Source organism: Calliphora vicina, chromosome 5 (assembly GCF_958450345.1).
Source record: "Calliphora vicina chromosome 5, idCalVici1.1, whole genome shotgun sequence".
Taxonomy (NCBI): domain Eukaryota; kingdom Metazoa; phylum Arthropoda; class Insecta; order Diptera; family Calliphoridae; genus Calliphora; species Calliphora vicina.
The window spans coordinates 18,324,586-18,450,698 of record NC_088784.1 but is presented as its reverse complement, the minus strand read 5'-3'; the positions used below and the strand labels follow the sequence as shown (position 1 = coordinate 18,450,698).

Below are 126,113 nucleotides of genomic sequence, written 5' to 3'. Positions count from 1 at the left end.
TTAAAGTATATTTTGGTATACTTGTGTGCATACCTCACATTTATTGAAATTGATTTTAAAGTGCAAGAAAAAAAATTTTTTTTTTTTTGGAAAACAATTTTTTCTATAAAATATTCAACAAGTTTTTTATTTTATTTTTATTTTCTATATATGTACAAGTTTTATTTGTTTATATAAGAGTGCTGCTGCTTTTTTCAAAAACTTTTTCTAAAGTTTTTTGGTGTTTTTGTTGATTTAAAATAAATATATTTGTAGCTTTGTTTGAAAATTTTATGTGCTAGATATGGTAGTTGGAGCAAGATTGGGGAGACCAGCTAAAATATGAGGCTATGGACAAGACTTTAGTCTTGACTATAAAAAAAAAACTATAGACGAGACTATAACAGTGATAAATGACGAAATTATAGTCTATATATAGACTAGAATTTAAGCGAGACAACCAAGATAGACAAGACAATAGACAAGATTATAGCAGAGATTACAGAGGAGATTAGTTATAGCATGGACTATAGATCACACTGTAGACTAGACTATAGAAGATACTATAGAGGATGACTGACACAAGACTGAAGACGAGACTATAGATGATACTATTGACGAAGCAAGAGTCTTGATTTTATACAAGACAATCGACTAGACCAGACTAAAAACCATAAACGTGACTAGGCTGTAGTCGAAAATGCAGATAACGCTGTAGACGAGACCAGAACCGAGATTGTAGACCACAGACCATACGTATAGTATGAAGACGAAACTATAAATGAAGGTATAGAAGTGACCATAGGTGAGAATAAGCCACAGATGGGACAGTAAAGGAAACTAGACCATAGATACAACTGTAGATGAGACTAGAATGCAGACGATATTCTATGTGATTCTGTAAACGAGATAATATAGGCGAGACTAGACTACGGACGAGACTATAGACAATACTGTGAACGTTTTTTTGGATGATACTATAGACGATATAATAGGTACACGACACTATGGGCAAGAGAAATATATGAGACCAGACTACAGACGAGGCTGTAGATAAAACTAGACTGCAGCCGAGGTTATATATGATATTATAAAGTAAACTAGACTGTAAAGCAGTATATAAAAATTTCCACGATATTATAAATAAGACAGTAGATGAGTCTCTAGACTAGAGAATATAGACGATACTTTAATGCAGACGAGACTAAACTATAAACAAGAAGGCAGGTGAGATAATAGACGAGACTATGGACGACTTTATAGATAAGATAATACATGCGACTCAATACTAGGGTATATATACGACACTTCACTGCAGACGGCATTAGACTATAGGCGAGATTATAGACATGATAATACATGATACTATAGACGAAATTACAGACGAGAATATTAAGACAATATAGGAGATAACATAGTATAGACGAGACGTTAAAAGAGAATATAGAAGAGGCTATTGGTAAGGCTTTAAACGATAATATAGAAGATACTATATGGGAGACTGACAATAGCATTTTAAATAAAAATATTTTAAAATAGAAAAATGTGTTGATTGTCTTTGGTTACACGGTGTGTAATTTTTTAAGTCATGGAAATATAAACAAATGCGGACACCAGTACGTGATAAAAGCCCAAAAGAAAAGATCCGTGTCTCACAGTTTTGCCCAAAGTCATGAACTTTTGTTATGGGTCCCCAAAGATTTGGGGATTCGTTGTAATTTTTTCAAAAAAGTGATAATTTTCTCAGCCTCATATCTTGCAAACAGTTCGGAATTTTGATTTACTCTTTGAGGCAAAGTTGTAGCCCTTGTCATAAAGAACAAAAATTGTGAACATATAAAATCAAAAAACTTCAACTTCAAGATCAAAATCGCAGAAAACTTTAGTTTATAATAATTTAATAGTTTATGGCCCAAAACACTTAATTTCTTTAGTTTTTTCTTACTAACTTATATTGACCTACCTAAACGGCGTTAAGAATCATTCCTAGGAAGTTCATATGTTCTAGAAAGTTGTTTATTGAGATCTTAGGTATATTTTTGTAGTTGATTGTGTCCTTGAATTTTGAACGGTTTGCTACCTATGAACCTGAACAAGGGAAAAAAGGTAAAAATCGATTTTTTAAAGTTTTATGCTATTTTGATCTTGAAGATGAAGTTTTTTTTTTTTTGATTTTATATGTCCACAATTTTTAAAAAAAATTCAGACCACACCTCTACAGCGAATTTTTTTTATTGATTAAGAATTCAGTAAACCGAATATTTGCTTAAGTCGGGACACAACAATATTTTCCTTTAAAAATCATTGTTGTACACAAAATATACATTTTTGTACTGCTTTTTTATAAGAGTTATTTTTAATAGTAATCAATATATAAAGAAAACTTACAAAATAAAATGTTTATCTATTTGGTGATAAATGCAGAAACATGTTTATATTATTTACATACATCCACTTTACGTTTGTTACGTATGTTTAATATTTTGTATTAAAAATTAATCATACGTCATGTATTACTTCATATAAACCGAGAAGTATGCTATATATTTAATGCTACACTGATGACGTATACTTAATATTTAATTACCAAATTAATTGAATATTAAACATACGTTAAATAATATGAATCGGACTAGTTTAAATATTTTTGGACTTTATTTTCATAAGGTACCAAAATATAAACAATCAGTATTCGATGTGGATATAAAACTCGAAAAATCTATAAAAGAGATTATAGATGAACTGCGAAAAGCTAGAAAAACCTTACCTATTTTGAGTGTATATTAGGAATTTAAAATAAATGATCATAGTTCAATGACCTCTTGAAAATTAACCCCCACATTTTTAAGGTATTTTAAAATATATACCCTCATACAATAGTATATTTTGCTTGTATATTTACATAAATATACGTTCAACTGGCCTCCTTTTTTATGCAACTGTTTAAGACAATAAAAAACACCTTACTGCAATTTACCGTAAATGTGGTTTCCTTTATATCATTCTTTTGAGCCATAAACTTTTTCAAATAACACATGAATTTATAGCTGGTGCTGCTGAAAGGTAAGTTAATATCTAATTTCTGTTATACATACCATCTATACACAATACATATTCTCTCTAGGCAAAACCGACTATCACGCCTTTTTTATTGCTATACAAAGAAAAATATATTTAAATTTCCTTTATATGCAAACCAAAAATATAATTTCTTTTGCCACAACATAAAAACAAAAGGAAAAAATTATACGAATTTATCTGCAAGCCTCATCAAATTGATTTAAACAAAATTTATGTTTATATTTAAACATTACTGTTTAAGCCTAAACATAGTCTATGATAGATGCAGAAGTGGAATTATTTATATTTTTTTTTGTATTTTGATATTTTTGAAATATCTGTAATAAACGGAAAAGTTATTTCCGAGTTATACATACATATGTGATCAATTTTAATTTAATTTTTCCAGGCATAACGTTTTTAACCATGACCAATGTGTATGTATTGTTTTGATTTGTTTCTTGTTTAATTTAAATTAGATTTTGGAAATCAATAAACCACATAGCAAACTGATATAAAAATGGTTTAGCCAGCTATAATGGCAAAGGCGCTAAAAGACGTAAAAAATCTGGAGGTCTACACACAATATAATATTGAGGAGTCTATCGACAACATTATAAGCGTTTAAATCGACAAAAATCTAGGCAAGACTACGGACGAGACTATAAACGATATTATATAGACGAGACTATATATGAGACTATAGACGAGATTATATAGACGAGACTATATACGAGACTATAGACGAGACTACGGACGATATTACGGAAGATACTATAGACGAGACTATAGACGAAACTATAGATGAGACTACGGACGAGACTACGGACGCGACTACGACAAGACTATAGACGAAACTATCTATAGACGAGACTATCTATAGACGAGACTATCTCTAGACGAGCCCATCTATAGACGAGACTATCTCTAGACGAGACTATTTATAGACGAGACTATCTCTAGACGAGCCTATCTATAGACGAGACTATCTCTAGACGAGCCTATCTATAGACGAGACTATCTCTAGACGAGACTATCTATAGACGAGACTATCTCTAGACGAGCCTATCTATAGACGAGACTATCTCTAGACGAGACTATCTCTAGACGAGCCTATCTATAGACGAGACTATCTATAGACGAGACTATCTATAGACAAGACTATCTATAGACGAGACTATCTATAGACGAGACTATCTATAGACGAGGCTATCTATAGGCAAGACTATCTATAGACGAGACTATCTATAGACGAGACTATCTATAGACGACTATCTATAGACGACTATCTATAGACGAGACTATCTATAGACGAGACTATCTATAGACGAGACTATCTATAGACGAGACTATCTACAGAAGAGACTATCTATAGACGAGACTATCTATAGGCGAGTCTGTCTATAGACGAGACTATCTATAGACGAGACTATCTACAGAAGAGACTATCTATAGACGAGACTATCTATAGACGAGACTATATATAGATGAGACTATCTATAGACGAGACTATCTATAGACGAGGCTATCTATAGGCAAGACTATCTATAGACGAGACTATCTATAGACGAGACTATCTATAGACGACTATCTATAGACGACTATCTATAGACGAGACTATCTATAGACAAGACTATCTATAGACGAGACTATCTACAGAAGAGACTATCTATAGACGAGACTATCTATAGACGAGACTACATATAGATGAGACTATCTATAGACGAGACTATCTGTAGACGAGACTATCTCTAGACGAGACTATCTATAGACAAGTCTGTCTATAGACGAGACCATCTATAGACGAGACTATCTATAGACGAGACTATATATAGATGAGACTATCTATAGACGAGACTATCTATAGACGAGACTATCTCTAGACGAGACTATCTGTAGACGAGACTATCTACAGAAGAGACTATCTATAGACGAGACTATCTATAGACGAGACTATCTACAGATGAGACTATCTATTGACGAGACTATCTATAGACGAGACTATCTATAGACGAGACTATCTATAGACGAGACTATATATAGATGAGACTATCTACAGATGAGACTATCTATAGACGAGACTATCTATAGACGAGACTATCTATAGACGAGACTATATATAGATGAGACTATCTATAGACGAGACTATCTGTAGACGAGACTATCTCTAGACGAGACTATCTATAGACAAGTCTGTCTATAGACGATACCATCTATAGACGAGACTATCTATAGACGAGACTATATATAGATGAGACTATCTATAGACGAGACTATCTATAGACGAGACTATCTCTAGACGAGACTATCTATAGACGAGACTATCTATAGACGAGACTATCTATAGACAAGACTATCTATAGACGAGACTATCTATAGACGAGACTATCTATAGACGAGACTATCTATAGACGAGACTATCTCTAGACGAGACTATCTATAGACGAGACTATCTATAGACGAGACTATCTATAGACAAGACTATCTATAGACGAGACTATCTATAGACGAGACTATCTCTAGACGAGACTATCTATAGACGAGACTATCTATAGACGAGACTATCTATAGACAAGACTATCTATAGACGAGACTATCTATAGACGAGACTATCTCTAGACGAGACTATCTATAGACGAGACTATCTATAGACGAGACTATCTATAGACAAGACTATCTATAGACGAGACTATCTATAGACGAGACTATCTATAGACGAGACTATCTACAGAAGAGACTATCTATAGACGAGACTATCTATAGGCGAGTCTGTCTATAGACGAGACTATCTACAGATGAGACTATCTATTGACGAGACTATCTATAGACGAGACTATCTATAGACGAGACTATCTATAGACGAGACTATATATAGATGAGACTATCTATAACGAGACTATCTGTAGACGAGACTATCTCTAGACGAGACTATCTACAGAAGAGACTATCTATAGACGAGACTATCTATAGACGAGACTATCTATAGACGAGACCATCTATTGACGAGACTATCTATAGACGAGACCATCTATAGACGAGACTATCTATAGACGAGACTATCTATAGACGAGACTATCTATAGACGAGACTATCTATAGACGAGACTATCTATAGACGAGACTATTTACAGAAGAGACTATCTATAGACGAGACTATCTATAGACGAGACTACCTATAGACGAGACTATCTATAGACGAGACTATCTACAGAAGAGACTATCTATAGACGAGACTATCTATAGGCGAGTCTGTCTATAGACGAGACTATCTACAGATGAGACTATCTATTGACGAGACTATCTATAGACGAGACTATCTATAGACGAGACTATCTATAGACGAGACTATATATAGATGAGACTATATATAGACGAGACTATCTGTAGACGAGACTATCTCTAGACGAGACTATGTATAGACGAGACTATATATAGATGAGACTATCTATAGACGAGACTATCTATAGGCGAGTCTGTCTATAGACGAGACTATCTACAGATGAGACTATCTATTGACGAGACTATCTGTAGACGAGACCATCTATAGACGAGACTAACTATAGACGAGACTATATATAGATGAGACTATCTAAAGAAGAGACTATCTCTAGACGAGACTATCTATAGACGAGACTATCTATAGACGAGACTATATATAGACGAGACTATCTATAGACAATAGTATCTATAGAGGAGACAATCTATAGACGAGACTATATATAGACGAGACTATCTATAGACAATAGTATCTATAGAGGAGACTATCTATAGACGAGACTATCTATTGACGAGACTATCTATAGACGAGACTATCTATAGACGAGACTATCTATAGACGAGACTATCTATAGACGAGACTATCTATAGACGAGACTATCTATAGACGAGTCTATCTATAGACGAGACTATCTACAGACGAGACTATCTATAGACGAGTCTATCTATTGGATAGACTATTTAGCACACAGAAGGGACTACAGACTAGTCACCAGACGAGCCAACAAGCGAGACTATAGACGAGATTATAGACAAAAATGTAAACGAGCCTATATACGCGACTACAGACGAGCCAATAGGCGGGACTGTAAACAAGACTATAGACGAGGCTAAAGATGGGACTATAGACGAGACTACAGACAATACTATAGAGGATACTATAGACGAGATTAGACTTTAGACGAGACTATAAATGACTTGGCTATGTACAAATCTATGACATGATTATATTTGGAAATATCGATGAGACTTTCGAAGAAACTATTGACAAGTCTATTGCGGAAACTATATATAAAACTATTGACGAAACTACAAGTGAGTCTCTATACGAGACTACCAAAGGGATTATAGTCTTGACTAGAACCTAAACTATGGTGTAGATAAGACTACATATAAGATACTCATGTAACATTGCCTCTTTTCAGCTTTTTACATCTCCCTTATGCTAATTGTATAGTTCGCCTAAAAATATACCTTAAAAATTAAAGTTAATGAAGACAGATGGTTGAGTATGTTATAAATGTGTGTATGAGAGAATGTTGCCTGAAATTGATGGCAGTTTTGTTGTTAGTTTGTCTCCCCTTATATTTCACAAGGCCACACACATTTGTACAATAATATCTGTCTATGTATTAAGGTAAATATTTATTTAAACGAAGATACAGGTATTTATACAACAACTAATCAAGGTTGAAATACAATAAATTCAGTATTTATTCTCTGTTATATGTAAGTATATGTATGCAGGTAAATAAATAAATAAAATGCTACCAAATGAATTGAAATTAAATGAAAATATTATGCAAAATGTCAAATAGAAAATTTTAAACACATTAATTGTTAAAATGGTTTTATTATGGTTGTTTTTGTTTTTGTGCAACACCAAAAAAAAACATTTAATTAATGGATTTAGTTTGTAATTTAACGCTATTTAAATGTCACAATTGATGTTGTGACATGAGCTGTTCTATGGTGTTATTAAATGGTTTTAGTTAGTGATTTGGGGCAAGATTTTAAAAATAAATTTTATGTTTGAAATTGATTTGCAGCTCAAAAACGTGGTTAAATATTGATTATTTTTGCGGCTTATATTTAGTATTTTTTCTGATACCCACCTGATTTTGTAGATTTAAGCTGTCATATAGAAAAAAATGCAATTTGTTTATAGTTTTTTAAAACACTTTATTGTTTTTTTTTCATTATTTTTATTTTTTTTTTCTTCCAGTAGGGGTGAAAAATCGTGATTTGAGTGTGAGTGAGTGTTTCTCAGTGAGTGAGTGTATGCTTGTGTTGAATATTAATTTTATTTCTCTCACATGTTTAAATTTCAAACACATACAAGTTATGTTTTTTTATTGTTTGACAATGGTTGGGAATGCAATTTATGGTTTTAAAACATTGCTTTGTATTTTCAGTGTTTTCTTTTTAACAATTTAAAATTTAAGACATATTATTAATAAATTTATAAATTTTGGTTTTGTTTGGCTCAATTACTAAGTTATACAATTAAATTTTAAGGAATAAAGGGAGTGTATGGTGAGTAAGTGTGTTGAATTTGGTGAGTTTGTTTTTTAAATTCAAAGTGAAGTTTAAGTGAAAGTAACTGATTTTTGTAACTTTATATCAATTAAGTGATTTTTTGTTTTGTTTTTTAATTATTTTTGATTTATAAAAAATTAATTTGTTGTAATTTTAGCTAAATTATTATGATTTTCAATTGTTATTCTAAATTTATTTATAACATTTTGAAATTATAAATAACATTTAGTGTGTTTATGTTTGTGTATGCAGCTGTTGTTGTTGTTTTATTGTTCATTTAGAATTTTTCATTTAGTTTTTGGTTTTATTTAATTATTGGTCTTTTTTTTTTGTTAATTAAAAAGTAAATTTAAAATTTTTTTTTCTATTTCAAGCCTAAACTGCATCATAATTTTTTGTTTAATTATAAATCTATTAAAATTTTGGCAATTAGTTACATTTTGTTTTTTTGCTTTAAATGACTAAAATTTCTTTATTTATATTAATACAATCAATTTTAACGCAAATATTTATTTGGCAGTAAATAATGAGGGAATTTATTTTCGTAAAGATTAAATAGAATAAAAAAATTAGAATAAAATTTCAACTGCAGGCTAAATTTTAAAACAAATATATCTAGAGATTAATGTTTCAATTTGTGCCCCCATTACAAAACCGACTATGGAGGATACCAAGATGAGACTATAAACCAGAGCCTAGACGAGACTTTAGACAAGACTATAGACGAGACTATACACGAGACTATAGACGAGACTATAGACAAGACTATAGACGAGACTATAGACGAGACTATAGACGAGACTATAGACAAGACTATAGACGAGACTGTAGACGAGACTATAGACGAGACTATAGACGAGACTATAGACGAGACTATAGACGAGACTATAGACGAGACTATAGACGAGACTATAGACGAGACTATAGACGACACTATAGACGAGACTATAGACGACACTATAGACGAGACTATAGACGAGACTATAGACGAGACTGTAGACGACACTATAGACGAGACTGTAGACGAGACTATAGACGAGACTATAGACGAGACTATAGACGAGACTATAGACGAGACTATAGACGAGACTATAGACGAGACTATAGACGAGACTATAGACGAGACTATAGACGAGACTATAGAAGAGACTATAGACGACACTATAGACGAGACTAAAGACGAGACTATAGACGAGACTATAGACGAGACTATAGACGAGACTATAGAAGAGACTATAGACGAGACTATAGACGAGACTATAGACGAGACTATAGACGACACTATAGACGAGACTATAGACGAGACTATAGACGAGACTATAGACGAGACTATAGACGAGACTATAGACGAGACTATAGACGAAACTATAGACGAGACTATAGACGAGACTATAGACGAGACTATAGACGAGACTATAGACGAGACTATAGACGAGACTATAGAAGAGACTATAGACGACACTATAGACGAGACTATAGACGAGACTATAGACGAGACTATAGACGAGACTATAGAAGAGACTATAGACGAGACTAAAGACGAGACTATAGACGAGACTATAGACGAGACTATAGACGAGACTATAGACGAGACTATAGACGAGACTATAGACGAGACCATAGACGAGACTATAGACGAGACTATAGACGACACTATAGACGAGACTATAGACGAGACTAAAGACGAGACTATAGACGAGACTATAGACGAGACTATAGACGAGACTATAGACGAGACTATAGACAAGACTATAAACGAGACTATAGACGAGACTATAGACGAGACTATAGACGAGACTAAAGACGAGACTATAGACGAGACTATAGACGAGACTATAGACGAGACTATAGACGAGACTATAGACGAGACTATAGACGAGACTATAGACGAGACTATAGACGAGACTATAGACGAGACTATAGACGAGACTATAGACGAGACTATAGACGAGACTATAGACGACACTATAGACGAGACTATAGACGAGACTATAGACGAGACTATAGACGAGATTATAGACGAGACTATAGACGAGACTATAGACGAGACTATAGACGAGATTATAGACGAGACTATAGACGAGACTATAGACGAGACTATAGACGAGACTATAGACGAGACTATAGACGAGACTATAGACGAGACTATAGACGAGACTATAGACGAGATTATAGATGATATTATAGATGATATTCTAGACGAGTCTATAGACGAGATTATAGACGAGAATATAGAAGAGACTATAGATGAGAATTTAGATGAGACTATAGACGATATTATAGACGAGACTATATAAGAGAATATAGGCGAGATTATAGACGAGACTATAGGAGAAACTATAGGCCATTATGGACTAAACTATAGACGAGACTATAGACGAGACTATAGACGAGACTATAGACGACACTATAGACGAGACTATAGACGAGACTAAAGACGAGACTATAGACGAGACTATAGACGAGACTATAGACGAGACTATAGACGAGACTATAGACGAGACTATAGACGAGACTATAGACGAGACTAAAGACGAGACTATAGACGAGACTATAGACGAGACTATAGACGAGACTATAGACGAGACTATAGACGAGACTATAGACGAGACTATAGACGAGACTATAGACGAGACTATAGACGAGACTATAGACGAGACTATAGACGAGACTATAGACGAGACTATAGACGACACTATAGACGAGACTATAGACGAGACTATAGACGAGATTATAGACGAGACTATAGACGAGACTATAGACGAGATTATAGATGATATTCTAGACGAGTCTATAGACGAGATTATAGACGAGAATATAGAAGAGACTATAGATGAGAATTTAGATGAGACTATAGACGATATTATAGACGAGACTATATAAGAGAATATAGGCGAGATTATAGACGAGACTATAGGAGAAACTATAGGCCATTATGGACTAAACTATAGACGAGACTATAGACGAGACTATAGACGAGACTATAGACGACACTATAGACGAGACTATAGACGAGACTAAAGACGAGACTATAGACGAGACTATAGACGAGACTATAGGAGAAACTATAGACGAGCCTATAGGCGAAACTATAGGCCATTATGGACTAAACTATAGACGACTATAGTCGACACTATAGACGACACTATTGACGAGATTATAGACGACTACAGACAAGACTATAGACGAGATTATAGACAAACTATAGACGAGACTATAGACGAGACTATAGACGAGGCTATAGACGAGACTATAGGCGAGACTATAGACGAGATTATAGACGAAACTATAGACGAGACTACAGAAGAGACTATTGACGAGACTATAGACGAGATTATAGACGAAACTATAGACGAGACTATAGACGAGACTATAGACGAGACTATAGGCGAGATTATAGACGAGACTATAGACGAGACTATAGACGAGACTATAGACGAGACTATAGACGAGACTATAGGCGAGACTATAGACGAGGCTATAGGCGAGACTATAGACGAGACTATAGACGAGACTATAGACGAGACTATAGACGAGACTATAGACGAGACTATAGACGAGACTATAGACGAGACTATAGACGAGACTATAGACGAGACTATAGACGAGACTATAGACGAGACTATAGACGAGACTATAGACGAGACTATAGAAGAGACTATAGACGAGACTATAGACGAGACTATAGACGAGACTATAGACGAGACTATAGACGAGACTATAGAAGAGACTATAGACGAGACTATAGACGAGACTATAGAAGAGACTATAGACAAGACTATAGACGAGACTATAGACGAGGCTATAGCCGAGACTATAGGCGAGACAATAGACGAGATTATAGACGAAACTATAGACGAGACTACAGAAGAGACTACTGACAAGACTATATGCGAGACTATAGACGAGGCTATAGACGATACTATAGGCGAGACTATAGACGAGATTATAGACGAGACTACAGAAGAGACTATTGACAAGACTATATGCGAGACTATAGACGAGGCTATAGCCGAGACTATAGGCGAGACTATAGACGAGATTATAGACGAAACTATAGACGAGACTACAGAAGAGACTATTGACAAGACTATATGCGAGACTATAGACGAGGCTATAGACGATACTATAGGCGAGACTATAGACGAGACTATAGACGAGACTATAGACGAGACTATAGACGAGACTATAGACGAGACTATAGACGAGACTATAGACGAGACTATAGACGAGACTATAGACGAGACTATAGACGAGACAATAGACGAGACTATAGACGAGACTATAGACGAGACTATAGACGAGACTATAGACGAGACTATAGACGAGACTATAGACGAGACTATAGACGAGACTATAGACGAGACTATAGACGAGACTATAGACGAGACTATACGAGACTATAGACGAGACTATAGAATAGACAATCTATAGGGTAAATAATAGTCTGGAAATGTTGGATTATACTATAGGCCATCCTGTAGTCTAGATTATAGATTTGTGATGGATTTAATGATAAATCGAAAATGACTTACGCTAGAATCTATTAGTTTTACATTTAGCCTGCAGTTGTTGGCCTCCCAATTATTCCACCATTTAAAGCAACTACAAATATATAATAAATAAGTTTTTACGCTTAATTAAACTTAATTTAATAATAAAACACACATACACCTGCTTTTTTATTTTTGTTTAAAACGAGCAAATACAGTTTTCTCTACTTTTGTTTTCAAACCAAACAGACTTTTAAATACACTGAGAGAACTTCAAAAACATTTTCATTTTTTTTTTTTTTGGAAATTTAACTTAATTTTGTTATTTTCAATACCAATTTTTTACTAATTAAATTTTAAGGTTTTTATTTTAATAATATTTTGAATATTTGTTTATTTTTTTTGTTAATTTCATTTGAATTAAAACAAAATTTTTTTAACTAAAATCATCAATTTAATTGTCAGTCTTTAGGATGGTTGTTTTTTTTATATATTTTTAATTAAATATTCATTTGTTTTTTATTTGTTAAGGTAAAAAAAACAAACAAAAAAACATTATAATACAAAATACATTTTTAAGGTTTTCCAACTGAGGGTAAATTAAATTATCTGGTTTTTAATGAATGTTCAAATGTTGTGAAGAGCTGTGGAAGGATTTGAATAATTTCGTTTATTTATGTGGAAGTGCAAGAACAGTACAAGGCTAGATATATAAGTATAGCTTTATATTACTCAAATAGGTTTTATATTATACTTATTACTTTAGCCTTTACTGTAGTTACACAAAATATTTCCACAATTTCATTAATGTTCATTTATTTAGTTTCTTGTTAAAGATTTTTCGTGAAATTCGACTCACGTTGACGTATGATATTGTTTTTGCAGTAGATGTTTTAAAAATGATGATGATGTAGATGTTGTACATGATTGTGGCAAGGTTGATTGATGGTATTTTGTTGTTGATTATTGATGTTAATGTTGATTTTTGTTTTTGGTTTGTTTGAATATTTGGAAGTATGTGCGTATGTATAGTTACCCAGCAGTTCTGGGTGACTGTCCCAATGGAGACTAGCTATTTTAACTTGTACTTGTTTTCGATTGCCAAGGCTGTTTAAGGTAATCAATCAAAACAAGTCAAGTGATCCAAACTTACTTATATAAATGGATGCCAGCCAGAATTAAAACTGCTGGGTAGCTGGTAGTATGTTAAAGTAGAACCTTTCTTTTCCTCGGAATTCAAGACATTCCATTCACACATTTAACTGCTGGCAATTTTTGTTTTTGTTCAAAAATTGTCTAGGAAAAATTTAGAAACCTTACATTTATTTAAAGTTTCTAAATAAATGTATGTGTTATTCAATTAGAAGAAATTGTCTGCAAGAGTTACAGTTGGTGAAAGGGAAATAAAGTGTACGTATTGAAAATACAGCACGACAAGTTTCTTATACTAAACAGTCAGTTTGTATAGAAAACTGACTGAAGAAAACTGCCTAACAAAGACTGTAAGAGATATTTTTTCTAATAGAAAACAGTCTTGGCGAGACAGTTTTCTTATAGAAAACAGTCTTTGTAAGACATTTTTCTTATAGAAAACAGTCTTTGTAAGACAGTTTTCTTATAGAAAACAGTCTTTGTAAGACAGTTTTCTTATTGGAAACAGTCTTTGTAAGACAGTTTTCTTATTGGAAACAGTCTTTGTAAGACAGTTTTCTTATTGGAAACAGTCTTTGTAAGACAGTTTTCTTATAGAAAACAGTCTTTGTAAGATAGTTTTCTTATAGAAAACAGTCTTTGTTAGACAGTTTTCTTATAGAAAACGGTCTTTGTTAGACAGTTTTCTTATAGAAAACAGTCTTTGTTAGACAGTTTTCTTATAGAAAACAGTCTTTGTTAGACAGTTTTCTTATAGAAAACAGTCTTTGTTAAACAGCCTTCATATAGAAAACAGTCTTTGTTAGACAGTTTTCTTATAGAAAACAGTCTTTGTAAGATAGTTTTCTTATAGAAAACGGTCTTTGTAAGATAGTTTTCTTATAGAAAACGGTCTTTGTAAGATAGTTTTCTTATAGAAAACGGTCTTTGTAAGACAGTTTTCTTATAGAAAACAGTCTTTGTTAGACAGTTTTCTTATAGAAAACAGTCTTTGTTAGACAGTTTTCTTATAGAAAACAGTCTTTGTAAGACAGTTTTCTTATAGAAAACAGTCTTTGTAAGACAGTTTTCTTATAGAAAACAGTCTTTGTAAGACAGTTTTCTTATAGAAAACAGTCTTTGTAAGACAGTTTTCTTATAGAAAACAGTCTTTGTAAGACAGTTTTCTTATAGAAAACAGTCTTTGTAAGACAGTTTTCTTATAGAAAACAGTCTTTGTAAGACAGTTTTCTTATAGAAAACAGTCTTTGTAAGACAGTTTTCTTATAGAAAACAGTCTTTGTAAGACAGTTTTCTTATAGAAAACAGTCTTTGTAAGACAGTTTTCTTATAGAAAACAGTCTTTGTAAGACAGTTTTCTTATAGAAAACAGTCTTTGTAAGACAGTTTTCTTATAGAAAACAGTCTTTGTAAGACAGTTTTCTTATAGAAAACAGTCTTTGTAAGACAGTTTTCTTATAGAAAACAGTCTTTGTAAGACAGTTTTCTTATAGAAAACAGTCTTTGTAAGACAGTTTTCTTATAGAAAACAGTCTTTGTAAGACAGTTTTCTTATAGAAAACAGTCTTTGTAAGACAGTTTTCTTATAGAAAACAGTCTTTGTAAGATAGTTTTCTTATAGAAAACAGTCTTTGTAAGATAGTTTTCTTATAGAAAACAGTCTTTGTAAGATAGTTTTCTTATAGAAAACGGTCTTTGTAAGATAGTTTTCTTATAGAAAACGGTCTTTGATAGATAGATAGAAAACTGTCTTACAAAGACTGTTTTCTATAAGAAAACTGTCTTGGCGAGACAGTTTTCTTATAGAAAAAAGTCTTGCTGAGACAGTTTTCTTATAGAAAAAAGTCTTGGTGAGACAGTTTTCTTATAGAAAACAGTCGTTGTTAGACAGTTTTCTTATAGACAACATTCTTTGTTAGACAGTTTTCTTATAGAAAACAGACTTTGTTATACAGTTTTCTTATAGAAAACAGTCTTTGTTAGACAGTTTTCTTATAGAAAACAGTCTTTGTTAGACAGTTTTCTTATAGAAAACAGTCTTTGTTAGACAGTTTTCTTATAGAAAACAGTCTTTGTTAGACAGTTTTCTTATAGAAAACAGTCTTTGTTAGACAGTTTTCTTATAGAAAACAGTCTTTGTTAGACAGTTTTCTTATAGAAAACAGTCTTTTTAAGACAGTTTTCTTATAGACAACATTCTTTGTTAGACAGTCTTCTTATAGAAAACAGTCTTTGTAAGACAGTTTTCTTATAGAAAACAGTCTTTGTAAGATAGTTTTCTTATAGAAAACAGTCTTTGTAAGACAGTTTTCTTATAGAAAACAGTCTTTGTAAGACAGTTTTCTTATAGAAAACAGTCTTTGTAAGACAGTTTTCTTATAGAAAACAGTCTTTGTAAGACAGTTTTCTTATAGAAAACAGTCTTTGTAAGACAGTTTTCTTATAGAAAACAGTCTTTGTAAGACAGTTTTCTTATAGAAAACAGTCTTTGTAAGACAGTTTTCTTATAGAAAACAGTCTTTGTAAGACAGTTTTCTTATAGAAAACAGTCTTTGTAAGACAGTTTTCTTATAGAAAACAGTCTTTGTAAGATAGTTTTCTTATAGAAAACAGTCTTTGTAAGACAGTTTTCTTATAGAAAACAGTCTTTGTAAGACAGTTTTCTTATAGAAAACAGTCTTTGTAAGACAGTTTTCTTATAGAAAACAGTCTTTGTAAGACAGTTTTCTTATAGAAAACAGTCTTTGTAAGACAGTTTTCTTATAGAAAACAGTCTTTGTAAGACAGTTTTCTTATAGAAAACAGTCTTTGTAAGACAGTTTTCTTATAGAAAACAGTCTTTGTAAGACAGTTTTCTTATAGAAAACAGTCTTTGTAAGATAGTTTTCTTATAGAAAACAGTCTTTGTAAGACAGTTTTCTTATAGAAAACAGTCTTTGTAAGACAGTTTTCTTATAGAAAACAGTCTTTGTAAGACAGTTTTCTTATAGAAAACAGTCTTTGTAAGACAGTTTTCTTATAGAAAACAGTCTTTGTAAGACAGTTTTCTTATAGAAAACAGTCTTTGTAAGACAGTTTTCTTATAGAAAACAGTCTTTGTAAGACAGTTTTCTTATAGAAAACAGTCTTTGTAAAACAGTTTTTTTATAGAAAAAGTCTTTAGAAGACTGCTTTCTATTAGAAAATAGTTTTCTTATAGAAAACAGTCTTTGTTAGACATTTTTCTTATAGAAACCCATCTTTGTAAGACAGTTTCCTTTATAGAAAAAGTCTATGCAAGACAGTTTATTTTATAGAAAGCAGTATTTTAAAGAAATTTTTGTTTATAGAAAAATTTTGTTCACCATTAACTGCAACTCTTTCATTTATTTCTTCCTTCTTGTTCTGTTTTACTTCTTGTGTAATTATTAGGTTGTCTTGATTTGTTTATAAAAGTTTTTTTTTTATTTGTTTGTTAGTTGTTTGTCTTTATTAATTATATTATTTTTGGAAAATTATCATGTATATTTTTATGTAGTTTTCTGCTTTAATGCTTCTACAGCAATTACAATATTTGTTTATTTGCTGTTTTAATTTAATTAAATTTTATGTAGTAAGTAAGTATTTGTTATTATTTATTTAAATTTAATTATTTATGTTTGTTTTCCATAACAGTACGTTAACCATCGTTTACAGAGATACCTTAACCCTACTTTTTTTTGTTTGTTTGTTTGTATGCTAAAATTTAATGGCTGGTTTTTGGTTTTTTTTTATTTTTTTGTTTAAGGTTTGTTTAATGATGATTAATGTAATTTTATCATAAATTTGATAAAAAAAATGTGATTAAATATGATTAAAAAGTTCTACATAATAGTAGTATGTTTTATAAATATGATAAAGGTTTTAAATATAAAACGGTAAGAGATTATAGTAAAGATTGGCAATTTCAAAATTTATTTCAATCTCTTACTGTTTTTTTTTCAAACCTTAATGTTTGTATGCTATATTGAGTATGCTTTTATATATTAATATACTATGTATTTTTTCATTATTTCGTTTAAATGCTGTTGGTTTTGTAGTAAAATTTGTTAATAAAATCATAAAATTAAATTAAGAATTGCTACAATTAAATTCTTTGTTATAGTATTATGAAAACGCTTTTCTCAAAATTCTTAGTATAAAACTTTTAACCATACCAATACAATGGCCTATACGTTAACCAAATCTAAGTTTTGAGTTTGTAAATGCTAAAATATTGGGGATGACGATTTCCATATAGAAAACTATCTTACAAAGACTGTTTTATATAAGAAAACACTTTCACAAAGATTCAAAAAATACTTTAGTTTGTATAAAAAAACATTTAGAATAATTATTATGTTATAATTTATGCCGAACTTCAAAAATGTTTGTTATGAAAAATCTCCAAATTGCCAAATTTTAACAAAGTTTCAAAAATCTATATATAAACAATTTTTAAAGTTTAATCCTTTAACTGAAAGATCATGTTGTTAGCAATTTTTAGCAAGAAAAATATTAACGTTTTTTCAGTACTGTACTTAAATATGAAAATTTAAAAATCTTAATTTTTTTGCTTTTTTACCAAAAGTTTAGGCAAATTTTAAAAATAATATAAATTGATATTATTCCAAAAATTTTACTTTTTTTAAAAGCTTGTACGATTAGCTATTATAAGCAATGCAAATATTTTACAAAATTTGAAAGCATCATAAAAATATTTAAATTTAAAAATTTTAATTATTAAAATTTTTCTCGAAATTTAAAAAAATTTTAACTCATTTTATAAAACTATATATTGATATTTTTGAAAAATTTTAACGTTGTTTAAAAGTTCTAATGCTTAGCTATTAGAAACGTAAAAAATATTTTGCGAAATGTAAGCGTAACATAAAATGTAACTGAAAAAAAAATCACTCAAATATAAGCTTATTTTTAAAAGTATATGTATGTATTAATCTTTAAGAATTTAACTTTTTTAAAAATCTTAAGTATTTTATATAAAAAATAATATTTTGCGAATTCTTAGCAAAACATAAAATTAAAGAGTCAAAAATTTTTCAAAATTTGAGGAAATTTTAAATATATGGGGCATTTTTCATGTCAAGTGAACCAACTTTTGAAATCAATGGCTTCCGATCGGGATGAAATTTGCACTAAGGTTAGTTCTATTGGAGAGTAACTCAGACACAATTTTTCAACAAGATCGGTTGAGAAGTTTCTGAGTTAGAGGGGGGTCAAAATTTGACATTTTGGCCAAGTAGGGTTTTTTTCTTATCCATGTAACTTATTTACCAATTGTTCTTAGCAAAATGTGTTCCAAATAGTTTAGATAGCTATTTCTTCAATCTTTCGAAAAAAAACTTTTTTAACTTTTTTTTCAAAATGGGTACTTAGATATTTTCCTTGAAGACCTATTTGGTCGCTTAGTGGGATTAGAGTTTCATATTTATTAAAAAAAATGTTTTGTAACTCAAAACATGAAATTTTTGACTTTTTTTGCAAAATCAAAAACTTTGCTGACCTTTTTTTCAAAATGGACACTTTTTTAATTTTTCTTTTTTGTCAAATGAAAGCTTGAATATTTTCCTTTCAAACCTATTTGGTCGCTTAGTAGGATGCGAGTGAGATATCTTTCAAAATAAATGTTTTGTAACTCAAAACATGCAATTTTTCACTTTTTTTTTTCAAAATCGAACTTTTTTTCAAAATGAGCCCTTTTTTAAATTTTTTTTTCTCAAAAAAAGCCTGGGTCTAGTCCTTTAAGATCTATTTGGTCGCTTAGTGGGATGCGAGTGGGATATATAGCAAAATAAATGTTATGTAACTCAAGATATACAATTTTTGATTTTTTTCCAACTTTTTTTCAAAACGGGCCCTTTTTTAAATTTTTATTTTTCTCAAAAGAAATCTTAGGTCTATTCCTTTAAGAGCTTTTTGGTTAAAAAATGTTAATATATATTTTTTAATTCCCTCAAAATTTTAGCAAAAACTAAACAAATTTAAATTTAAATTTTTCTTTGATACAACACGAAAAAATATAAAAATATACGGACACCACTACGTGATAAAAGACCAAAAAAAAAGACCCGTGTCTCCCAGTTTTGCAAAAAGCTCAAAGAAGTGATCATTTTCTCAGGCTCATATCTATCAAACAGTTCGGAATTTTGATTTACTCTCTGAGGCAAAGTTGTAGCCCTTATCATAAAGAACAAAAATTGTGAACATATAAAATCAAAAAACCTTCATCTTCAATATCAAAATCGCAAAAAAACTTCGAAATAAATTTAGAACCCAATTTTTTTTAAAGCTGCCTAAAAGTATGCTTTGTTTTATAATAATTTAATAGTTTATGGCCAAAAACATTTAATTCCTTTAGTTGTTTCTAACTAAAACGGTGTTAAGAATCATTCCTAGGTAGTTCATATGTTCTAGAAAGTTGTTTATTGAGATCTTAGGTACATTTTTGTAGTTGATTGTTTCCTTGAATTTTGAACGGTTTGCTACCTATGGACCTGAACAGGGGAAAAAAGATAAAAAAATTGAATTTTTTTAAGCTTTTTGCAATTTTGATCTTGAAGATGAAGTTTTTTAGATATTATATGTTCACAAGTTTTGTTCTTTATGAAAAGAGCTACAACTTTGCCTTAGAGAGTAAATCATAATTCCGAACGGATTGCATGATATGAGCCTGAGAAAATTACCACTTTTTTGCAAAACTGACACCCAGGCCACAAATTTTTGGGGACCCATCATAAAAAAGTGCATGACTTTGGGCAAAACTGGGAGACGCGTGTCTTTTTTTTTGGTCTTTTATCACGTAGTGGTGTCCGTATATTTTTATATTTTTTCGTGTTGTATCAAAAAAAAATTTTAATTTTTTCAGTTTTTCATGAAATTTTGAGGGAATTAAAAAAAATATATATTAACATTTTTTAAAGAATTTTACATATTTATGTAGCTTATATTAATAGCTATAATATGGAAGAAAACTATCTTGTGAATTTTAAGTAGTTATAAAATTTATTTTTTTCAGTTTTTCCTAAAATTATTTTTAAAAATTTCAAAATTTGAATCAGTTTTAAAAAAAATAATTATTAACATTTTTCAAAAAATTTTACATTTTTTAATAGCTAAAAGTGTTAGCTATTAAATGCCATAAAAACTTTATACGAATTTTAAGTAAAACACAAAAATTTTGAAAATTTTAATTTTTAAGTTTGAATTTTTTCATATCTTACTCATCCCACATATTTTAACCTTTACAAACACTTTAATAATAACTCCTAACTGCTTCAAAATTTTTTTAATCCTCATAACTAAATTGGGGTATATAAAAAAACCAAAAAAAATACAGAAACATATAATAAATTTTAAGCGTTTTATTTTATAAATCGTTAAATTCTAAATACTAGTTTCAATTTTCTTCTTTTTTTTTGTAAAACATTTAAGTGGTATTGTTTTTCTGTTGTTAGTTGTTCTTTAATTTAATTCTATTAAATTGTAAGTGCTAAATTCATTCATATTATTTTCTAAAGACATTTAAGTTTTTACTTTATTTTTAATTGTAATATTTTGTTTTCATATATTTTTGTTTTTCAATTATATTAATTCGTTAGATTTGCTATAAAATCAAATGAAAAATAAAAAAATAAAAAAATTAACATCATACCTTCAATCATCAATTCATAATAATCATACCTCAATCAGAATAAAATAGAAAAGAAATAAAATGAAGGAAAAATCTATTGAATTTAACCCTTTTCTTTAAATAAACGTGTGTTATTTTGTAAATTTCAAGTGATACTTGCAAAAATCGGTAGTCATATGTCTGGGGTTTTTGTGTTTCCTGTATTTGTTGCGGTAGTTGTTGTTGTTGTTGTGTTGTTGTCGTTCTGTAAATTGGTATCGGTAACAACAATTGTTATTGTTTGCTCCTGGTATTGTTGTTTGTTGTCAGTGTTTGTTTGCACTTGTTCGATTGTCTTCGTATTGTTGGTTTGCTGTTGTTGTTGCTGCTGCTGCTGCTGCATGTTGTTGTGATTGTGTATTTCATCATTCAATTGCCTTCGTATTTCAGCATCAATGGCTTCGGCATCCTCGGGATAGCGTTCGGAACAGAATATGGCTCCATCTTTTAAAAGCTTTAACAGGTTAATTCTGTCCTCAGCGGTTCGCTTTGCACACAGTGGTCTATTGGTTGGGCAGTGGAAGACAAAAGAAAATAGAAAAGTTGCATATTAATAAAGAACAATTTTTAATTTAACTATCGAAAAGAACGTATAACGAGTAATTTAAATGCTTTTGAAGTACGAACAACTAGAGAGTAAGGAGAATAAATGAGAGCTAAATAGGAAATTGCTTGGAAATATATAAGATGGCAGATGCTTTCAAGGTATAATATATGCTGATTCTAGAAAAATAAAAGCTTTGAAAACATATAAGGGAGCTATATCCAAATTATACATTAAAATAGAAATTTGATTTTTTTTGGAAAATTTTTTTTTTTTTCAAAACTTTTTCTAAAAAAAAAATTGTAAAAAAAAAATTCTTTTTGTTAAAAAATTTTTTTTTGAAAACAGAACTAGAACAGAACTTTAAATTTTTTTTTTAAATTTCAAAAAATTTTAAAAAAAAAAAAAATTTTGAAAACAGAACTAAAACAGAACTTTGAAATTTTTTTTTTTTAATTTCCAAATTTTTTTTTAAAAAAAAATTAAGTAAAAAAAAATTTTTTTTTGGTGAAAAAAATTAGCTATAACAATTTTTTCCCCGATTTTGATCCATTGTAGGTCCGACTTACTATATTAAGTCGTTGCAAAGGTCTTTGAAATATCTATTATTAGATATCAATATTGTCTATATTAGAAATCCAGATAAAGACAACAATAGGTCAAAAATCTAGGTTGTCGTGGTTTTTAAGTAAACTTTATTTTGAAAACACTGATTTTTCCTTTAAAAACTTTAAAATTTATAGAATTCTTTAAAAAATTATCAAAATATTTTACTTGCGTCAAACAATAACAATAATCTTTTACAAAGATTTAAAAGCTTTAAGGTTTTCAAAGCTTTTCTAGTTTAAAAAACTTTAATTTCATTTCAAAGCTTTAAAAAAAGTCTTAGACTTTTAAAGCTATAAGAGTTTTAAAGATTTTTAAATTTATAGCTTTTTAAAGCTTTTATAGTTTTTTAAAGCTTTTATAGCTTTTTAAAGCTTTTTAAAGTTTTTATAGCTTTTTAAAGCTTTTATGGCTTTTTAAAGCTTTTATAGCTTTTTAAAGCTTTTATAGCTTTTTAAAGCTTTTATAGCTTTTTAAAGCTTTATAGCTTTTATAGGTTTTTAAAGCTTTTATAGGTTTTTAAAGCTCTAATATTTTTTTAAATGTATTAAAGCTATAATAGCTTTTTAAAGCTGTTTTAGCTATTTTAAGCTCTTATAGCTTTTTTAAAGCATTTATATCTTGTTCAAATTGTCATAGCTTTTTAAAGCTTTAACAGTTTTTAAAAACTTTTATAGCTTTTTAAAGCTTTAAAATTCTTATAGCCTTTTAGTTGGCTGTTGTTAAAGCTTTTTAAAGCTCTTATAGCTTTTTAAAGCTTTTATAGCTTTTTAAAGTTTTTATAGTTTTTTTTTTGGTGAATAATATTTGCTTTAAAATTTTTTCCCCGATTTTGATCCATTGTAGGTCCGACTTACTATATTAAGTCGTTGCAAAGGTCTTTGAAATATCTATTATTAGATATCAATATTGTCTATATTAGAAATCCAGATAAAGACAACAATAGGTAAAAAATCTAGGTTGTCGTGGTTTTTAAGTAAACTTTATTTTGAAAACACTGATTTTTCCTTTAAAAACTTTAAAATTTATAGAATTCTTTAAAAAATTATCAAAATATTTTACTTGCGTCAAACAATAACAATAATCTTTTACAAAGATTTAAAAGCTTTAATGTTTTCAAAGCTTTTCTAGTTTAAAAAACTTTAATTTCATTTCAAAGCTTTAAAAAAAGTCTTAGACTTTTAAAGCTCTAACAGGTTTTTAAAACTCTTATAGCTTTTTAAAGCTCTAACATTTTTTAAAATTAATTAAAGTTATAAAAGCTTTTTATAGCTATTTTAACTATTTAAAACTTTATAGCTTTTTTAAAGCATTTATATCTTGTTCAAATTGTCATAGCTTTTTAAAGCTTTAACAGATTTTTAAAACGTTTATAGCATTTTTTACTTATGTCAAACAATAACAATAATCTTTTACAAAGAATTAAAAGCTTTTAAATACTTTAAGGTTTTCAAAGCTTTTTTAGTTTAAAAAAAACTTTAATTTCATTTCAAAGCTTTTAAAATAATCTTAGCCTTTTAAAGCTTTTACAGATTTTTATAACTCTTATAGAATTTTAAAGCTTTTTAAAGCTCTAATATTTTTTTTAAATTTATTAAAGCTATAATAGCTTTTTAAAGCTATTTTAGCTCTTTAATGTATTTTAGCTATCTAAAGCTCTTATAGCTTTTTTAAAGCATTTATATCTTGTTCAAATTGTCATAGCTTTTTAAAGCTTTAACAGATTTTTAAAGCTTTAACAGGTTTTTAAAACTTTTATAGCTTTTTAAAGCTTTTACAGATTTTTAAAACTCTTATAGACTTGTAAATTCCTTAAAGCTTTTTAATGCTCTTAAAGCTTTTTAAAGCTCTTATAGCTTTTTAAAGCTTTTAAAGATTTTCTATCAAGTTACACTTTAAAAATTCTGTTATAATTTGCTAAAGTTTTTTAAAGCTTGTATAAATTTTGTAGACTTTTATTGTTTTTTCAAACTTTCAAAGTTTCTTAAAGCTTTTAGAGGTTATAAAGGCTTTATTAGCTTTTATAAGTTTTAAAATCTTTATTAATTGTTAAAGATTTTATAACTATTTACAGCTTTTATATCTTGTTAAAGAATTTTAAAGATTTTTGAAGCTTTTTAGAAATCTTCAAGCTTTTTGAAGCATGAATATATTTTTAATGCTTTTATAGCTTTATGAAATATTAACAATTTATGAAGCTTTTACAGTTTTCTAATCATTTATAGATCTTAATTTAAAATTTTAACAAAAAACTGTGATTTTAAAGGCTTTTATTGTATTATTTATTTAACAAGCTTGCACTTTAGCTCTTTATGTGTATGAATACCTTTAATTAACAATTACATCACTTCAACATCTGTCTATTTTAACAAATAATTTTATAGAACATATTTGGTTGTGATTTATTATGGATTTTAATGAATAAATTATGTCTGGTAGTCATATTTCATCAAACAACATCCAACCATACATCCATCTTGCTTGTTTTTTTCCATATAAATATAAAATTACTACATTTTTTAACTTGGAAAAAGTAACATTTTATGACATGCAATGAATGGCAAAAGAAAAAACTTTACATATAATGAAAAATATGATAAAAAATATAATAAAATTAAAAAAAAAACAAAACGTATAAAGATCGAGTTAATGGCAGAGCTACGAATACATGGTTTTAATATCTTTCACCAAAGTCTACTTTAAGATAAAGATTGAAAATATTAAAAAAAAAATTTTAATTTTTTTTAAATTTTAATTTTTTAATAAAAATTTATTTGTGAAAAAAAAATTTCACATTCTCTAATTTTGAGTCATATGTCTACCCTTACCTAGAGTAGTGTGCTCATAGCAGCACAACAAAAAAAACTGAAACGGAAGTGAAACATTTAACTGATTCATTTAAATCCATTCAGCAGAGAACAAAATTATGCCATTAATTTGTTTACAACTGTTTTCCGGTGAAAAGAAACAGTTTTTTTTTATTATTCTGCACAATTATAATGGAAAAGTAGTCGCACACACATGCAAACATACAAACGGCCATATTTCATGTTCAAAAAAAAAACCGTTTTGCCAACGACTACACATTTAAAATAGTACAGCATGCTTTTAGGTACAAGAGAACGGGAAGTGGTGGAAAGCTACATTTTTCTACATAAATTAAATTGCAACAATTATTTATATTTTATTTCTTGTTTTTTATATGTATATATACATTTAATTAATGTTTTAAAAAGTTTATTTCAAAAACGGCATATTAAATGCAAAAATTTGTTGCATTAAAGGTGGCTTTTTTGCGAGCAAGTGTAGCTATCAGTGACAGAGAAATTGAATTAAATTTGAAATATGTAGTTAAAAGGGCAAACAGATTTTATAAAGAAGTAGCTGAAAGCCATGTGAAAGGGGATAAAATCATTTAAAGACATAAATTAAAGATGACAGTTGTAATTTTTTGTTAAAAAAAAAATCAAGATTTTTTCATAAAGCCCATTTGAAGGGGCATAAATATGAAAAGCTGTGTTCAATTCAAGGGAATATTAATTGTATTAATACAAGCAACTGTTATGATAGAAAAATCTTTTATATTTTTCATTTTGAAAAATAAGCTATAAAAATATAAATATAATTTAAGATTTTATGTTTCTTGAAAGCTTCAAAGCTTATTACTACAGCAAGAAATCCTAAAAGCTTTTAAAACTTTTTAAATAGTCCAATAAATGCTTAAGAATACCCTTAATTTGAAGCAAGCTGTTAAAAACTAACTTCTATAAGAATTTCCTTTTTAAATTGAATTTCATTAAGGAGTTAAAAAAAGCTTTTTGTTAGATCTTCAAGATTTTGAATAATTTTAATGAAAAAAATCGTATAATATTCAAAAATATTTTATTTTATGCTAAAGCTCTCTTTTAGTGAAAAAAATAAGTATCTCAACCTTCCATAAAATTTCACTCTGAATCAATGCTTTGAAAAGCTTTTAAAACTTTTTAAATAGTCCAATAAATGCTTAAGAATACCCTTAAATTGAAGGAAGCTGTTAAAAACTAAATTCTATAAGAATTTCCTTTTTAAATTGAATTTCATTAAAGGGTTCAAAAAAGCTTTTTGCTAGATCTTCAAGATTTAGAATAATTTTAATGAAAAAATCGAAAAACATTCAAAGATATTTTATTTTATGCTAAAAGCTCTCTTTTAGTGAAAAAATAAGTGTCTTAACCTTGCATAAAATTTAATTTTGAACTAAAGCTTTCTAATATGGAAAAAGGAAAGCTTTGAAATACCTTTATAGCAGTCGAATGATCTTTTGAATGGTTTATAATGAAACGTATTTTATACAAAGTGTAATTCAAATTACAGTTTTACTAAAATCTTATTTCAACGATTTTAAACGCTTTTGCAAACAGGTTAAGCTTTCGAATCTCCTGAATATGTAAAACTCTTGTTTGCTGGAAAAATAAGTCTGTTAACCTTCCATAAAATGTCTTATTAAACTAAAGCTTTCTTATTTGGAAAAAATAAAGCTTTAATGCTTTAAAAAGCTTTTGAGACCTTGAAATACCTTTAAAGTAGTCTAAAGAAATTTTGAATAGTTTATAATGAAAAGTATTTTATATAAAGAGTAATTTAACTTTAAGTTTTACTGAAATATTAAAAGCTTTGGGAAATTTTAGTCTTTTGAAAACTAAATTTTAAAAAATCTCGATAATTTTAAAAGCTTTTGTTTGATTTTAATAACTTTTAATGGGGAACAATCAAAGAATATCACATACAAATATAATTTGAAACTTTTGGAAGCTTTAAAGATTATTGTAGCATAAAGCTTTCAGAAATTCCAAGCTTTATTCAAGTCAATGAATACTCATTTAAATGAAAGTTTCGATAGTTTGGAATAATACATTAGAAAGCTTATTTACTGCTACTATTCAAATGAAAAATTTCCAATATTTTAAAATCATATAATAATACAAAGTTTTTAATGCTTTTAATGCTTTAAAGACTTTATTTACTTAAAGCTTTTTAAACTCTTGAAAGCTTTCAACGTTTCTAAAACCATTCCAAGCTTTTTGTAATATGTTCAACGTTTTAGGAAGCCTATAAGACTTTGGTAGCTTAAAGTTTAAAAGCTTTGAAAACATTTCCAAGCTTTTTAAAGCTTACGAATAGAATTTGAATGAAATCTTTGATAGATTACAAAATACTCAAGCTTTTTAAACACTTACAGCTTAAAACTTTTACAATTCTAGAAAGCTGTACGAATTCTGATAACCTCTCCACGCTTCGAATGCTTCAGATTGAAACAATAGAATACTTTAGATGAAAACATTTTAAGAAACCATTTTATAAGTTAAAGCTTTAAATGTGGAATTATTTAAAGACAAACTTTAAATGCTATTGGAAACTTTAAAGCATTGAATAATTTTAAAGTTTTTAAAAGTTATTGATGGAAAAAAAATTAACAAATTAAAAAAAATTCAATAAGAATTTTTAATTCGAAGTTTTTAAAGAAAGCTTTTAGCATTTTGGTAGCATTGAATGATTTTAAGAGCATTCAAAAGTTATTGATGGCAAATGTATTTACAAATTTAAAAAAAATCAATAAGAGCTTTTAATACGAAGTTTGTAAAAGAAAGCTTTAAGCATTTTGGAGACTTTTGAGAGCTTTTAATGAAAAAGTTTAACAAAACTTAATAATAAATCAATAAGAGCTTTTAATACAAAAATTGTAAAAGAAAGCTTTAAGCATTTTGGAGACTTTTGAGAGCTTTTATACAAAAATACAGAAACTTTCAACAGGTTTAGAGGTTTAAAAGTTTTGAATAATTTTAACGCTTTTGAATTTTCTAAATAATTAAATATACCCAATATTTTTAAGAAAATAATTGCAAAAGACAGCTTTTAATGTGGAAATAATAAAGATTGTTTAAGCTTCATTAAGAATTTAATAATACACAAAAACTTTGTAAATCTTGAATGTGTTTTAAACAGTAAACTTTTTAAATCTTTTGAAGCTTTTAAGCGAAATATTTTATAAAAAATAACATGTAACATTTGAAAGCTTTAGAAAGCTTTTAAATACAAGTTTTAAAGCATTGAAGCTTTATAGAGCCATAGAGAAAAAATGCTTTTAATTAAAAAAGTTCAAAAAGCTTTCAGTTTAGAACGTTCTTTTAAATAATTTTAAACAATAAGAAATATAGTAAAAAAACGTTGATAAAAATTATTTATAATTTATATTCCAGGTTTAAGCTTTCAATAAAAGCTTTTGAGTACTTTAAAACAATCTGAATTAATGTGAAAAAAATAGTTTGGTAAGAAATCATTTAAAATGGACAAATTTATGAAATTCATTGAAACAAAAATGCTTAAAGTTATTTTAAAAATTCCTATAAATGAAATTGCATATTTAAGCCAATTATTACAAAAGAAATCAAACTCAAACCAACAAGCAACAAATATATAAATATTTAGCATAGAATAATCAACAATAACAATGATAGTAATAAATAACAATAATAATAATAATAATAATAATAAAAAACAACATTGAGACATAGATGTGTGATAGTTATACAAAACGGGGGATGTTAACCACATCCACATCTGGGCCTCTCCCCCTAACCTGCCTGAATCCTTAAGCTGTTCCATAAAATCTTTGCCCGTTATATCCACCAATGAATTCGGATCCATATTCGACAACGAGTCCAAATCGGGATCACTCATCACCGAAACATTGCAAAGATTATTTTGCAGCTGACCCACCAGTTGTTTAATGCGAGCCGTTTTCTCAGCCTTGTCGGCAGCATCGGTTTGGTCGTGCGGTGTGGTAATGGTGACATAGTGGGAGGGCTAGAAAAAGAGAGAGGAAAATAAAATTTAATGGAATATTTAATGTAATATTTGTTATAGTTATTATTTCTGTTGTATTATTTTATTGTAGCTTTTAAAACAAATTGCATTTCAATGTTAGTTTTCTATGTCAATTGTTATAAATGTATTATGAACTCTGGGGGGTGGTGTATTATTTTACATAAACATTTATTTTGGCCTTAAAACTACTATTAAACAAAAATACATAACAAATATTTGCAGGAGTACATTATGTGGGTAACCATTTTTAAAGCTTAGGGAAAGAGTAGAAACAGTGTTATGAAGAAAATAAAAATATTGAATAAAAAAAATAAATTTTTTTTTAGTACAAATTTCAAGATTTTTAAGTAATTTCTGAGAATTATTGTATGAAACTATATAAATATAATATAAACTAATTAAAGTGTTATATGTTAGCTTAAAATTATAGTTTTCATAAAGCAAATACCTTACAAATTGCTGGAGTTATGGGCAATTTTCCTAAGTAACCTCGTAATTAATATTAATCATACGCCTACAATGGAAAATTTTAAAACTGAATTATAAAGGTTTAAGAAAGTAAAATTAACAAAAAAAATAATACTATTAAGTAGTTTAATAATTGAACTTACTGCCCCATATATTTTCTTTAAAATGTTATTATAAAAAAAATCATTTTTTAAAACTGTGTATTCTTTAAAGTTTTTAATTTATTAAAGAGCTTGAAATAGTATCTTGGCACTAATATAATTAGCTTGCCTGGCAATTAATTTTGAATAAAATCTCTTAAAAATTGTTGAATATATGACAATTTTCCCACCTAACCTCGAAATTAATATTAATCATACGCCTAGCAAGAAAAATGTTTAAAACTGATTAAAACAAGTTTAAGACAAATTATTTTATTAAACAGTTTATTAAATGAGCATTATGTCTTATGTATATTCAAAAAAAATTAGAAATGTTTTTAGAAAAAATCATATAAAACTCTGTATTTTTAAAGTATTTTTGTTACATAACTCATGCCTGATTTCTTAGCTTGTCTGGCAATTATTTTTTATCAAAACGGCTTAAAAATTGTGAAGATATAGACAATTTTCCAATATGAGATCGAAATTAATATTAATCATACGCCTTCAATGGAAAATTTTTAAAAACCAAAACAGGAAACAGGTTTAAATAACTGAAAAAATAATAATAATGCTATAAAATAGTTTAATAAAAGTCACCTATTTTCGGACACGTATAAAATATTGATTCAAAACAAACGAGTTAATTGTAGTGGAAATCTGAATATTTAGATAAAGATTGTGGAATTGGAGGTTATATGAATATAAAATATTCAATAAAAGGTTTTTTCGTACATACAGTAATGAATTTGTTTATACGAAATCTCGGAATTCCCAAAAAAAAAACAAAAAACAAATGTTAATTTTCTCATTTTTTGAAAATTTAAAATTTAAATAAAATTTAAAATTTAAATTTTCAAATGCTAATAAGAAATATATAGCACACGCGACTATGTTTTTTATAGGCCTAATCAGGGTCTTTAAGAACAACCATAACCATTTCACAAGCGTTTAAATTTTGCATGTCTGAGGTAACCTACTTTGAGACCCCACAAAGCCCCTCCTGAGGGGTCTTGGGGTCCGCATACAAAAAATTAACTCGAATAAACTCCTGAGCTATGCCTATGTTAAATTTCATGCCAATCGCAAAAGCCAGTTAGAATTGGCAGATTTATTTTCAAAATATTTTGAATCTGCCCCCACAGGCGTATGATTAATATTAATTTAGAGGTTAAAAACTTAAATCGTCTTTAACTCCAAAAATAATTAAGTAATTGGGAATATTATTAATGGTAATAAAAGCTAAAATACCAAGGAATAACAATAAAAAGATAATAATTTATACTGACAAAAGCAAGACTATAAAATATCCTAATTAAAAATAATATACAAATTTTTTCGCAGAAATATTATTGAATTGATTATAAATTTGTTTGTTTTTCGTTTACGCTTTTAAAGTTAAAATTGTTGCATGGACAGGGATCTCAAATTTCCTATAATACGCGAGGAGTTCAAATACTCTTATTTTTTTTCTAAAAAATTTAATATTTTAATAAAAAGATTTATAGTATAATTTATTTATTACTATTACTTTCTTAAACTTTTTTTATTCAGTTTTAAAAATTTTAAATTGTAGGAGAATGATTAATATTAATTTCGAGGTTATGTGGGAAAATTATCAATATCTTCAACAATTTTTAAGAAATTTTGTTCAAAATTAATTGCTAGTTCAGCCAATTATTTTAGTACCAAAGTACTATTTAATGATCTTTAATATATTAAAAATCTTTAAAAATATATAATTTTAAATTATTTTTTTTGTGAAAAAAGTTATTTTTTTTTAATAACAACATTTATAAATTTTAAAGAAAATATATAAGGTCATTATTAAGCTATGTAATAGTATTATTTTTTTTATTATTTTTACTTTCTTAAACCTGTTTAATTCAATTATAAAAATGTTCCATTGTAGGCGTATGATTAATATTAATTACGAGCTTACTTAGGGAAATTGCTTATAACTAAAGCAATTTGTAAGGGATTTGCTTTATGAAAACTATAATTTAAAGCTAATATATTAGGATTTAAATTTATATATTAATATTTATAACGTTTCGTACAAAAATTCTTGAAAATTATTTAAAAATAGTTAAAATTTTAATAAATAAAAATAAAAAAGTTCATTTTTTTATAACAACATTTAAAAATTATAAAGAAAATATATGAGACTATAAGTTATATTATTAAGCTATATAATAATATAATTTGTCTTATTATTTTTAGTTTATAAAATCTGTTTAATTCAGTTTTAAAAATTTTCCATCGAAGGCGTATGATTAATATTAATTACGAGGTTACTTAGGGAAATTGCTTATAACTAAAGCAATTTGTAAAGGATTTGCTTTAAGAAAACTATAATTTAAAGCTAACATATTAAGCTTTAAATTTATATATAATATTTATATAGTTTCATATACAAATTCTTGGAAGTTATTTAAAAATATTTAAATTTTTAATAAATAAAAATATTTTGTGTATTTATTATCTTCAACAATTTTTAAGAGATTTTGTTAAAAATTAATTGCTAGGCAAGCTAATTATATTAGTACTAATTTACTACTAAAAATCTTTAAAAATATAAAATTTTAAATTTTTTCTAAAAAAAGTTATTTTTTTATAACATTTAAAAATTTTAAATAAAATATATAAGGCTATAAGTACTTTTGTAAAGCTATATAATAGTATTATTTGTTTTATTATTACTTCCCTAAACCTGTTTAATTCAGTTTTAAAAATTTTCCTTCGAAGGCGTATGATTAATATTAATTACGAACTTACTTAGGGAAATTGCTTATAACTAAAGCAATTTGTAAGGGATTTGCTTTATGAAAACTGTAATTTAAAGCTAACATATTAGGCTTTAAATTTATATATTAATATTAATATAGTTTCATACAAAAATTCTTGGAAATTATTTAAAAATATTTAAATTTTTAATAAATAAAAATATTTTGTGTATTTATTATCTGTATTTTCAACAATTTTTAAGAAATTTTGTTCAAAATTAATTGCTAAGCAAGCTAATTAGATTAATACCAAGATACTATTTCAAGCTCTTTAATATATTAAAAATCTTTAAAAATATATAATTTTAAATTATTTTTTTTTTTAAAGTAATTTTTTTTCTAACAGCATTTAAAAATTTTAAAGAAAACATATGAGGCTATAAGTTCTTTTGTAAAGCTATATAATAGTATTATTTGTTTTATTATTTCTACTTTCCTAAACTTGATTAATTCAGTTTTAAAAATTTTCTTCGAAGGCGTATGATTAATATTAATTACGAGATTATTTAGCGAAATTGCTTATAACTAAAGCAATTTGTAAGGGATTTGCTTTATGAAAACTGTAATTTGAAGCTAACATATTAGGCTTTAAATTTATATATAATATTTATATAGTTTCATATAAAAATTCTTGAAAATTATTTAAAAATAGTTAAATTTTTCATATATAAAATATTTTGTGTATTTATTATCTATATATTCAAGAATTTTTAAGAAATTTTGTTCAAAAATTAATTGCTAGGCTGACTAATTATATTAATACTAAGATACTATTTCAAGCTCTTGAATATATTAAAAATCTTTAAAAATATAAAATTTTAATTTATTTTTTTTTTCTGAAAAAACTAATTTTTTTTCTAACAACATTTACAAATGTTAAAGAAAACATATGAGGCTATAAGTTGTTTTGTAAAGCTATATAAAAGTATTATTTGTTTTATTATTATTACTTTCCTAAATCTGTTTAATTCAGTTTTAAAAATTTTCTTCGAAGGCGTATGATTAATATTAATTACGAGCTTATTTAGCGAAATTGCTTATAACTAAAGCAATTTGTAAGGGATTTATGAAAACTGTAATTTGAAGCTAACATATTATGCTTTGAATTTATGTATAATATTTATATAGTTTCATAGAAAAATTCTTGGAAATTATTTAAAAATATTTAAATTTTTAATAAATAAAAATATTTTGTGTATTTATTATCTATATCTTCAACAATTTTTAAGAAATTTTGGTTCAAAATTAATTGCTAGGCAAGCTAATTAGATAATACCGAGATACTGTTTCAAGCTCTTTAATATATTAAAAATCTTTAAAAATATAAAATTTTTTTTTTCTAAAAAAAAGTTATTTTTTTAATAACAACATTTATAAATTTTAAAGAAAATATATGAGGCTATAAGTTCTATTATTAAGCTATGTAATAGTATTATTTTCCTTCGAAGGCGTATGATTAATATTAATTACGAGGTTACTTAGGGAAATGGCTATAACTAAAGCAATTTGCAAGGGATTTGCTTTATGAAAACTGTAATTTAAAGCTAACATATTAGGCTTTAAATTTAAATATTAATATTTATATAGTTTCATACAAAAATTCTTGGAAATTATTTAAAAATAGTTAATTTTTTCATATATAAAATATTTTGTGTATTTATTATCTATATATTCAAGAATTTTTAAGAAATTTTTTAATTATATTAATACTAGGATACTATTTCAAGCTCTTTAATATATTAAACATCTTTAAAAATATAAATTTTTTTTTTTTTTTTTTTTTTAAAGTAATTTAAAAACAGCATTTATAAATTTTAAAGAAAATATATGAAGCTATAAGTTCTTTTGTAAAGCTATATAATAGTATTATTTGTTTTATTATTTTTACTTTATAAAATCTGTTTAATTCAGTTTTAAAAATTTTCCATCGAAGGCGTATGATTAATATTAATTTCGAGCTTACTTAGGGAAATTGCTTATAACTAAAGCAATTTGCAAGGGATTTGCTTTATGAAAACTGTAATTTAAAGCTAACATATTAGGCTATAAATTTAAATATTAATATTTATATAGTTTCATACAAAAATTCTTGGAAATTATTTAAAAATTGTTAAATTTTCAATAAATAAAAATATTTTGTGTATTTATTATCTATATCTTCAACAATTTTTAAGAGATTTTGTTCAAAATTAATTGCTAGGCAAGCTAATTAGATTAATACCAAGATACTATTTAATGCTTTTTAATATATTAAAAATCTTTAAAAATATAAAATTTAAATTTTTTTTTTGCCAAAAAAAAATTATTTTCTTTATAACAACATTTCAAAATTTTAAAGAAAATAAGTTCTTTTGTAAAGCTATATAATAGTATTATTTGTTTTATTATTATTACTTTCCTAAACCTGTTTAATTCAGTTTTAAAAATTTTCCTTCGAAGGCGTATGATTAATATTAATTACGAGCTTACTTAGGGAAATTGCTTATAACTAAAGCAATTTGTAAGGGATTTGCTTTATGAAAACTATAATTTAAAGCTAATATATTAGGATTTAAATTTATATATTAATATTTATAACGTTTCGTACTAAAATTCTTGGAAATTATTTAAAAATAGTTAAAATTTTTATAAATAAAAATAAAAAAGTTAATTTTTTTATAACAACATTTAAAAATTATAAAGAAAATATATGAGACTATAAGTTATATTATTAAGCTATATAATAATATAATTTGTCTTATTATTTTTAGTTTATAAAATCTGTTTAATTCAGTTTTAAAAATTTTCCATCGAAGGCGTATATTAATTTCGAGGTTACTTAGGGAAATTGCCCATAACTCAAGCAATTTGTAAAGGATTTGCTTTAAGAAAACTATAATTTAAAGCTAACATATTAGGCTTTCAATTTATATATAATATTAATATAGTTTCATATAAAAATTCTTGGAAGTTATTTAAAAATTGTTAAATTTTTCATAAATAAAAATATTTTGTGTATTTATTATCTATATCTTCAACAATTTTTAAGAGATTTTGTTCATAATTAATTGCTAAGGAAGCTAATTAGATTAATACCAAGATACTATTTTAAGCTCTTTAATATATTAAAAATCTTTAAAAATTTATTTTTTTTTGGTTTTTAAAAAAAGTTATATTTTTTATAACAACATTTAAAAATTATAAAGAAATATATGAGACTATAAGTTATATTATTAAGCTATATAATATTATTATTTATTTTATTATTTTTACTTTCTTAAACCTGTTTAATTCAATTATAAAAATTTTCCATTGTAGGCGTATGATTAATATTTATTACGAGGTTACTTAGGGAAATTGCTTATAACTAAAGCAATTTGTAAGGGATTTGCTTTATGAAACCTATAATTGAAAGCTAACATATTAAGCTTTACATTTAAATATTAATATTTATATAGTTTCATACAAAAATTCTTGGAAATTATTTAAAAATAGTTAAAATTTTAATAAATAAAAATAGAAAAGTAAATTTTTTTACAACAACATTTATAAATTTTATAGAAAATATATGAGACTATATGTGCTATTATTAAGCTATACAATAGTATTATTTTTGTTTATTATTATTACTTTCCTAAACCTGTTTAATTCAGTTTTAAAAATTTTCCTTCTAAGGCGTATGATTAATATTAATTACGAGCTTACTTAGGGAAATTACTTATAACTAAAGCAATTTGTAAGGGATTTGCTTTATGAAAACTATAATTGAAAGCTAACATATTACGCTTTAATTTTGCATATTACATTTATATAGTTTCATACAATAATTCTTGGAAATTATTTAAAAAATATTTAAAATTTTTATAAATAAAAATATTATTTTAAAATTTTTTTTCCTAAATTTATTTAGCGTTACACTGTTCTTGAAAATAAATTCCTAAAGTTGTTGTTTGTGTAATGCATTTGTACATGAACATGTTATTTGTACTCGTATTTGTGTTTCAAGTTGGTATTTGTTTTTTTCTGCTCTCGGTTTGTAGTAAGTATGTGTGCATGTTTATTTATTCCCTTAGTACCTGTAACTGTCATTGTCATAGAAAGGATACTTTGTGTCTGGGTGTGAGTGTGTGATAAAATGTGTGTATGTATATATATGTCTGAGTATGTTTTTGAACATGTCATGGCTGTTGTTGTGGATTTTGTAGCTTTTCTTTTCTATTTTTTTTTGCAAAATGAAAACATGTTTGCATACTAAAATCATTTATCTACATACTCATAGCTTCAGTAGTCGTATGGAAAGTTACTCATGCCCCCCAAAACACTCAATATATGTATATTTTTTCGTATCGGGTAACAGGCTTATATAGACAGACACACACACATATGCACACCTGAATACTTAAACAATATTATTGAAATTTATTGGCCTGCAAGCTGAAAGATCCTTTACAGCAGTGAAAATGAAAGATGCACTTTTATTGCTCAACAGTCTATGCATAGGGAGTGACATTTATTTAAGGCAAAAAAAAAGGTTTAAAATATTGTAAACGAGGGTCGATTACAGAATTTTACTCTTTCAAATTTGTACAAATTTTTCTTCTAAAAACCATTTTTTTAATTTTGTTTATTTTTCTTGAACTTTTTTTGCTCCACCCCTATAGTACCTCAATTTAAAACCAATAACAAACTTCACTGAACTTTAGCTTTCTACAATGACTTTGTGCAAAAATTCAATATCTTTGTTAAATTGAAAATCTTTTGAAAATTTATGGCCAGTTGCTTTAACAAAAAAAAATACCTCTAACTGCTTTTTTCTGATAAAATATATATTATTTTTTAAAGTCATTTAGTTTGATGGCAAAACGTGTGATATCTTAAATTTAGTCGTTAAAACTTATTTGCTTTTCTATTGTATTTTTTTTTGCATTCTTCTTTAACAAACGCATGTTTTAGCATAATTGTTGTTTTAATCAAAATTCTTGGCAGCTTAAGAAAAACGACAACATCTCTAAGTGCTTTAGACATGTTGTGTCCTGTCATTTAGATTCTATAATAAATACATACATACATATAAGGAGTATGTTTAAGAATTTTCAAGCTAAAAAGGGATTAAGAGACATTTTTTGTAACAGAAAAAAGAAATCTTTAAAAAACCAAAGCTGTTTTAAAACAAAAATCTTAAAGCTTTTTTGTTTCAAATGAAAAATTAACACAAAAAGCTTTTTTTTCAATAAAGAAAATTTAACAAATTTTAAAATCTAGTTGTTTTGGTACTTTATGAGCAAAATTTAAAATAGTAGTATTTTGGTACTTTCCTAAAAACAGCAATAAAAGGGCCTTAAAAGGTTATCTGGAGTTAGTATTTAGTCAAGATTTTAAATAAGGGCATTTTTTGTTTTATTTTTACAAAAAATAAAATAGTAGTATTTTGATACTTTTTTACAAACAGCAATAAAAGAGCCATAAAAAGGTTCATAATTAAAGTAATTAATCAATATTTGTTGCATTTAAACAGAATTTTATAATAATCCAAAATTTTGTACTTTTTTAATAAAATTTAAAATAGTAGTATTTTGGTACTTTCTTAAAATCAGCAATAAAAGGGACATAAAATGATTTCTGGTGTTAGTAATTAGTGAAGATTTTAAATAATGGCATTTTTGGTATTATTTTTACAAAAATTAAAATAGTAGTATTTTGGTACTATTTTACAAACAGCAATAAAAGAACCATAAAATCGTTTATAATTGAAGTAATTAGTCAATATTTGTTGTATTTAAACAGAATTTTATAATAATGCAAAATTTTGCACTTTTTTAACAAAAATTTAAAATAGTAGTATTTTGGTACTTTTTTAAAATCAGCAATAAAAGGGACATAAAAGGATTTCTGGTGTTAGTAATTGGTCAAGATTTTAAATAATGGAATTTTTGGTATTATTTTTACAAAAATTAAAATAGTAGTATTTTGGTACTTTTTTACAAACAGCAATAAAAGAGCCATAAAATGGTTTATAATTGAAGAAATTAGTCAATATTTGTTCTATTTTATCAAAATTTTAAAAAAATGCAAATTTTTTTACTTTTTAGCAAAATTTAAAATAGTAGTATTTTGGTACTTTTTTGAAATCAGTTATAAAAGAGCCATAAAATTTCTAATGGAAATAATTTGTCATTATTTGTTCTATTGTAACAAAATTTTAAAAAAATGCAAAATTTTGTACTTAAGTATTTAACAAAATTTGAAATAGTAGTATTTTGGTACTTTTTTAAAATCAGCTATAAAAGGTACGTGTTTGTTCAATTTAAACAAATTTAAAAATCTGATATTTTTGGTACTTTTCTCACATAATTTAAAATAGTAGTATTTTGGTACTTTTTTGAAATCAGTTATAAAGGGACATAAAAGGGTTTTCAATGGCAGTAATTATGGAATATTTTTTCTATTTAAACTATTTTTTTTTAAATAATGGTAAATTTGTAACTTTTTAACAAATTTTAAAATAGTAGTATTTTAATACTTTTTTCAAAATCAGCTATAAAAGGGCCATAAAACGATTTCTAATGGAATTAATTAATCAATATTTTTTCTATTTAAACAAAATTTTAAAATAATGGTAAATTTTGTACTTTTTTAAACAAAATTTAAAATAGTATTATTTTGATACTTTTTTACAAACACCAATAAAAGAGCCACAAAATGGTTTATAATTGAAGTAATTAGTCAATATTTGTTCTATTTTATCAAAATTTTAAAAACATGCAAAATTTTGTACTTAAGTATTTAACAAAATTTGAAATAGTAGTATTTTGGTACTTTTTTAAAATCAGCTATAAAAGGTACGTGTTTGTTCAATTTAAACAAATTTAAAAATCTGATATTTTTGGTACTTTTCTCACATAATTTAAAATAGTAGTATTTTGGTACTTTTTTGAAATCAGTTATAAAGGGACATAAAAGGGTTTTCAATGGCAGTAATTATGGAATATTTTTTCTATTTAAACTATTTTTTTTTAAATAATGGTAAATTTGTAACTTTTTAACAAATTTTAAAATAGTAGTATTTTAATACTTTTTTCAAAATCAGCTATAAAAGGGCCATAAAACGATTTCTAATGGAATTAATTAATCAATATTTTTTCTATTTAAACAAAATTTTAAAATAATGGTAAATTTTGTACTTTTTTAAACAAAATTTAAAATAGTATTATTTTGATACTTTTTTACAAACACCAATAAAAGAGCCATAAAATGGTTTATAATTGAAGTAATTAGTCAATATTTGTTCTATTTTATCAAAATTTTAAAAAAATGCAAATTTTTTTACTTTTTTAGCAAAATTTAAAATAGTAGTATTTTGGTACCTTTTTAAAATCATTTTTAAAACGACTAAATTTGTTCACTTGTAACAGATTTTAAAATGAGATATTTTTGGTACTTTTTTAACATAATCTAAAATGGTAGTATTTTGGTACTTTTTTAAAATCAGTAATAAAAGAGCTATAAATGGTTTCTAATGGAAGTAATTAGTCAATATTTTTTCTATTTAAACAAAAATTTGTATAATAATGGCAATTTTTTTACTTTTTTAACACAATTTAAAATAGTAGTATTTTGGTACTTTTTTAAAATCAGCTATAAAAGGGGCATAAAATAATTTTTTTTTTTTCAATTTAACTAAATTTAAATACCTGATATTTCTGGTACTTTTTTAAAATAATCTAAAATAGTAGTATTTTGGTACTTTTTAAATTCAGCAATAAATGTACCTTAAATGGGGGTCTAATGGCAGTAATTAGTCAATATTTTTTCTATTTAAATAAATTTTTAAAATAATGCTAAAATTTATACTTTCTTAATTAAATTTCAAATTGTAGTATTTTGGTACTTTTTTACAATCCGCTATAAAATTACCATAAAAGGATTTCTGGTTTCTCATGCTTTTTGCAGTTTTAACATATTTTAAAATCTGATATTTTTTGTATTTTTTAACAAAATTTAAAAAAGTAGTATTTTAGTACTTTTTTATAACAAGCTATTAAATGGTTAGAAAATGGTTTCTGATGTTAGTAATTAGTCAATATTTTTTCTATTTGTACAAAATTTTAAATAATGGTATTTTTGGTACTTTTTATGCAACTAATAAAATAGTAGTATTTTGGTACTTTTTTAGAATTAGCTATAAAATGACAATTAGAGCATTTATGGTGGCAGTAATAAGTAAAATTTTGAAATAGTTTTACTCTTTGGTACATTTTTCACAATATTTAAAATAGTAGTATTTTCGTACATTTCTCAAAATAACCAATAATGGGGCTATGTTATTAGTTTGTACATTTTTAACAAAATTTGAATTCAAATTTAAATTTAGTACCTTTTTCACATCAACCAACTATGCATTCACATCACTGAAGCTATTTCTATTGCGGATATTTGTAGTGACAACGTGACAACATAATAGTAAGTATTAGTTTCACTTTGGTGTTGTGTATTTTAAAGAAATTTAATGTCTATAGACATAATCTAAAATAGGAGTATTTTGGTACTTTTTAAATTCAGCAATAAATGTACCTCAAAAAGGGGTGTAATGGAAGTAATTAGTCAATATTTTTTTCTATTTAAACAAATTTATAAAATAATGCTAAATGTTTTACTTTTTCAACAAAATTTAAAATAGTAGTATTTTGGTACTTTTTTTAAATCCGCTATAAAATTACCATAAACGGATTTCTGGTTTCTTATGTTTTTTACAGTTTTAACATATTTTAAAATCTGATATTTTTTGTATTTTTTTAACAAAATTTAAAAAAGTAGTATTTTAGTACTTTTTTATAACAATGGTAGTAATTACACAATATAAAATGACAATTAGAGCATTTGTGGTTGCAGTAATTAGTAAAATTTTTAAATAGTTTCACTCTTTGGTACATTTTTCACAATATTTAAAATAGTAGTATTTTCGTACATTTTTCGAAATAACCAATAATGGGGCAATAAATGCCCCATTATTGGTTATTTGTTTGTACATTTTTAATAAAATTTGAATTCAAATTTAAATTTAGTACCTTTTTCACTTCAACCAACTAAATAACACTCACAAGCATTCACATCACTGAAGCTATTTCCGTTGCGGATATTTGTAGTGACAACGTGACAACATAATAGTATTAGTTTCACTATGGTGTTGTGTATTTTAAAGAAATTTAATGTCTACTCTACCAAAATACTCACGCATACATGCGACAAAATAACATTTTCTTCTAATGAAAATTGATGTTAGAATGTACAGGAATTAGTGAGTGAAAGTGTGAAGAAGAAAAAATAGAACTGTTTCGCTTTTTTTTCCTTCTCCTGTCAAATGTTGATGGAAGAGAAGATATGTATCAACATACATACATCAACATCAACACTTAGTTAACTAGAAATGCTTGTTGCCAAAAACAACAAACAAATTAAGAGAATTTGTAATTGTATTAGGATATATATAGCATAGATAAGAAGGCTTAGCTTGAAAAGTTTAAATTTGAAATTAAGAAATGTTGAAAGCTACATTTATCTGTAGAAAAACAATAAATTTTAATAACTTTTGGGAAAATTTAATCAGGGGAAAAAATTAAATTAATGGGAGATTATTTTAAAGCATTGGTATTTTAATATTTTGGTAGGGGATAGTGTAATGAAGTTTAAATTTTAAAATAGTAGTAAAATTGGTACTTATTTCTTAACACCATTTTCTGAAGAAGACTTCTTTAAAATATGCCAAATATAGGCAATAAAAGGTTTAAAACTTTTTAAATTTTAAAATTGTAGATTTTTACCAAAATTTAAAATAGTAGTATTTTTATACCTTTTTTAAATAACCAAAAAATGGATTTCTGGTGGTAGTAGTCATTTATTTTTTATGTTAAACTATTTTAAAAAAATTCGTATTTTGGGTACCTGTTAACGAAATCTAAAATAGTAGTATTTTGGTACATTTGTCAGAAAAAGCAAAAAAAATGGCAAAAAAAGGGTTTCTGGTGATATTAATTGGTCCTGCTTTTTTAAGTTTAAAAAAAGTAGTATTTTTTGAATATTTTTAACAAAATTTAAAATAGTAGTATTTTGATACCTTTTTTAAAATAACCAAAAAATGGGTTTCTGGTGGTAGTTAGCGGTCATTTATTTTTATGTTAAACTATTTTACAAAAATTCGTATTTTGGATACCCTTTAACGAAATTTCAAATAGTAGTATTTTGGTACATTTGGTACAGAGTAACCAAAAAATGGGCAAAAAAAGGGTTTCTGGTGATATTAATTGGTCCTGCTTTTTTATGTTTAAAAACAGTAGTATTTTTTCAAAATTTTTAACAAACAATTTTTCAAAATTTTTAACAAAATTGAAAATAGTAGTATTTTGATACCTTTTTAAAATAACCAAAAAATTTGTTTCTGGTGGTAGTAGTCATTTATTTTTTATGTTAAACTATTTTAAAATATGTAATTCGTATTTTGGGTACCTTTTAACGAAATTTAAAATAGTAGTATTTTTGTACATTTGTCAGAATAAGCAAAAAAGGGTTTCTGGTGATATTAATTGGTCCTGCTTTTTTAAGTTTAAAAAAAGTAGTATTTTTTTCAAAATTTTTAACAAAATTGAAAATAGTAGTATTTTAACACCTTTTTAAAATAACCAAAAAATGGGTTTCTGGTGGTAGTAGTCATTTATTTTGTATGTTAAACTATTTTACAAAAATTCGTATTTTGGATACCTTTTAAAGAAATTTCAAATAGTAGTATTTTGGTACATTTGGTACAGAATAACCAACAAATGGGCAAAAAAAGGGTTTCGGCTATATTAATTGGTCCTGCTTTTTTATTTTTAAAAAAGTAGTATTTTTTCAAAATTTTTAACAAAATTGAAAATAGTAGTATTTTGATACCTTTTTAAAAAAAACAAAAAATGGGTTTCTGGTGGTAGTAATCATTTATTTTTTATGTTAAACTATTTTAAAATATGTAATTCGTATTTTGGATACCTTTTAACGAAATTTAAAATAGTAGTATTTTGGTACATTTGTCAGAATAAGCAAAAAAAAGGGCAAAAAAGGGTTTCTGGTGATATTAATTGGTCCTGCTTTTTTAAGTTTAAAAAAAGTAGTATTTTTTGAAAATGTTTAACAAAATAGAAAATAGTAGTATTTTGATACCTTTTTAAAATAAACAAAAAATGTGTTTCTGGTGGTAGTAGTCATTTATTTTCTATGTTAAACTATTTTAAAATATGTAATTCGTATTTTGGGTACCTTTTAACGAAATTTCAAATAGTAGTATTTTGGTACATTTGGTACAGAATAACCAAAAAAAGGGCAAAAAAGGGTTTCTGGTGATATTCATTGGTGCTGCTTTTTTAAGTTTCAAAAAAGTAGTATTTTTTCAAAATTTTTAACAAAATTGAAAATAGTAGTATTTTGGTACCTATTTAAAATAACCAAAAAATGGGTTTCTGGTGGTAGTAGTCATTTATTTTTTATGTTAAACTACTTTAAAAAAAATCGTATTTTGGGTACCTTTTAAAATAGTAGTATTTTGGTACTTTACAAATATAACCCATAAAATCGCTACAAGAGGCTCTCTGATATTTTGCAATTCGAATAAAACTGTGAAATAATGGAATTTTTGGTGCTTTTTGAACAAAGATTAAAATAGTAGTATTCTGGTACTTTTTTATAAACAGCAATAAAAAGGGTCTGGGCAGATTTTTTGAATTTCAACAAATTTTAAAATATGTAATGGTATATTTAGGTACTTTTTAAAACAAAAATTTTAAATAGTAGTATAATGGAACTTTTTAAAGTCAAAAATAAAAAGTCCATTAAATCGATACTGTAACAAAATTCGTAATATTAGTATTTTTGGTACTATTTTAACAAAATTTAAAATAGTAGTATTTTGGCAATATCAGGGTACATATACATTTCGAAATAATGGTATTTTTGGTACTTTTTCAAGAAGACTTAAAATAGTAGTATTTTGATACCTTTTTGGAATCAATAATAAAAGAGCAATAACAATTTTTCTGGTGCTAGTGATTACTCAAGTTAATTTTTTTTTCGTAATATTAGTATTTTTGGTACTATTTTAACAAAATTTAAAAATAGTAGTATTACGCTATTTTTCCAATAAGAGAACAATAAACAGGTTTTTGGTGGTAGTAATTAGTCATGATTTGTTAGATGAGGTTTTTCTTAATTAAGCAATTTTTAGCTATCAATTTTAATAGATTTTAAAATAGTAGTAGATTTGGTACTTTTTTAAAAATATGAAATATAAGCCCCTCAGAGATTTCAAAATGTGGCTATATTTATTATATCTTCCATTTAATTTTATTTAGCCATATTTTGCTTTAAATTTTAATACATTTTAAAATAGTAGTATTTTTGGTACTTTTTTAAATACATAAATGGGATCCATACGAATTTCCTGAAGTAGTCTTTAGTAATTGGACATATTTTTTTCAATTTTAAATAATTTTTAAAATAGTAGTAGATTTGGTACTTTTTTAAAAATATGAAATATAAGCCCCTCAGAGATTTCAAAATGTGGCTATATTTATTGTATCTTCCATTTAATTTTATTTAGCCACATTTTGCTTTAAATTTTAATAGATTTTAAAATAGTAGTATTTTTTGGTACTTTTTTTAAATACATAAAATGGGTCCACGTGAATTTCCTGAAGTAGTCTTTAGTAATTAGACAATTTTTTTCAATTTTAAATAATTTTTAAAATAGTAGTAGATTTGGTACTTTTTTATAAATATGAAATATAAGCCCCTCAGAGATTTCAAAATGTGGCTATATTTATTGTAACTTCCATTTAATTTTATTTAGCCAGATTTTGTTTATATTTGAATACATTTTAAAATAGTAGTATTTTTGGTACTTTTTTTTAAATACAGAAATGGGGTCCACACGAATTTCCTGAAGTATTCTTTAGTAATTAGACATATTTTTTTCAATTTTAAATAATTTTTAAAATAGTAGTAGATTTGGTACTTTTTTCAAAATAAGTACTAGCAGCATATTATAGTATCTAGATAAATTCATGTTATTATTCATACTCATTTACTACTATTAGCTTATTTTACCTTAAATTTCCATGAATTTGAAAATAGTAGTATTTTTGATACTTTTTCATAAATGAAAGGAATTTCCATAAATAGTCCATGCAACTTGTAACACTTTTTCTATTTTAAATCAATTTTGAAATAGTAGTAGATTTACTACTATTTTCTAAATTTAAAAATAGTAGACCTAAATACGTCATTTTAAAACCTTTGACATTTTCATCTATGAAAACCATCTCTTCTCTCTCTCTTTTGTTGTACTTTCTAAAGTACTTATTAACTCTTCTATTTCCTATATAAGCTTCATGCATTTCACAATATAAGTCACAAAATAACTAAATAAAGTTTATTATTTTTTCCTTTCTTTGAAATCCCTCAAAATTTACTTTAAAACAATAAAACATTCTTAACAATGAATGGACAACATGAACAGGATATTGTGTGATTTACTTGTATTTTTGTTGGAAATTTTTAAAGCTAAAAACAAAACAGAACAACAACTTTAAACAGGATATTGTCTAGGACACTTCATTAAGGCTAAAGTAAAAGATTTACTTGCTGTTATAAAATTGATATTTAAGTGCATACTTTTAGGATTTATCTCTTTGTTATTGGTGAGTGCAAAGGAATATAAAGAAAGTGTGATATAAAGTTATTTCTAAGGCAAAGTATTGAATTGCTTGGGAAATAAATTAATTTTAGATTAAATTGAAAATAAATTAGATGTGGTTAGAGAGGAGGAAAATATAGTAAAATCACTCTAATCGAGATTGGCGTAGGCGTTTTACGTCATCGATTGTTTCGTACTAGATTAAAAAAAGGTTGCATTTTAGCCTTAAGAAACGTAAGACACTATCGAAACGAAGATGAATGAGACCCATTTTTTTAAAAAAAATTGTATCAGCTCTAAAATAGTAGTAGACTTGGTAGGGTGTGTAGAAATAGACTTGCATGCTTATTTTTAGATTTTTTGTAATTCGGTATAATTATCGCTTAATTTAACGTATTTTAAAATAGTAGTATTTTTTGTACTTCTTTCTAAATTTGCAAAAATTTAGTCTATTAAATAATTGAATATTTTATGGCAGATAATAGCTCTGTTTTCCTTTAAATTATAAAAATAAAATAGTAGTATTTTTAGTACTTTTTTCAGAAATAATAAAAAAATAGCTCACACTTGTTTTTAGAAACAGTCGCATGTAATTAGCCATATTTTTCAAAATTTAAATGAATTTTAAAAAAGTAGTAGATTTAATACTTTTTCTATATTTGTAATAGTATCTAATTAAATAGTCTAGAAGTGGATAAGACATTATACTAGCTAATAAAAAATATACTTTCCATACACTTATCTCCTATTTTAACGTATTTTAAAATAGTAGTATTTTTAGTACTTTTGTCTAAGGCCGTAATTTTTAATATTTCCTTCCAAATTCAACTAATTTAAATGTAATTAGCCATATTTTTTTAAATTTAAATTAAATTAAAAAAGTAGTACATTTGGTACTTTTTCTAAATTTGAAATAGTGACTCATTAAAGAATCTAGAAGTGGACAACCCATTATACTATTTTTTAGTACTTTTTTCTAAGGCCGTAATTTTTAATATTTCTCTCCAAATTCAACTAATTTAAATGTAATTATCCGAATTTTCAATATTTAAATTAAATTTAAAAAAGTAGTAGATTTAATACTTTTCTAAATTTGAAATAGTATCTCATTAAAAGGTCTAGGAGGGAACAACATATTATACTAGCTAATAAACAATATACTTTCCCAACACTTATCTCCTATTTTAATGTATTATAAAATAGTAGTATTTTAAGTACTTTTTTCTAAAGTCGTATTTTTAACATTTCTTTCAAAATTCAACCAATTTAAAGCTAATTGTATATTTTCAGCAAGAAAAAAGTTCGGTTTTCATTTATATTTTAAAAATTAAAATAGTAGTATATTTGGTACTTTTTCAAAATTAAAAAAAAAAATAGCCCTCACTTATTTTAACATGTAATCATATGAAATTAGACATATTATTTAAATTTCAATCTATTTTAAAATAGTAGTAGATTTAATACTTTTTTAAACAACTTAAAATAGTAGTATTTTGGGTACTTTTCTTTAAATTTTCTAAAGTAGTGCAAAGGGATTTCTAGAAGCAGTCATGTTTAATTAGACATACATATATTTTGTTTTAAAATAGTACTTTTTTCAAAAGACCTATTTTTTACTTTCTTTCCAAATTTATGTAATTTAAAAGATTGGATAGAAAATAAATAGCTTTATTTTGCTTTAAATTTAATAAAATTAAAATGGTACTATTTGTGTAACTTTTTTGTTACAAATTGAAAATAGTAGTAGATTTGGTACTTTTTTCTAAATATGTAAAATCAGACCACTAGAGGTTTCTATGTTTATTTTAGAATAAATTATTATTAAAATGTTTAAAATATGTAGTATTTTTAAAATAGTAGTAGATTTGGTACTTTTTTCTAAATGTGTAAAATCAGACCACTAGAGGTTTCTATGTTTATTTTAGAATAAATTATTATTAAAATTTTTAAAATATGTAGTATTTTTAGTACTATTTTCTAAATTCATAAAAAATACTGCACAATTATTTCCAAAAGTCGGCATAAGCAATTGCACACACTTTTTCTAATATAAAATCCATTTTAAAATAGTAGTAGATTTATGTGTAAAAGCCAGACATTGGGGTTTCTAAAAGTTACTACATAAATATGTCTTTATTTATGTTAAATTTAAAAGTTGTTGTTTTCTTGAAATTTCAATAAATTTTAAAATAGTAGTATTTTAAGTACTTTTTCTTAAATTACCAAAAATACTCCGCAAGTATTTCTAGCTATTGGCATTAGTAGTTGGGCATATTTTCGGCAATTTGTAATCAATTTTAGTAAATTTGCTACTTTTTTGCTAAATTAATAAAAATACTGTACAAGTGTTTTCACATGTAAGCATTTGCAATGGGACATAATTTTTGTAATTTTTAATCAATTTTAAAAAAGTAGTAGATTTGGTACTTTTTACTAAATGTTTTGTATTACCACATCAGCAGTTAAATAAAAGGTTATGTCATTATGCTTTTTTATTTTCCATATTTTTTTTAAATTAAAATAGTAGTATTAGGTACTTTTTTGAAAAATTTACTACTTTTTTCTAAATTATTAAAAATACTGTACAATTGTTTGCACATGTAAGCATTTTTAATGGGATTTATTTTGTTGCAATTTTTAATCAATTTTAAAATAGCAGCAGATTTGCTACTTTTTTCTAAATGGGTATTACCCCATCAACAGTTAAATAAGAGGTTATATCATTATGCCTTTTTATTTTTTTTTTTATATTAAAATAGTAGTATTTTAGATACTTTTTTTGTAACTTTGCTACTTTTTTCTAAAGTATTAAAAAATACTCTACAAGTGTTTCCACATGTAAGCATTTTCAATGGGTCTTATTTTTTCCAATTTTTAATCAATTTTAAAATAGTAGTAGATTTGCTACTTTTTTCTAAATGGGTTGTATTACCCCATCAACAGTTAAATAAGAAGTTATATGATTATGCCTTTTTATTTTCCATAATTTTTTTAAAATTAAAATAGTAGTATTTTAGGTACTTTTTTGGTAAATTTAGTACGTTTTTTCTAAATTAATAAAAATACTATAAAAGTGTTTCCACATGTAAGCATTTGCAATGGGACTTATTTTTTGCAATTTTTAATCAATTTTAAAAAAGTAGTAGATTTGCTACTTTTTTCTAAATGGGTTGTATTACCCCATTTTTCTAAATATGATATACAAGGGATTAAGTAAGTGGTTATATCATTATGCGAGTTTATTTTCCATATTTTTTTTAAATTAAAATAGTAGTATTTTAGGTACTTTTTTTTTGCTAAATTTGCTACTTTTTTCTAAATTAATAAAAAATACTGCACAAGTGTTTCCACATGTAAGCATTTGCAATGGTACTTATTTTTTGCAATTTTTAATCAATTTTAAAATAGTAGTAGATTTGCTACTTTTTTCTAAATGTGTTGTATTACACCATCAGCAGTTAAATAAAAGGTTATATCTTATGCGAGTTTATTTTCCATATTTTTTTAAAAATTAAAATAGTAGTATTTTAGATACTTTTTTTTTAAATTTGCTACTTTTTTCTAAATTAATAAAAAAGACTGTACAATTGTTTACAAATGTAAGCATTTTTAATGGGTGTTATTTTTTGCAATTTTTAATCAATTTTAAAAATGTAGTAGATTTGCTACTTTTTTCTAAGTGGGTTGCATTACCCCATCAGCTGTTAAATAAGTGGTTATATGATTATGCGAGTTTATTTTCCATATTTTTTTAAAATTAAAATAGTAGTATTTTAGGTACTTTTTTGGTAAATTTACTACTTTTTTCTAAATTAATAAAAATACTGTACAAGTGTTTTCACATGTAAAAATTTGCAACGGGACTTATTTTTTGCAATTTTTAATCAATTTTAAAAAAGTAGTAGATTTGCTACTTTTTTCTAAATGGGTTGTATTACCACATCAGCAGTTAAATAAGAGGTTATGTCATTATGCTTTTTTATTTTGCATATTTTTTTTAAATTAAAATAGTAGTATTTTAGGTACTTTTTTTGGTAAATTTACTACTTTTTTCTAAATTAATAAAAAATATTGCACTAGTGTTTCTACATGTAAGCATTTGCAATGGAACTTATTTTTTTGCAATTTTTAATAAATTTTAAAATAGTAGTAGATTTGCTACTTTTTTCAAAATTAATAAAAATACTATAGAAGTGTTTCCATATGTAAGCATTTTTAATGGGACTTATTTTTTTGCAATTTTTAATCAAGTTTAAAAAAGTAGTAGATTTGGTACTTTTTTCTAAATGGGTTGTATTACCCCATCAGGGTTTAAATAAGTGAGTGATTATTTTCCATATTTTTTTTAAATTCAAATAGTAGTATTTTAGTACTTTTTTCAACAAATTCAAAAATAGTAGTATTTTTTTTTCTTATGTAAATCGCCTTAAAACCATTTTTAAATGTTTTTAATTACTTTCCCAAAACTTTTTTCTAATTTTTTGTTGCATTTAACGAACATTTAAAACCAAACAATAAGCTTTCAATTAAACTCACAACTAAGTACACAATTTGAAACAAAATTGTTTAAATAAAATTTTTTTCTCTAAAAAAAAGTTTCAACAAAAATTTTGTGTTTTATAATGATTTTGTTTTATTAGTTTTTTTTGGTTAAACAAAACAGCACAGACCAAATACAATGTTACATTTGAAAGGTTTTTGGCATATAAAACAATAAGTAGAAACAAATAATGAAAAAAAAAAATGGATTTACAAATTTGTTATAACAAAAGCATGATAAATTTATTGAGAAATAAAGTTTTTAAATAAACTTAAATACTTTTAATTTATATACAAAATAAAATTAAATAATATAAAATACTATTAATCGGTTTTAAAGTTATGTTCGACAAAAAATTTAAAATCTCTTACATCAATCCAATGTTCACCCGGAAACACCGCTATCAATTCAGTGTTGGCATCCAAAGTACGAAAGTATTCCTCATCATCGATTTCCGTGCCATCCGAGTCCAAATGTATTGTGGGTATTTGATCGATCTTTTCAAATTTCTCGGCCACTTTTGAGCGTATCTCTTCTAAGGAACCAGCCACAACAGCTTTTTTTATATTGCGCGTTATGTCCTTGACCTTGAAGAGAGAAAAAAACAGGCAAAAAAGAGAAAAATTAATATTAAAAGCAAAATTGTCTAAATATAATAATAGCATCTTTTTTAAATCTATTTATTATACTTTTAGCCCCAAAATAAACATGAAAACTATGAAAAAGAAACAAAAAAAGACGATAACAATGCCTTTGAAAGAAAATAAAAACTGCTCAAAAGCACGACTACTGCTGCTGCTTGCTTATGTCTGAAAAGTTCAACAAATATGGGGCAATCCATACAAAAGATTCATAGAAATATTTCAATTTAGTCATAAAACATAAACCTAATTTAATTCCAAATTTAAGTACTTTCAATATAAACATTTCTCGCTTTCAAATCTAAATTCATAACCAATCTTTTCTCAATGGAACACCCCATATCCTCAATCAAAAAGGTCAACTACCTTTTTTTGTATACACTTTTCTCTTAAACATAAAAATTCATAGAATAAGATGGAAAAAAAACACTAGCCCTCCTTAGAAAACAAGCTGTTATTTTTATATCAAGGGTTTCACAACTAAGTTTATAATTTTTGGTACTTGAAATGACAACGTCACACATTCACAAAAAAAAGTACATAAAATCTACATTGTTCTTTCTCTTTATGACGAAAAATGTTTAAATATGAAAACGAGGTTGTTGTGTAGCTTAGAAATTTGTGCACATTTTCATTGGTGATTTAAAATGTTAAATGACAAACAGACATTCAAACATTCTATTCTATTTTTTTTTTTTTTTGATAAAAATATTTTTTGATACAAGTGGAAGTTATGTTGTTATTTATTTTGTGAACAAAAGAATTTGTGATGAGATAATGAAAATAATGATATCAAAAAATAAATTGTAAAAAAATAAGACTAGAATTTTATGAAACAAATTTTTGGAAACAACACAAATTATGAGAAAAGTTTATTTAAAATCTTATTATAAAAATAGCAAGGATTGATGGTAAAAAATCAAAGTAAACTAAAGTCTGACTATAATATGTAATTAAACTTACTTGCCACAATTTTGAAATTAATTTTAAAATAGTAGTAGATTTGGTACTTTGTTAAAATTAATAAAAATACTGTATAAGTGTTTGCACATATCAGAATTTGCAATGGGTTTTATTTTTTGCAATTTCTAATCAATTTTAAAATAGTAGTAGATTTGCTACTTTTTTCAAAATTAATAAAAATGCCATAGAAGTGTTTCCACATGTAAATATTTGCAATATGACTTATTTTTTGCAATTTTAAATCAATTTTAAAATAGTAGTAGATTTGCTACTTTTTTAAATGTGTTGTATTCCCCCATCAGGTGTTAAATAAGTGGTTACATCATTGTGCGTGTTAATTTTCCATATTTTTAAAATTAAAATAGTAGTATATTAGTACTTTTTTGCTAAAAGGAAAAATAGTAGTATTTTTTTTTTGTTTAAATTCTTATGTAGCCTGTATATGTAAATCGCCTTAAAAGCCTTTTTAAATGTCTCATTAAAATAGTAGTAGATTTAGTACTTTATTCTAAATATGCCATTTAAAATCAATTTAAAAATAGTAGCAAATATGCTACTTTTTTTTAAATTGATAAAAAATACTGTACAAGTGTTTGCACATATCAGAATTTGCAATGGGTTTTATTTTTTGCAATTTCTAATCAATTTTAAAATAGTAGTAGATTTGCTACTTTTTTTCAAAATTAATAAAAAATACTATAGAAGTGTTTCCACATGTAAGCATTTGCAAAGGGTTTTATTTTTTGCAATTTTTAATCAATTTTAAAATAGTAGTAGATTTGCTACTTTTTTTTCATGTGTTGTATTACCCCATCAGGTGTTAAATAAGTGGTTATATCATTATGCGTGTTAATTTTCCATATTTTTTAAAATTAAAATAGTAGTATTTTAGTACTTTTTTTGCTAAAAGTCTTAAAGTTTTAACAAATTCAAAAATAGTAGTATTTTTTTGTAGCCTGTATATGTAAATCGCCTTAAAAACCTTTTTAAATGTCTCATTAAAATAGTATTAAATCTACTACTTTATTCTAGAACAAAATATGGCGTTATTAATGTTTATTTTATAAAAAAAATATTATTAAAATTTTTAAAATAGGTAGTATTTTTAGTACTTTTTTCCAAATTCATAAAAAAATTTCCATAATTATTTCAACAAGTAGACACAAGCAATTGGACATACTTTTTCCAATATTAAGTTTATTTCAAAATAGTAGTAGATTTGCTACTATTTACATGAATGTGGAAAAGTAACTCATTGCGAATTCTAAAAGTCGATTTATCGTTATTTATGTTAAATTTAATTTTTTCTTGAAATTTCCATAAATTTTATAATGGTAGTATTTTTAGTACTTTTTCTTAAATTACTAAAAATACTCCACAAGTATTTCTAGCTATAGGGATAAGTAGTTGCACATATTTTCTGCAATTTTTAATCAATTTTAAAATAGTAGTAGATTTGGTACTTTTTTTCTAAATGAATAAAAATACTCTTCAAGTGTTTCCACATGTAAATATTTGCAATATGACTTATTTTTTGCAATTTTTAATAAATTTTAAAATAGTATTAGATTTGCTACTTTTTTTAAATGTGTTGTATTACCCCATTAGATGTTAAATAAGTGGTTATATCATTATGCGTGTTAATTTTGCATATTTTTTAAAAATTAAAATAGTAGTATTTTAGTACTTTTTTGCTAAAAGTCTTAAAGTTTTAACAAATTTTCTTTTTTGTTTATATTTTTATGTACTCTTATATTCTTATCGCCTTAAAAACCTTTTCAAATGTCACATTAAAATAGTAGTAGATTTAGTACTTTATTCTAAATACGTAAAATCAGCTCAGATTTCAGATTTCTAGAAGTAAACATGCTAATATTTATGTATTCTACAGGAAAGCTAAAATATGACTGTATAAAGACCTACAAATGAAGTTAAACTATAACTGTTTGCAATGATCTGAGGGAAAATTTTTTTTGTTTTTGCTTTAAAACTGCTGAGTTTTAAATTAATATTGTTTTTTTTTTTGCAATTTGCTTTTAATTTTGTTTCCCCTGATTTAAATAAATTGTAAACAAAGGCCATTATTATTAAACACGTGCCACCATTTATGTTTTCCTACAATAGATAAAGTTTATATTTTCCAATGATTTGTTTGTGTTTTTTTCTCTCTTGTTATATTTTGCAATATTTTGCATTAATGCGGCTTATTTGCATTTTAAATTGCACGCATGATGTGGCGCCAAAAATGCTTTTACGTGAATTCAATTTCATATATCCGGTATAACGTAAATATATTAAAACATACATGAGTATGTATGCATGAATATTTTATACGTTTAATGGTCCAATATTACGTGTACATTTAAATTCCTGCAATTGTATTGAATATGTTTTATTGCACCAACACAATACCCTCATTATAACCAAACAGCTGTACATGTTTAGATACAAAGAAAAAACGAAAAATTCAAAATATAAAAAAACCATCATCATCATAAATAGCAAAATGATTATTATTTGCTTTTTAACAGGAAATTGCATTGGAAAATTATATGCGCAGCATAAACGTTTAGTATTTCCTTTGTCCTCCCTTTTTAGCAGTATTTTGGGCAAAAGGAAATTATAAACAAAACTTAAAAGCTTTATATAATAGGGATACTTTATGAATTGCAAATGTTTGTTTTAACTAATGTTTGAGTTTTGTTTTGATAATTTTTACAATATATAAACCTGTGTTTAAAGCTTCGATCAGTTATATTTCAGTCTCTCAAACTTTGAATTATATACAGTCATGTGAAGGCGCTAAGTCCGTGACTTTTTGAATTTCCCGCCTTTTAACTGAAAGGGCATTAATGCTTCTGTCAAAATTTGAACAAACTGCGTCATTTAGTTTGTGTTTGACATTCACTACCTCGTGACTTGTGGAGAAATTGGAAAAATGTGAATTTTGTCTGCTCATTAAGCTTATTTAAACACCGTCTGCACCATCAGTTTCAATGGTAAAAAAGTGGTTTACTGAATTTCGTTGTGGCTTTACAAGTACGGAAGACGCCGAACGTACTGGACGAAGCACCCGAAACAATTGAAAACAAGTAAGAAAGTATGGTCGGTCAAGCCCGACCATATAATACCCTACACTAAGTAAAAGAGCAAAAACATTTTTCTTTTAAAATTGCAATAATTTATAATTTTTAAGTGATTTTCGGAAGTGGGCCTTATATTGGGGCTATGACCAATTATGGACCAATCCCATGAAATTAGGTCTTGTGATTTTGTGTGTATACCAACATTTTTAAGCGATTTATGCACGTTAAAGTGATTTTCGGAAGCGGGTCTATATGGGAGCTATGACTAATTATGGACCGATCGTAACAAAATTTGGTGACATGAATTTTGTATATATAAAACTTATTTGGAGTGGAATTTGTGGAGATACATTTATAAATTAACCATTTATGACCGATAAATTCCAATTTCGGAAGGACATTTGTATGGGGGCTAGGTGAAATAATGGACCGATTTCAGGCAGTTTCAATAGGCTTGGTCCTTGAGTCGAAAAAATAATATGTAGCAAATATCTTCAAAATTGTGACCTGTACTCTGCGCAAAAGGTTTACATGGACAGCCAGCCAGCCGACCAGCCAGACGGACGGACGGACGGACATCGTTTAATCGACTCAGAAAGTGATTCTAAGTCGATCGGTATACTTTAAGGTGGGTGTTAGACTAATATGTTTGGGCGTTACAAACATCTGCACAAACGCATTATACCCTCCCCACTATTTTGGTGTAGGGTATAAAAATCACGATATGGTGTTGGCCGATCGAAAATCGAAAAAGTGCGACATATTTGAGAAAGCTTTACGCAAGCTGTTCGTGTTTGCTCAAAATCTACCACAAACGCAATCGTGTAACAACTTCGCTGGACTGTTTGGCGTTGTTCAACCGCAATATGGACGAATTTTTGCTACGTTTCTTAACTATGGACGAAACGTGGATCCACCACAACAAACCAAAGATCAAACAGCAGTCAAAACGAAGAAGGCCAAGGTGGGTTTGCCAGCCAATAAAGTCATGGCGACCGTTTTTTGACTACCTTCAAAAAGGTAATGGTGAATATTATGCCAACTTATTGGGTCGATTTAATGAGCATTTGACAAAAAAATTACCGCATTTGACCAAAAACAAGTAAGAGAGCTATATTCGGCTGTGCCGAATCTTATATACCCTTCACCAAATTATACTTTAAAATAAATGTTTTTAAATATTTTTAGGTAAACAAAATTTAATTTTTTTTAAATTGTTTTTCAAAAATTTATTTTTTTTGAAATTGCTTTTTAATTTTTTTAAAAAAAGTTTTTTCCAAATTTTTTTAAATTTTTTTTTTTTTGGAAAAAATGTATGACAAAAAAAATTTTTGATGAAAAAAAAATTCGGGTTAAAAAATATTTTTCCCGATTTTGACCCATTGTAGGTCCAACTTACTATAGCTTTATCGTTGCAATGGACTTTGAAATATCTATCATTAGATATCCATATTGTCTATATTAATGACTTAGTAATCCAGATATAGATCAAAAATAGGTCAAAAATCGAGGTTGTCCCGGTTTTTGTTTACCGATTTTGCTGATTTTAAATAGCAAACTTCTCGCAGAATTAATTCGACAGAATTATTGAAAATTTTGATCCCGTAAATATCTGGGGTCTTCAGAAAATTGATTTCAACAAAGAGACGGACAGACAGAAGGACATGGCTTAATCGACTCCTCTATCTATAAGGATCCAGAATATATATACTTTATAGGTTCGGAAATGAAAAATGTAGACATTAGAAACGGAAATTAGAACAGTCATATTTTAGCTTCTATCGTAGGCCTTTATATAGAAACAGATTTTAGTTACAATCATAGGTCTTTATACAGCGAGATTTCAGCTTCAATCGTAGGTCTTTATATAGTCTGATTTCAGGGTCAGTCACAAGTCTTCATTTAGGTAATTTTACACACATACTTTGGCTTCCATTTGAAGATTTTTATACAGTCATACCTTGCCCCGTCTGAGTACTATTTGTTTCGATCGAAGCAGAACGCTCTCTCTGGGTTACGCTTCACTTTGCAACAGAGTATCCAATATTGACATGATTCGTTCTTGGCCTCGAAAGATGAACAATTCTTTTGGAGTAGAGTATCCGTTATTGGCTTGATTCGTTCTTGGCCTCAAAATACGAAAAGTTCTTTTGGCTGAAAATCCATATGTTGGCAGAAAGATGGGAAAAGATCATAGCTAACAATGACCAATACTTTGAATAAACTTATATTGTAAAAATGTTTCAAAATCAAAGCAAAAAATTTTTAAAAATTTCACATTTTTAAGACATACACCCAATATCAGCTGAAAGACTTTTCACTTTAAAGTCTTTATATATTTGGATTATAGCTTTAATCGTAGGTCTTTATATCGAGCCCTTAGCGCCAAATTATCGTAAGCGAAATTTTCAAATTTTTTTTTTTTATTGCAAAAATTAAAATTATATGGACCGACTAATGCTTTAGCGTTCTCAGAATATCAAAATTGTTAATAACTTCAAAATTATAGGGGGTAAGATTTTATCGTAAGTCAATGTTTACATTTTACAGTAAACGAATTTTATCGTAAGCGACACATAGTGGTATAGAAAAAAATAGGGAAATAAATATGTAACTTCTAAATGATTAGATTGGTTTAAATGAAATTTCACATGCGCAAAGAAGAAGTGCTGTTGCTGGCCCACCAGGGGCGCAACCAAGGGTCCTCAAAGTAGGACACCTCGGGTATGTTACATTTTTAAAACGATCCTATTTCTTCGTTTGTGTTCCGATTTCAAAAAAATTACAGAATCGAGCGCTACAAAAGACCTAGTTATAGCTATCAATTACCTCTTATAGCTTAGGATATATTCGCATTTGAAAATTAAATTTTAAACAGTTTTACCCAGCATACTCCAGTTTTTTGATAACAGCGTATCCCAATATTTTCCGATTTTCTCCAGTTTTCCTTCATTAGACTAACAACATATGTATGTGGCAAATAGAAAAAGAAGTGTTTAAAAATAATGCCTAAGTCCAAAGTTATATGCATTTGAATTTAAAAAATTTTAAAAAGCCGATTTTTCGCTAATTTTTTGGGAAAAAACTACTTTTTTCTTTTTAAGTTATCGCAAAAAAATTCTAAGAAGATGTATAAGGAATTTATACTTTCTGTAAGCTCAGTTTTCATAAAATATTTTAATTGAAAAAAAATTAAAAATTTTTCTTACCGAGGGGACCAGGTCCATTCATAAAACACCTATTTTTTTATGTAAAATTAAAATTTATTAAAATCATAAATAACAATTTTATTTCAATTTGAAAAATATTTATTTATGCAAAAATTCAATAAAAAACTTTTTTTGTCATATTTTTCAATAAAGTATTCCATGAATTTTTAATTGTCAAAAGTTATAAATATTTTTGAAAAATAGACAAATAGCTTGAACGTAATCATAACATTTTTAATTTTATGTATAAATTTCAAAATAATCGAAAAAACCTTCTCCTGTAAAATTTGTGTTTTGTCGCTTACGATAATTTGGCGCTAAGGGCTCGATATAGTCATAATTTAGATTCAATTGAAAGTTCATAAACCATCGTATTTTAACTTCATTTGAAAGACTTTAATCAGTCATATTTTAAATTGATTTGAAAGACTTTGTACAGTCATATTTCAGCTTCATTTGAAAGTCTTTAAACCGTCCTATTTAAGCTACATTTGAAACTGTTAATACAGTCAGATTTTCGCTTCATTTTCAAGTCTTTATACAGATTTTGGCTTAATTTAAATAAAATAGAGCTATATTCGGCTGTGTCGTATGATATTTACCACCCACCAGTTTTTTAAATTCTTTAAAAAAAATTTTTTTTTTCAAAATTATTTTTTTTTTAATTTTCAAAAAAAAAATTATTTATTTTAATTTGTTAGTTAAAAAAATGTATGAAAAAAAATTATTGGCGAAAAAAAAATTCGGGTTAAAAAAAATATATTTCCCGATTTTGACCCATTGCAGATCCAATTTACGAAGGCCTTGTATACATCGTTGCAAAGGACTTTAAAATATCTATCACTAGGTGTCCATATTGTCTATATTAATGACTTATGCCCAGTTTTTGACTTGTTATTTAAATACGTATTTAGTTAATTTTAACTTAAAATTAAGTTGTATTTAAATACAGTTTGAGTTTTTCAGTGCTACATAATTTGTCTTATTTAAATAAGATAAAAGTATGGTAGCACTACTAAATATCAAAAATTTATCGATAGTTTTGCTTAAAACAGCTGTTCAACCAAAACAAAAATTGATACATTTTGCCCAATAAGAAATAAAAGTTTATTAAACAATAAAATTATTGTTAGGAAAATGCACAAAAGAAGCTCCAATTGCCCCGCATCGGAATTGTAGTTTTTGCAAGACGCTGTTGTTTGTTTTTTTTTTTACTACAATAGAGTGAAAAAAAACCAAACAACAAAAGTCAGCTGTCAAAAACATATGGTAGTTTATGAAACTTAAATAGAATTTAAATGACCAACGTCGGCCATTTAAGTATCATTTAAAAAAGCACTGAGAAACTCATTTTCGCATTTAAATAGAACTTAAATATAATTCATATTTAAATACGAAGTCAAAAACTGGCTCTTAGTAATCCAGCTATACACAAAAATAGGACAAAAATCAAGGTTGTCCTGGTTTTTTCGTTATATCTCAGCCATTTGTGGCCCGATTTTATCGATTTTAAATAGCAACCGAACCGGGTCTATAGCGGATATATTGATGTATGAATCATGTATAGAAGTTATTTGGGGGCTATGAAAAGTTGATTTCAACACACAGACTAAACAGCGGACATGTCTACATCGACTCCACTATCTATAAGGATCCAGAATATATATACTGTATGGGGTCGCTAATGGAAAATATAGAAATTACAAATTTATACTCATGCTAAAGGGCATTTCATATTATTCTATTTCATATTAATTTTAATTGTTTGCCCTCTTTAGCTGTGTGGCATTTTCAAAACTTTTCCAGACATTTACTTGACATCATGTTCATTGGAATTTCTTTTTTTTTTTTGCTGTCACACGCTCTGTATTTCAACTTTTGAAAAACAGTTTGATATATTCGGCAATGTGACATAAATGCCAATCAATTTAACGCCAACAACAACAAAGTTTCTGACAACGACAATAACAATAACGACAGCTTTCATTTCAATTATTAAGTGACAATCAACAACAGCAAAGTCATTTTGTGAAGCCCTTGAATTTTGGAACAATGAAACCTGTTACAAAAAAAATAAATATGTTTTCCTAGGACTACATACATATTTGTAATTTTGGGCAAATACTCACACAAATATCCAACAATAGGTTTTAATTTAAATGACATTTTTCACAGCAACAACAATAGGAACGACAAAATCAACGGCTGTTGCTGACATAACAACAGCAGCAGCAACAACAAGTATTAATCAACATGCCAATGTAGCAAATGAAATCCGTTTTGGGACAACAAATAATACTCACACTAATGTGCACACACTTCCTTTTCCTCTAACACACACATTCTACCTCTCCCTCTCTCTGTCTGTCTCTCTCTACTCTATTTACACTAACTTATTGTTACACTCTATTACTCTTACCATCATGTCATCAGGTTCAACAGCATTTTTATTGTAATTCTAACAGTTAAACAGGCAACTAACTAAAACTCTCTCCCACACTCATTTTGTATTTGCATTTCCATTCAAAAGTCATAAATGTTTTGCTAACACCTTGAGAACAAACTAATTTCATTTCCACAATGAAACCACCATCATTCCTGCAACATTTTGGTGACATTTGCTTACAATCATCATTAATCAAGGGATTGATGGTTTTTCTATATTCATAAATAATTGCACAAGGCCAGGTCAGTAAGGTTTTACGTTTGTGCGAACATAAAAAAAAGAAAAAAAAAATAAAAGCAATTTATATTTAAGCTTGATAAACTGTTTTTAACCGGTGTCGTTTATTTTCCTTTCCGCCGCCTCACACTCAAACACCCAAATACATTTAATTGATGCCTTTTGTTGTGTTGATGTTAATAAAAAAAAACTGAAACATAAATTACAAAATTGTCTTGTCATGCCAGCTGTATATGAACAATAAAATTTTATGGTAAATTAATGGCAAACAACAAAACCGACAAACTCGTACAGACAGACATACATATTTGCAATTTGGCAAAACAATAACCATAAAGAAACCTACATAAATATAATTTGTATTTTTATATCGACATACATTATTTCTTTCTAGCGCCCTATAGTATGCTAAACAAATTATAAATAAAAATATTGAAATGTACTCCCCCCTATGTCCAGGAATTCCATTTCCAGATCGAAAGTGGATTTAATTCCGTAATTCGATTCTTCAGAAAAAGTAAAACGAAAATTTCTTTCGGCATTAAATCACTTTCAACCACTTTCACGTTTTCAAAGTGGATTGATATTTGTTTGTAGCTATTTGTTATAACCTTATGCGTTTGTCCAGATGTTTGTAACGCCCAAAAATATTAGTCTAACACCCACCTTAATGTATACCGATCGACTTAGAATCACTTTCTGAGTCGATTAAACGATGTCCGTTCGTCCGTCCGTCTGGTTTGCTGGCTGGCTGTCCATGTAAACCTTGTGCGCAGAGTACAGGTCGCAATTTTGAAGATATTTTAATTAAATTTGGTACATATTATTTTTATGGCCCAAGGACCAAGCCCATTGAAAATGGCTGAAATCGGTAAATTATTTCACCTAGCCCTCATACAAAAGTTCATCCGAAAATGGACTTTATCGGTCATAAATGTTTAATTTATAAATGTATCTCCACAAATTCCGCTCCAAATAAGTTTTATATATACACAATTCATGTCACCAAATTTTGTTATGATCGGTCCATAATTAGTCATAGCTCCCATATAGACCCGCTTCCGAAAATCACTTTAACGTACATAAATCGCTTAAAAATTTTGGTAAACACACAAAATTCAACATAGTTAACTTTAATATAGACATAAATCATCCGACCTAATTTCATGGTGATCGGTCCATAATTGGTCATAGCCCCCATATAAGGCTCACTTCCGAAAATCACTCAAAAATATAAATTATTGAAATTTTAAAAGAAAAATGTTTTTGCTCTTTTACTTAGTGTAGGGTATTATATGGTCGGGCTTGACCGACCATACTTTCATACTTGTTTTTTAAAATTTTTTTGTGAAAAAAAAATTTGTTGATGAAAAAAACTTTTTGTTAACAAATATTTTTCCCGGTTTTGACCCATTGTAGGCCCAACTAACGATAGCCTTATACACATCGTTGCAATGGAATTTGAAATATCTATCATTAGGTATCCATATTGTCTATATTAATGACTTAGTAATCCAGATATAGATCAAAAATAGGCCAAAAATCGAGGTTGTCCTGGTTTTTTTCTATTATCTCAGCCATTTGTGGGCCGATTTTGTGGATTTTAAATAGCAAGCGGACCGGAATAATTCCCGAAATATTGATGCATGAATCATGTATGTAAGTTATTTGGGGGCTATGGAAAGTTGATTTCAACAGACAGATAGACGGAAATGGCTATATCAACTTCGCTATTTATAACGATCCAGATATCAGAAATGTTTGGTGTTGAAAACGGGCAAAAAAAATTTGTGATTTTTTACAATGTCCACTTCTTCAAAAAAAATATTTTTTTGTTAAATTTTGCATTTTTTAAGTTTGTCATTCCGTTCCTAATTTCTAAATTTTTCATTTGCGACTCCACTTGATCGTTATAGATAGCGTACTCAATATAGCAATATCCGTGATTACATGATTAATACATCAATATATTCGCTATAGACCCGGTTCGGTTGCTACTTAAAATTGAGAAAATTGGCCCATAAATGGGACAACCTCGATTTTTGCCCTATTTTTGATCTATATCTGGATTATAAAGTCATTAATATAGACAATATGGATATCTAATGATAGATATTTCAAAGTCCATTGCAACAATGTATATAAGGCTATAGTAAAATGGACCTACAATGGATCAAAATCGGGAAAAATATTTTTTAACCAGAATTTTTTTTTCATCAAAAAAATTTTTTTCTCATAAATTTTTTTTCAATAAATTTAAAAAAGTAAAATATTTAAAAAAAAAAATTTAAAAAAATTTTAACATAGATTAAAATACCATTTCGAAAATATTTTTTAACTCGAATTTTTCTTTTCATCAAAAAAATCAAATAAAGCTTGAGTGTCTGCAATTCTCAAACACTCTATAGTTTTATTTGTATAATATCTTTAGTTTTTATAAAGTCTTTTTGGAAAAGGTTTCCTGATGATCTGGCCTAAGCAACCAGTGAAATGCACATAGGCACTAGCTTAACAATAAATTTCGGTGAATTTATCAAATTAAAAATTGGGAATTTATCATAAAACTATTTTACTATAAATTAAAATTGATTTACCTAAAAATATTTAAAAATTTTATTTTAAAGTATAATTTGGTGAAGGGTATATAAGATTCGGCACAGCCGAATATAGCTCTCTTACTTGTATTCACTAATAAATTTAAAAGAAGTAAGAAAGTATGGTCGATCATGCCTGACTAAGTAAAAGAGCAAAAACATTTTTCTTTTAAAATTTCAATAATTCATATTTTTGTGTGATTTTTGGAAGTGGACCTTATATGGGGCCTATGACCAATTATGGACCGATCACCATGAAATTAAGTCGTGTGATTTATATCTATATGAAAGTTTACTATGTTGAATTTTGTGTGTATACCAACATTTTTAAGCGATTTATGCATGTTAAAGTGATTTTCGGAAGCGGGTCTATATGGGAGCTATGACTAATTATGGACCGATCGTAACAAAATTTGGTGACATGAATTTTGTGTATATAAAACTTATTTGGAGGGGAATTTGTGGAGATACATATGTAAATTAAACATTTATGACCGATAAAGTCCAATTTCGGAAGGACATTTGTATGGGGGCTTGGTGAAATAATGGACCGATTTCAGCCAGTTTCAATAGGCTTGGTCCTTGGGCCGAAAAAATAATATGTACCAAATTTGATCAAAATATCATCAAAATTGCGACCTGTACTCTGCGCACAAGGTTTACATGGACAGCCAGCCAGACGGACGGAAGGACGGACATCGTTTAATCGACTCAGAAAGTGATTCTAAGTCGATCGGTATATTTTAAGGTGGGTGTTAGACTAATATTTTTGGGCGTTACAAAGGGTATAAAAAGCAATTTTTAAAAAAACATTTAAAACATTTTTTAAATTAAAAACAAAATTGAAAAAACTGAATGTCGAAAATTTGTTTTTAAATTCTGTTTACAAAAATCTTTTTGGTAAAAAAATTTTTTAAATTTAAAAAAAACACCCTTCTCACGAAGGGTATATATATATATGGTTGAAATTTGTTTTTTGGTAAACATTTTTTTTAAAAACATTTAAAAAAAAAAATAAATTTGTTTTTACCTTAAAATATTTAAAATTTTTGTTTTAAGGAATAATTTGGTGAAGGGTATATAAGATTCAGCACAACCGAATATAGCTCTTTAACTTGCTTTGAAGTAAGCGCTTTTTATACCCTTCACCTTAGTGAAAAGGGTATATATAAGTTTGTCATTCAGTTTGTAATTTCTACATTTTTCATTTCCGACCCTATAAAGTATATATATTCTGGATCCTTATAGAAAGCGAAGTCGATTAAGCCATGTCCGTCTGTCTGTCTGTTGAAATCAATTTTCTGAAAAATTTCGGAATCCAAATCTTCAATAATTCTGTCAGACATGCTTTCGAGAAGTTTGCATATTTAAAATCAGCAATATCGGTCCATAAATAACGGAGATATGAGCAAAAAACCGGGACAACCTCGATTTTTGTCCTATTTTTGATCTATATCTAGATTACTAAGTCATTAATATAGACAATATGGATATCTATTGATAGATATTTCAAAATCCATTGCAACGATGTAGATAAGGCTATAGTAAGTTGGACCTACAATGGGTCAAAATCGGGAAAACTATTTTTTAACTCGAATTTTTTTTCATCAAAAAAATTTTTTTGTCATAAATTTTATTTCCAAAAAAAAAAAAAAATTTAAAAAAAAAATTTTTAAAAAATTTTGAATAAAAATATTTAAAAAAAATTATTTTAAAGTATAATTTGGTGAAGAGTATATAAGATTCGGCAAAAAACCGAACCATTTTAGCTGAATTTTAATAATAAGAATAATCTATAATGTATTTCTGATTGATTTGAGTCACATTCCACCAAATATCTAATTGAAATTAAGTTTTTAGCTTTTCAATATTATAAAATTGTCTTGCCTTTTTAAGTATTTAATAGCTTTATACTCCTTCCTTTTCTTGTTCTACTTAATTTAGCCATCAATTTAATTTCCATTTAGGTTTATTGAAGTTTATAAATTTAATTTGCGTCTATAAAAATATCTATTAATGCTACCACTTTTATATTTTTTGCTATATTTCTATTTATGGACATATTTTATTCCGTTTTTCTGCGTTATTTATTTCTGCTTAACTTGGCAATTTTATAATATAAAAATTGAAGAAAGAATTGGTAACCAAAAAAGAACTGAGAACAGCAAAGGCTACAAAAGAGTACTTTGTGGGGTCTAAATAAAGATGTCACAATAAAATTTCTTTTACTTTTTTAAATTTATTTAAATCAATAAAACGTTTGAAAGTATTTTATTCTAGATATTTGCACATAAAAATGAACAAGCCAATCAGTAGCAGAAAAGAGAAATATTAAAGGCTTCATTACAGGGAGGAAACAAAAATTATCAACAAGGCATCGAACAAGCCCAAACCTTACATTAACCCCCTTACATTAATGTAATGAAAAGTTTCATTAATTTAATGAAACTGTACATACTAGTAATGAAAGTTACATTAATGCAATGAATCGTGTAAAACAGTTGTTTTTCGACAATTCATAGTTTCATTGGGGCTACGAAATGTATTACATTACATCCATTTGGACTATAGGTTCCCTCCCCACTCCCTATGTAGATTCATTAAGAAAGGATTATAGGAAATTCAAAGGTTGTAAATTTGAATTTCCTAAATTATGCACATAAATTACCGCCTTTTCTGTTATATTATAAATACTTTATTTTAATTTAAATTGCAGCTTTAATTCAATATTATTTTCTGTTTTAATTTCAGAAAAAAAAAACGCATTTTATCATTTTACCGCATTCAAAACCACACATCACATCCCATCATCATGCATGCCTGTCTGATGTGATGTGATGTCTCTTTAATATTCATTATCTCCATTATCATTATTCTTAATACAAGATTTTTCTATAATTAAAAGCAAGTACTAGAGAGAAAGAGAGTAGTATAAAGTAATTTACATATTAGATGGAAATAATGAATGGCGACATGCCACGTTTTAAGCCATAAATAAGATTCACAATAAAACAACCCTGTAGTTTTGATAACTATTAAATAAATGACTATTAATAAAGCTTGTTACATTAACATACAGCAACTGACCCCGCAATTTACCTCACTCTTCCATAACTTTCGCACCGAAAGGTTCACTTAAGTTCAAGTCCTCTCAAAGCTCTACCGACTCACCTTTCAACACACACATGCTTGAAAACATACCACTACTATATTACAGTTACATCCTCCACTAACACATTAAGCAAATTTCCATATTTAATGAGTATAATAATGATAATGATGATGACAACACGACTAAGATAATGATGTCGTCCTTTAAGTATCAGCGCACCAGCAACAGCCGCAACAACATCTTTGGTAAGATAGCAGCATCAAAACTAATTAAATTTGTCTGGTAACAATACTTCAACAACCTCAACAACTCTGATATTTATCAATCATTGCGACATTCAAGCAGCCAACATCATGTATCTCTATAATGTTTATTTACACGGCACATAATGTGGCGGTATAGTTTACACATGGAAATATCCCTGCTTTAGCTTACCAAAACCCTGCAGTTTAGAAGGCAGCAATTGACAACGTAGCAGTAGATATAATGCTACCTACACTGGAGCACAGAATAGACTATAGTCATGTCTATAATCTTGTACTTATATAGTCTTTCGTAGATCATTTCGACGATAGTTTCTCGTCTATAGTCTATCGTTGATATTTTCTAGTCTATAGTCCCTCGTTTGCAGTCTCTCGTCTATAATCTTTCGACTAGAGTCTCGTCTCTCATCTATAGCCTCTCGTCTATAGACTCTCGTCTGTAGTCTTTCGTCAATATTTTTTGATCTATATTCTCTCGTCTATAGTCTTTCATATATAGTTTGTCATCTATAGTCTGTGGTCTAGAGTCTCTCGTCTATAAACTCTCATCTAGTCTCTCGTCTATAGACTCTGTCTGATCTATACTCTTTCGTCGATAGTTTCTTGTCTATAGCCTTTCCTCGATTGCTTCTAGTCGATAGTCTCTCTTCTATAGTCTCTCATATACAGCCTCCCATCAATAGTCTAGAGTATCTCGTCTATAGTATCTCATCTAGTCTCTCGTAATTAGTCTCTCGTCTATAGCATCTCGTCTACAGACTCCCATTTATAGTCATTCGTCGATATTTTCTGGTATATAGTCTATAGTCCCTCGTTTGTAGTCTCTTGTCTATAGTCTTTCGTCGATAGTCGCTCGCATATAGTCTCTTGTCAAGAATCTTTCATCTATAATCTTTCGTCTAGAGTATCTCGTCTTTGTCTCTCGTCCTTAGTCTCTCATATATAGCCTCTAGTCTTTAGACTCTTTCTATAGTCTCTCGCGTATTGACTATCGACTATAGTCTCGTCTATATAGTCATCCATATAATCTCATCTATATATCCTCTTATATATAGTTTTGTCTATATAGTCTCGACTCTAATCCTGTCTCTAATATACTTTCTAATCTAGTATGTAGTCTTGTCTCGTCTCTAGTTTCGTCTCTAGTCCCGTCTCTTCTCTCGTCTCTAGTCTCGTTTCTAATTTCGTTTCTAGTCTCGTTTCTAGTCTCGTCGCTATTCTAGTCTCGACTCGTCTCTAGTCTTGCTTCTACTCTCGTCTCTAGTCTCGTCTCTAATCTCCTCTCTAGTCTCGTCTCTAGTCTCGTCTCTAGTCTCGTCTCTAGTCTCGTCTCTAGTCTCGTCTCTAGTCTCGTCTCTAGTCTCGTCTCTAGTCTCGTCTCTAGTCTCGTCTCTAGTCTCGTCTCTAGTCTCGTCTCTAGTCTCGTCTCTAGTCTCGTCTCTAGTCTCGTCTCTAGTCTCGTCTCTAGTCTCGTCTCTAGTCTCGTCTCTAGTCTCGTCTCTAGTCTCGTCTCTAGTCTCGTCTCTAGTCTCGTCTCTAGTCTCGTCTCTAGTCTCGTCTCTAGTCTCGTCTCTAGTCTCGTCTCTAGTCTCGTCTCTAGTCTCGTCTCTAGTCTCGTCTCTAGTCTCGTCTCTAGTCTCGTCTCTAGTCTCGTCTCTAGTCTCGTCTCTAGTCTCGTCTCTAGTCTCGTCTCTAGTCGTGTCCAGTCTCGTCTCTAGTCTCGTCTCTAGTCTCGTCTCTAGTCTCGTCTCTAGTCTCGTCTCTAGTCTCGTCTCTAGTCTCGTCTCTAGTCTCGTCTCTAGTCTCGTCTCTAGTCTCGTCTCTAGTCTCGTCTCTAGTCTCGTCTCTAGTCTCGTCTCTAGTCTCGTCTCTAGTCTCGTCTCTAGTCTTGTCTCTAGTCTTGTCTCTAGTCTCGTCTCTAGTCTAGTCTCTAGTCTCTTATCTAGTCTCGTCTCTAGTCTCGTCTCTAGTCTCGTCTCTAGTCTCGTCTCTAGTCTCGTCTCTAGTCTCGTCTCTAGTCTCGTCTCTAGTCTCGTCTCTAGTCTCGTCTCTAGTCTCGTCTCTAGTCTCGTCTCTAGTCTCGTCTCTAGTCTCGTTTCTAGTCTCGTCTCTAGTCTAGTCTCTAGTCTTGTCTCTAGTCTTGTCTCTAGTCTCTTATCTAGTCTCGTGTCTAGTCTCGTCTCTAGTCTCGTGTCTAGTCTCGTCTCTAGTCTCGTCTCTAGTCTCGTCTCTAGTCTCGTCTCTAGTCTCGTCTCTAGTCTCGTCTCTAGTCTCGTCTCTAGTCTCGTCTCTAGTCTCGTCTCTAGTCTCGTCTCTAGTCTCGTCTCTAGTCTCTTATCTAGTCTCGTCGATAATCTAGTATAGTCTCTAGTATCGTCTCGTCTCTAGTCTCGTCTCGTCTCTAGTCTCGTCTCGTCTCTAGTCTCGTCTCGTCTCTAGTCTCGTCTCGTCTCTAGTCTCGTCTCCAGTCTCGTCTCTAGTCTCCTCTCTAGTCTCGTCTCTAGTCTCGTCTCTAGTTTCGTCTCTAGTCTCGTCTCTAGTCTCGTCTCTAGTCTCGTCTCTAGTCTCGTCTCTAGTCTCGTCTCTAGTCTCGTCTCTAGTCTCGTCTCTAGTCTCTTCTCTAGTCTCTTCTCTAGTCTCGTCTCTAGTCTCGTCTCTAGTCTCGTCTCTAGTCTATTCTCTAGTCTCGTCTCTAGTCTCGTCTCTAATCTTGTATCTTGTCTCGTCTCTAGTCCCCTCTCTAGTCACGTCTTTAGTCTTGTCTCCAGTCTTGTCTCTAGTCTCGTCTCTAGTCCACTCTCTAGTCTCGTCTCTAGTCCACTCTCTAGTCTCGTCTCTAGTCTTGCCTCCAGTCTTGCCTCAAGTCTCGTCTCTAGTCTCGTCTCTAGTCTCGTCTCTAGTCTCGTCTCTAGTCTCGTCTTTAGTCTCGTCCCTAGTCTCGTCTCTAGTCTCGCCTAGTCTCGTTACTAGTCTCGTCTCTGTCTATAATCTCGCCTCTAGTCTTGCCCTTATTTTATGAATAAACACAAACTGCGAAAAGTTTTGCTTGTTAGCAGAAACACTCAGAGTCTCTGGCAGGAATCGAACCCGCAACCCTTGTATTGATGGTCCAGCTCACTATCGTCTATTCTATTGGGAACCTCTAGTCTTGTCTCTTGTCTCGTCTCTAGTCTCATCTCTAGTCTCGCCACAAGCTACAAGTTGAAAGCCTTGCAAGTAGGTTCCTCCTCAACCAGAATTTCATCCCAAAAGCAGCTGGTTAGTTATGTGCATATATTTGTGGTTAAAAACCACCAATACTGAGCCTTTTCAAAAACCTTTTCAACCATATTAAAGATGTTTCGTGGTAAACTTCAGAAAATGTTGCAAGAAAAATAAACTTGATATTTAAAAAAATAAAATATACTTTCACGCACTGTTGAAAGTGGCAAGAAAAAGGGTGTTTTACAAAGCGGTGTTAGAAGAAATAGTAGTCATACACGGTAAAGTTAAACGGTTACTTAAAATAAAACTTTTATAAATAATGTCAAACAAAAGCTCTTAAAGAACAATTTGTTTTTTTCCACAACAGTACAGTTCAGGTTGAAGCACCAATAAATGTCTAAACTCCTACACTCACACACTTGATCTTTATATGGCTTCGTATTGTTTACGCATATTTGTCTGGCCGTATAAACCAAAGATAATTTTATTCTTCCTTTTCTACACTTGTGGTCCCATTTGAGACTGTTAGTGTGTGCCTGAGCGTACAAATACTTTCGCAATTCTGAGAATTTTTCTATAAGTGTAAATTTATCCATGACCTTGACTTTAACACTGCCATCCATGGTTAGTGTTGAAATATGTTACCAACTTTCATTTATTATTCCCTTCTTTGTGAGTGTGAAGGTAACTTGTGTGTGTGAGTCTATAATAGTGTGTGTGTACAACCCAAAAAAAAGGTATCGTAGCATACATGACGGTAACTGATGCTGGAAATTAATGACTATAAATTCGATATGACAAGCGTAACAAAAATGTGCAAATGTTGATGATGATGTATTTTCCTTGTTAAAATATGTAAAACATATTAAATTGTTAAACAATACAAATTTGTTTCGTTTTTCTTCGAAAGACTTTTAAGAAGCAAATTCAAAATTGTTTACCTCAATAAAAATATACCATAACTACTATAACTACTATAGAATAGACTATAGAACTAGAACAGAACTAGAACAGAACTAGAACAGAACTAGAACAGAACTAGAACAGAACTAGAACAGAACTAGAACAGAACTAGAACAGAACTAGAACAGAACTAGAACAGAACTAGAACAGAACTAGAACAGAACTAGAACAGAACTAGAACAGAACTAGAACAGAACTAGAACAGAACTAGAACAGAACTAGAACAGAACTAGAACAGAACTAGAACAGAACTAGAACAGAACTAGAACAGAACTAGAACAGAACTAGAACAGAACTAGAACAGAACTAGAACAGAACTAGAACAGAACTAGAACAGAACTAGAACAGAACTAGAACAGAACTAGAACAGAACTAGAACAGAACTAGAACAGAACTAGAACAGAACTAGAACAGAACTAGAACAGAACTAGAACAGAACTAGAACAGAACTAGAACAGAACTAGAACAGAACTAGAACAGAACTAGAACAGAACTAGAACAGAACTAGAACAGAACTAGAACAGAACTAGAACAGAACTAGAACAGAACTAGAACAGAACTAGAACAGAACTAGAACAGAACTAGAACAGAACTAGAACAGAACTAGAACAGAACTAGAACAGAACTAGAACAGAACTAGAACAGAACTAGAACAGAACTAGAACAGAACTAGAACAGAACTAGAACAGAACTAGAACAGAACTAGAACAGAACTAGAACAGAACTAGAACAGAACTAGAACAGAACTAGAACAGAACTAGAACAGAACTAGAACAGAACTAGAACAGAACTAGAACAGAACTAGAACAGAACTAGAACAGAACTAGAACAGAACTAGAACAGAACTAGAACAGAACTAGAACAGAACTAGAACAGAACTAGAACAGAACTAGAACAGAACTAGAACAGAACTAGAACAGAACTAGAACAGAACTAGAACAGAACTAGAACAGAACTAGAACAGAACTAGAACAGAACTAGAACAGAACTAGAACAGAACTAGAACAGAACTAGAACAGAACTAGAATAGAACTAGAACAGAACTAGAACAGAACTAGAACAGAACTAGAACAGAACTAGAACAGAACTAGAACAGAACTAGAACAGAACTAGAACAGAACTAGAACAGAACTAGAACAGAACTAGAACAGAACTAGAACAGAACTAGAACAGAACTAGAACAGAACTAGAACAGAACTAGAACAGAACTAGAACAGAACTAGAACAGAACTAGAACAGAACTAGAACAGAACTAGAACAGAACTAGAACAGAACTAGAACTAGAACAGAATAATATTCATAATATTCATAATATTCATAATATTCCAGCAAACCTTTTGGTTCACACTTTCTAGATCATTTGTGTCTTAATAATTTCATCTTCAAATTAATACCTGCCACCAATATTTAAACATTTTCTATTGCCTTTTAAAATGGAAACAAAACTACCGGTTGTTAGCTTAAATATTCAATTTCATTGCTGTAAAGTTGAACTTAATAAAATAAATATAAATAAATAGAAAGAGTATTGCTCAAGTGTCCTTAAATGTTAAATGTTGTGCTTTGTTGTGGTATTTTATTGTTATTATTCCTGTTGTATCTCGTTGTCTCAGTACTACGTGTGGTGGATTTGGGTTTGGAGTGCGGCAGCAATAGGATAAAAATGTATTCAAATACAAAAGTTTTTTTTTCCAATTTTTTTATTTAATCCTGCGACATTAAAAATTCATTTGACAACAACATGAAATGGCAAATGTTTGTGTATTAAACATGTTTAAAGGAATTTCCTCTAAACTCCTCGAGCAGATAAAATGGCATGTGTGTGTTTTTTATGGGTAAAAGAGCGAACAAGTAACAGGAAAATGGAATGAGGTTATGTGAGGAATTCAAATAAATATTATCTTAGAGGAAAAAAAACAAACAAAACAAACAAATATCTCTACAATTTATTAGATGAAATCCGTATCTGTTTCTATGATTTCTTGTTCGGAATAAATCAAATTAAACGATTTATTTTCTTGTGTACATACACAATTGCCGTTTCTTGTTTCTTGTGTTTCCAGTGTAATATAATTTTCTAAAAATAAATAATTTAATTTCCCACATAGAACATTAACGTTGGCCTTTGAAAGGAGGCATTTTTCATGATTTTCTTCCTACTGAGTTTGATTAAAAAAAACTGTGTATAGAAATGGAAAAATATTCTCTTTGAATTTCTGGTTACTTAACTCTAGTAACCTTCATTACAATAAACTTTTTTTAGGCTTTGTGTAAAAAAATAAAAAAAATCTAAAAAAGTGCTTTGCAAATAAAGTAGAAAGTCTACAAAGTTTTCATTTACATACACTTAATGTGATTTTTATTTATTTTTTTTTGTTACGTTTGAGCAGAGTGTTCCTTTGGATTTATATTTAAAAACAAAAATATATTACAAAACAAAAAACCTACCACTACTGCAGTCTGTAGTAGTGAGTGTTTAGTACAGTGATTATAACCTAAATAAACAGTTTGTGTTCTTTTTGGCTGTGCCAAACTATCAACTGTAGTTAACAGCAGCAGGAGCTGCATCATCATCATCATCAACTGCAAACAATAAATAAACAATTCAAAAAGTCAGTAAAAAACAAAAAAAAAAGACAATAATAATAACAACAACTTTTAGCAAGGACATACTTTTTTATGTCTGTGTAATCACTTTGAAGTAACAAACCATTTTCCACATGATCAACAGAAACAGTTAAAAGATTTGCCATGTAGAATATTTTCATATTGTTTTCATGGACATGAGAGATAATGGATTTAAGAGACCATAGACTTCCTAGAGTCTCTAGTTCTGTTCTAGTTCTGTTCTAGTTCTGTTCTAGTTCTGTTCTAGTTCTGTTCTAGTTCTGTTCTAGTTCTGTTCTAGTTCTGTTCTAGTTCTGTTCTAGTTCTGTTCTAGTTCTGTTCTAGTTCTGTTCTAGTTCTGTTCTAGTTCTGTTCTAGTTCTGTTCTAGTTCTGTTCTAGTTCTGTTCTAGTTCTGTTCTAGTTCTGTTCTAGTTCTGTTCTAGTTCTGTTCTAGTTCTGTTCTAGTTCTGTTCTAGTTCTGTTCTAGTTCTGTTCTAGTTCTGTTCTAGTTCTGTTCTAGTTCTGTTCTAGTTCTGTTCTAGTTCTGTTCTAGTTCTGTTCTAGTTCTGTTCTAGTTCTGTTCTAGTTCTGTTCTAGTTCTGTTCTAGTTCTGTTCTAGTTCTGTTCTAGTTCTGTTCTAGTTCTGTTCTAGTTCTGTTCTAGTTCTGTTCTAGTTCTGTTCTAGTTCTGTTCTAGTTCTGTTCTAGTTCTGTTCTAGTTCTGTTCTAGTTCTGTTCTAGTTCTGTTCTAGTTCTGTTCTAGTTCTGTTCTAGTTCTGTTCTAGTTCTGTTCTAGTTCTGTTCTAGTTCTGTTCTAGTTCTGTTCTAGTTCTGTTCTAGTTCTGTTCTAGTTCTGTTCTAGTTCTGTTCTAGTTCTGTTCTAGTTCTGTTCTAGTTCTGTTCTAGTTCTGTTCTAGTTCTGTTCTAGTTCTGTTCTAGTTCTGTTCTAGTTCTGTTCTAGTTCTGTTCTAGTTCTGTTCTAGTTCTGTTCTAGTTCTGTTCTAGTTCTGTTCTAGTTCTGTTCTAGTTCTGTTCTAGTTCTGTTCTAGTTCTGTTCTAGTTCTGTTCTAGTTCTGTTCTAGTTCTGTTCTAGTTCTGTTCTAGTTCTGTTCTAGTTCTGTTCTAGTTCTGTTCTAGTTCTGTTCTAGTTCTGTTCTAGTTCTGTTCTAGTTCTGTTCTAGTTCTGTTCTAGTTCTGTTCTAGTTCTGTTCTAGTTCTGTTCTAGTTCTGTTCTAGTTCTGTTCTAGTTCTGTTCTAGTTCTGTTCTAGTTCTGTTCTAGTTCTGTTCTAGTTCTGTTCTAGTTCTGTTCTAGTTCTGTTCTAGTTCTGTTCTAGTTCTGTTCTAGTTCTGTTCTAGTTCTGTTCTAGTTCTGTTCTAGTTCTGTTCTAGTTCTGTTCTAGTTCTGTTCTAGTTCTGTTCTAGTTCTGTTCTAGTTCTGTTCTAGTTCTGTTCTAGTTCTGTTCTAGTTCTGTTCTAGTTCTGTTCTAGTTCTGTTCTAGTTCTGTTCTAGTTCTGTTCTAGTTCTGTTCTAGTTCTGTTCTAGTTCTGTTCTAGTTCTGTTCTAGTTCTGTTCTAGTTCTGTTCTAGTTCTGTTCTAGTTCTGTTCTAGTTCTGTTCTAGTTCTGTTCTAGTTCTGTTCTAGTTCTGTTCTAGTTCTGTTCTAGTTCTGTTCTAGTTCTGTTCTAGTTCTGTTCTAGTTCTGTTCTAGTTCTGTTCTAGTTCTGTTCTAGTTCTGTTCTAGTTCTGTTCTAGTTCTGTTCTAGTTCTGTTCTAGTTCTGTTCTAGTTCTGTTCTAGTTCTGTTCTAGTTCTGTTCTAGTTCTGTTCTAGTTCTGTTCTAGTTCTGTTCTAGTTCTGTTCTAGTTCTGTTCTAGTTCTGTTCTAGTTCTGTTCTAGTTCTGTTCTAGTTCTGTTCTAGTTCTGTTCTAGTTCTGTTCTAGTTCTGTTCTAGTTCTGTTCTAGTTCTGTTCTAGTTCTGTTCTAGTTCTGTTCTAGTTCTGTTCTAGTTCTGTTCTAGTTCTGTTCTAGTTCTGTTCTAGTTCTGTTCTAGTTCTGTTCTAGTTCTGTTCTAGTTCTGTTCTAGTTCTGTTCTAGTTCTGTTCTAGTTCTGTTCTAGTTCTGTTCTAGTTCTGTTCTAGTTCTAGTTCTGTTCTAGTTCTAGTTCTGTTCTAGTTCTGTTCTAGTTCTGTTCTAGTTCTGTTCTAGTTCTGTTCTAGTTCTGTTCTAGTTCTGTTCTAGTTCTGTTCTAGTTCTGTTCTAGTTCTGTTCTAGTTCTGTTCTAGTTCTGTTCTAGTTCTGTTCTAGTTCTGTTCTAGTTCTGTTCTAGTTCTGTTCTAGTTCTGTTCTAGTTCTGTTCTAGTTCTGTTCTAGTTCTGTTCTAGTTCTGTTCTAGTTCTGTTCTAGTTCTGTTCTAGTTCTGTTCTAGTTCTGTTCTAGTTCTGTTCTAGTTCTGTTCTAGTTCTGTTCTAGTTCTGTTCTAGTTCTGTTCTAGTTCTGTTCTAGTTCTGTTCTAGTTCTGTTCTAGTTCTGTTCTAGTTCTGTTCTAGTTCTGTTCTAGTTCTGTTCTAGTTCTGTTCTAGTTCTGTTCTAGTTCTGTTCTAGTTCTGTTCTAGTTCTGTTCTAGTTCTGTTCTAGTTCTGTTCTAGTTCTGTTCTAGTTCTGTTCTAGTTCTGTTCTAGTTCTGTTCTAGTTCTGTTCTAGTTCTGTTCTAGTTCTGTTCTAGTTCTGTTCTAGTTCTGTTCTAGTTCTGTTCTAGTTCTGTTCTAGTTCTGTTCTAGTTCTGTTCTAGTTCTGTTCTAGTTCTGTTCTAGTTCTGTTCTAGTTCTGTTCTAGTTCTGTTCTAGTTCTGTTCTAGTTCTGTTCTAGTTCTGTTCTAGTTCTGTTCTAGTTCTGTTCTAGTTCTGTTCTAGTTCTGTTCTAGTTCTGTTCTAGTTCTGTTCTAGTTCTGTTCTAGTTCTGTTCTAGTTCTGTTCTAGTTCTGTTCTAGTTCTGTTCTAGTTCTGTTCTAGTTCTGTTCTAGTTCTGTTCTAGTTCTGTTCTAGTTCTGTTCTAGTTCTGTTCTAGTTCTGTTCTAGTTCTGTTCTAGTTCTGTTCTAGTTCTGTTCTAGTTCTGTTCTAGTTCTGTTCTAGTTCTGTTCTAGTTCTGTTCTAGTTCTGTTCTAGTTCTGTTCTAGTTCTGTTCTAGTTCTGTTCTAGTTCTGTTCTAGTTCTGTTCTAGTTCTGTTCTAGTTCTGTTCTAGTTCTGTTCTAGTTCTGTTCTAGTTCTGTTCTAGTTCTGTTCTAGTTCTGTTCTAGTTCTGTTCTAGTTCTGTTCTGTTCTAGTTCTGTTCTAGTTCAAGTCATTTCTTCTTATATATCTCTATCTTGCTGCTGTTTTATTTAAATTCTTTAAAATTTGCTATTTATTTCCTCAATTTTTTTTATCTTTTATGATCTCTCTTAGGAAAGGAAATGATTACACAAATAAAATGCAGGTTTTATATTCATGCATTGAATCTTTCTTGTATATAATCGTATGTTTTTTGTGTATTTCCTGTTTGCGACTTGACTTTAACATCTGGTTGTAAATTGTATATCCTTTGCAGACAGGTATGAAATGAATTTATTTTATAGTTTAGCAAATAATTTAATTTATTACCATTGCAAAATTGTACAATATGAAAATAAATATGTTGTTGGCGGTTTTGTAGTTTTAGTTTGATTAGATTAAAAAAAAACACACACACTCACATAAAAATGGAAAGATAAACTAAAAGAACTTATGGCTGATAGAGAAATTGTTGGCAGGAGTAGAGAATTTGGGCACAAAAGAAGAAGGTTTTAAGTTATTTATAGAAAGGCCTTAAAATTGCTTATCTGTTAAGAAAGAAAAGTGTACGTAAGTATTTTTGAATATTTTTAGCAACATTAAGATTTTGTGTAAGTTTGCTGCATAGTTTTCCTTTTAAACTATTAACTTGATAACTAAATTGTTTAAATTTCCTTTTATTTGACCACTCACCACTCAGCTACGAATTACAATTATCCACTTGAGTAAATCTTAAAATTTCCATGTGCTGGCAAAAACTAGGATATCCGTAATTTGCTAGCAAAAACCACATAGAATACATTTCAAACCAATTAGAAAATTGAACATGAAAATAAAACGTATGTAAGTACATAATATAGACAGACAATGGCTAGGATATCTTAAAAATGTTAATTCAGCTAAAAATGTTATTTAACCAGCAAATAATTGAAGCACATAAATATGGCAAGATTACATTGAAATGATATTAAATCTATAATTGATGGGTTTTAAAGATGTGTACAAACAAACAAACGAAAAACTGCTACAGTCTTCTAAATTAGTTTTCATTTTAAAAGTTTTCTTTTTTTTTGTTCCTTCAAATTAAGTTTCACATGCTGTGTTGTCAACTGAAATATTAAGTTGTTTTTAAAAGAAAAATAAATAAAAAAAAAAAATATTGTAACAAACTTTAACTAATGATACGACTGACGATTATACTTAAATAAATTTTGCTAAATGCCAACATGTGTGCGGGATAAGTTTTATTTTCTTGTTACAGGCAGAGCTTCGAATTAGTTAATTCAATTTTGAGCTTAATTCTCTAAAATCTTAAATCGGAATAAGAAATCCTTTACCAATATCCAATTATTTAGATTCATTCAACGTTTTTTTAGTTAAATAGAATTCACTCATCGTTAAACTAATTCATAATGGAGTTAGTTCTTAATAGAATTTATTCTTGACTCGTTTCAAGCCTTGGATTGCAAAAAAATATAATCATTCACATTTTTAAAGCCATTTTGTAATGGATTTGAATTCATGAACCATTTACTGATTCAATACGGAACTAATTCTATAAGGTATGAATTCTCAATACCTTTGAAATACAAAGGAATTCAGCCTATGAATTCTTTAATGGAATGCTTAAGAGTTAACATTTATTTTGATTTCGAATTAAGAATTAATTCTTTTGAATAATTAAAAAAAAAGAACAAAACAAAATAATGAAACTGTCATTTACCACTTGAAAAGGTTAAAACAAAAAAAATTCTTAGAAATATTGTACAATGCATTAGAGAAATACACAGAGAGAGAGAGAAACAATAAATTTAAATTTCCCAGGTTTTCTATTGGGGGTATGACTTACAAATTCGAGATTTAAAATAGATGGCGTATCTTTTGAACGCGGTTTTTGTTTTAAATAGCTTATATGTCAGTTTGAGGGGTATAAATCAGTCATTTATTATCACATTATCGTGTAAAGAACAAAGTTTGTGCCAACAAAGCGTCATATGCGGGAAGTTTTGCTTTACTTCTTCAATTTGAAAAAATAAAGTGCCACTGAAGCACACCGATTGCTAAACAAAGCTTATGGTAAATATTTTCCATTGGTTTCAACGTGCGAGAGATGGGTTGTTCTGTTCAGAATTGGTGATTTTGACGCGGAACCCAAGGATCGCCCAGGCCATCCAATAAAATTTGAAGACCAAGAATTAGAGACCTTACTCCATGAAAATTGTTGTAAAACTCTACAAGAATTTGCAAAATCATTGGGAGCTACTCAAGCAGCAATTTCAAAAAGTTTACCAACAGCAGGATTCATTTAAAAGCACGGAAATTGGGTACCATGCGAATTGAAGCCAAATTTCTCCTCAAATCACGAGGTACTCTGCTACGAATGGCGGGTTTTTCAAATTTTGACAGGACTCAACTGGCAGATGCCTGTTGACAGAAGCAGTGTTCTGTTTCAGTTAAGAGTAATGGTTGATTGGGTTTATTATCCCCAAAATCGCAGTATTTACAAAGTTATAAACGATTTAACTTTTTTTCTACCCACCATTTTTTGGATTGATTTTGTCATTCTGTTTGTCAGACTGTAGGTCTTTACCTACGATTGAAGCTAAAATATGACTTTATAAAGACCTGCTGTAGAAGCTAAAATATAACTGTATAAAGACCTACAATAGTAGCTAAAATATGACTGTATAAAGACCTACGAATGAAGCTAAAATAATACTGTATAAATATATACAATTGAAGCTAAAATATGACTGTATAAACACCTACGATTGAAGCTAAAATAAGTCTGTATAAAGACCATCAATAGGAGCTAAAATATGACTGAATAAAGACTTGCAATGGAATCTAATATAAGACTGTATAAAGACCTACAATTTATGTCAAAATATGACCTACAATTGAAGCTAAAATATGACTGTATAAAGACCTACGATGGAAGCTAAAATAAGACTGTATAAAGACCTACAATTTATGCTAAAATATGACTGTATAAAGTCCTACGATTGAAGCTAAAATAAGTCTGTATAAAGACCTACGATTGAAGTTAAAATACGACTATATAAAGACCTACCATTGAAGCTAAAATATGACTGTATAAAGACCTACGATTGAAGCTAAAATAAGTCTGTATAAAGACCTACGATTGAAGATAAAATACGACTGTTTAAAGACCTACAATTTATGCTAAAATATGACTGTATAAAGACCTACGATTGAAGCTAAAATAAGTCTGTATAAAGACCTACGATTGAAGATAAAATACGACTGTTTAAAGACCAACAATTTATGCTAAAATATGACTGTATAAAGACCTACAATTTATGCTAAAATATGACTGTATAAAGACCTACGATTAAAGTTAAATATGACTGTATAAAGTCAAAAAATGTATGCTAAAATATGACTGTATAAAGACATCCAATTTATGCTAAAATATGACAGTATAAAGACCTACGATTGAAGCTAAAATAAGTCTGTATAAAGACCTACGATTGAAGATAAAATACGACTGTTTAAAGACCTACAATTTATGCTAAAATATGACTGTATAAAGACCTACGATTAAAGTTCAATATGACGGTATAAAGACAAAAAATTTATGTTAAAATATGACTGTATAAAGACATCCAATTTATGCTAAAATATGACTGTATAAAAACCTACAATTTATGCTAAAATATGACAAAATAAATATAAAGCCCTACGATTGAAGCTAAAATATGACTGTATAAAGACCTACGATTGAAGCTAAAATATGACTGTATAAAGTCCTACAATCTATGCTAAAATATGACTGTATAAAGACCTATGATTGAAGCTAAAATATGACTGTATAAAGACCTACGATTGAAGCTTAAATAAGTCTGTATAAAGACCTACAATTGAAGCTAAAATAAGTCTGTATAAAGACCTACGATTGAAGATAAAATACGACTGTTTAAAGACCTACAATTTATGCTAAAATATGACTGTATAAAGACCTACAATTTATGCTAAAATATGACTGTATAAAGACCTACGATTAAAGTTAAATATGACTGTATAAAGACAAACAATTTATGCTAAAATATGACTGTATAAAGACATCCAATTTATGTTAAAATATGACTGTATAAAGACCTACAATTTATGCTAAAATATGACTGTATAAAGACCTACGATTGAAGCTAAAATATGACTGTATAAAGACCTACGATTGAAGCTAAAATAAGTATGTATAAAGACCTACGATTGAAGATAAAATAAGTCTGTATAAAGGCATACGATTGAAGATAAAATACGACTGTTTAAAGACCTACAATTTATGCTAAAATATGACTGTATAAAGACCTACAATTTATGCTAAAATATGACTGTATAAAACCTAAAATTTATGCTAAAATATGACTGTATAAAGATCTACAATTAATGCTAAACTATGATTGTAGACAGACCTAAAATAATGCTAAAATATGACTGTATAAAAACCTACAATTAATGCTAAAATATGACTGTATACAGATCTACAATAATGCTAAAATATGACTGTATAAAGACCGACAATTTATGATAAAATATGACTGTATAAAGACCTAATATTAAAGCTAATAAAGACCTTAGAAAAATACCTAAAATTTAAGCTGAAATTTGAGTAAATAAAGTCCTCCTATTGAAAATATCCTATGACTTATATATTTTTTAAAATAACAATTCTTAAATTTAATTAAGAAATTACTCAAATTATAACATGTCTGCTTAAAAATAGAAATTTCCTCATTCCAAGAGATTTTGTTGGCATAAGTGCATTAAAACTTCACAATAAATAGTTATTTGACAAAACAGCATTAAATTTACGACCGAATCCTGTTTAAGGCAGCTGCCTATAAACGTAACCCCCCTGCATAAATTGTAACCCCTTTTCTTGCAATAAAAATAATTAAAAAAAAAAATAACAAACCGTTAACAGCAAGTAATAATGGAAAGAATGTGCATGAGAATATAAACTAAAAGAATTCTTTAATTTATGGCTGGGAGCAGTGCATGTTGAAATATTGTTAGTTGTTTTGCCAACCCCTCCACCTCTATATGAGATGCCAGGGTTTGTTGTTTAATTTTTTGCGCGCTTTATCAAAAATTAAGCCTTGAGAAAAATGTACGTTTTGTTCGAACACAAATAAAAAACGGAAACATTAAGTAGTTGTAGTTGGCAACACAAAAAACAAAACAAAAAATAAATATAAAAAACAAACAAGGAATTATTTTGGTTATAAAAACATCTACTACAAAAAAAAAAAACAGAGTATGTACAAATCCTTAGAGAAAAGAATGTGTTAAATTAAACTCGAAATATAATGTTGAAAAACATCATAAAATTTGTATTAAATTTTATAGATAAAATCTAGGGTTGTTATATACTTTTAAGTTTTACTATTATAATTCTTTGAGTGTACATATAAGTCTATACAAATATGTTAGTTACTTTAGTTACATCTGTTGTAACATGCTTACTAGTATAAAAATAAATATTTGTTTTAAGTTTTTGCTTTTATGAACAAACTATTTGTATGTAAAAGATTTAAAGGACCAAAAAAAAAAATGGGAATAGATCCATTCGCTAGAGATTGAAGCAAAAAAAAAATACTGTAGAAATACATACAATTGAGGCTAAAATATGACTGTATAAAGACCTTCAATAGAAGCTAAGATATGAAGGTATGGAGACCTATGATAGAAGCTAGTATATGACTGTGCAAAGAAGCTAAGATATGACTGTATAAAGACCTACAATTGAAGCTAGAATATGACTGCAGAAAGACATACAACTGAAGCTAAAATATGACTAAATAATGACCTATGACTGAAGCTAAAATAAGACTGTACAAAGCCCTACAATTGAAGCCAAAATAAGTCTTTATAAATACCTACGACTGAAGCTAAAATAAGTCTTTATAAAAGCCTACGATTGATGCTAAAATAAATCTTTATAAAGACCAACGATTGAAGCCAAAATAAGTCTTTATAAAGGCCTACGATTGATGCTAAAATAAGTCTTTATAAAGGCCTACGATTGATGCTAAAATAAGTCTTTATAAAGCCCTACAATTCAAGCCAAAATAAGTCATTATAAAGGCCTACGATGGATGCTAAAATAAGTCTTTATAAAGGCCTACGATTGATGCTAAAATAAGTCTTTATAAAGCCCTACAATTGAAGCCAAAATAAGACTGTACAAAGCCCTACAATTGAAGCCAAAATAAGTCTTTATAAATGCCTACGATTGATGCTAAAATAAGTCTTTATAAAGACCAACGATTGAAGCCAAAATAAGTCTTTATAAAGGCCTACGATTGATGCTAAAATAAGTCTTTATAAAGGCCTACGATTGATGCTAAAATAAGTCTTTATAAAGCCCTACAATTCAAGCCAAAATAAGTCTTTATAAAGCCCTACAATTGAAGCCAAAATAAGTCTTTATAAAGGCCTACGATTGATGCTAAAATAAGTCTTTATAAAGCCTTACAATTGAAGCCAAAATAAGTCTTTATAAACCCCTACGATTGATGCTAAAATAAGTCTTTATAAAGCCCTACAATTAAAGAAAAAATAAGTCTTTATATAGGCCTACGATTGATGCTAAAATAAGTCTTTATAAAGCCCTACAATTGATGCTAAAATAAGTCTTTGTAAAGCCCTACAATTGAAGCCAAAATAAGTCTTTATAAAGGCCTACGATTGATGCTACAATAAGTCTTTATAAAGACCAACGATTGAAGCTAAAATATGACTGTATAAATACCAACGAAATACCTATGACTGAAGCTAAAATAAGACTGTACAAAGCCCTACAATTGAAGCCAAAATAAGTCTTTATAAATGCCTACGATTGATGCTAAAATAAGTCTTTATAAAGCCCTACAATTGAAGCCAAAATAAGTCTTTATAAAGCCCTACAATTGAAGCCAAAATAAGTCTTTATAAAGGCCTACGATGGATGCTAAAATAAGTCTTTATAAAGGCCTACGATTGATGCTAAAATAAGTCTTTATAAAGCCTTACAATTGAAGCCAAAATAAGTCTTTATAAAGCCCTACAATTGAAGCCAAAATAAGTCTTTATAAAGCCCTACAATTGAAACCAAAATAAGTCTTTATAAAGACCAACGATTGAAGCTAAAATAAGTCTTTATAAAGGCCTACGATTGATGCTAAAATAAGTCTTTATAAAGGCCTACGATTGATTCTAAAATAAGTCTTTATAAAGACCTACAATTGAAGCCAAAATAAGTCTTTATAAAGCCCTACAATTGAAACCAAAATAAGTCTTTATAAAGACCAACGATTGAAGCTAAAATAAGTCTTTATAAAGGCCTACGATTGATGCTAAAATAAGTCTTTATAAAGACCTGCGATTGAAGCTAAAATAAGTCTTTATAAAGCCTTACAATTGGAGCCAAAATAAGTCTTTATAAAACCCTACGATTGATGCTAAAATAAGTCTTTATAAAGGCCTACGATTGATGCTAAAATAAGTCTTTATAAAGCCCTACAATTGATGCTAAAATAAGTCTTTGTAAAGCCCTACAATTGAAGCCAAAATAAGTCTTTATAAAGGCCTACGATTGATGCTACAATAAGTCTTTATAAAGACCAACGATTGAAGCTAAAATATGACTGTATAAATACCAACGAAATACCTATGACTGAAGCTAAAATAAGACTGTACAAAGCCCTACAATTGAAGCCAAAATAAGTCTTTATAAATGCCTACGATTGATGCTAAAATAAGTCTTTATAAAGCCCTACAATTGAAGCCAAAATAAGTCTTTATAAAGCCCTACAATTGAAGCCAAAATAAGTCTTTATAAAGGCCTACGATGGATGCTAAAATAAGTCTTTATAAAGGCCTACGATTGATGCTAAAATAAGTCTTTATAAAGCCTTACAATTGAAGCCAAAATAAGTCTTTATAAAGCCCTACAATTGAAGCCAAAATAAGTCTTTATAAAGGCCTACGATGGATGCTAAAATAAGTCTTTATAAAGATTGAAGCTAAAATAAGTCTTTATAAAGCCTTACAATTGGAGCCAAAATAAGTCTTTATAAAACCCTACGATTGATGCTAAAATAAGTCTTTATAAAGCCCTACAATTGAAACCAAAATAAGTCTTTATAAAGACCAACGATTGAAGCTAAAATAAGTCTTTATAAAGGCCTACGATTGATGCTAAAATAAGTCTTTATAAAGGCCTACGATTGATGCTAAAATAAGTCTTTATAAAGCCCTACAATTGAAGCCAAAATAAGTCAAACCAAAATAAGTAAAGACCAACGATTGATGCTAAAATAAGTCTTTATAAAGCCCTACAATTGAAGCCAAAATAAGTCCTTATAAAGGCCTACGATTGATGCTAAAATAAGTCTTTATAAAGCCCCACAATTGAAGCCAAAATAAGTATTTATAAAGCCCTGTAATTGAAGCCAAAATAAGTCTATATAAAGGACTACGATTGATGCTAAAATAAGTCTTTATAAAGGACTACGATTGATGCTAAAATAAGTCTTTATAAAGGCCTACGATTGAAGCTAAAATAAGTCATTATAAAGGCCTACGATTGAAGCTAAAATAAGTCTTTATAAAGCCTTACAATTGAAGCCAAAATAAGTCTTTGTAAAGGCCTACGATTGATGCCAAAAAAAGTCTTTATAAAGGCCTACGATTGATGCTAAAATAAGTCTTTATAAAGAGCAACGATTGAAGTTAAAATATGACTGTATAAATACCTATGATTGAAGCTAAAATAAGTCTTTATAAAGCCCTACAATTTAAGCCAAAATAAGTCCTTATAAAGGCCTACGATTGATGCTAAAATAAGTCTTTATAAAGCCCCACAATTGAAGCCAAAATAAGTATTTATAAAGCCCTGTAATTGAAGCCAAAATAAGTCTTTATAAAGGACTACGATTGATGCTAAAATAAGTCTTTATAAAGGCCTACGATTGATGCTAAAATAAGTCTTTATAAAGCCCTACAATTGAAGCCAAAATAAGTTTTTATAAAGGCCTACGATTGATGCTAAAATAAGTCTTTATAAAGCCCTACAATTGAAGCCAAAATAAGTCTTTATAAAGGCCTACGATTGATGCTAAAATAAGTCTTTATAAAGGCCTACGATTGATGCTAAAATAAGTCTTTATAAAGCCCTACGACTGATGCTAAAATAAGTCTTTATAAAGGCCTACGATTGATGCTAAAATAAGTCTTTATAAAGGCCTACGACTGATGCTAAAATAAGTCTTTATAAAGCCCTACGATTGATGCTAAAATAAGTCTTTATAAAGCCCTACAATTGAAGCCAAAATAAGTCCTTATAAAGGCCTACGATTGATGCTAAAATAAGTCTTTATAAAGCCCTACAATTGAAGCCAAAATAAGTCTTTATAAAGGCCTACGATTGATGCTAAAATAAGTCTTTATAAAGACCTGCGATTGAAGTTAAAATATGACTGTATAAATACCTATGACTGAAGTTAAAATAAGACTGTATAAAAACCTACGATTGAGACTAAAATACGACTGTATAAAGACCTATGATTGATGCTAAAAAAGGACTGTATAAAGACCTACAATTGAGGCCAAAATACGACTGTATAAAGACCTACAATTGAAGCTAAGATATAACTTTATAAACACCTACTCTTAAAGCTAAAATATGACTGTATAAAGTCTTACAACAAGTTCCTAATTTTGAGCTAAATTACTGGCAAATTTTTAACATTCTGTCTGGCCCTAAAATGTATGGAAATCCAGTGATTTGTGGTAACGTTAGGAGCAACAAAACAAATAAAAAATAATAATAAAAGAAAAATAAGCCAATGAACCAGACAGTCTACTGAATAAAGAAAACCCCCTCAGTCCTACCCCACTAGAAACACATACAGCTCCTACAAATGTGCTCACACTTAGACTAAAATAAAAAATATATTTAAACACACACTCAATTCAATAGGAATAAACCCAAACAAATGACACCATTTCCTTGCAAAAGGATGTGAAAAAAGTAACAAATTTCTTTTATAACGACATAGTTGTCCAATTCACAATCGGTGTCGTAGCGTTGTATCGTTGTATGTCGTAATTTTTTTTATATTAATATTTTGTTTTAGTTTCGGATTGTAAATTGAACAAGTGTGTGTTACAAAACTATGTATTTTAATCCTTTATTATGCAAATTAAAGTGTTGTTATATTTTAGAATTTTAAATTTCTGTTTTAGAAATTTCTTTTAAATCTCTTTTTAAGAGAAATGGTGTTACTTTTTTCTTGCAAAAAAATGTTTTATTTATTTCGTGTTGTGTTTCTGTTTTTTTTTCTCTCTCTTGTTTATTCTTTATTCCTTTTAATATAAATGTCTTGAAAATGCTGATGATGTATTAAAACAAAATGCAAGAATAAAAAAATACTAAGAAAATTTTGTTATTGTTGTGTTTGTCTTAAAAACAGCAAGATTCCTTTCAACTCATGTGGGTGATTTATTTAGCTGTCATGTTTATTTTGTACATACATGGATGTATAAATGATTATCTCGGCACCATGGTGACCATTATATAAGTAAATATATGAATTTGACATTAAATTAGCAAATTTCTTAAATATATGTATATTCTTGATTCATATAGATATCCAAAATATATAATCCTTATAGATAACCAAAAGATCTACATATATGTTGTTTAAAACATTCGAGAAACTTCCTATTGGAAATATTGAAATTGCCCAAAAAAAAACTAAATTTCGCCAAAAAAAATCACAAACATCAAATAAATCTCCAAATTAAAAAAAAACTCTGTATCATAAATAAAACGCAAAAAAAAACAATTAAAAATTTCATATTTCGCCATAAAATACTGACTAAGAAATTATGTAAACTAAATTTTTAAATTAAATAAAGAAATTAATATGTATTTAAAAAAAAAATCATTTATATAAAAAATATTAAAAAAAATTACGAAAATCAAAATAAAACGCAAATTAAATTTTTACAAAAATTAAAAAAAAAAAAAAAAATTTTGTAAAAAAAAATTTTATTAAAAAACTGTTGTCAAAATCACCAAAAAAAAACGCAAATTAAATTTTTACAAAAATTAAAAAAAAAAAAATTTAAATTTTTGTAAAAAAAAATTTTATGAAAAAACTTTTGTCAAATTTTTTTTTAATTTTTTTACATTTTTAAAGTTATTATTGAAAAAAATTTTATGAGAAAAAGAATTTTTTTTTAAAAAAAATTCAGTTTAAAAAATATTTTTCCCGATTACTAGCGTCAAAATCTATGTCGAAAGGTCTTTGAAATATCTAGCATTAGGTATCCAGATTGTCTATAGTATTAATAGTAATCCAGATAAAAATAAAAACAAGTAAGAAAGTATGGTCGGTCAAGCCCGACCATATAATACCCTACACTAAGTAAAAGAGCAAAAATATTTTTCAATAATTTATATTTTTGAGTGATTTTCGGAAGTGGGCCTTATATGGGGTCCATGAATCACCATGAAATTAGGTCGTGTGATTTATGTCTATATGAAAGTTTACTATGTTGAATTTTGTGTGTATACCAACATTTTTAAGCGATTTATACACGTTAAAGTGATTTTATGAAGAGGGTCTATATGGGAGCTATGAGTAATTATGGACCGATCGTAACAAAATTTGGTGACATGAATTTTGTATATATAAAACTTATTTGGAGCGGAATTTGTGGAGATATATTTATAAATTAAACATTTATGACCGATAAAGTCCAATTTCGGAAGGACATTTGTATGGGGGCTAGGTGAAATAATGGACCGATTTCAGCCAGTTTCAATAGGCTTGTTCCTTGAGCCGAAAAAATAATATGTACCAAATTTTATCGAAATATCTTCAAAATTTCGACCTGTACTCTGCGCACAAGGTTTACATGGACAGCCAGCCAGCCAACCAGACGGACGTACATCGTTTAATCGACTCAGAAAGTGATTCTAAGCCGATCGGTATACTTTAAGGTGGGTGTTAGACTATTTCAATAAATCGGGGTAGTCGTAGTTTTTTGTTATATCTCGTCTGACAGATACGTTGAGGGAGGCAGAGTACGGATTTACACTTCTGATTTCAGTGACGAGGAGGAATCGGAGGTGGGGAAATGGACAACACTCTAGGGGGTGAAATCACATCAACTAACGTTCATGCCAGGATTTTGGAGCATGGAGTACAGGTGAGACAACTTGTTGTGTTATTTTTATCGAAAGGACTCCTTTGGGAAAACTTGCTCCACTCAGTAGTTGGAGGAGATGGTTCCGCATTCTGACGATGAGCACGATATCACTGTGATATTTGCTCAGAGTCAGATAGCAGAAATATCCTCTCCTACTGATGGTGACAAGGGAAACCAAGAAAGCATATCGATAGAATGTTGTCTACATGGCGCTAAAGCCGCCAATCTTTTTAGATTCCTAGTTCCCCTCTACGAGTTATTGATAATACCAGCCGAACGAAAGAGAATAGGTCCAAAAAAAGCACCAAGAAATCTCTGGCCTTTCGGGCTAAGATGGAACGGAGAGATACGGGGTCATTTACCGCATAAAAACACAGGCAGGACTTCGCTAGATTCGAAATAGTCTACGGTTAGTGTAATCTTGAAACTTTAACTTACTACCCATGGAGAGTTATATGAAGAGTGTAACTTACTTAGGTTATTTGAGTCCTCGTAAGTGAAACTTTTTCGGGTAGCTCACACTAAGATATTTTATGAGGCAGGTCTTATTGGTCAGGACATTATTCCCACGGGAATCTCTAATCATAGGGTCGCGACCTTTAACTTTGGTGTCTCAACCCCAATAGAGTTCCCCAGTAGAAATGAATGGGTTGGCTTCTATCAACTGTTCGATGGGGGTGCAGTTTTTAATCATAGATCCAAGATGGGCTCTGGTCTTGTCGGTCAGGACATTGTTCTCACAGGAATCTCTGAACATAGGATCGCGACCTTTAACTTCGGTGTCTCACCCCAAAGTAGAGTTCCCCAGTAGGAATGAATGGGTTGGATCCGATCAACTGTTCGATGGGGGTATATAAATGGGATATATATATATGGTCGACAATGATATTAAACGGTCATATAGACTCTCTGACGAGTGCTGCGTCTTCCAGGCAGAGATCTTCATGATCTGGAAAGCCACAGAGTTGATAAGAGCACACGTCACTGAGGGGTCTGTGGTGACTATGTGGACAGTTAAGGCTTTGAAATGTCACTTAATACATTCTAGCTTAATGGAAGACTGCTGGAGAGCTCTTGAAGAGTTATTGGTACACAACTCAATCAGATTGTGTTGGGTATTAGGGCACATTGTAACATACAGGGAAATGAGGTAGCAGATGTACAGGCCAGACATGGCTCTGATCTAGACCATGGTACTAGGCAACGGGTAGTAAGACCTCCGATTTGTCACTACTGCAGGCTAATATCTGAAAGATTACATGACTCCACCAACCAATCCTGGAATAAAAGAACGGATTAAGAAGTGTCCAAGAACTTTTGGCCAAAACTGTATGCTAAGGCAAAGAAAAAACTAATTGGTTTGGATAGTTTTAGTCTCAAAATTCTTGTAGAACTAATAACGGGATCATAGCACTCAGGATTTCTGTAGGGTGTGTGAGGATGTAGAGGAGTTGGTGACAGTAGAGCACATTATGTGCAACTAACCGAGACTACAGAGTCATAGTTTGTCATTTAAATCAGATTAACAACAAATGAGCATAATTGACATTAAACATAATAACTGACATACATACTTTTCAAAGGTAACTTGATCAATAAACAAATCAAATAATACTTGGTTTAAAAGTTTTAAGGAAAAACGTGTGTTAAGGTTTTTTCGATATCATTTCTTATCCCTTTTAGATAGTAATTGTCACTAATGTCTGACTCCAATTTATATATTGAGGGTTATTTGACTTCTATGTGTTCTTTATAGTGCACAGAGAAGTCAGTTGGTTACGTTACACATCCTATGTAATCCACCGTGTAGACAATTGTCACTTGAGTGTCTCTATGTAATCTAGAGTGTAGTCAGTTTAAATGTTTATTTTGTACTGCACTGCATAACTTGTGTTGATATAATTCTCAGTTTATTTTCTTGTTGCTTAAGTATACTGACATTCCATGCAATCTAGCGTGAGATGTCAATTGTCTCTTTTGTGTCTCTAAGTAATTGGGAGTGTAGTCACTACTGCACTTTAGAAAGTAGTTATTTTATCCATCAAAAGTAATCTACTGGATAATTGTCGAAAGAACAGTCATTGGACTGTCTATGAGATGTCTTTTTAACTGACTATTTGAGGTCAATTAGCAGCCGTACATGTTAAAATAACTAGTTTTGTAGCTGATCAAGTAACCAGTTAGGTAGCTAGTACGGTAACTGACTCTATGTAACCGATGCGTTGACTACTTTGGACCAGCTATCATGTAGTCTCATTGTAATCCGAAAGGATCAATTGACCCCCAGCTTAGGACATGCACGTGGCTAATTATGCAACTAGTTGTCATCCTAAATGAGAGGTAAACTCTATAGTTCGGGACAGTCTCCTAGAACTGCTGGGATATTACACTAAATTGTTTTTACTAAATACTTTTTTATAAACATTTCCCATAGAAAGAGGTATATTTAGTTAATATGAATTTTTGTATAACAACTTTTGTTTACCTACAGTGTCAATCAAAAAATTACAATTCATCTCTGAAAAATAAAGAGAAATTTTAAAAGATTTCAAAATATCAGAAATTTGGAACTAAATTAAATTTTCTTTAAGGATTTCATCAATGTGGAGAAGCTTTAAGAGCCAGCATTTGCTCTCCACTGTATTTATTTACATATCCCTAGTCTCACATATACTTTCATATAAAGAAAATAATAACAAAAATAATAATTTTCGTTTAATATTAAAACTTAAGCCCAAACAACTTGAGGCATTTACAGTAACTTTTGTGAATTTATATACTTTTTTTTCTCTCTCTCTGTAAATTTATTTAGTCTAGTTGGTGGAATTATCACAAAAAAAATAGATAAAATAATCCATAGTAAAAAGTAACAAACAACAACATACACAGCAGGATATTTTTTTATTTAAATAACTAAAAAAATACAGAAGAGCTATAAAAACAAAACTGACGAATAAATGGTTTGTTTAAAATACAAGGATATGTGAAGTTGTTTGGTTTTTTCTTTTTTAATATAAACTGCTGCTTTTATTTCCACTGTTTCAGCTTCTACCACTTACTTTTTGTTTTCTATTTAATTTAAAATAAACACTTCAAATAAAAAACGACATGTTTACTGCAGGCTGGATGCTCGAAAGACTGACTCACAGACTGACAGAATGGCTGGTAATGTTGGTTCAAACCCACCTACCAACCATCCAACTAGCAAGAATGTAAAGAAAAAGAGGTCAACCATTTAAATCTTTAATCTGAAATATTTTATATGCGACAAAGAAAAATAAGCAGGAAGAAAAACACCATGAGTGAATGAATGAATTGTGCCAGGGAATTAAAAGCTTGAATGATAGACAGTAATGCGGGTTAACCCGTGGAGGTATCAAGGATTTAGACAAATATCGAAACTAAAATATGATTGTATGACAACCACAATCGATCTTTAAAAATGTGTGAATAAAGAACAAGGATTGAAACTAAAATATGACTGTAAAAAAAACTACAAATGAAGCTAAAATATGTTTGTGAAAAGATGAATGATGTAGTAGTTCAGATTCTAGTTCAGATTCTAGTTCAAATTCTAGTTCAGATTCTAGTTCAGATTCTAGTTGAGATTCTTGCTGAGATTCTAGCTCAGATTCCAGTTCAGGTTCTGGTTCACATTCTAGTTCATATTCTAGTTCAGGTTCTATCTCAGATTCTAGCTCACATTCTAGTTTAGGTTCTATCTCTGATTCTAGCTCAGATTCTAGTTTAGATTCTAGTTCAGATTCTAGCTTAGATTCTAGCTCAGATTCTAGTTCAGATTCTAGTTCAGGTTCTATCTCAGATTCTAGCTCAGATTCTAGTTCATATTCTAGTTGAGATTCTTGTTGAGATTCTAGCTCAGATTCTAGCTCACATTCTAGTTCAGATTCTAGTTCAGATTCTAGCTCAGATTCTAGCTCAGATTCTAGTTCATATTCTAGTTCAGATTCTAGTTGAGATTCTTGTTGAGATTCTAGCTCAGATTCTAGCTCACATTCTAGTTCAGATTCTAGTTCTGATTCTAGCTCAGATTCTAGCTCAGATTCTAGTTCATATTCTAGCCCAGATCCTAGTACAGATTCTACCTCAGATTCTAGCTCAGATTCTAGCTCAGATTCTAGCTCAGATTCTAGCTCAGATTCTAGCTCAGATTCTAGCTCAGATTCTAGCTCAGATTCTAGCTCAGATTCTAGCTCAGATTCTAGCTCAGATTCTAGCTCAGATTCTAGTTCTGTTCTAGTTCTGTTCTAGTTCTGTTCTAGTTCTGTTCTAGTTCTGTTCTAGTTCTGTTCTAGTTCTGTTCTAGTTCTGTTCTAGTTCTGTTCTAGTTCTGTTCTAGTTCTGTTCTAGTTCTGTTCTAGTTCTGTTCTAGTTCTGTTCTAGTTCTGTTCTAGTTCTGTTCTAGTTCTGTTCTAGTTCTGTTCTAGTTCTGTTCTAGTTCTGTTCTAGTTCTGTTCTAGTTCTGTTCTAGTTCTGTTCTAGTTCTGTTCTAGTTCTAGTTCTGTTCTAGTTCTGTTCTAGTTCTGTTCTAGTTCTGTTCTAGTTCTGTTCTAGTTCTGTTCTAGTTCTGTTCTAGTTCTGTTCTAGTTCTGTTCTAGTTCTGTTCTAGTTCTGTTCTAGTTCTGTTCTAGTTCTGTTCTAGTTCTGTTCTAGTTCTGTTCTAGTTCTGTTCTAGTTCTGTTCTAGTTCTGTTCTAGTTCTGTTCTAGTTCTGTTCTAGTTCTGTTCTAGTTCTGTTCTAGTTCTGTTCTAGTTCTGTTCTAGTTCTGTTCTAGTTCTGTTCTAGTTCTGTTCTAGTTCTGTTCTAGTTCTGTTCTAGTTCTGTTCTAGTTCTGTTCTAGTTCTGTTCTAGTTCTGTTCTAGTTCTGTTCTAGTTCTGTTCTAGTTCCGTTCTAGTTCTGTTCTAGTTCTGTTCTAGTTCTGTTCTAGTTCTGTTCTAGTTCTGTTCTAGTTCTGTTCTAGTTCTGTTCTAGTTCTGTTCTAGTTCTGTTCTAGTTCTGTTCTGTTCTAGTTCTGTTCTAGTTCTGTTCTAGTTCTGTTCTAGTTCTGTTCTAGTTCTGTTCTAGTTCTGTTCTAGTTCTGTTCTAGTTCTGTTCTAGTTCTGTTCTAGTTCTGTTCTAGTTCTGTTCTAGTTCTGTTCTAGTTCTGTTCTAGTTCTGTTCTAGTTCTGTTCTAGTTCTGTTCTAGTTCTGTTCTAGTTCTGTTCTAGTTCTGTTCTAGTTCTGTTCTAGTTCTGTTCTAGTTCTGTTCTAGTTCTGTTCTAGTTCTGTTCTAGTTCTGTTCTAGTTCTGTTCTAGTTCTGTTCTAGTTCTGTTCTAGTTCTGTTCTAGTTCTGTTCTAGTTCTGTTCTAGTTCTGTTCTAGTTCTAGTTCTGTTCTAGTTCTGTTCTAGTTCTGTTCTAGTTCTGTTCTAGTTCTGTTCTAGTTCTGTTCTAGTTCTGTTCTAGTTCTGTTCTAGTTCTGTTCTAGTTCTGTTCTAGTTCTGTTCTAGTTCTGTTCTAGTTCTGTTCTAGTTCTGTTCTAGTTCTGTTCTAGTTCTGTTCTAGTTCTGTTCTAGTTCTGTTCTAGTTCTGTTCTAGTTCTGTTCTAGTTCTGTTCTAGTTCTGTTCTAGTTCTGTTCTAGTTCTGTTCTAGTTCTGTTCTAGTTCTGTTCTAGTTCTGTTCTAGTTCTGTTCTAGTTCTGTTCTAGTTCTGTTCTAGTTCTGTTCTAGTTCTGTTCTAGTTCTGTTCTAGTTCTGTTCTAGTTCTGTTCTAGTTCTGTTCTAGTTCTGTTCTAGTTCTGTTCTAGTTCTGTTCTAGTTCTGTTCTAGTTCTGTTCTAGTTCTGTTCTAGTTCTGTTCTAGTTCTGTTCTAGTTCTGTTCTAGTTCTGTTCTAGTTCTGTTCTAGTTCTGTTCTAGTTCTGTTCTAGTTCTGTTCTAGTTCTGTTCTAGTTCTGTTCTAGTTCTGTTCTAGTTCTTTTCTTTTGGTTCTTGGCCATTTTATGGGTTAATTTCTGTTCAATCATGTGCATAAATAAATTTATCGTGTTGTACTTGGTTTTTTTAATTTATTTTCCTTCTTTTTTTTTGTCAAATAAATAGTTTGTAATGTTATTGATTTTCATTCTTTGTTTTTTGACAATATTTCCTTGTGGTTATTGTAGCATAAAACTGATAAAATGAAATAGATAAAATATGCTGCATATAAATTCCTTTAAATGATACCAAAATATACTGGTATTTATAAATTTAAATACAAAAGTATTTTCAAAAGAAGAATATAACCAGTTCTAACAAATTTCTTAACTTCTTTGCTATTTCATCAAAAAATCTTTTATTTTTCAAATGTTTTTATTTTCATTTTTCTTAGTGTACCCTAATTTAAATACGTCTGTATTGGCCTTTGCATTTGAACTTTTAGTTGGTAATATTTTACAGTTTTTTAACTTCCTTTCGTTATATATACTGTGACATTTATGTTGATTTAAAATAGATAAAAACTTTTTAGAGTTTTAAAATAAGTTTTACACACAAAGAGGTCAAAGGTTAGTATAACAAAACAAATCAGTAAATTGCAATCAATAATGGAACTTAAAATCCACAAAAAATAAGTAGATAAAGGAATTTGTAATAAATTTTGGGACTCTTTTTTAAATGAGCCCAAAAAACGTACCAATAAAGTACCGGAATAGTAAAAAATTCTCTGAATTCTAAAATTTTATCGATAAATCATTTAAATATTTTCATTTATTACAGAAAATCATCATCATTCTTTCATGGAGACAAAAGTGTAATGATGTTATCAACAAAATATATTTACCGAAGAAATAAATACATTCATCTACAAATATTTTATGGAAATTGTAAGCCAAGCAACATATTCATTCTCATTTATAATTCCATGATGTGTGAAATATAAATTGCCACTTTTTTATCAGTATTTCAAAAAGAAAAGTATTTTTGCCACACAAACACACAACATATTTCTATTTTCATAAAAATACTATCTTAGGGGCACGTAAGTTTAAATATGCATAAAAAATTATCATAAATAGAATAGAAATATAAAATATTAAAATGAAAATTTCAATATCCATTTTATTATAATAAGAATGTCTTCCATTTTCAGTTTTTCAAGGTGTGAGTAATGTGTTAAGAAAATCAATAACTTATTATGTTGGTAAGTATTCTACTTTTTTGGGTTTATCTAAGAATGTATAGAATTTGATTTGTATATACGTGTGGATATGGGAATTTATCTATGTTGTTAAGAATTTCCATTTATTTTAAATAGAAATCATAATTTTAAGCTGCATGACAGAGAGTGCAAGATTTTTGTACTAAAATTTGTCCCTTGGGATTTATGGAATAAAGTTTTAAAATGAAGATAAAAAACTAATACAGTGAGTTACACAATAAGTTAAAATAATAATTCAGCTCTAGTTCAGTTCTAGTTCAGTTCTAGTTCAGTTCTAGTTCAGTTCTAGTTCAGTTCTAGTTCAGTTCTAGTTCAGTTCTAGTTCAGTTCTAGTTCAGTTCTAGTTCAGTTCTAGTTCAGTTCTAGTTCAGTTCTAGTTCAGTTCTAGTTCAGTTCTAGTTCAGTTCTAGTTCAGTTCTAGTTCAGTTCTAGTTCAGTTCTAGTTCAGTTCTAGTTCAGTTCTAGTTCAGTTCTAGTTCAGTTCTAGTTCAGTTCTAGTTCAGTTCTAGTTCAGTTCTAGTTCAGTTCTAGTTCAGTTCTAGTTCAGTTCTAGTTCAGTTCTAGTTCAGTTCTAGTTCAGTTCTAGTTCAGTTCTAGTTCAGTTCTAGTTCAGTTCTAGTTCAGTTCTAGTTCAGTTCTAGTTCAGTTCTAGTTCAGTTCTAGTTCAGTTCTAGTTCAGTTCTAGTTCAGTTCTAGTTCAGTTCTAGTTCAGTTCTAGTTCAGTTCTAGTTCAGTTCTAGTTCAGTTCTAGTTCAGTTCTAGTTCAGTTCTAGTTCAGTTCTAGTTCAGTTCTAGTTCAGTTCTAGTTCAGTTCTAGTTCAGTTCTAGTTCAGTTCTAGTTCAGTTCTAGTTCAGTTCTAGTTCAGTTCTAGTTCAGTTCTAGTTCAGTTCTAGTTCAGTTCTAGTTCAGTTCTAGTTCAGTTCTAGTTCAGTTCTAGTTCAGTTCTAGTTCAGTTCTAGTTCAGTTCTAGTTCAGTTCTAGTTCAGTTCTAGTTCAGTTCTAGTTCAGTTCTAGTTCAGTTCTAGTTCAGTTCTAGTTCAGTTCTAGTTCAGTTCTAGTTCAGTTCTAGTTCAGTTCTAGTTCAGTTCTAGTTCAGTTCTAGTTCAGTTCTAGTTCAGTTCTAGTTCAGTTCTAGTTCAGTTCTAGTTCAGTTCTAGTTCAGTTCTAGTTCAGTTCTAGTTCAGTTCTAGTTCAGTTCTAGTTCAGTTCTAGTTCAGTTCTAGTTCAGTTCTAGTTCAGTTCTAGTTCAGTTCTAGTTCAGTTCTAGTTCAGTTCTAGTTCAGTTCTAGTTCAGTTCTAGTTCAGTTCTAGTTCAGTTCTAGTTCAGTTCTAGTTCTAGTTCATTTTCTAGTTCAGGTTCTAGTTCAGGTTCTAGTTCTAGTTCAGGTTCTAGTTCAGGTTCTAGTTCATGTTTTAGTTCAGGTTCTAGTTCAAGTTCTAGTTCAGGTTCTAGTTCAGGTTCTAGTTCATGTTTTAGTCCAGGTTCTAGTTCTAGTTCCCTTACATATTTTATTGTTAACAATACATCTACATCTTCAGTTATAATCACATGACAAATTTATTTTAAAACTAAAACAAAGTATCATTTTAGTTTTAAAAAAAAAAAAACTTTTTCTACAATTTCCATTAAAACTCTTATGCGTTTGTACATCAGTTTATAAATATAACACAACTGCCTGTAAAAGGATGTCATAAATATTACTCAAAAAAGATGCAATTGTCCTAAACGGGAAATACACTAAAAACTACGACTAAGCAATAAAAACAACAACTTTTTTTGTTCTGGCATGTTTTACAGCAAATAACCAACTATAACAGGAAATGAGTGTTTATGATGACAACAACACAAAAAATATCCAACTACCAGCAGTTAAAATTGCATAAATATATAAACTAACCGAAAAACAATTTCCTTAGCAATCAATATATATTGCAAAACTAAAACATATAACTAAAGTAATCAGAAATTGATAAAGTTAGTGTTTTTTTCCATACAACAATTAAAACTTGTTTAAGCACTTTATATTCATTGAATGTTCTCCTGTTCTTTAAATGTACTAGTCCTAGTTGAATGCTTTAATTAATTTTCATTATTTACATCCTTAATGTATGCTTCTGTTTTTTTTAACATTTTTCCTCGAGGCTGTATAATGTCAATTAATATTTTACTGCGGTGGCAATAAAACAAACAGAAACATAAAGAATGTTAAGGAAATCATGAATAAATGTAATAAGAGAAACAAAAACATCATTTACTTATTATTTACATTTCCTTAAATAATTGTTGTAATTATTTTTACATATTTTCAGAACAGAACACACAGGCATTTTTGTGGTCAAAATGCTGCAAAGAAAAGGATTAAAACTAATTAAATTAGGCGCCCAAGGAAATGTAAAGACATCGAACATTTTCCTAAGAAAATATACAGTAAAATCAATACAAGCTATAAGAGAACTTTAGAAGAACTAGAATAGAACAGAACTAGAACAGAACTAGAACAGAACTAGAACTAGAACAGAACTAGAACAGAACTAGAACAGAACTAGAACAGAACTAGAACAGAACTAGAACAGAACTAGAACAGAACTAGAACAGAACTAGAACAGAACTAGAACAGAACTAGAACAGAACTAGAACAGAACTAGAACAGAACTAGAACAGAACTAGAACAGAACTAGAACAGAACTAGAACAGAACTAGAACAGAACTAGAACAGAACTAGAACAGAACTAGAACAGAACTAGAACAGAACTAGAACAGAACTAGAACAGAACTAGAACAGAACTAGAACAGAACTAGAACAGAACTAGAACAGAACTAGAACAGAACTAGAACAGAACTAGAACAGAACTAGAACAGAACTAGAACAGAACTAGAACAGAACTAGAACAGAACTAGAACAGAACTAGAACAGAACTAGAACAGAACTAGAACAGAACTAGAACAGAACTAGAACAGAACTAGAACAGAACTAGAACAGAACTAGAACAGAACTAGAACAGAACTAGAACAGAACTAGAACAGAACTAGAACAGAACTAGAACAGAACTAGAACAGAACTAGAACAGAACTAGAACAGAACTAGAACAGAACTAGAACAGAACTAGAACAGAACTAGAACAGAACTAGAACAGAACTAGAACAGAACTAGAACAGAACTAGAACAGAACTAGAACAGAACTAGAACAGAACTAGAACAGAACTAGAACAGAACTAGAACAGAACTAGAACAGAACTAGAACAGAACTAGAACAGAACTAGAACAGAACTAGAACAGAACTAGAACAGAACTAGAACAGAACTAGAACAGAACTAGAACAGAACTAGAACAGAACTAGAACAGAACTAGAACAGAACTAGAACAGAACTAGAACAGAACTAGAACAGAACTAGAACAGAACTAGAACAGAACTAGAACAGAACTAGAACAGAACTAGAACAGAACTAGAACAGAACTAGAACAGAACTAGAACAGAACTAGAACAGAACTAGAACATAACTAGAACAGAACTAGAACAGAACTAGAACAGAACTAGAACAGAACTAGAACAGAACTAGAACAGAACTAGAACAGAACTAGAACAGAACTAGAACAGAACTAGAACAGAACTAGAACAGAACTAGAACAGAACTAGAACAGAACTAGAACAGAACTAGAACAGAACTAGAACAGAACTAGAACAGAACTAGAACAGAACTAGAACAGAACTAGAACAGAACTAGAACAGAACTAGAACAGAACTAGAACAGAACTAGAACAGAACTAGAACAGAACTAGAACAGAACTAGAACAGAACTAGAACAGAACTAGAACAGAACTAGAACTAGAACAGAACTAAAACATCGAATCATTTCCAAGCGCTTTTAGTTTCTCCCTCGTTATTTATACAAAATGTTCCTTTTTAAATGAAAAAAATACATTTTTAATTATTTTAAAAGTTCCTCTTTCTATATTTTTCTTTTTACAATAAATATCTGTCTGTTTGGTGCAAATTTGTTTAAATTGCCAAATTCTACAACACTTTTCTCTTTCACAAAACAGAGTACACGCACGTTTTTCAAAGAAACTTTATTTAAAAATGTTTTTCTTTTTTGATCAGAAAAGAAAAAATCCCACCAACCAAAAATGATAAAAGTTTTCCATTTTTGTTCTACTTTGTTCTCGACATGTTGGGAACACAAACACTCACTCGTACTTAAGCATGTAAATGAAACAAACAACAACAAATAACCAAATTTATAGACGAACAAGAAAGAGGAACAAGAACAAGGAGGATGTTGGTGCTGGCATGGAAGGTAGGATGGAAAGAGGGGAGTTTAGAAAACCCACTTAAAAGTTAAAGCTTCAATGAATTGTATGAATTATAAGAATTTTTATGAATGGGTTCAAACATCAACAAGAGTTTGTTTTTGTTTTGTTTGCAGCACGGCGCGAGTAAGTGTGAGTGAGAAGGGGCCAGGAGTGTTAGGGAATTTGTATGAATTTACTCATACTTATGCTTGTCCTTGATGGTTGTAGTATAATGCAACCAAATGTGGGTTGAGATTATTCAAAAGAATTAAGAGCATGGAGCATGGTATAAAAAAAGTGAATGTAATAAAATACAAAAAAAGAAAAATAAAGTGGAGAGGAGAGGAAAAAGAGAAGATTTATAAATGTACAAAATACAACAAGAGGTTCAATAGCTTCTCTCAAAACGTTTTGTTTACATAGAAAAGAAGAGTTGAGGTTACAAACTACACTGGAGACTGCTTTAACTGGTCATACTGGAATATTTTTTTGTAATTCTGTTAAGAGTAAAATATTTAGCTGTAGCTTAGAAGTATTTATGAACTAGTAATAGATGTGACACATGAGATCATCTGTAGTTTCGTTTGTAATCTCCTCTATTCACATCTGTAGCCTGTAGTCTCGTCTCGAATCTCGTTTCCATACTTGTCTATGGTCTCTTCTTTCGTCGCTAATCTCATAACCAGTCTCGGCAATAGTCGAGTTGCTAATCATTTCTCTAGTCTCGTCTATATTATCATCTATATTCTCGTCAGTAGTCTGGTCTATAGTTCCGTCTATAGTTTCGATTCGTATCTCTTTTCTAGTCTTGTTTCTAATCTTGTCTCTAGTCTAGTTTCGCCTTTAATCTCCTTTCTAGTCAGTACTCTGTTGTCTCGTCTTAAGTTTCTAGTCTCGTCTCTAGTCTCGTCTCTAGTCTCGTCTCTAGTCTCGTCTCTAGTCTCGTCTCTAGTCTCGTCTCTAGTCTCGTCTCTAGTCTCGTCTCTAGTCTCGTCTCTAGTCTCGTCTCTAGTCTCGTCTCTAGTCTCGTCTCTAGTCTCGTCTCTAGTCTTGTCTCTAGTCTCGTCTCGTCTCTAGTCTCGTCTCTAGTCTCGTCTCGTCTCTAGTCTCGTCTCGTCTCTAGTCTCGTCTCTAGTCTCGTCTCTAGTCTCGTCTCTAGTCTCTAGTCTCGTGTCTAGTCTCGTCTCTAGTCTCGTCTCTAGTCTCGTCTCTAGTCTCGTCTCTAGTCTCGTCTCTAGTCTCGTCTCTAGTCTCGTCTCTAGTCTCGTCTCTAGTCTCGTCTCTAGTCTCGTCTCTAGTCTCGTCTCTAGTCTCGTCTCTAGTCTCGTCTCTAGTCTCGTCTCTAGTCTCGTCTCTAGTCTCGTCTCTAGTCTCGTCTCTAGTCTCGTCTCTAGTCTCGTCTCTAGTCTCGTCTCTAGTCTCGTCTCTAGTCTCGTCTCTAGTCTCGTCTCTAGTCTCGTCTCTAGTCTCGTCTCTAGTCTCGTCTCTAGTCTCGTCTCTAGTCTCGTCTCCAATCTCGTCTCCTATATCGTCTCTGGTCTCGTCTCCTATATCGTCTCTGGTCTCGTCTCCTATATCGTCTCTCGTCTCGCCTGCTGTCTCGTCTCCAATTTCGTATCAAGTCTCTTCTCAAGTCTCGTCTCCAATTTCGTCTCTAGTCTCGTCTCAAGTCTAGTATCTAATCTAGTCTCCATTCTCGTCTCCTATATCGCCTCTGGTCTCACCTCTAGTCCCGTCTCCAATTTCGTTTCTAGTCTCGTGTCTAGTCTCGTTCCAAGTCTAGTGTCTAGTATCGCCTCTAGTCTCGTCTCCAAATTCGTGCCTAGTCTCGTTTTCAATTTCGTCTCTAGTCTCGTCTCTAGTCTCGCCTCAAGTCTCGTCTCTAGTCTCGCCGCAAGTCTCGTCTCTAGTCTCGTCTCTAGTCTTGTCTCCAGTCTTGTCTCTAGTCTCGTCTCTAGTCTCCTCTCTAGTCTCGTCTCCAATATCGTTTTAATATCGTCTGGTCTCGCCTCCAGTGTAGTCTCCAATTTAGTTTTTAGTTTCTTCTCAAGTCTCGTCTTCAATTTCGTCTCTAGTCTCGTCTCCTATATCGCCTTTTTTCTCGCCTCTAGTCTCTCTCCAATTTCGTTTCTAGTCTTGTGTCTAGGCTCGTCTCTAGTCTGGTCTCTATTCTAGTCTCGTATCTAGTCTCGTGTCTATTCTCGACTTTATTCTCGACTCTATTCTCGACTCTAGTCTCGTCTCTAGTCTCGTCTCTAGTCTCGTCTCTAGTCTCGTCTCTAGTCTCGTCTCTAGTCTCGTCTCTAGTCTCGTCTCTAGTCTCGTCTCTAGTCTCGTCTCGTCTCTAGTCTCGTCTCTAGTCTCGTCTCTAGTCTCGTCTCTGGTCTCGTCTCTGGTCTCGACTCCAGTGTCGTCTCCAATTTCGTCTTTAGTTTTTTCTCAAGTCTCGTCTCCAATTTCGTGTCTAGTCTCGTCTTAAGTCTCGTATCCTATATCGCCTTTTTTCTCGCCTCTAGTCTCTCTCCAATTTCGTTTCTAGTCTTGTGTCTGGTCTCGTCTCCAGTCTGGTCTCTAGTCTAGTCTCGTATCTAGTCTCGTCTCCAATTTCGTCTCCAATTTCGTCTCTATTCTCGTCTATATTCTCATCTCTATTCTCGGCTCTATTCTCGACTCTATTCTCATCTCTAGTCTCCTATATCGCCTCTGTTCTCGCCTCTAATCCCGTCTCCAATTTCGTATCTAGTCTCGTCTCTAGTCTCGTCTCTAGTTTCATCTCTAGTCTCGTCTCTAGTTTCGTCTCTAGTCTTGTCTCTAGTCTTGTCTCTAGTCTTGTCTCTAGTCTCGTCTCTAGTCTCGTCTCTAGTCTCGTCTCTAGTCTTGTATCCACTTTCATCTCTAGTCTCGTCTCCAATTTCTCTAGTCTCGTCTCCTGTCTTGTCTCGTCTCTAATCTCGTTTCCAATTTAGTGTCTAGTCTCGATTCTAGTCTCGTCTCTAATCTAGTCTCGTCTCTTCTCAATTCTCTTCCCTAGAATCGACTTGTAGTATTAGTAGATTGTTTATAATTTTTTTTACATTCATTCTATATTCAACCGTTTAACTAGTCCCCAATGTTTCTCATAGCATCTAACTAAAATTTATTAAACAAAAATCTCAAAAAATATGAATTATTGGTTTAATTAAACACTAATTAACTTTTCATAAATACTTGTAAACTTTTTTTCATTTCAGTATCCTTTTTAGCATATTGACATATTTTATTTTTAATAATGAATTATAAGCTAGACACTTCATTCAATTCAAAAGCATTTTGATTTTACAATACTGCAATTAATACAAATAACTATAAAAATCTTAAAACAATTGTTAAGTGGATTTGATTTTAAAGCAAAATTATTAATATAAAACAAATTTCAAATTCCTTTACACATAAAGCAATTAGAATTAAAAAAAAGAAAAACAGCGAAATATTTAATAAATTAAATATAAAAAAATCCAATAAATTTACCCTTCATGTGTCATATTTTTATCATTAAATCTGTATTTTTTTGGGGGGGGGGCGGAATATATAAATCCTTCGAAATTGATTTTCTCACTTTAAAAAGCAGGTAGGAAATATTATAGCAACAGCAACAAAAAAGCCTTCATTAAATATTCGTTTACATTTTGCCAGCATTTTCTTAATTTCCCCAATGAATTTTTTGTGCTTTCAATCATTTAATATTGAACACAGATTCTATTTTTTGAGTATGACATAACAGGAGAAATGATAATATGTAAATATGTAGGTAAAAAAATTAAATTGGAATTAACTTCTAAAATACTTATCCAATCTATATAAAGGAAATAATGTAAACAATATAATTTCTAGACAAAATATACTGTATACTTCAGTAAAATTTGTGTATTAAAAACGAAGTTTTAGTTAGACATTTTTATTATACATTAAATTAGGTCAAAGTGTGAACAGAGCAGGAAATTTTTAATTTTTTACATTTTGTAAATAATGTAAACAATGTAATTTCTACAAGAAATACTTAGATTACCTGAGTAAAATGTTTGTATTTTATAAGTATTTTTAATGAGAAGTTATATTTTGTATTAAATTAGGTCGAATTGTGATCAGGGCTGGAAATGTTAAATTGTTTACATGTTGTAAATAATGTAAACAATGTAATTTCTACAAGAAATACTTTGATTACTTGAGTAAAATTTGTGTATTATAAAAGAATTTTCAATTACAAAGTTTATGTTACATAAAATTATGCCAAATTGTGATCAGAGCTGGAAATATTTAATTGTTTACATTTTGAAAATAATGTAAACAATGTAATTTCTACATGAAATACATTGATTACTTGAGTAAAATTTGTGTATTATAAAATAATTTTCAATTACAAAGGTTATTTTACATAAAATCAGGTCAAATTGTGATCAGGGCTGGAAATGTTAAATTTTTTACTTTTAGTAAATAATGTAAACAGTGTAATTTTTTATGGAAAGCCTACTATTTTTTAATTACATATCAATAAAATTCTATTCTAATGAAATTAAAATAATTTCTGAAAATTTTCTTATAATTTACATTATTTACATCGTGTAAAATACAAGTATCATAAAATAATTTTTTATTAGAAGCCATATTTTTTATCCATTAAGCTCAGATTATGATAGAATCTGAAATACACAATTGTTTACATTTTGTAAATAATGTAAACATTTCCATTTCTAGAGCAAATACATTGTTTACACCAGTAAAATTTGTGTATTTTAAAAGGACTTTCAATTAGAAAGTTTATTTGACATTAAATTAGGTAAAATTGTGATCAGAGCTGGACATATTTAATTGTTTACATTTTGTAAATAATGTAAACAATATAATTTTTAAAGGAAATACATGATTTACTTGAGTAAAATTTGTGTATTATAAAAGAATTTTCAATTACAAAGTTTATTTTACATCAAATTAGGTAAAAATTACATCAGGGCTGGAAATGATAAATTGTTTACATTTTGTATATAATGCAGAAATTTTATTTCTAAAGGAAAACGTGGTTTAATGCATTGTAAATAATATTTACTTGTTTACAGGGTGTAAAATTTTTAAAACTCATCAAATATTTTATTTTGAACTTTTCCAAAACTGTTATGTTAGTTTCTTTTTCAATTGTTTACATTTTGTAAATAAAATAATAATAGTTTTTCTATTATTTTATAGAAAAACTATTATTATTTTGTGTTTACATAGTGTAAATTATTTTTTACAAAAAATACCTCCTCTACCCAACCCATTCACAATAGTTTTATATTTCAAATTAATTTATTTAGCATACTTTTTTGGATAACTTCATTTGCAGCAGAACATACGTACAATATACATGTATTTAACCGAGTATTTATTATTGTGTCTATGTGTGCTTTTAAGTGTTTTTTTATTGTTGTTTTCTGTTTTAATAGCTGGGTTTAACCCCAACTACAAGAGAACTGCATGAAACACAAATATATAAAGTTTTATTTTAAACAACTATGGCATACTTTTAGGGTTTATTTTTGCAGTTAATAAGTATGAGTTTAAAATAAGAAGAATAATTGCGAAAACTATAAGTAAACTGTTAATAAAAGTTGAAAATTAAAATAAATTCAAGAGAAAATATAAAGTGTTATCGATTAATAAGAAAAAAAAATAATATAAATGTGAATAAATTAATCATTTTATAAATAAAAACAAAAATTCTTTAGAAATTAGAGATGAAAATGTGTTTAACATAAAAAAAACTTTAGCAGAGTCCAACTATAATATATTTGATGTCGATTGTTTGTATGAAAATCAAGTAAAACATAAAAGTGGCTATAACTTTGTAAATATTGGTCTAAATTGATAAAGGACGATCATCTGTGATCACTTATATTTTTAACCACAATCGATTTTTTATATGAAAACCACGTAAAACATAAAAGTGGCTATAACTTGGTAAATATTGGTCCAAATGAAAAAAGGACGATCATCTGTGATCACTTATATTTTTAACCAAAAATCTATTTTTGATATGAAAGCCAAGTATATAACTTGGTAAATACTGGTCCAAAAAGGACGATCATCTGTGATCACTTATATTTTTAACCAAAAATCGATTTTTTATATGAAAATCAAGTAAAACTTAAAAGTGGCTATAACTTGGTATATATTGGTCTAAATTTGAAAAGGACGATCATCTGTGATCACTTGTATTTCTAACCAAAAATCGATTTTTTATATGAAAATCAAGTAAAACATAAAAGTGGCATAACTCGGTAAATAGTGGTCCAAATTGAAAAAGGACGATCATCTGTGATCACTTGTATTTCTAACCAAAAATCGATTTTTTAAAATCAAGTAAAACATAAAAGTGGCTATAAAAAGGACGATCATCTGTGATCACTTATATCTTCAACCAAAAATCGATTTTTTATATGAAAATTAAGTAAAACATAAAAGTGGTTATAACTTGGTAAATAGTGGTAAAAATGCATAGTGATTAAGATTTTGAAATTCAGCCCAAATTGAATTAATTAATTCGAAGCTCTGTTTTATTTAGCTTTTATTATTAAATTTTGGGTAAATATATAGAAAGAATATTTGCTATGAATATTTATTTATTTTTGTTTGCTTTACAACAATTTTAATTGAATTCCAATTTATTTAAAATACAATTAGTCAATTCACAAGGTCTCTTATCAGTCATATTGTCATAATGTCCTAATATATCACGACCCGGCAGCTCGGCTTAACCGACTCTTAGGCTTTCGGCGCAGGTCTCTGCTGGTTGGTTACGATAACACAATAAACATAGCATACAGAGTAGTATTATTTTAGGACATTTTTTGCTTGAAAAACAATAAAAACCATTGTGAAATATTAGGACATTATGACAATATGACATGATAAGAGACCTTGTGAATTGACCAAATATTTAACAATGTTCTATAGTTGTTAATACTAAAATGTTATAACATTTGTTGGACCATTTGTTTGCCTTTCATTAATTACAAAACAAAACTTGTATTCTAAATACATATTTTTCAATTTAGCAAAATATACAAAGTGAATTTTTAATTTCCTTCAGAAGAAAATACACGGACAAACCTGAAAAAAAGCATCTCTGTAAAACAACCCACAGTGGGTTGGAATGTAAGAAAGATGGTTAAAAATCTGAATCTTGTGCCTGATGTCACAAATGATTGGCTTTTTTTGCCACAACTGCACAAGAAACTCGTTCATCAGCCATCATAGTCTTCCAGTACAGATGTTTCAGCATTTCATTACACACCAGTTTTTTTTATTTTAAATTTTACCTATATTTTTCGCTCGTTCTTTAGCTTCTAAGTTCTTTAACGCATTGCGATCTGGAACTTTCTGAACTTTATACTACTTCAACCCAGAATTAGCCTTGGCTCTGCTTACAAAAGAAAAGAGCATTTAACTTTTCTGCTTTTCTGATAGAAGTGTTCGGTGCTCTTCGAAAGAGTTGTTTGCCTTTTTTTGCCTTAACAATATCAGTTAGAACTTTTTTCTTAGGTTAGGTTCTATGGGCAGCGTCAAGCAGCTCACTTGGGTCCATTCATAACTGATTCCATTATCATACCCAAGATGTAAACAGGATAATTATACTTCTTCCGTTGTTTCCAAGATGAATCAACCAGATTCTCTGATGAAGAAGTGTATGCGTCTTAAATACATCCCTGATAACTCATCTAAACACGAGAGAAATTCGATTTCAAGGATATGTTCCCTCAAGTTTGTCAGAGTCGGGCATAGACAAGCTTCGTTCGTCCTCTTCTTCGTTTTAACAGCTTCTACAGTAATCTTTAAACCAGGCGCAGATCCAGGTCAACCATTTGGGGGGGGGGTTAATTAAAATTTGTTATATATTTTTCTTTTTGTTCCTTTAAAAAACTTGTTTTTGTAGACTGATCCTTAGATTTAATAAAAATGGAAAACTGGGACACTGAAAAAAGAATCTGGATTATCCACCGCTATCACGCATTAGAGTCTGTAGTTTTGGTTCAAAGAGAATAAAGACGCAAGTTTGGCGGCGATCCTCCGATTAGATGAACCATTATGAGACTAGTGAATAATTTTGCAGAGCATGGGACAGTCGCTAGAAGACCATATAATCGAAACCCTTCCGTTGGAACAGAGGAAACTATTGCTGCCGTAATTTCTGCCATACAAACCAACACCAGCGTTTCAACAAGGAGATTATCTGCTCAAATGGGTGTCTGTATTGCAGACAATAATGCATGAGGATTTGAACTTATTTCCCTACAAAATTCAAATGGCTAATAAACTTAATACAGCAGACTTGCCGATTCGCTTGGAATTTTGCCAGAAGATGCTTGAAAAGGTGGAAAAAGACGAGAACTTGCTGAGACGAGAACTTTCATGTCTGCTGAGGCTAATTTCGATCTGAATGGCAGCGTAAATAGTGGTTGCAACCCAGAAATACTGCATGAGAGGGAATTGCATCCAAAACGTTCAAAGCTTCAAAGAGCAGGGCGGGAATCTAAGTTGCTTTATAACAAGTCTCGGTTATCGCTACGGCTTCATTTTTAACATTGCATATTTATAATCGCGACAGTTTATGAAAAACGGCTTCTATTTTTGCGACTTTTATTTTACGAGGAATTCTCCGCCATTTGGTATATTAACCGTTTTCGATGATTGTGACCTTCAATTTTGTCGCTTATTCGTGTCTCTTAATATGGAAAAAGTTCAACATATTTTAAAGCCAACGATTTCTCAAAAATTAGAGATTTTAAAAAAACTATTCAATTTCGGTGAATTACAAGTTACACAAGTCTTCGGTTTACCGCATTATAAAGCAAGAAAATTCATTAAAAAAAAGTTGGTACGTACAACAGAAAGTGACCGTGACAAACGTTGCATTTGGAAGAATTCTGAGTACCCAAGAATGGAAAAAATGCTGGTAGTGATCTGTAAAACAGATTTTATGATCAAAAGGCAGTCATTTGTATTCCAAATTTTATCAAAACAAAATTATTCAATGCCAGTGAAGGATTGCGTTGATGAACATGGGTTGACTTTTCACCAATTCTATAATGCCGACGAAACCGGTTTATATTATAGGATGCTTCCAAGTCACGCTCTTGTTACATGTTTTCCGGAAGAAAAATATGTAAAGAGCGAATACTTTTTTCCCCTGCGATTGGCACAGACAAACTGAAATTGTTGGTTGTTGGAAAATCGAAAAACCCACGCGCCTTTTTATACCCTGCACCACCATAGTGGGGAGGGTATAATGCGTTTGTGCAAAGGTTTGTAATGCCCAAAAATATTAGTCTAACACTCACCTTAAAGTATACCGATCGACTTAGAATCACTTTCTGAGTCGATTAAACGATGTCCGTCCGTCCGTCTGGCTGTCAATGTAAACCTTGTGCGCAGAGTACAGGTCGCAATTTTGAAGATATTTCGATCAAATTTGGTACATATTATTTTTTCGGCCCAATGACCAAGCCTATTGAAACTGGCTGAAATCGGTCCATTATTTCACCCAGCCCCCATACAAATGTCCTTCCGAAATTGGACTTTATCGGTCATAAATGTTTAATTTATAAATGTATCTCCACAAATTGCGCTGCAAATAAGTTTTATATATACAAAATTCATGTCACCAAATTTTGTTACAATCGGTCCATAATTAGTCATAGCTCCCATATAGACCCGCTTCCGAATATCACTTTAACGTTCATAAATCGCTTAAAAATGTTGTTATACTCACAAAATTCTACATAGTAAACTTTCATATAGACATAAATCACACGACCTAATTTCATGGTGATCGGTCCATAATTGGTCATAGCCCCCATATAACCCCACTTCCGAAAATCACTCAAAAATATAAATTATTGACATTTTAAAAGAAAAATTGTTTTTGCTCTTTTACTTAGTGTAGGGTATTATATGGTCGGGCTTGACCGACCATACTTTCTTTCTTGTTTATATATGTATATAGATAAATTGAAATCTGTTCATAATTATTTGTACAAGTAACTAGCTGCACAAAGTTTTCCTAACCAGAGGTGGTGGACTTTGATCTCACCCTGTAGTTTAACAGAGTGGTCACAAAATATATTTTTCTGAAAGCCTATGTCCTCCTCTACGATTTGTTCATACATAATTTAGCAAACGGACCACTAGCTTAAAATATTTAGATTTATTAACACTCGTTTACAATCTACCCACAGTGCACAGTGCAACGTGTGAGGGAACGTACTTAATAATGAAGCTTGTTAAATGTTATTTTTGCATAATTCTCTTGAATTCCACACTAACATACAAAGAGAATTTATGATTTAATAGCAAGCAAACAAACAAAAAAAACAACACAAAGCAATGAAAACAAAAATACTCTTAAATAAATTATGAGTATGTATAAAAAAAATCAACAACAACAATAATAAACAATATGTAAAGAAATGTATGTAGAAATGTATATAGCAGAGTATGTATATATGTAAATGACAGCCAGCCAGTTAAACAAACTGACAAACAGGCTGTTATATACAACAACAACAATTTTTTTGTTTTTAGTTCACCCAGTTTCTGACATATTTAACTTCACATACTGAGTAAATTTGCAACAATAACAACCATTAAAAAAGAAAAATCCTAGAGACGCCCAAAATTTAAAACAAACTAGAGTTATTATTTTTTTTTTATAAAAGTTTTAAATTTAAAATTAAATAAAATTACATTACAAGGTTTTTTAAAAAAAAAAATAGTCGACTTACTTTAAAAGGCTTTTTGTTGTCAGCTTCCATTTTGTTGTTGTTGTTGTGGCTGCTGATTTTGCTGGCTGTTATTTTGCTAAACACTTTTAAACTTTACACCCAAAAAATAATCAAAAAAAACTCTTTTTAGAGAAGCTACAAAAAGTCTCTGTTTAGTTTTTAGAAAAGTTCTTTATTTTGTTTTTTGTTATTTTTTTCTTTAATCTCTTATTTAATTGTTGTTTATTTTTAGCTTCTTGTTTTCTATTCTTTTGTTTATTATTTATTAAACAAGTACTTTTTATTGTTGTTGTTGTATATATGATTTTTTTCCTTTGTTTAAGTTGCGTTTTTTGCTTTGTGTATGCTTTTCTTTCTTTTATCACTTTTATTTAGCACAACTTAAGCGAGCACCGGTTGTACTTTAAATGAGCTCCAAAGCATGCATGTGCTTGTTATTTAAAACCCCGTATTATAACAGTGTGCATGTTATATGGTTGTTGTTGTATCAATGTTTTGTTTACATTCTCTCTCTCTCTCTGAGTGTGTTTTCTACATTCTCTGTTATTTTCTTTGGTTAAAATACAAGTTTATGTGTTTGTTTATCACTGCAACTGTTAGCTACAACATTACAGTAATTTAGGTTAAGTTTACATACTGATGCTGTTACTTTAACTAAGCTTAAATGTTAACCCTAACATTGCACGTCATTTATTTATGCTGCTGCTGTTATAAAGATGTCATATTTTCTGTAACATTTTATTTTTTAAATTTAAAACTGTAAAACTAATGTCTGGTAGTAAAGGCTGGTGTTAAATACTATAAATGTTATTTTTTCTATTCTATTTTAAACAAATGTAACGTCATAGTAGAAAATAAAATGATTTAAAGAGGTAAATCAAATGGGTTGCCAGTTGTGTAAGAACACAAAGATGCAAAAAGAATGTAGATAAGGAGTGAAATCGAAAAAATCTTAATAACATAACATAAATGTTAATAAAAAAGAAACCAATAAACCTTTTGATTTTGATTTTTTTTATATGATTGAAGATATTGTTACGAAATTGTATAACGATTTTAACGGCTGATTTAAAGTTGCATAATGCTTTCAAATAGCAGTGCCTCTCAAACTGTAACATATCTGTGGGCATTATTAACATTAAATAAAAGCTTTGAGTTGATCATTAATCGTAAGTATGGCAACGCTGAATGTTTGCTGCGACTCGTATATTCGAATTCGAATATACATGCTTTAACAGTTAAAGAACAATCTAGAGTGCAGATGGCAGTGTTATAAATAGTGGCACAGGTTGCAGTCGTTAGTTAGTTTATCAGAGACGTTATTCGAATAAACATCAACTGAGTGCCTTAAAGTGTGCTGTATTTTTCAAGTGAATTCGTGTACACTATAAAGTGTGTCTGTATTTCCGCGAATTTATAAACGTGTAAAAAAAAACTGAGTGACTATTTAATTCTGTTGTTGTACATTTTAAATAAATACAGAGTTGTTACAATTTGCAAACTACTAAACGGCTTTTATTTGCAATAAAAATAAATCCGGTTTATTTAAAGGAAATAAACCAACGTTTTGAAAAGGTTAAAACGTAACAATATTATTACAATTTACAAAAAATATTATTTTTATAGTTCCAATCAATAGTGATGAATTTATGAACCTTTTCCGGAAACAATTCCATAAAGGTTTTCATAGTGCTTTCTGTCACTTTGTTCGAACAGGTAGTCCATCTCCGTTTAAAATCCACCACAGTTTTGGATACCTTTTTTGTGCTCTTCAATTCAGTTTTAACAAGATCCCAATATCTCTCCACTGGCCTTAGCTCCAGGCAGTTTGAAGGATTTACCTCTCTTAGTACAAATCAGGCCAAAAATAAGTGGGCACATTAAGAAATCTTATGAATGGAAGCCTCCTCTTTTGTCAACATTCCTTGATGGAAATTTCGGTATTTATAGAGACCTTTGTAAGAATGGCTTTTCATACCAAGAACTTTTTGGAAAAATTTTCTGCTTTTGGGTCCTAAACTTTTCTAAAACATTGCCAAATCAGGCCTAAAATAATAGGGGCCCATTAAGAAATCTTATAAATGGAAGCCTCCTCTTTTGTAAACATTCCTTGATGGAAATTTCGGTATTTATAGAAACCTTTGTAAGAATTGCTTTTCATACCAAGAACTTTTTGGACAAATTTTCTGCTTTTGGGTCCTAAATTTTTCTAAAACATTCGCTCGAGCATCAGCAACATAAAGATATTGACCCGGAAGCTGCGAAAATTATTCCAGAACATGCGTTCCCTCTTTTATTATGCAGCTGTTATATTTTTTGTATAAAATTTGACTTCAATTTCCCAGCTCTATCTTTGGCCTGTAAATTTTTATCAGAGTTCATGTCAGGAACTTTTTGAGCCTTGTGCTTTTTTAAACCTGCATTAGCTTTAACTTTCGGTACCAAATAGTCCGAGTACTGAGCTAACCGGACTGCTTTGCTACCGGATGTGTTGGGAGCTCTTTTGAAAATTTTTCTTTCTATTTTTTTGCCTTTGAAAAACATCATGTGGACCATTCCTTCTATCACCAGACAAGTGCTCACGATGCTGTTTAATAACATTGGAATCAGTCACTCACAGTTCTATCGGGGACACGGATTACGGCAATGAGTAGTCCATTGCTGAAGTCCGGGACCCCGATAAAGAGGAGATGTTCAACCATTTCCTCCTGGTCTTTATCATGAAAACATCTACAGAAGTCATTATAAGGAGTGTTCAGTGTCCTAGTATGTGCAACAATTAAACCCTGTAAGCACGGCTAGCAAAATACGTTGCCGAGCCCGTGATAGCTCTGTAAGGCACATTGACCAATGATGGTGATAAACGGGCCAAATAAGTCTCGATATCGAGCAAGTTCTCAAACTAGACCATTTGAGGAGAGAAGACTCAAACAATTTGCGCTATATGAGTGATTTCCCTGTGATAGTCTGGCCAGATTTCAACAGTTCATAATAGACAGGACCCTTTTGTTCCCACCAAATACCGAGCATTATCTTAGCGCCATAGATATTTGTCTTTGGTGTCGACTAGTTGGCCGGGCTTCACATACGATCTCTTAAGTTAGGTTATAAAGGCAGCCAGTATTACCAGCTCACTTCATTCCCACGACAGCCGGTTCAACGCACCGGAATGACCCGAGTTCACTCGGCCAAGGGCTGTCAACTCAGCAACCACTGCTGCTACAACAACAATCAGCTCACTTGGGTCGATAAAGGATCAGGTAATCAAGAGGTCCTTTACCTGACGCACGAATAAACAAATCCACATTGTTAACATCCACACTCGATAGATCCGCTAGACTATGCATGAAAGCACTACCCATTGTCGTAGTCCGTGACCCCGATGAGCAGGTCAAAGACAGAGGAGATGTTCAACCGTTTCCTCCTGGTCTTTATTTTGAAAACTTCTACAGAAGTCATTATAAGGAGTGTTCAGTCTCCTAGTATGTGCACCAATTAAACCCTGTAAGCACGGCTAGCTAAATACGTTGCCGAGATCGTGATAGCTCTGTAAGGGACATTGACCTATAATGGTCATAAACGGGTCAAATAAGTCTTGATAACGAGCAATTTGTCAAACTAGACCATTTGAGCTGAGCAGACTCAAACAATTTGCGCGATATGAGTGATTTAAAGCAGGAGAGCGGTAAACCAACCAAAATATCGATCTCGTCGACTTGGAGACTTTATGCTTTTTTTGGCCAGTTCATCCGGAATAGCATTGCCAAGTACACCCGGCAACCAGAATAACTCCAGGTTGAAATGTATCGCCCACCCCAATCACAGACTTGGAACCATCAGTATAGATGACAAACGTGTCCCGCCATCGATACATAGAAGCGTCTGTCTGTAAACGATAAGGGAGTGCAGAAGTCAATGTTTGCAGGGATATTTAATAAACATCCCAGATAAGTCGCAAGGCCGGTATAACCACACCTCCATGCTCCCACACTGCTTAGCCTAACCGCCGAATTTACACCCAATTGTTTAGAGATTAGTCTCGGATTATCGTAATGCATTAATTTTTCATCACAAAATGATTTTCTTTTGTAGCGTTCAAGCAGCATTTCAGATATACAAAATCATCTTTCAATGTCTCTCGGCTTCAATTCGTATGGTACCCAATTTCCTTACTTTTGGATGAATCCTGCTTCTCGCAAACGTTTTGAAATTGCTGATTGAGTAGCTCCCAATGATTTTGCAATCTCTTGTTGAGTTTGAAAACAATCTTCATGCAGTAATGTCTCCAATTCTTGGTCTTCTAACTTTTTTGCCTGGCCTGGGCGAGCTTTGTCAATATCAAATCATTCCTCGCAATCATTATTTGTAATTCAACACAATTCCTTTATTTCCCCCCAAATTTACCCCATGCCTTATCCTTTGGCAACCCTTTATCAATAAATCATTTTACTGTTAAACTCACCAAATAAATAAGAAAAAAACCTCCTCTCCCTCCTACTTTAAAACATTCAATGAACTTACAAAATTGTCTGACAACTGTCAAGTACAATAATAATAAACAACAATCACTAAAAGAAAAACAAATACACCAACAAAACCTCTTTTATAATCATACTCACACAATCACACTCACTCTCACTGTAAACAACAATGTCAACAAACAACAATGTCTAGGGAAACCGTTACAAATGAGGTGCCACATTATTAATTTTATGCTGCCATTTTTAGTTGTTTTGCAGTTTTTACAGATATTTTTTACAACAAAATCAAGAATAACTTAAATGTGCATAAGTAATACAACAAGAAAATCAATTGAAATTGTTGGAAATTTACATTTCTAGTAAAAGTGTTTATTGGGCGGAGGGGACGGTGGGGACGGTTTGTGTTTAATATGCAAGGGGTAAAACAGTTCCTTTTGCTGTAACCTAAATTTTTATAAGTAAATACTTTTGTAAATTTAACCAAGCAGAAATATACCAAAAATATGCATGTTGTACTTAAACAAACAAAAGAAAAATAGTAGTAGTAGTTTGTATGCAGAATAAAATGTAAGGCACAGTGGAAGATTTTACAAACTATTTGTTTTAAACTTTAAATTATAGACTAGATAATAGTCTACTTAGTCTTGTCTCTGGACTCGTTTCCAGTGACTCGTATCTAGACTCGTCTCTAGTATTGTCTATATTCTCTTCTATAGTCTCGTCTATAATCTCTTCTATAGTCTCGTCTGTAATCTCATCTGTAGTCTTGCCTCTAGCCTCGACTCGACTCTAGTCTTGGCTATTGTCTCGCCTCTAGACTCGGCTCTAGTCGCGACTCTAGTATCTTCCCTAGCCTCGTCTTTTCTATGCTTAATAGTATCGTCTCTAGTCTCTTACATACTGTCGTCTCTATCCACGTTTCTAGTATCATCTATAGTCTCGTTTCTTACCTAGTCACCTCATTAGTTTAGTCTCTCCTCTAGTTTTGTATTTAATATATTCTCTAGTCCCATCTATAGTCTCGTCTCTAGTCTTGTGTCTAGCCTCGTCTCTATTCAGATCTTAAGGCTAGTCTAGCCTCTAGTCTCTAGTGTATAGTCTGGTCTCGTCTCTAGTCTCTTCTATAGTTCCATCTATAGTCTCGTCTCAGGTCTCAACTCTAATGTCTTCTATAGTCTCATTTGTAGTCTATAGTATCGTCTCCTCTTTAGTCTAGTCTCTTCTCTAGTTTCGTATTTAACATTTTCTCTATTCTCATCTCTAGACCCTCTATAGTCTCGTCTCTAGTCTTGTGTCTTGTCCATGGTCTCTATTCTCATCTCTAGGTTAGTCCCGTCTCGTCTTATTTAGTCTCGTCTTTAGTCTCGTATTTAGTCTCGTCTTTAGTCTCGTATCTAGTCTCGTCTCTAGTTTGGCTTCTAGTCTCGGCTCTAGTCTCGTCTTTAGTCTCGTCTCTAGTCTCGTCTCTAGTCTCGTCTCTACTCTCGTATCTAATCTAATCTTGTCTCTAGTATCGTCTTTAGTCTCGTCGTTAGTCTCGTATCTAGCCTTATTTCTAGTCTCGTATCTAGTCTCGTTTCTAGTCTCGTCTCTAGTCTCGATTCAAGTCTTGTCTCAAGTCTCTGCTTTAGTTTCTTAGTCTCTAGTCTCGTCTTGTCTTTAGTCTCGTCTTGTCTTTAGTCTCGTCTCGTCTCTAGTCTTGTCTCTAGTCTCGTCTCTAGTCTCGTCTCTAGTCTCGTCTCTAGTCTCGTCTCTAGTCTCGTCTCTAGTCTCGTCTCTAGTCTCGTCTCTAGTCTCGTCTCTAGTCTCGTCTCTAGTCTCGTCTCTAGTCTCGTCTCTAGTCTCGGCTCTAGTCTCGTCTCTAGTCTCGTCTCTAGTCTCGTCTCTAGTCTCTAGTCTCGTCTCTAGTCTCGTCTCTAGTCTCGTCTCTAGTCTCGTCTCTAGTCTCGTCTCTAGTCTCGTCTTGTCTTTAGTCTCGTCTCTAGTCTCGTCTCTAGTCTCGTCTCTAGTCTCGTCTCTAGTCTTGTCTCTAGTCTCGTCTCTAGTCTCGTCTCTAGTCTCGTCTCTAGTCTCGTCTCTAGTCTCGTCTCTAGTCTCGTCTCTAGTCTCGTCTCTAGTCTCGTCTCTAGTCTCATCTCTAATATCGTCTTTAATCTCGTCTCTAGTCTCGACTCTAGTCTCGACTCTAGACTCGTCTCTAGTTTGGTCTCTAGTTCCTTCATTAGTCTCGTCTTTGGTCTCTTATTTAGTCTCGTCTTCAGTCTCGTCTCTAGGCTCGTCTCTAGTCTCGTCTCTAGTCTCGTCTCTAGTCTCGTCTCTAGTCTCGTCTCTAGTCTCGTCTCTAGTCTCGTCTCTAGTCTCGTCTCTAGTCTCGTCTCTAGTCTCGTCTCTAGTCTCGTCTCTAGTCTCGTCTCTAGTCTCGTCTCGTCTCGTCTCTAGTCTCGTCTCTAGTCTCGTCTCTAGTCTCGTCTCTAGTCTCGTCTCTAGTCTCGTCTCTAGTCTCGTCTCTAGTCTCGTCTCTAGTCTCGTCTCTAGCCTCGTCTCTAGTCTCGTATCTAGTCTCGTCTCTAATATCGTCTTTAATCTCGTCTCTAGTCTCGACTCTAGTCTCGACTCTAGACTCGTCTCTAGTTTGGTCTCTAGTTTGGTCTCTAGTTCCTTCATTAGTCTCATCTTTGGTCTCTTATTTAGTCTCGTCTTTAGTCTCGTCTCTAGTCTCGTCTCTAGTCTCGTCTCTAGTCTCGTCTCTAGTCTCGTCTCTAGTCTCGTCTCTAGTCTCGTCTCTAGTCTCGTCTCTAGTCTCGTCTCTAGTCTCGTCTCTAGTCTCGTCTTGTCTTTAGTCTCGTCTCTAGTCTCGTCTCTAGTCTCGTCTCTAGTCTCGTCTCTAGTCTCGTCTCTAGTCTCGTCTCTAGTCTCGTCTCTAGTCTCGTCTCTAGTCTCGTCTCTAGTCTCGTCTCTAGTCTCGTCTCTAGTCTCGTCTCTAGTCTCGTCTCTAGTCTCGTCTCTAGTCTCGTCTCTAGTCTCGTCTCTAGTCTCGTCTCTAGTCTCGTCTCTAGTCTCGTCTCTAGTCTCGTCTCTAGTCTCGTCTCTAGTCTCGTCTCTAGTCTCGTCTCTAGTCTCGTCTCTAGTCTCGTCTCTAGTCTCGTCTCTAGTCTCGTCTCTAGTCTCGTCTCTAGTCTCGTCTCTAGTCTTGTCTCTAGTCTCGTCTCTAGTCTCGTCTCTAGTCTCGTCTCTAGTCTCGTCTCTAGTCTCGTCTCTAGTCTCGTCTCTAGTCTCGTCTCTAGTCTCGTCTCTAGTCTCGTCTCTAGTCTCGTCTCTAGTCTCGTCTCTAGTCTCGTCTCTAGTCTCGTCTCTAGTCTCGTCTCTAGTCTCGTCTCTAGTCTCGTCTCTAGTCTCGTCTCTAGTCTCGTCTCTAGTCTCGTCTCTAGTCTCGTCTCTAGTCTCGTCTCTAGTCTCGTCTCTAGTCTCGTCTCTAGTCTCGTCTTTAGTCTCGTCGTTAGTCTCGTATCTAGCCTTATTTCTAGTCTCGTCTCTAGTCTCGTTTCTAGTCTCTAGTTTCGTTTCAAGTCTTGTCTCAAGTCTCTGCTTTAGTTTCTTAGTCTCTAGTTTGGTCTCTAGCTTGGTATCTAGTCTCGTCTTTAGTCTCGTCTCTAGTCTCCTCTCTAGCCTCTTCTCTAATCTCCTCTCCAGTCTCGTCTCTGGTCTCGTCTAAAAATCTCATCTCTAGTCTCGTCTCTAGTCTCTTGTTTGATTTCGTCTCTAGTCGCATCTCATATATAGACTCGTATCTAGTCTATCTAGACTAAAGCTGTATACCAGACCCAATGTAACTGCCTGTATTTAAATAAAGACCACATATTTATACGGGAAAACATGCTACAAACAAATTTTTTGTATATATTTTGTTTTTTCTTGCACTCTCAACAAATTACATGCCCTCTCTTACACATACTTACACACACACACACACCACATCAATACAAAATCCTTTCATGTTCTGCCTGTGTGTTTGTGTGTAAATTGTTAACCTAACCTAACCACACTACATCCATACATACATATTTCCTCTAATGTTCTATTCATAAAAATGCAACAACAATGAAAATTTAGCACAAACACACACGCTTTTTTTCCACAAATTTCTTTAAATTTCCGCTAAATTTTTTTTGGTTTAAATTCTCCCCTAAGCAATTATTTCCTTTAGTTTAGAACAAAGTAAATATGTGTGTATGTTCTAGTTAGTTGTTGTTGTTGTTGCTGTTGGCTGCATATAAAATTACATACAGAGTATGAATGTATATTTTCGTAAGCTTAAAGCAAAAACAAAAACTGGGTCAAATTATGCTTATGCTTACCTCACAAGCTTATCACTCTTAACACCAGCAACAACATCATTATCATTGTCATCATCATGCTCGCCAACAAGAACAACAACATCATCATTATTATCATTATTATCATCGTTATTATGAACAGCAGCAATAATAACAACAAAAACAACATCAATGGCTGAATACAAGGGCTCTACAGCATCATTATTTATATGAACAGAAAAATCTATGAAAAATAAAAAACAACAGAAAAGTTATGAGTTTAGATAGTGGACGTATAGAATATGACTGACCAACGATAAGAGCTAAATTAGGTTTGAAGAAAATCCCAAGACTGAAGCTAAAGTATGACTGAATAAAGTTCCCAGAATAAAGCTAAAATATGAAATACGACTGTATACGATTGAAGCTAAAAAATTACTGTATAAACCTCCACGATTGAAGCTAAAATATGACTGTACAAAGACCTTAAATTGAAGTTAAAATACGACTGTATGAAGCTAAAATATGACTGTATAAAGAAATAAAATTTAATCTAAAATATGACTAAATATAGACCCATGATTGAAGCTAATTTATGACTTTACAAAGTCTACGATTAAAGCTTAAATATGACTGTATAAAGACCTACGATTGAAGCTAAAATATGACTAAATAAAGACCTACGATTGAGGCTAAAATATGACCAGCGATGGATGCTAAAATATGATTGTATAAGGTCCTCCGATTGAAGCTAAAATATGACTGTATAAATATCTAAAATTTAATCTAAAATATGACTGAATATAGACCCATGATTGAAGCTAATTTGTGACTTAGAAGCTAAAATATGACTGTATAAACCCTTACGATTGAAGCTGAAATATGACTGTATAAAGACCTACGATTGAAGCTAAAATATGCCCGTAAAAAGACCTATGATTGAGGCTAAAATATGGCGGTATAAACCCCTATGATTGAAGCTAAAATATGACTGTAAAAAGACCTACGGTTGAAGCTGATATATGACTGAATGAAGACCCACGATTGAAGCTAAAATTAAATCTGATATACGACTGAATGAAGATACACGATTGAAGCTAAAATGTGTGTGGTAATGAGCTACGATTGAAGCTAAAATATGACTATAATAAGACCTTCGATTGAAGCTAAAATATGACAGTATAAATACTTACGATTGAAGCTAAATTATGACTGTATAAAGACATATGATTGAAGCTAAAATATGTGTGATAAAGACCTACGATTGAAGCTAAAATATGCCTGTAAAAAGACCTATGATTGAAGCTAAAATATGACTGTAAAAAGGCCTATGATTGAAGCTAAAATATGTGTGATAAAGACCTACGATTGAAGCTAAAATAAGCCTGTAAAAAGACCTATGATTGAAGCTAAAATATTACTGTAAAAAGACCTAAGATTGAAGCTAAAATATGACTGTAAAAAGACCTATGATTGAAGCTATAATAAGCCTGTAAAAAGGCCTATGATTGAAGCTAAAATATGTGTGATAAAGACCTACGATTGAAGCTAAAATAAGCCTGTAAAAAGACCTATGATTGAAGCTAAAATATGCCTGTAAAAGGCATATGATTGAAGCTAAAATATGTGTCATAAAGACCTACGATTAAAGCTAAAATATGTATGTAAAAATACCTACGAATCAAGCTAAAATATGTGTGATAAAGTCCTACGATCGAAGCTAAAACATGCCTGTAAAAACCTTTTAATTGAAGCTAAAATATGTGTGATAACGACCTACGATTGAAGCTACAATAAGCCTGTAAAAAGACCTATGATTGAAGCTAAAATATGCCTGTAAAAAGACCTATGATTGAAGCTAAAATATGTGTGATAAAGACCTACGATTGAAGCTAAAATAAGCCTGTAAAAAGACCTATGATTGAATCTAAAATATGTGTGATAAAGAACTACGATTGAAGCTAAAATATGACTATAAAAAGACCTATGATTGAAGCTAAAATAAGCCTGTAAAAAGACCTATGATTGAAGCTAAAATAAGCCTGTAAAAAGACCTATGATTGAAGCTAAAATAAGCCTGTAAAAAGACTTTCGATTGAAGCTAAAATGTGACTGTATAAAGACCTATGATTGAAGCTAAAATAAGCCTGTAAAAAGACCTACGATTGAAGCTAAAATATGACTGTATAAAGTCCTAAGTTTAAAACTAAAATATGACTGTATGAAGAAGTCCTTTGAAAAAATGAAAAACGCAAAATACTTTGAATCGCCAAACTCAGTACTAAATTTATATGTAGGGTATAAAAAATCAAGCGTTTTGCAATAAAAACAAAAAAAAGTTATTTTATTTTGCGTATGCACATGTACTACAACATTTAAACTACTCACACTCACACATATACACAAAAGAGGACGTCACTTATACACACACACACACATAAACATACATAACTGTGATGTCTATGTAGGTCTTGTGTAAATGTAAAACTAGGTTATGGTAGCAATAATGAATGTAATTTTCATCTTCTTCTTCTTTAGTTGACAGTTACTGATTCTCTTCCTCTCTGTGTTTATGTTTGTTTGTCTGTTTGTTAGTTAGTGAGTGCATTTTGCTCATCATATGATTTTGTTTTGTTAACGAAATATACGATCTAATGACGTCATATTTGTTTAGTTTTGTTTTTTTATAATTTTTGATGTTGTTGCAGTTTTTTTTTTGTTGTTGCTTGTTAGAGAATAGATTATAATGGGAAATCAAGTAACAGAATTGTATAATAGGGGTCTATTAACATTAATAACTACATATCTGTGTATTTATGTGTATAATGATGATTTTAACAATGATTTGGTGATTTTTCTTTGATTTTTTAATATTAAATGACCCGTTTTCATTTAGAAATGTAGTTATTATGCTGACATATTTGTTTTGTATGGATAAATAATTGGAATTATGTGATTTAATTTTAGTTTTTATTAGAAAAAATTATTTTTATATCAATTCAAGATTATTGAATTAAAAATAATCCATACCACCCGTTATCCAAAATGATAAATAAAATAAAAAATTACAAACCAATTCTTAATATGGTTTACGGGTGGTATGAGTGATTTTTTTTAAACATATTCCACCTTATTTAAGAAATAATCTATTGTGAATTAAAAAAAAGTTTTTAAAATAAACAGAGATCCTTAAAGTCGCACATTCTACATTAGATTTTAAAGTATCATTATAAATTTGTTTCAATAATGTGGAATTGAAGCCATTTTCTTTATATCTGATTTGGGTTACATTTACACAACGATTGAGTTTTATATTAGCAACAATCGTAGGTATTTTTCGGAAATAGCTCATCTTCAATTGCTGATATTTATACAGTTTTATATTACCTTTAATCGCAGGTATTTATAAAGTCCTTTCGTAAATTTTGATGTCTCTTTTTACAGTTATATTTTAGCAATAATCGTAGTCTTTATAAAGTCGCAAATTAGCTATTATCGAATGGATTTAGATTTAGCTTCAATCTTAGGTCTTTATGCAGTGATAGTTTAACTTCAATTGAAGGTCTCTATACAGTCATATTTTACCTTCAAATTCATACAGTCATATTTTAGCTTCAATCGTGGGTCTTTATACAGTCATATTTTAGCTTCAATCGTGGGTCTTTATACAGTCATATTTTAGCTTCAATCGTGGGTCTTTATACAGTCATATTTTAGCTTCAATCGTGGGTCTTTATACAGTCATATTTTAGCTTCAATCGTGGGTCTTTATACAGTCATATTTCAGCTTCAATCGTGGATCTTTATTCGGCCATATTTTAGTTTCGATCGTGGGTCTTTATACAGTCATATATTAGCTTCAATCATGGGTCTTTATACAGTCATAGTTTAGCTTTAATCATAGGTCTTTATACTGTAATATTTTAGCTTCAATCGTTTTTAAAAGTTTTTAATCTTTATACTGTAATATTTAAGCTTTAATCATAAGTCTTTATACTGTAATATTTTAGCTTCAATTGTGAATTTCTATACAGTCATATTTTAGCTTCAATTGTGAATTTCTATACAGTCATATTTTAGCTTCAATCTTAGGTCTTTATACAGTCATATTTTAGCTTCAATCGTGGGTCTTTATACTGTAATATTTTAGCTTTAATCATAAGTCTTTATACTGTAATATTTTAGCTTCAATTGTGGATTTCTATACAGTCATATTTTAGCTTCAATCTTAGGTCTTTATACATCAAAATTTGGCTTCAATCTTAGGTCTTTATACAGTCACATTTTAGCTTCAATCGTGGGTCTTTATACAGTCATATTTTAGCTTCAATCGTGGGTCTTTATACAGTCATATTTTAGCTTCAATCGTGGGTCTTTATACAGTCATATTTTAGCTTCAATCGTGGGTCTTTATACAGTCATATTTTACCTTCAATCGTGGGTCTTTATACAGTCATATTTTAGTTTCAATCGTGGATCTCTATACATCCATATTTTAGCTTCAATTGTAGGTCTTTATACAGTCCTATGTTAGCTTCAATCATAGACTCTAGACAGTCTTATATTGTATTTAATAGTAGATATTTGTAGTATTAGATTAGCTTAAAACGACAGTCTTCTATTAGCTT

At 29.9% G+C, this 126,113-nt stretch overlaps 1 protein-coding gene across 1 annotated transcript; it reads right to left on the bottom strand.

The window, feature by feature from the left end:
- Nucleotides 1-21,762: 21,762 nt before the first annotated feature.
- On the bottom strand, nucleotides 21,763-112,843 carry LOC135962522 (DNA fragmentation factor subunit alpha-like). Its single transcript, XM_065514497.1, has 4 exons — nucleotides 112,692-112,843; nucleotides 51,921-52,136; nucleotides 29,672-29,898; nucleotides 21,763-22,408 (listed from the first exon to the last, which is right to left on the bottom strand). Exons 1-4 carry the CDS (start codon nucleotides 112,719-112,721, stop codon nucleotides 22,039-22,041), a joined length of 843 nt encoding a protein of 280 aa, XP_065370569.1. The 5' UTR covers nucleotides 112,722-112,843; the 3' UTR covers nucleotides 21,763-22,038.
- Nucleotides 112,844-126,113: the final 13,270 nt, after the last annotated feature.

What these genes read in the sequence shown, in the direction of transcription:
- LOC135962522 (XM_065514497.1), bottom strand. Translation starts at nt 112,721, where the DNA reads ATGGAAGCTGACAACAAAAAGCCTTTTAAA. An exon ending in CGGGTGAACATTGGATTGAT is followed by an intron (nt 29,899 to 51,920) that starts GTAAGAGATTTT and finishes CTCTTTTTCTAG; the next exon opens with CCCTCCCACTATGTCACCAT. An exon ending in CAGCTTAAGGATTCAGGCAG is followed by an intron (nt 22,409 to 29,671) that starts GTTAGGGGGAGA and finishes CCCAACCAATAG; the next exon opens with ACCACTGTGTGCAAAGCGAA.